Below are 144,179 nucleotides of genomic sequence, written 5' to 3'. Positions count from 1 at the left end.
TATTAGTGTCCACATTGACACGAACTGGCACGACGAGTTCACGCATGGTTTGCGCATAGTTTACGCACTTCCCGCATTGGCACGATGAGTTTGCGCAGTTCGGACGTGAGCTGTTCGTGAGCTATTCGTGGAAGTTTGTGACAGTCGTGGCATGGATTTGCGAATTTTTTTCGTGACCAACGTTTTAAACATTTCAAAATTCTCGTCCCGACATGGCACTCAGTCACGACGGGTTTACGCACACTTCACGTCAGTTTACGACTCGAGTCGTGCCAATCCGTGCCACAGAATCGTGCAAGTGTCAGGGTGGCTTAACTCTCTGGTCAAGTTCATTATGTAGTGATTCATCTTAACCTAAGAATTTCGTTGCTATATTCGTCCAATGCAATAATGAACTATGAAAATGCGCATGCGCCCTGAATTGCTGGTAAGTACTACTAACGTTAGGTTCGATTCATTAATTTACCTACCCCACTACGTGTTTTTGTTCGACTACATCCGGTGGAGGTGACGGTCTTGGAGTTGTGGGTGGTCGGATCAATACGCATTCCTCACCTGTTGAATTAGGACAGACGACACAGGATTACATTTTAACAGAGATAACTGCGGCGTAAAGCATAAAAGCACAACAGCTTACAGTCATATGCAGTCACGTGATCACTACTGTACACACCCGTGTCGAGGAGCAAAGCGTTTGACAACATTTGCGATGTTTACGTAAATAAATGAACAGATATTCATCAAAGGCGTGTCTTCAAATGTTTAATTATATATTAAGTGGGCACTCATCGACATTGTATATTCCACTCATTTGTGTGTGAAATTTTGAATACGGTGGTTATCCTTTAAAAATAAACATTGTCCCCTTGACGTTGTGGTTTGCATGCGTTGTCAATGAGATTTAAATAAGTATTGTGAATGCAAAGCGCCAGTACTTTCTTTTTTACAGTTGCCAAATTACGTTGGCTATTTCTGGATCTAGTAAGTGACAATAAATCTCGATAACAAATATCGTTGTAATTACGTTACATTTTTGGATGTAACTTTGACAATATCTTTAGTAAAGCCGCCAAAACACATAAAGGGCAAGGCGAGCACGTTATTGCTAATTACTTTGCCTTTTATGGATCGGGCACATTGGTCGATACTCACCGATTAACTGGCAAAATGGAATAAAGTTTAAGACAAGCAAAGTTCGTGCGTTATCATTACAAAATATACGTAGATATCGTTCATTCGATAATGTAATTTCAGCTCGTGTATCAGTTGCAAAAGTCAGTTGAATGAGATTGCGTACGACAATCGACATGACTAGTGTAAATATATTTTCCAACTATTAATATTGTAGAATTGTAGTCATTGACATGCACGACAAACCCCGTTACACATTTTATGGATTACATTTGTAACAGCATATTAATAATTTACTCGTCACGATCTGTCAATATGAACCGCCACAAGGGACTGTAGAATTATTGTATACATACGTAATAAATCATCATAACCCCTCGGGGGGTCCGGAGTTACTTTTTGCTTGACACTGGAACTGAAAGACGTGGAGTTGTTCTGAAATGAAACACATAAAAGTTTATTTGCAGTGAGTATATTTTGGAATCGAGGTACTAATTTGCTGTTTAATGGTCATTATTTTTTTGACGAAACAGTAAATAGTCTGTATCATAACATGTAGTTACATGCTTTGGCTAGCTTACGCCCGTCGCCTGGTACCGACCTACATCAACCGTTGTTTTGGGCAAAAACTGACAATGACACAGAGAATGGTTAAACAATTTCACACGCATGGCTCACGCATTGGTTGCAAGTACTGTAAATTGTAAATTGTAGTGTTGCACCATTTAATTGCAGCCAAGGTAATCATACATGTCAATGTTTACATGGGAGATGCAGACAAGTTTGGACTTTACCCCCAAGTATACTGTAAAACACGTCGTTAACAACACACTGACATAGGAACTTTAGCCAATGAGTCGTCGTAACGTCGGCATTTCGACACGTTTTTTTTGCTTGTGTCTACATGCAATATTAATTAATTAACATTCAGCACACCTATCTATCAGAAAGCACATATATCCAGTGTGAATTAAATATCGGCTTGTTCCGTTATACCAGCGTTGACATAGGGTGTCATCCGATGTAGTCACATATGCCGACGTAACAAAAACTACGACATTGTAATTACTTTGCTGGTAACTTGAACAAAAATATACAGAATGGTGTAATATATTCATCAAGTTCAACTCTCAAAAATCTCACACACACACGGTCGCTACTGCGCATGTCCGCGCATATTCGAGTCGACTGACGTGCAATTCGAATTATATTGTCGCCAATAATAATTCCAATACTCACCATTGCCTGAATGTATGTTGTTGCTCGCGAGAGTGTCACACCCTACTCTGCCCAATCACGTCATTTGTAGACTGAAGCCCGTACCACCGCAACGATTATCTGTAGTGTATCACGTGATATGACGTTTGACTGGATAAACTGTAAACTAATGAGTTTGAATGAAATCATGTTATCATGCGTGCTTGGCACGATCATATCGGCACCTTCCTGTGTGGTCTAGGGGATGTTTACTTAGGAATATCCTCGATCGTTAACACGTCAGACATTTGTAAATAAATAAATAAATAAATAAATAAATAAATAAATAAATAAATAAATAAATAAATAAATAAATAAATAACGTGCATGGAATTATTGTTCAAGTTTAACAACGGCATACTCTATTGTAGTACGCGAGTGCCATTGGCATATTGCATGCAAATACAGGCTGCCTGGAAATTAACTAGTGATCACTAGATTACCGCGTCTGCCCACGGCATACTTCATTTAAGACACGTATAGTATTATTTCTGGTGTCATTTTGCGGGTGTCAAAGTCACAAGTAGCGAAACCTTCATAATCATTAAATGTATGCCCGAGAGACCATCTATCCACAAAGCTATAGACTGATCCATGTGCATATCATTTCCCGTGCAATATGTATAATCACATTCTCTAAAACATTGCGTGTAAGAAATTATATTAGTGTAGGAAACAGCGCGGGACACAAGGGTATTGAAAGGGCAAAGTCAAAATAATTTCCCCATCTACCATTAATTCTCTAATTTTCACTGGCCACTCCAGAACCACTTCTATTTTAAGACTTCACTGCTTAAACAAACTCCACCATCCCACCATCACATTGTCACTTCTAAGCCAGTTGCTTTACAAGTTAGCAGAGGGGAATTGTGGTCAGTAAAGCCATGGCTTGTTTTTCATTATTGCAACAATTTCCCAGCTTCAACACGGTAACTGGATGGATGCTAGCGATGCCAATTACTTGGCCGGTACCTATACACAATATATACCGAAGTGAACATAATTGTTGCGCATCACAGACCACAGGGCGAGGTCTTGGCGTTCTGATATTATTACATATGCTCACAGATAGTTGACAGCAAATTCGTAACCGCTTTATCCCAGATGAGTTAGTTTGTGTATGAAAATAATTCCAAATATAGCTGCATAGCAGCAATGACGGGTTTCGAGCCTGCGTGGCTCATGGCAAATTGCACTTGCTCGATGTGATTATTTGACGAATGTTTCATGTCTAGAATGAAAGATAGCAGACAAACTACACAACATATGGATTTGATTTCACAGGAATATGATAAACTTAATGCAAGGACAAATAGTTCATGAGTTATAGAACTTTTTCTCTTTTACTAAATCCAAGATGGCTGCCAAAGGAAGCCATTTTTCGATAATCTACTTTAGTAACTTTGTAGAGCTATCAACAGAGATACTATATGCTAAATTGCTTTTCAAACAAGGAAGCAGTTTTTAACAAGATAATTTTTTGAGGTTTTTTGAATTTTTGTGATAAATTCAACATGGCCGCCAAAACCACTTGAATCATGGGAAATATTTTCATGAACACATAATCATCTCATTGAGCGGATGTTGTATGCCAAGTTTTGTTTAAATCTGGCAAATCGTTCATAAGTTATAGCGTACTTTCACTTTTTTACTAAATCCAAGATGGCTGCCAAAGGAAGCCATTTTTCGAAAATCTGCTTCAGTACCTTTGTAGAGCTATCAACAGAGATACTATATGCTAAATTGATTGTCAACCAAGCAAGCAGTTTTTAAGAAGATAATTTTTTGAGGTTTTTTGCAATTTTTTGATAAATTCAATATGGCCGCCAATACCACTTGAATCATGGGAAATATTTTTATGAACACATAATCATCTTATCGAAGGGATGTTGTATGCCAACTTTGGTTTAAATCTGGCAAATTGTTCATGAGTTATAGCGTACTTTCACTTTTTACTAAATCCAAGATGGCTGCCAAAGGAAACCATTTTTCAAAAATCTGCTTCAGTCACTTTGTGAAGCTATCAACAGAGATACTATATGCCGAATTGTTTTTCAAACAAGCAAGCAGTTTTTAAGAAGATAATTTTTTGAGTTTTTTGGCATTTTTGTGATAAATTCAACATGGCCGCCAAAACCACTTGAATCATGGGAAATATTTTCATGAACACATAATTATCTTATTGAACGGATGTTGTATGCCAAGTTTTGTTTAAATCTGGCAAATTGTTCATAAGTTATAGCGTAATTTCACTTTTCACTAAATCCAAGATGGCTGCCAAAGAAAGCCATTTTTCAAAAATCTGCTTCAGTAACTTTGTAGAGCTATCAACAGAGATACTATATGCTAAATTGATTGTCAAACAAACAAGCAGTTTTTAAGAAGATAATTTTTTGAGGTTTTTTGCAATTTTTTGATAAATTCAATATGGCCGCCAAAACCACTTGAATCATGGGAAATATTTTTATGAACACATAATCATCTTATTGAAGGGATGTTGTATGCCAACTTTGGTTTAAATCTGGCAAATTGTTCATGAGTTATAGCGTACTTTCACTTTTTATTAAATCCAAGATGGCTGCCAAAGGAAGCCATTTTTCAAAAATCTGCTTCAGTCACTTTGTAGAGCTATGGCCATAGGTGCTGCAAAGCAAATGTCTAATTACATGAATGAGCCATTTTTGAGAAGAAGATTTTAAAAGTTTTTTGTCAATTTTCACAAAATCCAATATGGCGGCCAATGTCACATGACCGCTAAAGATTTTATTGCTGATATTTGCTAGACATGAGCCAATGATGCCACACAAAAAAACCGGAAGTTCCTAGACCCCCAGAAAGTGGTGCAATTGAGCACTTCCGGTTTGTCTTCTACCTAAGATGGCGGCCAGGTCATGTGACCTACATAGCTGGTTTTGGGGTATGCACCACAACTCATGGCTCTTTATCAGCATGCAAAATAGCAAATGAATTGCAGTATTATTTTTAAAGTTACAGCGCTTAGAAAAAACGGCGGAATAATAATAAGAAATATAGCTGCATAGCAGCGATGACGGGTTTCGAGCCTGCGTGGCTCATGGCAAATTGCACTTGCTCGATGTGATTATTTGACGAACGTTTCATGTCTAGAATGCAAGATAGCAGACAAACTACACAACATATGGATTTGATTTCACAGGAATATGATAAACTTAATGCAAGGACAAATAGTTCATGAGTTATAGAACTTTTTCTCTTTTACTAAAACAAAGATGGCTGCCAAAGGAAGCCATTTTTAAAAATCTACTTCAGTAACTTTGTAGAGCTATCAACAGGGATACTATATGCCAAATTGCTTTTCAAACAAGCAAGCAGTTTTTAACAAGATAATTTTTTTGAGGTTTTTTTGATTTTTTGTGATAAATTCAACATGGCCGCCAAAACCACTTGAATCATGGGAAATATTTTCATGAACACATAATCATCTCATTGAGCGGATGTTGTATGCCAAGTTTTGTTTAAATCTGGCAGATCGTTCATAAGTTATAGCGTACTTTCACTTTTTACTAAATCCAAGATGGCTGCCAAAATTAGCCATTTTTCGAAAATCTGCTTCAGTAACTTTGTAGAGCTATCAACAGAGATACTATATGCTAAATTGCTTTTCAAACAAGGAAGCAGTTTTTAACAAGATAATTTTTTGAGGTTTTCTGAATTTTTGTGATTAATTCAACATGGCCGCCAAAACCACTTGAATCATGGGAAATATTTTTATGAACACATAATCATCTCATTGAGCGGATATCGTGTGCCAACTATGGTGTCAATCTGGCAAATTGTTCATGAGTTATAGCGTAATTTCACTTTTTACTAAATCCAAGATGGCTGCCAAAGGAAGCCATTTTTCGAAAATCTGCTTCAGTAACTTTGTAGAGCTATCGACAGAGATACTATATGCTGAATTGCATTTCAAACAAGGAAGCAGTTTTTAACAAGATAATTTTTTGAGGTTTTTTGAATTTTTGTGATAAATTCAAGATGGCCGCCAAAACCACTTGAGTCATGGGAAATATTTTTCAAAACACATAATCATCTTATCAAGCGGATGTTGTATGCCAAGTTTTGTTTAAATCTGGCAGATCGTTCATAAGTTATAGCGTACTTTCACTTTTTACTAAATCCAAGATGGCTGCCAAAGGAAGCCATTTTTCGAAAATCTGCTTCAGTAACTTTGTAGAGCTATCAACAGAGATACTATATGCTAAATTGCTTTTCAAACAAGGATGCAGTTTTTAACAAGATAATTTTTTGAGGTTTTTTGAATTTTTGTGATAAATTCAACATGGCCGCCAAAACCACTTGAATCATGGGAAATATTTTTATGAACTCATAATCATCTTATCGAAGGGATGTTGTATGCCAACTTTGGGTTCAATCTGGCAAATTGTTCATAAGTTATAGCGTACTTTCACTTTTCACTAAATCAAAGATGGCTGCCAAAGGAAGCCATTTTTCAAAAATCTGCTTTAGTAGCTTTGTAGAGCTATGAACATAGGTGCCACAAAGCAAATTTCTATTCACATGAATGAGCCATCTGTAAGAAGAAGATTTTAAAAGTTTTTTGTCAATTTTCAGAAAATCCAATATGGCGGCCAAGGTCACATGACCGCTAAAGATTTTATTGCTGATATTTGCTAGACATGAGCCAATGATGCCACACAAAAAAACCGGAAGTTCCTAGACCCTCAGAAAGTGGTGCAATTGAGCACTTCCGGTTTGTGTTCTACCTAAGATGGCGGCCAGGTCATGTGACCTACATGGCTGGTTTTTGGATATGCACCACAACTCATTGCCCTTTATCAGCATGCAAAATAGTACTTCAATCGCAGCATTATTTTTTAAGTTACAGCGCTTAAAAAAAACGGCGGAATAATAATAATAATAAATATAGCTGCATAGCAGCGATGACGGGTTTCGAGCCTGCGTGGCTCATGGCAAATTGCACTTGCTCGATGTGATTATTTGACGAACGTTTCATGTCTAGAATGCAAGATAGCAGACAAACTACACAACATATGGATTTGATTTCACAGGAATATGATAAACTTAATGCAAGGACAAATAGTTCATGAGTTATAGAACTTTTTCTCTTTTACTAAATCAAAGATGGCTGCCAAAGGAAGCCATTTTTAAAAATCTACTTCAGTAACTTTGTAGAGCTATCAACAGGGATACTATATGCCAAATTGCTTTTCAAACAAGCAAGCAGTTTTTAACAAGTTAATTGTTTTGAGGTTTTTTGAATTTTTGTGATAAATTCAACATGGCCGCCAAAACCACTTGAATCATGGGAAATATTTTCATGAACACATAATCATCTCATTGAGCGGATGTTGTATGCCAAGTTTTGTTTAAATCTGGCAGATCGTTCATAAGTTATAGCGTACTTTCACTTTTTACTAAATCCAAGATGGCTGCCAAAGGAAGCCATTTTTCGAAAATCTGCTTCAGTAACTTTGTAGAGCTATCAACAGAGATACTATATGCTAAATTGCTTTTCAAACAAGCAAGCAGTTTTTAACAAGATAATTGTTTGAGGTTCTTTGAATTGTTGTGATAAATTCAACATGGCCGCCAAAATCACTTGCATCATGGGAAATATTTTCATGAACACATAATCATCGCATTGAGCGGATGTTGTATGCCAAGTTTTGTTTAAATCTGGCAAATCATTCATAAGTTATAGCGTACTTTCACTTTTTACTAAATCCAAGATGGCTGCCAAAGGAAGCCATTTTTCAAAAATCTGCTTTAGTAACTTTGTGCAGCTATCAACAGAGATACTATATCCAAAATTGATTGTCGAACAAGCAAGCAGTTTTTAAGAAGATAATTTTTTGAGGTTTTTTCAATTTTTTGATAAATTCAATATGGCCGCCAAAACCACTTGAATTATGGGAAATATTTTTATGAACACATAATTATCTTATCGAAGGGATGTTGTATGCCAACTTTGGTTTAAATCTGGCAAATTGTTCATGAGTTATAGCGTACTTTCACTTTTTACTAAATCCAAGATGGCTGCCAAAGGAAGCCATTTTTCAAAAATCTGCTTCAGTCACTTTGTAGAGCTATGGCCATAGGTGCTGCAAAGCAAATGTCTAATCACATGAACGAGCCATTTTTGAGAAGAAGATTTTAAATTTTTTTTGTCAATTTTCACAAAATCCAATATGGCGGCCAAGGTCACATGACCGCTAAAGATTTTATTGCTGATATTTGCTAGACATGAGCCAATGATGCCACACAAAAAAACCGGAAGTTCCTAGACCCTCAGAAAGTGGTGCAATTGAGCACTTCCGGTTTGTGTTCTACCTAAGATGGCGGCCAGGTCATGTGACCTACATGGCTGATTTTGGGGTATGCACCACAACTCATGGCCCTTCATCAGCATGCAAAATGCCTAATCAATCGCAGCATTATTTTTCAAGTTACAGTGCTTTAAAAAACGGTGGAAAAATAATAAGAATAAATATAGCTGCATAGCAGCGATGACGGGTTTCGAGCCTGCGTGGCTCATGGCAAATTGCACTTGCTCGATGTGATTATTTGACGAATGTTTCATGTCTAGAATGAAAGATAGCAGACAAACTACACAACATATGGATTTGATTTCACAGGAATATGATAAACTTAATGCAATGACAAATAGTTCATGAGTTATAGAACTTTTTCTCTTTTACTAAATCCAAGATGGCTGCCAAAGGAAGCCATTTTTCGATAATCTACTTTAGTATCGATAATCTACTTTAGTAACTTTGTAGAGCTATCAACAGAGATACTATATGCTAAATTGCTTTTCAAACAAGGAAGCAGTTTTTAACAAGATAATTTTTTGAGGTTTTTTGAATTTTTGTGATAAATTCAACATGGCCGCCAAAACCACTTGAATCATGGGAAATATTTTCATGAACACATAATCATCTCATTGAGCGGATGTTGTATGCCAAGTTTTGTTTAAATCTGGCAAATCGTTCATAAGTTATAGCGTACTTTCACTTTTTTACTAAATCCAAGATGGCTGCCAAAGGAAGCCATTTTTCGAAAATCGGCTTCAGTAACTTTGTAGAGCTATCAACAGAGATACTATATGCTAAATAGATTGTCAAACAAGCAAGCAGTTTTTAAGATAATCATTTCTTAAGGTTTTTGGCATTTTTGTGATAAATTCAAGATGGCCGCCAAAACCACTTGAGTCATGGGAAATATTTTTATGAACACATAATCATCTTATTGAGTGGATGTTGTATGCCAAGTTTTGTCGAAATCTGGAAAATTGTTCATAATTTATAGCGTAATTTCACTTTTCACTAAATCCAAGATGGCTGCCAAAGGAAGCCATTTTTCAAAAATCTGCTTCAGTACCTTTGTAGAGCTATCAATAGAGATACTATATGCTAAATTGATTGTCAACCAAGCAAGCAGTTTTTAAGAAGATAATTTTTTGAGGTTTTTTGCAATTTTTTGATAAATTCAATATGGCCGCCAATACCACTTGAATCATGGGAAATATTTTTATGAACACATAATCATCTTATCGAAGGGATGTTGTATGCCAACTTTGGTTTAAATCTGGCAAATTGTTCATGAGTTATAGCGTACTTTCACTTTTTACTAAATCCAAGATGGCTGCCAAAGGAAGCCATTTTTCAAAAATCTGCTTCAGTCACTTTGTAGAGCTATGGCCATAGGTGCTGCAAAGCAAATGTCTAATCACATGAACGAGCCATTTTTGAGAAGAAGATTTTAACATTTTTTTGTCAATTTTCACAAAATCCAATATGGCGGCCAAGGTCACATGACCGCTAAAGATTTTATTGCTGATATTTGCTAGACATGAGCCAATGATGCCACACAAAAAAACCGGAAGTTCCTAGACCCTCAGAAAGTGGTGCAATTGAGCACTTCCGGTTTGTGTTCTACCTAAGATGGCGGCCAGGTCATGTGACCTACATGGCTGATTTTGGGGTATGCACCACAACTCATGGCCCTTCATTAGCATGCAAAATGCCTAATCAATCGCAGCATTATTTTTCAAGTTACAGTGCTTTAAAAAACGGTGGAAAAATAATAAGAATAATAATAATAATAATAATAAACATAGCAATTACAAAAGGGTTTCCGACCCATAGGGCTCGAAACCCTAAATATAGCTGCATAGCAGCGATGACGGGTTTCGAGCCTGCGTGGCTCATGGCAAATTGCACTTGCTCAATGTGATTATTTGACGAATGTTTCATGTCTAGAATGAAAGATAGCAGACAAACTACACAACATATGGATTTGATTTCACAGGAATATGATAAACTTAATGCAAGGACAAATAGTTCATGAGTTATAGAACTTTTTCTCTTTTACTAAATCCAAGATGGCTGGCAAAGGAAGCCATTTTTCGATAATCTACTTTAGTAACTTTGTAGAGCTATCAACAGAGATACTATATGCTAAATTGCTTTTCAAACAAGGAAGCAGTTTTTAACAAGATAATTTTTTGAGGTTTTTTGAATTTTTGTGATAAATTCAACATGGCCGCCAAAACCACTTGAATCATGGGAAATATTTTCATGAACACATAATCATCTCATTGAGCGGATGTTGTATGCCAAGTTTTGTTTAAATCTGGCAAATCGTTCATAAGTTATAGCGTACTTTCACTTTTTTACTAAATCCAAGATGGCTGCCAAAGGAAGCCATTTTTCGAAAATCGGCTTCAGTAACTTTGTAGAGCTATCAACAGAGATACTATATGCTAAATAGATTGCCAAACAAGCAAGCAGTTTTTAAGATAATAATTTCTTGAGGTTTTTGGCATTTTTGTGATAAATTCAAGATGGCCGCCAAAACCACTTGAGTCATGGGAAATATTTTTATGAACACATAATCATCTTATTGAGTGGATGTTGTATGCCAAGTTTTGTCAAAATCTGGAAAATTGTTCATAATTTATAGCATAATTTCACTTTTCACTAAATCCAAGATGGCTGCCAAAGGAAGCCATTTTTCAAAAATCTGCTTCAGTACCTTTGTAGAGCTATCAACAGAGATACTATATGCTAAATTGATTGTCAACCAAGCAAGCAGTTTTTAAGAAGATAATTTTTTGAGGTTTTTTGCATTTTTTGATAAATTCAATATGGCCGCCAAAACCACTTGAATCATGGGAAATATTTTTATGAATACATTATCATCTTATCGAAGGGATGTTGTATGCCAACTTTGGTTTAAATCTGGCAAATTGTTCATGAGTTATAGCGTACTTTCACTTTTTACTAAATCCAAGATGGCTGCCAAAGGAAGCCATTTTTCAAAAATCTGCTTCAGTCACTTTGTAGAGCTATGGCCATAGGTGCTGCAAAGCAAATGTCTAATCACATGAACGAGCCATTTTTGAGAAGAAGATTTTAAAATTTTTTTGTCAATTTTCACAAAATCCAAAATGGCGGCCAAGGTCACATGACCGTTAAAGATTTTATTGCTGATATTTGCTAGACATGAGCCAATGATGCCACACAAAAAAACCGGAAGTTCCTAGACCCTCAGAAAGTGGTGCAATTGAGCACTTCCGGTTTGTGTTCTACCTAACATGGCGGCCAGGTCATGTGACCTACATGGCTGGTTTTTGGATATGCACCACAACTCATGGCCCTTTATGAACATGGAAAATAGCAAATGAATTGCAGCATTATTTTTCAAGTTACAGTGCTTTAAAAAACGGTGGAAAAATAATAAGAATAAATATAGCTGCATAGCAGCGATGACGGGTTTCGAGCCTGCGTGGCTCATGACAAATTGCACTTGCTCGATGTGATTATTTGACTAACGTTTCATGTCTAGAATGCAAGATAGCAGACAAACTACACAACATATGGATTTGATTTCACAGGAATATGATAAACTTAATGCAAGGACAAATAGTTCATGAGTTATAGAACTTTTTCTCTTTTACTAAATCCAAGATGGCTGCCAAAGGAAGCCATTTTTAAAAATCTACTTCAGTAACTTTGTAGAGCTATCAACAGAGATACTATATGCTAAATTGCTTTTCAAACAAGCAAGCAGTTTTTAACAAGATATTTTTTTGAGGTTTTTTGAATTTTTGTGATAAATTCAACATGGCCGCCAAAACCACTTGAATCATGGGAAATATTTCCATGAACACATAATCATCTCATTGAGCGGATGTTGTATGCCAAGTTTTGTTTAAATCTGGCAAATCGTTCATAAGTTATAGTGTACTTTCACTTTTTACTAAATCCAAGATGGCTGCCAAAGGAAGCCATTTTTCAAAAATCTGCTTCAGTCACTTTGTGAAGCTATCAACAGAGATACTATATGCCGAATTGTTTTTCAAACAAGCAAGCAGTTTTTAAGAAGATAATTTTTTGAGTTTTTTGGCATTTTTGTGATAAATTCAACATGGCCGCCAAAACCACTTGAATCATGGGAAATATTTTTATGAACACATAATCATCTTATTGAAGGGATGTTGTATGCCAACTTTGGTTTAAATCTGGCAAATTGTTCATGAGTTATAGCGTACTTTCACTTTTTACTAAATCCAAGATGGCTGCCAAAGGAAGCCATTTTTCAAAAATCTGCTTCAGTCACTTTGTGAAGCTATCAACAGAGATACTATATGCCGAATTGTTTTTCAAACAAGCAAGCAGTTTTTAAGAAGATAATTTTTTGAGTTTTTTGGCATTTTTGTGATAAATTCAACATGGCCGCCAAAACCACTTGAATCATGGGAAATATTTTCATAAACACATAACCATCTTATTGAACGGATGTTGTATGCCAAGTTTTGTTTAAATCTGGCAAATTGTTCATAAGTTATAGCGTAATTTCACTTTTCACTAAATCCAAGATGGCTGCCAAAGAAAGCCATTTTTCAAAAATCTGCTTCAGTAACTTTGTAGAGCTATCAACAGAGATACTATATGCTAAATTGATTGTCAAACAAACAAGCAGTTTTTAAGAAGATAATTTTTTGAGGTTTTTTGCAATTTTTTGATAAATTCAATATGGCCGCCAAAACCACTTGAATCATGGGAAATATTTTTATGAACACATAATCATCTTATTGAAGGGATGTTGTATGCCAACTTTGGTTTAAATCTGGCAAATTGTTCATGAGTTATAGCGTACTTTCACTTTTTATTAAATCCAAGATGGCTGCCAAAGGAAGCCATTTTTCAAAAATCTGCTTCAGTCACTTTGTAGAGCTATGGCCATAGGTGCTGCAAAGCAAATGTATAATCACATGAATGAGCCATTTTTGAGAAGAAGATTTTAAAAGTTTTTTGTCAATTTTCGGAAAATCCAATATGGCGGCCAAGGTCACATGACCGCTAAAGATTTTATTGCTGATATTTGCTAGACATGAGCCAATGATGCCACACAAAAAAAAACGGAAGTTCCTAGACCCTCAGAAAGTGGTGCAATTGAGCACTTCCGGTTTGTGTTCTACCCAAGATGGCGGCCAGGTCATGTGACCTACATGGCTGGTTTTGGGGTATGCACCACAACTCATCGCCCTTTATCTGCATGCTAAATGGCAAATCAATCGCTGCATTATTTTTCAAGTTACAGTGGTTACAAAAAACGGCGGAAAAATAATAATAATAAACATAGCAATTACAATAGGGTTTCGCCCCATAGGGCTCGAAACCCTAATAATAATAATAAACATAGCAATTACAAAAGGGTTTCGCCCCATAGGGCTCGAAACCCTAAATATAGCTGCATAGCAGCGATGACGGGTTTCGAGCCTGCGTGGCTCATGACAAATTGCACTTGCTCGATGTGATTATTTGACGAACGTTTCATGTCTAGAATGCAAGATAGCAGACAAACTACACAACATATGGATTTGATTTCACAGGAATATGATAAACTTAATGCAAGGACAAATAGTTCATGAGTTATAGAACTTTTTCTCTTTTACTAAATCCAAGATGGCTGCCAAAGGAAGCCATTTTTAAAAATCTACTTCAGTAACTTTGTAGAGCTATCAACAGAGATACTATAAGCTAAATTGCTTTTCAAACAAGCAAGCAGTTTTTAACAAGATATTTTTTTGAGGTTTTTTGAATTTTTGTGATAAATTCAACATGGCCGCCAAAACCACTTGAATCATGGGAAATATTTCCATGAACACATAATCATCTCATTGAGCGGATGTTGTATGCCAAGTTTTGTTTAAATCTGGCAAATTGTTCATAAGTTATAGCGTGCTTTCACTTTTTACTAAATCCAAGATGGCTGCCAAAGGAAGCCATTTTTCGAAAATCTGCTTCAGTAACTTTGTAGAGCTATCGACAGAGATACTATATGCTGAATTGCTTTTCAAACAAGGAAGCAGTTTTTAACAAGATAATTTTTTGAGGTTTTTTGAATTTTTGTGATAAATTCAACATGGCCGCCAAAACCACTTGAATCATGGGAAATATTTCCATGAACACATAATCATCTCATTGAGCGGATGTTGTATGCCAAGTTTTGTTTAAATCTGGCAAATCGTTCATAAGTTATAGTGTACTTTCACTTTTTACTAAATCCAAGATGGCTGCCAAAAGAAGCCATTTTTCGAGAATCTGCTACAGTAACTTTGTAGAGCTATCAACAGAGACACTATATGCTAAATTGATTGTCAAACAAACAAGCAGTTTTTAAGAAGATAATTTTTTGAGGTTTTTTGCAATTTTTTGATAAATTCAATATGGCCGCCAAAACCACTTGAATCATGGGAAATATTTTTATGAACACATAATCATCTTATTGAAGGGATGTTGTATGCCAACTTTGGTTTAAATCTGGCAAATTGTTCATGAGTTATAGCGTACTTTCACTTTTTATTGAATCCAAGATGGCTGCCAAAGGGAGCCATTTTTCAAAAATCTGCTTCAGTCACTTTGTAGGGCTATGCCCATAGGTGCTGCAAAGCAAATGTATAATCACATGAATGAGCCATTTTTGAGAAGAAGATTTTAAAAGTTTTTTGTCAATTTTTGGAAAATCCAATATGGCGGCCAAGGTCACATGACCGCTAAAGATTTTATTGCTGATATTTGCTAGGCATGAGTCAATGATGCCACACAAAAAAACCGGAAGTTCCTAGACCCTCAGAAAGTGGTGCAATTGAGCACTTCCGGTTTGTGTTCTACCTAACATGGCGGCCAGGTCATGTGACCTACATAGCTGTTTTTTGGGTATGCACCACAACTCATGGCCCTTTATCAGCATGCAAAATAGCAAATAAATTGCAGCATTATTTTTCAAGTTACAGTGCTTAGAAAAAACGGCGGAAAAATAATAAGAATAATAATAAACATAGCAATTACAATAGGGTTTCGACCCATCTGGGCTCGAAACCCTAATAAGAATAATAAACATAGCAATTACAATAGGGTTTCGCCCCATAGGGCTCGAAACCCTAAATATAGCTGCATAGCAGCGATGACGGGTTTCGAGCCTGCGTGGCTCATGACAAATTGCACTTGCTCGATGTGATTATTTGACGAACGTTTCATGTCTAGAATGCAAGATAGCAGACAAACTACACAACATATGGATTTGATTTCACAGGAATGTGATAAACTTAATGCAAGGACAAATAGTTCATGAGTTATAGAACTTTTTCTCTTTTACTAAATCCAAGATGGCTGCCAAAGGAAGCCATTTTTAAAAATCTACTTCAGTAACTTTGTAGAGCTATCAACAGAGATACTATAAGCTAAATTGTTTTTCAAACAAGCAAGCAGTTTTTAACAAGATATTTTTTTGAGGTTTTTTGAATTTTTGTGATAAATTCAACATGGCCGCCAAAACCACTTGAATCATGGGAAATATTTCCATGAACACATAATCATCTCATTGAGCGGATGTTGTATGCCAAGTTTTGTTTAAATCTGGCAAATTGTTCATAAGTTATAGCGTGCTTTCACGTTTTAATTAATCCAAGATGGCTGCCAAAGGAAGCCATTTTTCGAAAATCTGCTTCCGTAACTTTGTAGAGCTATCGACAGAGATACTATATGCTGAATTGCTTTTCAAACAAGGAAGCAGTTTTTAACAAGATAATTTTTTGAGGTTTTTTGAATTTTTGTGATAAATTCAACATGGCCGCCAAAACCACTTGAATCATGGGAAATATTTCCATGAACACATAATCATCTCATTGAGCGAATGTTGTATGCCAAGTTTTGTTTAAATCTGGCAAATTGTTCATAAGTTATAGCGTGCTTTCACGTTTTAATAAATCCAAGATGGCTGCCAAAGGAAGCCATTTTTCGAAAATCTGCTTCAGTAACTTTGTAGAGCTATCGACAGAGATACTATATGCTGAATTGCTTTTCAAACAAGGAAGCAGTTTTTAACAAGATAATTTTTTGAGGTTTTTTGAATTTTTGTGATAAATTCAACATGGCCGCCAAAACCACTTGAATTATGGGAAATATTTCCATGAACACACAATCATCTCATTGAGCGGATGTTGTATGCCAAGTTTTGTTTAAATCTGGCAAATCGTTCATAAGTTATAGTGTACTTTCACTTTTTACTAAATCCAAGATGGCTGCCAAAAGAAGCCATTTTTCGAAAATCTGCTACAGTAACTTTGTAGAGCTATCAACAGAGATACTATATGCTAAATTGATTGTCAAACAAACAAGCAGTTTTTAAGAAGATAATTTTTTGAGGTTTTTTGCATTTTTTTGATAAATTCAAGATGGCCGCCAAAACCACTTGGATCATGGGAAATATTTTCATGTACACATAATCATCTTATTGAACAGATGTTCTATGCCAAATTTGGTTTCAATCTGGCAAATTGTTCATAAGTTATAGCGTACTTTCACTTTTTACTAAATCCAAGATGGCTTCCAAAGGAAGCCATTTTTCGAAAATCTGCTTCAGTCACTTTGTAGGGCTATGCCTATAGGTGCTGCAAAGCAAATGTATAATCACATGAATGAGCCATTTTTGAGAAGAAGATTTTAAAAGTTTTTTGTCAATTTTCGGAAAATCCAATATGGCGGCCAAGGTCACATGACCGCTAAAGATTTTATTGCTGATATTTGCTAGACATGAGCCAATGATGCCACACAAAAAAACCGGAAGTTCCTAGACCCTCAGAAAGTGGTGCAATTGAGCACTTCCGGTTTGTGTTCTACCTAACATGGCGGCCAGGTCATGTGACCTACATAGCTGTTTTTTGAGTATGCACCACAACTCATGGCCCTTTATCAGCATGCAAAATAGCAACTAAATTGCAGCATTATTTTTCAAGTTACAGTGCTTAGAAAAAACGGCGGAAAAATAATAAGAATAAATATAGCTGCATAGCAGCGATGACGGGTTTCGAGCCTGCGTGGCTCATGGCAAATTGCACTTGCTCGATGTGATTATTTGACGAACGTTTCATGTCTAGAATGAAAGATAGCAGACAAACTACACAACATATGGATTTGATTTCACAGGAATATGATAAACTTAATGCAAGGACAAATAGTTCATGAGTTATAGAACTTTTTCTCTTTTACTAAATCCAAGATGGCTGCCAAAGGAAGCCATTTTTCGATAATCTACTTTAGTAACTTTGTAGAGCTATCAACAGAGATACTATATGCTAAATTGCTTTCCAAACAAGGAAGCAGTTTTTAACAAGATAATTTTTTGAGGTTTTTTGAATTTTTGTGATAAATTCAACATGGCCGCCAAAACCACTTGAATCATGGAAAATATTTTCATGAACACATAACCATCTCATTGAGCGGATGTTGTATGCCAAGTTTTGTTTAAATCTGGCAAATCGTTCATAAGTTATAGCATACTTTCACTTTTTTACTAAATCCAAGATGGCTGCCAAAGGAAGCCATTTTTCGAAAATCGGCTTCAGTAACTTTGTAGAGCTATCAACAGAGATACTATATGCTAAATAGATTGTCAAACAAGCAGGCAGTTTTTAAGATAATAATTTCTTGAGGTTTTTGGCATTTTTGTGATAAATTCAAGATGGCCGCCAAAACCACTTGAGTCATGGGAAATATTTTTATGAACACATAATCATCTTATTGAGTGGATGTTGTATGCCAAGTTTTGTCGAAATCTGGAAAATTGTTCATAATTTATAGCGTAATTTCACTTTTCACTAAATCCAAGATGGCTGCCAAAGGACGCCATTTTTCAAAAATCTGCTTCAGTACCTTTGTAGAGCTATCAACAGAGATACTATATGCTAAATTGATTGTCAACCAAGCAAGCAGTTTTTAAGAAGATAATTTTTTAAGGTTTTTTGCAATTTTTTGATAAATTCAATATGGCCGCCAAAACCACTTGAATCATGGGAAATATTTTTATGAACACATAATCATCTTATCGAAGGGATGTTGTATGCCAACTTTGGTTTAAATCTGGCAAATTGTTCATGAGTTATAGCGTACTTTCACTTTTTACTAAATCCAAGATGGCTGCCAAAGGAAGCCATTTTTCAAAAATCTGCTTCAGTCACTTTGTAGAGCTATGGCCATAGGTGTTGCAAAGCAAATGTCTAATCACATGAACGAGCCATTTTTGAGAAGAAGATTTTAAATTTTTTTTGTCAATTTTCACAAAATCCAATATGGCGGCCAAGGTCACATGACCGCTAAAGATTTTATTGCTGATATTTGCTAGACATGAGCCATTGATGCCACACAAAAAAACCGGAAGTTCCTAGACCCTCAGAAAGTGGTGCAATTGAGCACTTCCGGTTTGTGTTCTACCTAAGATGGCGGCCAGGTCATGTGACCTACATGGCTGATTTTGGGGTATGCACCACAACTCATGGCCCTTCATCAGCATGCAAAATGCCTAATCAATCGCAGCATTATTTTTCAAGTTACAGTGCTTTAAAAAACGGTGGAAAAATAATAAGAATAATAATAATAATAAACATAGCAATTACAAAAGGGTTTCCGACCCGTAGGGCTCGAAACCCTAAATATAGCTGCATAGCAGCGATGACGGGTTTCGAGCCTGCGTGGCTCATGACAAATTGCACTTGCTCGATGTGATTATTTGACGAACGTTTCATGTCTAGAATGCAAGATAGCAGACAAACTACACAACATATGGATTTGATTTCACAGGAATGTGATAAACTTAATGCAAGGACAAATAGTTCATGAGTTATAGAACTTTTTCTCTTTTACTAAATCCAAGATGGCTGCCAAAGGAAGCCATTTTTAAAAGTCTACTTCAGTAACTTTGTAGAGCTATCAACAGAGATACTATATGCTAAATTGATTGTCAAACAAACAAGCTGTTTTTAAGAAGATAATTTTTTGAGGTTTTTTGCAATTTTTTGATAAATTCAATATGGCCGCCCAAAACCACTTGAATCATGGGAAATATTTTTATGAACACATAATCATCTTATTGAAGGGATGTTGTATGCCAACTTTGGTTTAAATCTGGCAAATTGTTCATGAGTTATAGCGTACTTTCACTTTTTACTAAATCCAAGATGGCTGCCAAAGGAAGCCATTTTTCAAAAATCTGCTTCAGTCACTTTGTGAAGCTATCAACAGAGATACTATATGCCGAATTGTTTTTCAAACAAGCAAGCAGTTTTTAAGAAGATAATTTTTTGAGTTTTTTGGCATTTTTGTGATAAATTCAACATGGCCGCCAAAAACACTTGAATCATGGGAAATATTTTTATGAACACATAATCATCTTATTGAAGGGATGTTGTATGCCAACTTTGGTTTAAATCTGGCAAATTGTTCATGAGTTATAGCGTACTTTCACTTTTTACTAAATCCAAGATGGCTGCCAAAGGAAGCCATTTTTCGAAAATCTGCTTTAGTAACTTTGTAGAGCTATCGACAGAGATACTATATGCTGAATTGCTTTTCAAACAAGGAAGCAGTTTTTAACAAGATAATTTTTTGAGGTTTTTTGAATTTTTGTGATAAATTCAACATGGCCGCCAAAACCACTTGAATCATGGGAAATATTTCCATGAACACATAATCATCTCATTGAGCGGATGTTGTATGCCAAGTTTTGTTTAAATCTGGCAAATCGTTCATAAGTTATAGTGTACTTTCACTTTTTACTAAATCCAAGATGGCTGCCAAAAGAAGCCATTTTTCGAAAATATGCTACAGTAACTTTGTAGAGCTATCAACAGAGATACTATATGCTAAATTGATTGTCAAACAAACAAGCAGTTTTTAAGAAGATAATTTTTTGAGGTTTTTTGCAATTTTTTGATAAATTCAATATGGCCGCCAAAACCACTTGAATCATGGGAAATATTTTTATGAACACATGATCATCTTATTGAAGGGATGTTGTATGCCAACTTTGGTTTAAATCTGGCAAATTGTTCATAAGTTATAGCGTACTTTCACTTTTTACTAAATCCAAGATGGCTGCCAAAGGAAGCCATTTTTCAAAAATCTGCTTCAGTCACTTTGTAGAGCTATGGCCATAGGTGCTGCAAAGCAAATGTATAATCACATGAATGAGCCATTTTCGAGAAGAAGATTTTAAAAGTTTTTTGTCAATTTTCGGAAAATCCAATATGGCGGCCAAGGTCACATGACCGCTAAAGATTTTATTGCTTATATTTGCTAGACATGAGCAAATGATGCCACACAAAAAAACCGGAAGTTCCTAGACCCTCAGAAAGTGGTGCAATTGAGTACTTCCGGTCTGTGTTCTACCTAAGATGGCGGCCAGGTCAGGTGACCTACATAGCTGGTTTTGGGATATGCACCACAACTCATGGCCCTTTATCAGAATGCGAAATGGCAAGTCAATCGCAGCATTATTTTTCAAGTTACAGTGGTTACAAAAAACGGCGGAAAAATAATAATAATAAATATAGCTGCATAGCAGCGATGACGGGTTTCGAGCCTGCGTGGCTCATGACAAATTGCACTTGCTCGATGTGATTATTTGACGAACGTTTCATGTCTAGAACGCAAGATAGCAGACAAACTACACAACATATGGATTTGATTTCACAGGAATATGATAAACTTAATGCAAGGACAAATAGTTCATGAGTTATAGAACTTTTTCTCTTTTACTAAATCCAAGATGGCTGCCAAAGGAAGCCATTTTTAAAAATCTACTTCAGTAACTTTGTAGAGCTATCAACAGAGATACTATATGCTAAATTGCTTTTCAAACAAGCAAGCAGTTTTTAACAAGATATTTTTTTGAGGTTTTTTGAATTTTTGTGATAAATTCAACATGGCCGCCAAAACCACTTGAATCATGGGAAATATTTCCATGAACACATAATCATCTCATTGAGCGTATGTTGTATGCCAAGTTTTGTTTAAATCTGGCAAATTGTTCATAAGTTATAGCGTACTTTCACTTTTTTACTAAATCCAAGATGGCTGCCAAAGAAAGCCATTTTTCGAAAATCTGCTTCAGTACCTTTGTAGAGCTATCAACAGAGATACTATATGCTAAATTGATTGTCAACCAAGCAAGCAGTTTTTAAGAAGATAATTTTTTGAGGTTTTTTGCAATTTTTTGATAAATTCAATATGGCCGCCAATACCACTTGAATCATGGGAAATATTTTTATGAACACATAATCATCTTATCGAAGGGATGTTGTATGCCAACTTTGGTTTAAATCTGGCAAATTGTTCATGAGTTATAGCGTACTTTCACTTTTTACTAAATCCAAGATGGCTGCCAAAGGAAACCATTTTTCAAAAATCTGCTTCAGTCACTTTGTGAAGCTATCAACAGAGATACTATATGCCGAATTGTTTTTCAAACAAGCAAGCAGTTTTTAAGAAGATAATTTTTTGAGTTTTTTGGCATTTTTGTGATAAATTCAACATGGCCGCCAAAACCACTTGAATCATGGGAAATATTTTCTTGAACACATAATTATCTTATTGAACGGATGTTGTATGCCAAGTTTTGTTTAAATCTGGCAAATTGTTCATAAGTTATAGCGTAATTTCACTTTTCACTAAATCCAAGATGGCTGCCAAAGAAAGCCATTTTTCAAAAATCTGCTTCAGTAACTTTGTAGAGCTATCAACAGAGATACTATATGCTAAATTGATTGTCAAACAAACAAGCAGTTTTTAAGAAGATAATTTTTTGAGGTTTTTTGCAATTTTTTGATAAATTCAATATGGCCGCCAAAACCACTTGAATCATGGGAAATATTTTTATGAACACATAATCATCTTATTGAAGGGATGTTGTATGCCAACTTTGGTTTAAATCTGGCAAATTGTTCATGAGTTATAGCGTACTTTCACTTTTTATTAAATCCAAGATGGCTGCCAAAGGAAGCCATTTTTCAAAAATCTGCTTCAGTCACTTTGTAGAGCTATGGCCATAGGTGCTGCAAAGCAAATGTCTAATTACATGAATGAGCCATTTTTGAGAAGAAGATTTTAAAAGTTTTTTGTCAATTTTCAGAAAATCCAATATGGCGGCCAATGTCACATGACCGCTAAAGATTTTATTGCTTATATTTGCTAGACATGAGCCAATGATGCCACACAAAAAAACCGGAAGTTCCTAGACCCCCAGAAAGTGGTGCAATTGAGGACTTCCGGTTTGTCTTCTACCTAAGATGGCGGCCAGGTCATGTGACCTACATAGCTGGTTTTGGGGTATGCACCACAACTCATGGCCCTTTATCAGCATGCAAAATAGCAAATGAATTGCAGTATTATTTTTAAAGTTACAGCGCTTAGAAAAAACGGCGGAATAATAATAAGAATAAACATAGCAATTACAATAGGGTTTCGCCCCATAGGGCTCGAAACCCTAATAATAAACATAGCAATTACAATAGGGTTTCGCCCCATAGGGCTCGAAACCCTAAATATAGCTGCATAGCAGCGATGACGGGTTTCGAGCCTGCGTGGCTCATGACAAATTGCACTTGCTCGATGTGATTATTTGACGAACGTTTCATGTCTAGAATGCAAGATAGCAGACAAACTACACAACATATGGATTTGATTTCACAGGAATATGATAAACTTAATGCAAGGACAAATAGTTCATGAGTTATAGAACTTTTTCTCTTTTACTAAATCCAAGATGGCTGCCAAAGGAAGCCATTTTTAAAAATCTACTTCAGTAACTTTGTAGAGCTATCAACAGAGATACTATATGCTCAATTGCTTTTCAAACAAGCAAGCAGTTTTTAACAAGATATTTTTTTGAGGTTTTTTGAATTTTTGTGATAAATTCAACATGGCCGCCAAAACCACTTGAATCATGGGAAATATTTCCATGAACACATAATCATCTCATTGAGCGGATGTTGTATGCCAAGTTTTGTTTAAATCTGGCAAATCGTTCATAAGTTATAGTGTACTTTCACTTTTTACTAAATCCAAGATGGCTGCCAAAGGAAGCCATTTTTCAAAAATCTGCTTCAGTCACTTTGTGAAGCTATCAACAGAGATACTATATGCCGAATTGTTTTTCAAACAAGCAAGCAGTTTTTTAGAAGATAATTTTTTGAGTTTTTTGGCATTTTTGTGATAAATTCAACATGGCCGCCAAAACCACTTGAATCATGGGAAATATTTTCATAAACACATAACCATCTTATTGAACAGATGTTGTATGCCAAGTTTTGTTTAAATCTGGCAAATCGTTCATAAGTTATAGTGTACTTTAACTTTTTACTAAATCCAAGATGGCTGCCAAAGGAAGCCATTTTTCAAAAATCTGCTTCAGTCACTTTGTGAAGCTATCAACAGAGATACTATATGCCGAATTGTTTTTCAAACAAGCAAGCAGTTTTTAAGAAGATAATTTTTTGAGTTTTTTGGCATTTTTGTGATAAATTCAACATGGCCGCCAAAACCACTTGAATCATGGGAAATATTTTTATGAACACATAATCATCTTATTGAAGGGATGTTGTATGCCAACTTTGGTTTAAATCTGGCAAATTGTTCATGAGTTATAGCGTACTTTCACTTTTTTTTAAATCCAAGATGGCTGCCAAAGGAAGCCATTTTTCAAAAATCTGCTTCAGTCACTTTGTAGAGCAATGGCCATAGGTGCTGCAAAGCAAATGTATAATCACATGAATGAGCCATTTTTGAGAAGAAGATTTTAAAAGTTTTTTGTCAATTTTCGGAAAATCCAATATGGCGGCCAAGGTCACATGACCGCTAAAGATTTTATTGCTGATATTTGCTAGACATGAGCCAATGATGCTACACAAAAAAACCGGAAGTTCCTAGACCCTCAGAAAGTGGTGCAATTGAGCACTTCCGGTTTGTGTTCTACCTAAGATGGCGGCCAGGTCATGTGACCTACATGGCTGGTTTTGGGGTATGCACCACAACTTATGGCCCTTCATCAGCATGCAAAATGCCTATTCAATCGCAGCATTATTTTTCAAGTTACAGTGGTTTATAAAAACGGCGGAAAAATAATAATAATAAATATAGCTGCATAGCAGCGATGACGGGTTTCGAGCCTGCGTGGCTCATGGCAAATTGCACTTGCTCAATGTGATTATTTGACGAATGTTTCATGTCTAGAATGAAAGATAGCAGACAAACTACACAACATATGGATTTGATTTCACAGGAATATGATAAACTTAATGCAAGGACAAATAGTTCATGAGTTATAGAACTTTTTCTCTTTTACTAAATCCAAGATGGCTGGCAAAGGAAGCCATTTTTCGATAATCTACTTTAGTAACTTTGTAGAGCTATCAACAGAGATACTATATGCTAAATTGCTTTTCAAACAAGGAAGCAGTTTTTAACAAGATAATTTTTTGAGGTTTTTTGAATTTTTGTGATAAATTCAACATGGCCGCCAAAACCACTTGAATCATGGGAAATATTTTCATGAACACATAATCATCTCATTGAGCGGATGTTGTATGCCAAGTTTTGTTTAAATCTGGCAAATCGTTCATAAGTTATAGCGTACTTTCACTTTTTTACTAAATCCAAGATGGCTGCCAAAGGAAGCCATTTTTCGAAAATCGGCTTCAGTAACTTTGTAGAGCTATCAACAGAGATACTATATGCTAAATAGATTGTCAAACAAGCAAGCAGTTTTTAAGATAATAATTTCTTGAGGTTTTTGGCATTTTTGTGATAAATTCAAGATGGCCGCCAAAACCACTTGAGTCATGGGAAATATTTTTATGAACACATAATCATCTTATTGAGTGGATGTTGTATGCCAAGTTTTGTCAAAATCTGGAAAATTGTTCATAATTTATAGCGTAATTTCACTTTTCACTAAATCCAAGATGGCTGCCAAAGGAAGCCATTTTTCAAAAATCTGCTTCAGTACCTTTGTAGAGCTATCAACAGAGATACTATATGCTAAATTGATTGTCAACCAAGCAAGCAGTTTTTAAGAAGATAATTTTTTGAGGTTTTTTGCATTTTTTGATAAATTCAATATGGCCGCCAAAACCACTTGAATCATGGGAAATATTTTTATGAATACATAATCATCTTATCGAAGGGATGTTGTATGCCAACTTTGGTTTAAATCTGGCAAATTGTTCATGAGTTATAGCGTACTTTCACTTTTTACTAAATCCAAGATGGCTGCCAAAGGAAGCCATTTTTCAAAAATCTGCTTCAGTCACTTTGTAGAGCTATGGCCATAGGTGCTGCAAAGCGAATGTCTAATCACATGAACGAGCCATTTTTGAGAAGAAGATTTTAAAAATTTTTTGTCAATTTTCACAAAATCCAAAATGGCGGCCAAGGTCACATGACCGCTAAAGATTTTATTGCTGATATTTGCTAGACATGAGCCAATGATGCCACACAAAAAAACCGGAAGTTCCTAGACCCTCAGAAAGTGGTGCAATTGAGCACTTCCGGTTTGTGTTCTACCTAAGATGGCGGCCAGGTCATGTGACCTACATGGCTGGTTTTTGGATATGCACCACAACTCATGGCCCTTTATGAACATGGAAAATAGCAAATGAATTGCAGCATTATTTTTCAAGTTACAGTGCTTTAAAAAACGGTGGAAAAATAATAAGAATAATAATAATAAATATAGCTGCAGAGCAGCTATTAACGGCTTTCAAGAAAAAAGGGCCATAACACCATTAAATTTGGAAAAAAAAGTTTGAAGATTTGATTTGTGCAATGTATATAAGTGTAGCTTACATGACGTTCTGGCCCAATGCCTTCATTATAGCGCTATTTCCATGTCTCTAACTTCAATACTGCTTGCAATATTAGAGACATGCATATTAAATGAGTTCTATGACCATATATGGTCAACGGATATGTTGGCCAATTTCCTTTCCCAGTGCCTTCAAAATAGCATTGGTACCATGTTTATATATGCATTAGTGCTTGAGATATTGGAGACATGCATATTTAATGAGTTATATGACCATATATGGTCATTGAAGATGTTGACAATTTCTCTTGTCCAAAGCCTTCAATATAGCAATGGTTCCATGTCTGTATGTGAAATAGTGCCTGAGATATTATAGGTATGCATATTTAATGAGGTATATGACCTTATATGGTCAACGGATATGTTGGCCAATTCTCTTTTCAATTGTCTTCAATATAGTGTTTGTTCCATGTTTGTACATGGAATAGCGCTTGAGATATTAGAGACATGCATATTAAATGAGTTCTATGACCATATATGGTCAACGAATATTTTGGCCAATTCTCTTGTCCGTTGCCTTCAATATACCATTAGTTCCATGTTTGTACATGCAATAGTTTTTGAGATACAAGAGACATGCATATTTAATGAGTTCCAAGATGGCGGCCGAACCACGTGACTAATCGAAAATCTGTTTCAGTCACTTTTAATGGCATGACATGTAGAAGGTATATACAAATTTTCAGGCAAAACGGTCCAGCCGTTTCAGAGAAGAAGTCGTTTGAACTTGGCGGAAGAATAATAATAATAATAATAATAATAATAATAATAATAATAATAATAATAATAATAAACATAACAAAAACAATAGGCTTTCAAGCCTGAAGGGACTTGAAAGCCTAATAAACATAGCAATTACAAAAGGGTTTCGCCCCATAGGGCTCGAAACCCTAAATATAGCTGCATAGCAGCGATGACGGGTTTCGAGCCTGCGTGGCTCATGACAAATTGCACTTGCTCGATGTGATTATTTGACGAACGTTTCATGTCTAGAATGCAAGATAGCAGACAAACTACACAACATATGGATTTGATTTCACAGGAATATGATAAACTTAATGCAAGGACAAATAGTTCATGAGTTATAGAACTTTTTCTCTTTTACTAAATCCAAGATGGCTGCCAAAGGAAGCCATTTTTAAAAATCTACTTCAGTAACTTTGTAGAGCTATCAACAGAGATACTATAAGCTAAATTGCTTTTCAAACAAGCAAGCAGTTTTTAAGAAGATATTTTTTTGAGGTTTTTTGAATTTTTGTGATAAATTCAACATGGCCGCCAAAACCACTTGAATCATGGGAAATATTTCCATGAACACATAATCATCTCATTGAGCGGATGTTGTATGCCAAGTTTTGTTTAAATCTGGCAAATTGTTCATAAGTTATAGCGTAATTCCACTTTTTACTAAATCCAAGATGGCTACCAAAGGAAGCCATTTTTCAAAAATCTGCTTCAGTAACTTTGTAGAGCTATCAACAGAGATACTATATGCTAAATTGCTTTTCAAACAAGCAAGCAGTTTTTAACAAGATAATTTTTTGAGGTTTTTTGCATTTTTGTGATAAATCCAACATGGCCGCCAAAACCACTTGAATCATGGGAAATATTTTCATGAACACATAATCATCTTATTGAGCGGATGTTGTATGCCAAGTTTTGTTTAAATCTGGCAAATTGTTCATAAGTTATAACGTAATTTCACTTTTCATTAAATCCAAGATGGCTGCCAAAGGAAGCCATTTTTCAAAAATCTGCTTCAGTAACTTTGTAGAGCTATCAACAGAGATACTATATGCTAAATTGATTGTCAAACAAGCAAGCAGTTTTTAAGAAGATAATTTTTTGAGGTTTTTTGCAATGTTTTGATAAATTCAATATGGCCGCCAAAACCACTTGAATCATGGGACATATTTTTATGAACACATAATCATCTTATTGAAGGGATGTTGTATGCCAAGTTTTGGTTAAATCTGGCAAATTGTTCATAAGTTATAGCGTACTTTCACTTTTAACTAAATCCAAGATGGCTGCCAAAGGAAGCCATTTTTCGAAAATCTGCTTCAGTCACTTTGTAGGGCTATGCCCATAGGTGCTGCAAAGCAAATGTATAATCACATGAATGAGCCATTTTTGAGAAGAAGATTTTAAAAGTTTTTTGTCAATTTTCGGAAAACCCAATATGGCGGCCAAGGTCACATGACCGCTAAAGATTTTATTGCTGATATTGGCTAGACATGAGCCAATGATGCCACACAAAAAAACCGGAAGTTCCTAGACCCTCAGAAAGTGGTGCAATTGAGCACTTCCGGTTTGTGTTCTACCTAACATGGCGGCCAGGTCATGTGACCTACATAGCTGATTTTTGAGTATGCACCACAACTCATGGCCCTTTATCAGCATGCAAAATAGCAAATAAATTGCAGCATTATTTTTCAAGTTACAGTGCTTAGAAAAAACGGCGGAAAAATAATAAGAATAATAATAAACATAGCAATTACAATAGGGTTTCGACCCATCTGGGCTCGAAACCCTAAATATAGCTGCATAGCAGCGATGACGGGTTTCGAGCCTGCGTGGCTCATGGCAAATTGCACTTGCTCGATGTGATTATTTGACGAATGTTTCATGTCTAGAATGAAAGATAGCAGACAAACTACACAACATATGGATTTGATTTCACAGGAATATGATAAACTTAATGCAAGGACAAATCGTTCATGAGTTATAGAACTTTTTCTCTTTTACTAAATCCAAGATGGCTGGCAAAGGAAGCCATTTTTCGATAATCTACTTTAGTAACTTTGTAGAGCTATCAACAGAGATACTATATGCTAAATTGCTTTTCAAACAAGGATGCAGTTTTTAACAAGATAATTTTTTGAGGTTTTTTGAATTTTTGTGATAAATTCAACATGGCCGCCAAAACCACTTGAATCATGGGAAATATTTTCATGAACACATAATCATCTCATTGAGCGGATGTTGTATGCCAAGTTTTGTTTAAATCTGGCAAATCGTTCATAAGTTATAGCGTACTTTCACTTTTTTACTAAATCCAAGATGGCTGCCAAAGGAAGCCATTTTTCGAAAATCGGCTTCAGTAACTTTGTAGAGCTATCAACAGAGATACTATATGCTAAATAGATTGTCAAACAAGCAAGCAGTTTTTAAGATAATAATTTCTTGAGGTTTTTGGCATTTTTGTGATAAATTCAAGATGGCCGCCAAAACCACTTGAGTCATGGGAAATATTTTTATGAACACATAATCATCTTATTGAGTGGATGTTGTATGCCAAGTTTTATCGAAATCTGGAAAATTGTTCATAATTTATAGCGTAATTTCACTTTTCACTAAATCCAAGATGGCTGCCAAAGCAAGCCATTTTTCTAAAATCTGCTTTAGTACCTTTGTAGAGCTATCAACAAAGATACTATATGCTAAATTGATTGTCAACCAAGCAAGCAGTTTTTAAGAAGATAATTTTTTGAGGTTTTTTGAATTTTTTGATAAATTCAATATGGCCGCCAAAACCACTTGAATCATGGGAAATATTTTTATGAACATATAATCATCTTATCGAAGGGATGTTGTATGCCAACTTTGGTTTAAATCTGGCAAATTGTTCATGAGTTATAGCGTACTTTCACTTTTTACTAAATCCAAGATGGCTGCCAAAGGAAGCCATTTTTCAAAAATCTGCTTCAGTCACTTTGTAGAGCTATGGCCATAGGTGCTGCAAAGCAAATGTCTAATCACATGAACGAGCCATTTTTGAGAAGAAGATTTTAAAATTTTTTTGTCAATTTTCACAAAATCCAATATGGCGGCCAAGGTCACATGACCGCTAAAGATTTTATTGCTGATATTTGCTAGACATGAGCCAATGATGCCACACAAAAAAACCGGAAGTTCCTAGACCCTCAGAAAGTGGTGCAATTGAGCACTTCCGGTTTGTGTTCTACCTAAGATGGCGGCCAGGTCATGTGACCTACATGGCTGGTTTTTGGATATGCACCACAACTCATGGCCCTTTATGAACATGGAAAATAGCAAATGAATTGCAGCATTATTTTTCAAGTTACAGTGCTTTAAAAAACGGTGGAAAAATAATAAGAATAAATATAGCTGCAGAGCAGCTATTAACGGCTTTCAAGAAAAAAGGATTCATAACACTATTAAATTTGGAAAAAAAGGTTTGAAGATTTGACTTGTGTAATGTATATACATGTAGGTTACACGACGTTCTGGCCCAATGCCTGCATTATAGCGATATTTCCATGTCTCTAACTTCAATAGTGCTCGAGATATTATATATACGCATATCTAATGAGTTCTATGACCATATATGGTCAACGGATATGTTGGCCAATTCTCTTTTCCATTGCCTTCAATATAGCGTTGGTACCCTGTCTGTACATGCAATACTGCTAGAAATATTAGAGACATGTATATTTAATGAGATCTATGACCATATATGGTCAACGGACATGTTGGCCAATTGTCTTGTCCATTGCCTTTGGTATACCGTTAGTCCCATGTTTGTACATGCAATAGGGCTTGAGATATTGGAGACATGCATATTTAATGAGTTATATGACCTTATATGGTCAACAAATATGTTGGCCAATTCCCTTGTCCATTGTCTTCAATATAGCATTAGTTCCATGTTTGTACGTGCAATAGCGCTTGAGATATTAGAGAAATGCATACTTAATGAGTTCTATGACCATATATGGTCAACGAATATGTTGGCCAATTCTCTTGTCCATTGCCTTCAGTATACCGTTTGTTGCATGTTTGTACATGTAATAGTGCTTGAGATATTGGAGACATGCATATTTAATGAGTTATATGACCATATATGGGCATTGAACATGTTGACAGTTTCTCTTGTCCAAAGCCTTCAATATAGCAATGGTTCCATGTCTGTATGTGCAATAGTGCCTGAGATATTATAGGTATGCATATTTAATGAGGTATATGACCTTATATGGTCAACGAATATGTTGGCTCATTCTCTTGACCATTTCCTTCAATATTGCGTCAGTTTCACGTTTGTACATGCAATAGTGCTTGAGATATAAGAGACATGCATATTTAATGAGTTCTATGACCATATATGGTCAACGAATATTTTGGCCAATTCTCTTGTTCGTTGCCTTCAATATACCGTTAGTTCCATGTTTGTACATGCAATAGTTTTTGAGATACAAGAGACATGCATATTTAATGAGTTCCAAGATGGCGGCCGAACCACGTGACTAATCGAAAATCTGTTTCAGTCACTTTTAATGGCATGACATGTAGAAGGTATATACAAATTTTCAGGCAAAACGGTCCAGCCGTTTCAGAGAAGAAGTCGTTTGAAGTTGGCGGAAGAATAATAATAATAATAATAATAATAATAATAATAATAATAATAATAATAAACATAACAAAAACAATAGGCTTTCAAGCCTGAAGGGACTTGAAAGCCTAATAATAATAATAAACATAGCAATTACAAAAGGGTTTCGCCCCATAGGGCTCGAAACCCTAATAAACATAGCAATTACAATAGGGTTTCGCCCCATAGGGCTCGAAACCCTAAATACAAACAATACAACACCCGAACATATATATTGTAACACGGGACTGTTTTATATGTGTTTTAACATCCATATAGAAAAATTAATGTCGCTGACATGCCGCATACACTGAATTTCGCGTTCAATCTTTGTTGTCGATACTTCTGAAATTTTAATGCTAAGGACATTGTAAAGTATGTTTTAATTATTTATATAAAATGCCACTTGATTCAGTTTGTTGTCCGATTTCCGTCGAAACCAGAAGAAAGTTTTACGCGAAAGTACGCGTTGAGATCGATTTAATTTATGACATTCGACTAAGAGTACAATTTGCCGTGAAAACACCGAAATAATTACATATCCACGTGACTAATTTACATAATTTATTCATTGCTCATTATACTATTGTTCGTGCCAGAATTTAAGTTTGAACATTTACGCATAAGCATAATATTCAACAATTATTATGCAGTCCCAAAGTATTACCATGGAAATTCAAGGTATGCAGCGAATGCCAAGGAAACCTAGCTTTAGACAGGATTTATTTCATTTGCATATTGTTGTAGTCAATACTAATACTGTAGTATATTTATTACATAATAATAATGATTTGTGGTTATGTAAAGTATTACTTTAAAAATAATGCGTTTTGTTGTTTACATATGTGTAAATACAATACATGATACAGTCTCACGAACTTATTTAAGATTTATATCAGATTTTAGGATTTATAAGATAACAAATAGGAACAAGGATTTGCAAGATAATAGATAAGAGTAAACATTTTGAAAGATCCCACGAGATACGAAGACTAGATGTCTTACACATAATAAGACAATCGGATCACCACGTAGAAACACACGACGTACGTGACTCCTGAATACAATATGCAATTATTGACGCGTGAGGTAATTTTATTTTCACAAGGAGTTCTTCTTTGCACAACTTTTAGCGAAAAGGTTTGCACAAGTGTAGAATTATCGCCCAGTGGCATAGCTATATCTTCCATTTTGTACTCCTAATAACGAACCGGTTTTCACAGGATTAGCCACAATACAAGTAAATATATATTGACTACTATAATATTTACAGAACTCAAATACCGAATAATCAGAAATATTTATCAACAAATGAACAAATATTTGCGTATATATTAATTCCATTTTACTATAGTTTCAAATTACTATAGTAGATCTCAGCGTTTCACCTCCCTACTTGCCCACTTTCATTGCAGTTTTTCGTGGTTAGCACTCACTGTATAAAAAATAAAGCACCAATGAAAAGATGGTGTGGTGTACCAGTTATATCAGTTACAACAAAAAAACGGCTTTACTTTACTTCAATAGTAATATAATGAATCCAGAGAATAATATTATGCAATTTGATTATAATCCGATGAAGGTATATGCTCCAATTTATAATTTTTATATTTTTCGTATATTTATGAATATTTATTGTTTTTACTTGCAGGATACTTATTAAGTTTTGTATATATCGCGTCTCGGTCGTTTCAAGTACATCTCAACTCAGTGCAATTAGAAATCTCGTGCAACGAAACTAGTTCTCGACAAGTTGTGTCTACCAATCACATAGCGCCTTACAAATAAAACGGCAAATTATGGTTTTAGCCAGCTGAGAAATCGATCGGAGATGGTGATTTAGAGTTTTGCTTTTGTGAGTATTTAGTGTGAATTGTGAAGCGGTCAATGGTCACCTTCTTCCATGTCTGTTTCGTGTGGTGGCTTTTCATTTTCAGATGATATATCTGCTACACAACACGCCCAGTGACGCATTCGCTTCACTTATATGTTTTTGATTAACTCCCGTGACTATTTTGTTATCGATTTCAGCGACACAAGTTTACCCCCAAAAAAGAAACTATCTGCCAGGCAACGTAAGGAAATGTCACAGCGCTTGCAAATGCATTACTGAAATCGACAACCCTTGCCGCAAGTGCATATTCTATATTTTACCGTTATATGACTCGGGCAGTCTGTACTTTCATATTAAAGAACAACACTGTACTTTGCTCGAAAATTACACAGCGCAGGCAAATGCGTCACTGAAATCGACAACCCTTGCTGCCAGTGCATATTTTATTTTTTTTCCGTGATTGTACTTTGTTAGAAAATGACGAAGTGCTTGAAATCGACAACGCAGTCCACTAACACCCATTCACTAACTCATTTCCACCATCGGCCGAATTAGAATTTGGCCGGTCACCGTATTTACGATTGGAAAACAAATTCTTCTAGTTGATTGCGATGTAATATATAGATGCATTTTGAAGGCGTCGTTACCTTCTTTTTTTCCGCACGTCAGGCCATGCCAGGCAGAGCACAAATTTACATGGAGGTTGAAAAGTACTATCTCCATGGCGTATATAAACAGTTCACCGACTAGTACTCGACGAGGTAGCGATAAATTAGTCCGACATTGTACTGACAAGACAGTAAATATATCAATTGATCTAATTAATTATTTTATGCGTTACATTCTCACATTTTGTTATTTGGAGCGGATGGCAGAACCAACTTTCAAGACCGCGATATCGGTGTCAACGGGTTAACACGTCGTCCATGTGACCCTATCCACTTTCTATATCATGACCATGGAGGTCACGCTTGTATCTCCATAATGTGAGTGGAAAATTAATAACGATGTTTTATCTATTCTGTAATTAATATTTGAATTTAAAAAAAAATAATACAAATACAAATTTCGAAATGTGCAAGCAATGAAGTTAATGAACAAACAACTCAAGGATCAATGACTTTGATTGGAAAACTGTGTATGTAATCAATCTATTGTATTCGTTATGTAATTCGTATATTTCTTTTAGGCGTGTAATTATACCAAAAGTAATGTTCTTGCTATCTTACATCTTCATTTTAAACGACCAGGTAAGATTTTTTCCTTGACTTGAAACAAAAACATTCCAATATGCTTCTGATTATTAAATACACTAAATCATGGAAGCGTTGATAATTTGTGGGGAAAACTAAAGGTATTGATTATTTATTTCAGATATCCACTTTGATATGAGAGGGATTTTTTCAGTGCAAGAATGCACTGAACGGAATAAATGACGCAGCATTCAAATCACCTGTTAATATTGATTGTCTTTTGAATTAATAAGTCTTTTATTTTTTATTCAAGCCCAGATTAGCCTGACAAGGTTGCGTGAGTTGCGCCCTCCGCCGCGATGCTCCGAACCCAACATACGCCTAACAGAACAATGTACAGTAGTTCTCCACTTCCCCGAAGTTTGTTGTCGATACCTATCACGTTGCAGAGACGTCAGATGGTGACAGCCATCAAAGAGTAACCATTCACGGCAGTTTATTTTATTTGTTGACATAATGAGTGATAAGGTGGTGTTTATTATCTTGTTGAAAACAGTCTGTGATTTTTGCCGACAATGCAAACAAAGCGGGTGTACTGTCGATAAAGCGGATGTACTGGAGAAAATTTCACGGTTGGTTCAGTGTACGCCACAAACACCACATGATGTCTGACCGAGAGTTCCAATTTTGTTTTCACGGAGGTAGTTTTATTGCTAATTGACTGCCAAAACGGCAGGTTTTTCAGCACAGTGAATCTTTCTCACTGCAGTCACGTGCATCTATAAACACATGTTGTTTACTTCTGCTATCTAATCCGCTCTCAAGTGCTATTTACATATCAAGTACTTTAATTCAATGATTGACAGTGTTACTATGGCCACCAAAATGAATATTCATTGAAACTTATTGCAATAATATTGATCTTGCAGACGAGATACATATTCTGTCAGGCGTTAGTGGGATCTGATGCCGGCCAGCTGGCGAGGGCGCCACTCACGTCGTCATGTCAGGCTAAGGCCAGATATCATTTATTTTACTGACGTTAATTAATTGTAGATGTGTCTGTGATACTTTCTAGCAAACAGATTGCAAAATGTCGGTCATAAAATCTCATATGGTCATTGCATCCATATTTTAATTTAATGGTTGATTTTATATAGGTATTCTGCACTAGTACAACTGAGAGTATTGTTCAACAATTCTAAACAAATGTTTTGAAATTATTATACTTCTTCAAAATCCATGACATGGGCGGGAGGGCTTTATAACAACAACTTGTGCAATGACTTTTCCTGAATATTAAAATAATATAATATATGAAATTCTGCAGTTCCTTATAATTGTAATTGTGATTGTGGATTGGGATTGTGATCCTTGGTGGTCTACAATTCTTTACATTTACAAGACTGATATTTTGATTTTGGTCGGATTTTAGAAGTTCAGATCTGGCATTGGTTCATTCAAGTGTTTTTAATGGAGAAATATAGTTATTGCGTGGATGTGATAACCGCGATCAATCTTTAACAAACTGATACCGTAATGAGCAACGTAAACTACATCAAGTATGTCAGTAATTCGAGAATTTGCCAACGTGATTAACCATTTATGTTTTAATAAAACAGATATACAGGGTGGGGAGGGAACGGAGAAAAAGCGAACAACATTTTGAATGTTCATTGGTAAATAACTATACATAAAATAATGATAATGTTTATTTTAACAGCACAAATGTTTACTTCTGCTGTAATATTATTAATAAGAGATTTGCTAGTCAATACTTACGTTATTATGTTTTGACACTGTAGACAGTGTTTCTAAATGCCTGTTATCTGAATGTGTGTTCCAAATTACCACCGTCTACATCTGCTACAGCGCGAAGCTGAATCATCCATTGATCAATACATTTGTCTTTAAATGTATGTGACAATTCGTTTCAGCTCTTCCTCTTCAGCTCTGAGTCATCAGTTGTATACTGTCTTACCAAGTGTCAGCCAAGATAGCATATACACCACGTTGAGGCCCGGTTTATTTGTAGGCCACACGTCTACCTGGCTTTATAAACTCATAAACATTATCTTCAATGGAGTGTAAAGTATCATTGGGATTATGTGAAGGCGCCAACCCTGATATAATATAGGGTAATTTCCAAACTGTTTCCTGATATCAGGTGACAGTGTTTTTTCTGTAATAGCCACTTTCTATGAAGTGATTACGTGTTTTCCATACGTTGGACATAGAAAGAAAATATGTCGAACTTTAAAAAACGGTTTCTGTTGTTATTTTAAATGGTTTTATATTGAACGGAGATGGCTTACTATAACTAATTAGCCAGGTTATAATCAACATATGTATTGTAATTTTGTATTTGTTACATATTGATATTACATGTGCTTAACATGTCTATATCCTATACAGGTTACACAAATGGAAGTTTATTGATAAAGATTTCGTGTCTACTATACATGTAGATATATTACTGTTGAGCCCAACTGTGTTAAGGCCCACACAAAGCAACTACTGAGGCAATGCACAAGGCAATTGAAGACGAGACTCGTCGTTCGAATCACGAGTTTTGCGGTAACGTCCGATGTTACCACGCAATTATTTGTATCGATAATTTTAATAGGTTAATCTGATAAGCGTTCCATCAAATTTAAAGGAATGCCTGGATTGCTACAAAAATCTAGTTTTTATATTTCAGTTGTATTGCTTCCAAGAATAATACATGCCCGGTAGTGAAACATTCTATATATCATCTTCCTTTCATACGAGACCGTCGGGCAAATGAATAAAATAATAAAGGAATAGATCATTAATTTTAAAAACGTGTTCACACTTTCTGGGAGTAAATGTGGCCTATTATTCATTCACTATCTCAATCACTTGAAAATGGTAGTAAATAATTGTAGAAAATTATATTAGCTGATTAGTCAATGCCGAGACTGTGTGGTATTGACAACAGCTGGTGGGGCAGGTGTTTCCCTGGAGATAATTAGAGAAATGAATAGAAAGATGTAACATTAATCAAAACATTTGTTCTGTAAACTAGCTAATCTACAGCATAGCGCGCTGATACATGATACAATGCTTTTTTTATTTGTTAATCCATTTTAATAGTACAGTGGGTAGTGTAAGCTATGGTTTTTGGTAAATCCCAAACAAAGACTTGTATGTCACATTCTGTGTGTGGATCATACAGATTTTCTTGAGTTATTGTTTCTTGTGCTAAAACTATTGATGAAACAATATACCATTATGATTTCTGTTATTTCACCAGGCGAAAATTTGTCACTTTTATATTTTATGCAATATTTGTATTCAAAATATCCTTATTGTTCGCGAGCCTGTGCGATCTTCCTATACAGGCACATGCACATCTCATCCAACTCAATTACTCATTAATACAAACGCAATTTATTCATTTGATTTTAATATGTCACACCGAAGGGTACATTACATTCATTTGTCCAACAAGATGCACCATATGTTCGTTTAGTTTACAAAGCCACACAAGTATGAACAAGAAGCGACATGAATTTATGGGTACGTTTTTACACATTTTACGTAATTTTGACTGGATTGCAAATTAAACCATATCATTCATCTTGGTGCAACAAATATACATGTAATGTTTTACATATTTAGAAATATCGTACAACTCTTTATAAAACATTGTATATGAAATACATAGCAGAGTAATATACATATCAAAAAATATATAATAATATAATATTGCCTAGAGCTTCGTGGGTATGTCTTTCAGAACAGCGAGTGGAGACAGACACTTTTTTCTATGCTTTCTATGTCAAGGAAGGAAGTATGACGTGTTTGTGTACGGTATATCATGCATGACCGCTGCAAGATCATCAAGGAATTAGAATCAACGAGAGTATAATGAATGAGAATGTAGTAAATCCTAGATTTACTGGGCATTTAGTGAAACAAAATAAATTGACTGATTCTGAACGGTGTGGTTTATGTTAAAAAGCGAGAATAAATGACGGACACGTATTCGCCTCTTTGACCTGAACATTTATACAATAACTTGTTCATAAATAACGCTATCTACATTGATATATGATGATAGCTGTGTGTTAAGCGTACGATGCGTAAAACATAAGTAACCTTAAATAAATAACTCTAATTGTGGCCTTGACTCGAATATGTAAAAAAAAAATTATATGGGATATAACAATTACGATAACAGATCTGCGTGGGCGTGGATATCTTTCTGCATGCAGGTTTACCCGGGGATATCAAGATATATATATATATATATACAACAATAATATTTTTGTTCTTTTAAATACATATTTCTTTATAGTCAGCATGTATCAAAATAACGTAATACTAATGATGACGTTAAATTAGAGTAAGAGGAATGGTCTCATGTGAACTAGAATGGGAATAGAGTGGATCAATCGTTTTGTTGCACAATACACACAATTAGAGCAACAATCATGTGCAATGTTGATGGCTTATTGCGGACAGGACGGATATTTCGGAATTCAACACCGTACTACGCTAGATTTATGTTATTGTTCACGCAGCACCAATCTGAACGGTACTGAATTAATAAACAAAGACAAGGCAACTTCCACTGATGAGGACTTGCAGTTGCTAGTTTCTCTTGCGAATAACACAACTCTAGCCGAATTCGTATTTGCGCTGAAAGAATAAATAAACTATCAAAGAGGGTCGGCAAAGGATATTTTCGTTAGCTGTAATCAATTGTTTTTATTTTCGTAATAATGGAATTTAAATAAATAAAAAACGTAAATCCGTAGACATGAGCAAGGTGTAAAATGTAATCAGCTATTTTATTCGTCCGTAATTTGTACAAAGATGTTATCTTTTGTAAGCGTATAAAGAATTTTCCACATTAAATGCCATAATTCGTGCGCAATTTCAAATTTTGATTCGTAAACACGATTTATCAAGTACATTATAAAAATGGAAAATGTGATCGGGAATTTGCTTTATTTGTAAAGTGTAGAAACCTATTTTTTACTGTAAATGGAACTTTGCATTTTATTTCCTGTAAAAACGTAACATTTATTTATTTTCTGTAACCTGTACCAGCTGGTGAAAATTAAACATGAAATAGTATCAAATAAACTTGTTGGTTGCGTCCAAGGTCGTATCATCCGTTACACAGTCGTTGATGATAGCATGGACTACACCATATCCCGTAATACGCCAGGTGTGAGGTTTGTTTATGATTTGGAACATATTTAATCTGTTTAAATATATTTCTCAAATCTTTCACGGCGTTAATTCCCACGGTAAATTAAAACTTTGATAATGGTATATGTCTGACTACACGAGGAGTTAGGACTTTAGTTTATTTATTGAAAAATTAAATGCTAATAAACTCTGCAAACATGGATATTCAGTTCACACAACATTTTTATAATTTATTCTTATTTTATTATTATTAACAGTAGTTGGACAACGCGTGTAATAAACCAAAACTACGCACATATAAGTTTCAAAAGGCCATTAGAGACTGAAAAATATTTTTAAACTATGACTTTCAATTTATCAAAGTGCTTACGTGTCTCGTTGTGGTTGTCTCCTTCCGGGTATTAAAAAGGGCAGACAAGAAGGCATTGAAAGATTTTATCAAATTTGTAATTTAGTAGCTGTTACTATCAATTGATAAGAGCGCAATTCATATCACATCAATTCATAGTGCATCCGAATGATTTACCTTCTCCAAACACTCGTATACTACGTGACCTGTGTACTTTAATTTTTTAAGGCACGACATATAATACAAGAAATTTCATCGTGATTATTCCTTCCTGTATATTTCACAATGTTTTTATGTAATTAAAATTTTTGTATATATTTATTTCGACATTTTAAGTGTCATAGTTTCTGTATGGTCCGGAGGCTTTGAAATACAAATAAACTATATATATTATAACATGTTGTCAAATACAATCCGTATGAATTGAAATATTGAGGGTATTTGATCAAGGTGTTTAATGCGTAAAGTGTTTTATTCGAAAAGTTTATTTCTTTATCAAGATAAGTAATATATGTTAAACAAACATACTGGTTGTGGTTTGATGCTTTGCATAACAGCCTTAGTCATAATTGATCCACTTAACCAATCTTGTTATCAATTTGTCATGCACTAATTTATATATATTGTATTGTAGACACGTAATTACACATCTATTACAACAATTATTATATGATACAACGTATTACTCTGTGTCGTTTACGTATTGTATTATCCGCCTATCGTAGTATGTTTTATTGTTACAATGTTGCGTATTGTAATGTATAGTTTACGTTCTAACAATAAATAACATTCCCTCGAACACTGAACTAATTATTTGTTAGGCAAACATCACTTTTATAAACGATGTGCTGCCTTATAAAACCGATGTTTAGAGTACATACCAGCCTCTGTTGCTAATTCAATGAAACATTTTCTGAAAACGTGGGCACCGATTTGATACTGGCATTGATTCGCAGCATGTATATATATATATGAAATTTATTTCCATGTAGCATCTTTTTCAATATTTTACATACCATACAATAATTGATAGACAAACATTTTAGTAAATTTTAGTATAAATAATTTAGTTTTTATGTCTTGCAAGAGTAAATAATAACTGATCTATCGTTTCAAACAAAATTGTTTTGGTTTTTTTAAATGAATTCCTACATTGCTATCTATATAATATGAAACACTGGCAAAATTCCGAGTCTTAGATTTACATATACAGACAGGTAATTACAAACTCGTATTATCAGTATAATATCGCACGAAAACTTATACTTGTATATACTTTAGCTAAAACAAATATTTGTTGTATTTCCCGATAAATAATGTTTCAAATACAAATAATAAGAAATGTTCTAAAATGCTCTAAGTATTTCACACTGCCTGTTTAGTTAAAAAAACAAAGATTTTACGTGCATTGAATATCAATCAATTCGGTTTCAGTAAGTAAAATTAACTGAACGTCACGCATCGCTGGCACAATAACGAGGAGCCATGATATGACTGCATGCGGTATAAATCTATCTGATAAGATGAAAATAATGTTCAACGCTCCATCAAATCATATGCATTATATTAAAACGTAACGACTAATTAGATCGCCGGGCCTCTCTGCAACTCAAATGAAAAAAAAAACTTGTTAAAAAAGGCTGTAGAAAACTTTAGTATAGATGGAGCATTGTACTTCTAGTAGCTGAAGAAAACCTGGCGGATTTGCTCGAACGTGCTACAGGCGCATTTAAACATTTAACGAACGGCTTGCTTATTTTGCAACTGTGCGTCTCATTCGTTACGCGTCCCTAAATAACGACTACAGTCAAACAGAGACTGCAGGTTACAAATCTGTGTAGTATTTAACAAGGTACTCGACTGATAAGAAAACACAGGGAAGGCAATGCCGATAATTTTGAGTAAATTTGGGCGTATTTAAATAAACATTGTTTTGACAACAACATATGTGAAACACTAAAAAACACCCGCGTCCTAGATTAACCTATAGTAAAGATGATTACACTATCGTTTTTTTCATCGCACAAATAGTACTGTTTGCAATAACCTGATCTTTTAATCAAGATGCAATACTCAGAATTACCCACAATGCATTTTTGCCGATAGTTGAATGTACATAGATGGGGAGCGAAATACGATGTTACTCTCACGTGTCTGTGTATTGTCAAAATACTCCTGCGTAGAATTTTAATATTGTGCGCAATAATAGAATTCGTAGGTCGAATACAGATACTGTCGTATATTCGATTTCAAATGTTCATAGTCTTATTTTAGCCAAACCCCGATAAATAATATCACGAATAGAATAAAATAGTGCTTCTGAATCAAATTAGCACTACAATCTCTATATAATCCGTGCTCAATCTCACTCAAAATAGATTCATATATTTCTGATTGGAATATTCTTTAGCTTTTAGCTCATTTGTTCAGTCACGTAGATGCAAAGTTGATAATGAATGGCGAGACTATGTTCCCTGTGGCAGATCATAGGATGCTCGAATCTGTCTATACTGAAACCAATAAAAGAGACGAAGAAGTATCACAATCATTGTCGCCATATTGCCTCAAAGGGGAATCCACGTGGTCAGCCTAAAATGAGGTAAATGCAGCATTTGTAGTATGAAATAAGCGTGACAAATTTGCGTTTAGTGTGATCCAACACGACAATATAACAGTACACGAGATTTTTTGTCAATATATGACCTTTCTTTAGTTAGACGATTCGGAATATCCGGTTGGACTGTGTGATATAGTCTTCTGCATGGTAAGGTAATCCAACGAAATCCTCGAGATACGCATAAATATGAGAAATTAGTAACTAAAATTCACGAAAAAATAGAAGAAAAAAAAAATATATATATATTGTAAGTAATATAATTTTTACAGATATTTACGCAAATATTATCATTATGTAAACATAAATATCAACAATAAATAGATAAATATCACGAACAGTATGTGAGAATTAAGAGAAAGTACAAACTTCGAACGTGACTTTAGGATTTTGATAGCATATGGTAGGTCGTTCCACAGATGCACTATTGAGAACAGCAATGAATTCTGGGTAATTCTGAGATTGCCAGCTGGTACAATGAATTCATCATTGAATTTTGACCGTGTATTGTCGGTATGGGGTAACTCGTGCATATAACGTTTAAGAGTGTGCGCATAGCGATTGTGAACATATTAAGTTTATAAATGTCCAGAATGCGTAGTTTCTGGAAAAGGTGGACGCGTGGACTAACCTTTTTTTTGTAATTTAAGCAGAGGGCCAGTTCAAGTTGTTGAAACTTGTTGAACATTTTATTTTAGAAGCTAAGCAATACCAACATTCGTGAAGTACGAGTTGAAGGGATTCACCAATAACTGTGTTGTGTTTTCAGAGCAATGTTCCCAGAAGAGGATTTGTTTAAAACTTCATTGATAATGCTCCAGGTTTTATTATTGTTACTAGCATTGACAGTATGATTGTTGTGCGTATTTCAGTTATTTTGATAGCCGATTACGGTGATTTACATACTGCTCACTCAGAACGATATTAGAGGGTTGTCTTTTTAATTTAGCAAATAATCTATGTTTTGCTTTGATTTATATTAAAATCCTTGACTTTTTTAATGTTATGGTTTGCTTTGGTATGTCAAACAGGGTGATAGCTATGTGGTTAAGCCTATAAAACACAAGGCCAAACGCTCTCTAGATAAACTCTTTTCACACCAATAATGACCATTTCAAACAATAACAATCAATGGATTTTTATGTTCTACTCGTGGTAAAGCCCTGGTGTTGATAGGCGGACCTTGGTCCCCGCGGGATAGAGTCCTAAGTCCTTAGGATAGGGCAATTTTATGCTAAATCCTTTCCGCTGGACCAAGTGCTACCCAATCGAGCATCGTTTGAGACCGGGGCCAGCAGAGTCTGGAGTCAAATCTCGCGCCCGATAGGATCCTTCGATTTCTCCCCGACCCCGGTACCACGAATTTTTTGATTCGGTGGAACCGTCAAAGGGGGTGGTCGCGTTCATGGAATATTTTGAATGTTTAGTCGGAAACAATCCATGCACTGAGAGCAGAGTGTGGACCCTCAACCTTTGAGTTGTGGCCATCCCACTGGAACTCATTGTTTCGCGTCGCCAGCACTCTGAAGTCTCAAAGGCGGCCAGCCTCTTAGAACAGCAGACACAGCCATTGGTTGGACACAGCCATTGACACCACACGGCTACGTGGGATATCTCGCAGTGTCATCTGGCTCTCGTGGCAGGGGATGCCTCTGTACAGCAGACTGCGATTTTGGCTGATTTCATTGGGCGCCTCAGCTACGCAGGCTGGACCTCTTTTTTTGAGGATGGAAGGAGCAATTTCGGTGCTTCGGAATCCCACTGACCAGTTGGTACAGGTGAGACCCGCGAGCCAGTTTGGCTTCTGCCAAGGGCAAGTGGTAAGGACCCCAAGTTGAGAAAAAGTAACGACCAAAGTCGGCACCCACTGACCAGAAGTAGCCAGGAGGCAAGCGTCCCAACTCTTCCGAGGGAGAGAAGAGTGGTGATGCGCCCCCAGGAAGAAGAACCAGGTGGTGGGCCCCCTCTTCCTCGGGGGTCGCCTACCCAGCATGCAGGGAAAGCAGGTTTGATGGTCCCATTTGCGACGAGGGGGTGAGCATATGTTCGGCGGGAGGCAGAGTCGGAACCTATTGACTTCTACAGGCCTCACAGGGTCTCACCTCGACAGAGGAGAGATCACCCCTGATGTGGAACCGCCAAACCCACACATCTGTTGCACTGATTGTGTCGGTGTATTCTGGTTTGAAGGCAGAGCATGACCGATCCTTGGACTCTCCAGATGGCGATACACGGTTACAAGATTCCCCTGCAATCTCCATCCCCCTGGCACCAGCACCTGTTCGGGGCACAACCAGGGGACCCAGTATTATTCTTTGTGTTCTGTTTCTACTGGTTAGCCTCACTAGATTTGAGCAATACTTACCCGCAGCGACTCCCTCGATTCGCCCAGCTGGGCCAAGTAGTCGAGTGCAGGGTGGTCCCCTTCGAGTTTTGCATGGCTCCAACTCGCCACGGCTATGACTCTGGAAACAGATGCCTCCCTCACATATTGGGGAGCGCACCTATTGGACGAACAAGCTTAATGGAAAATATGGCCCCTGCATTAGATTCAGGGCTGCCATATCAACTGGCTTGAACTGAAAGAAGTGTGCTTATCACTGATTCCCCTTCAACCCATAGTTCGAGACCACAGAGTCTTGCTTCGCATGGACAACACAGCAGTGGTCTCCTATAGCGACAATGAGGGGGGAACAGATCTCCATTGTTGTCAGTTCTAGCGGAGCAAATTCTCCTTTGGTACCTGGAATACATGTGGAGCTAGCCGCACACGACCTTCCAGGGACGAGAAACAGTCAAGAAGACGCCATCTACTGGCGGCTCTGCCTCCAGAGTGGAGTGGCGGATACCCCCAATGGATAGCCTCCAGACTGTTTCAACGATGGGATGGTTCAAGGTTAGACCTAATCACCACACCCGGAACGCCAAGCTCCCAACAAACACAACACTCCTACCGACTACAGGAGCCTGGGTCAGGGACACTTTGTTGACCCCGTGTACCCACAGGGATGTGTACGCCTTTCCTCTCTTCCCGCTGTTCACCGGGTACTGGAGAAACTTTGACAGGAGCTCATCTGCACTTTGACGTAGGTGGCACCCAATGGGCCAAGCAAGGTCTGGTTTCCACTACTGTTGGAAATGTTAGTCGAAACATCAGGAGTTCTTCCGGACTTCCAGATCTGCTGTCCCAACCGGACGGCGCACTGCCTTTGAGCCCAGTGATGTACCACTTACATGCATCGAGGCTCTCAGTTGACTCACTCAGACTTTTTGAGTGGGCTGCCAAATGTCCTGGCCAGGGCGAACAGGGATCCCACCAACACAGCCTACGCCTCGAAATTACGTTCGTACACTGATTGGTGTAGTGGAAGGGAGATCCATGCCATCCCTCTGTTGGCCAAGCAGCTGACTTTTCTTTTGGACAAAATGGACTTGTCCTTTCGGCAATTGTTGGCTATAGGTCAGCCTTGTCACCCACCATTGGGATTCTCTGGGGACGAGGCTAGCCGGTTGTCTTACTGTTGAATCAGAGGCCTGGACCCCGAATGAGGGAACCAACCAATTGGAACTTATCGGTTGTGTTGGCCGCTCTAAGCAGACTTCCCTTTGAGCCTCTCCGATCAGCACCACTCAAACCTCAGGCTGAACTAGAAGCCCTGTCTTTACATTGACTGTTTTATACTGTGTTGTGTTTGTTATCTTTGTTTTCTGATGCTGTTGAAGTTTGCATTGGCATTCTATTTTTCAAAACCGTAAAACTCGAGTCTTATATTGTAAACCCTGTATATTTAGAGGTTTGAGGATTTGGAGAGGATCTGTGAAAATCTGTGAAATTGAGAAAACTTGTAGGGTTTCGAATTAAATAAGAAAACCAATAATAAAATAATTGAAATCATTTATGAAACTATGATTTCTTCATTATGTCTCGCTGGATCATCCAAAATGTTCAATCAAAGAGTTGTTAAAACTATTAAGATCTATTTATGCTAGAATTGTTTATTTTTTAACAAAGTATCGACATTTCAATAGCACGAAATTGTACTTCGTTACTGGCTGATTTATTTATTATGTGTATGAAACTACATTTTTTACATAAATTAGGTGAAAATATACAAGTAAGCAAATTCCTTTAATTTCACATACCGATAATATATAGGTACTGTCCATCAATAATCCTTAATTTTTAGTGATTATGTTCCAATGATATATAAAGTTGAACTTGACATCAATGCGAATGTACATTTCTGCTTCATACTTAATTACATCTGTGTCGTAAATGTGAATCTAAAGATCAGTTTTTACCAGTATGACTAAAAGGATGATTAATCCAAGGATTATATAGAGAGCGACTAGCCTTAACATTCAAACAGTTGTGCTGTTTGATTAATACGCTTGCAGATAAATACGAATAAGTTTGTTACAAAAACGTTTTCAATATCATTTGTCTGGTGTAAACATTAGTTTTCAAACAAAAAACATTCAATTACGACTCAGAAAAATATATGGGGGGGTGGCGCATGATGTGCTCACTATTTTTCATCAGGTATCGTGTTTACCATGAGGTCCATATATTTTCTCTTACAGATTTCTCGTCCCGTTATGTACTTATCAGTTTTTTTGTGTGCCAGTGTATTGTTCGTTATTCGTTATTCTGGACTGTGGTGTATATGTCAAAATAATATATGACGGGTGTGGCATGTAGAGCAGAATGTGCTCACTCAATTCGAAAGACCAGACAACAATGCAATCTTTTTCTTACTGATTTGACTATGTAGCGTTGTGGACAAGTCAATTATTTTGTTCTTGTGGATAGTTCTGTAAATTTGTTTCAGTCGTTTGTATTGTGTTCTTCGATTTGTAATTTCCTCTAGATGACGAGTGTACAAGGATTTATGGTTATTTCAACTTCTCTGCCATTAACTGGATTTCAACTTGTGCATAGTTCATCGTATCAACAATCGTGTATTCAAATCAATGTAATCCGACAGTGTAGTCGCTGTTTACTCCAATTTAGTTTTCCGTCCAAATGATGAAGTTATAGAAACTGTGAGCATACGCATACATCGTTTACATAGCTACTTGAGGCTCAATGGATGTCTGTTCACAACTATTGTTAGAGGAAGTTGTCCTTTAGCCAAAAAATTACAACCCGTTGTATATTAGGAAAAACATCTCGATCTGATTGCCATGGAGACGTGATTTGTATGAGGTATTCATAATTTATCTCAAAAAGTTGTGCACGAATTGTCAGGAAATTGTGAGAAGAAGTTTCCCTGGAGACAAGGATCACTCGATTTGGTTTTGAGAGAGATATGTCTGATAGAGTATAAGTATTCTGTAACTGTGGCGGATACTGTGTTCTCTGGGTGTCTTCTTGTAATGAATGTTTTTTATTAGAAGGGGTCACAGATCAAAAGCAGACATTACTATTTCAAATTGAATATAATTAATGATTTGATTATCTAAGTGAAAGTAATGATGAGAACCATATATCATATCTAGCTAGTGATTAATTGACTTGCACACTGGAGGGGAAATGTCGTATTCTGTGATGTATTGCCCGCAAAAATATCCAAATTAATAGCTATCAGTCGAAATCTCCTTTCAACATTTATTTCTAAGTAAATTGGACAGTCATTATGCACATTCTCCCCGGTCAAATGTGCACATCTTGTGTCTATGCGTAAAGATTCAAAGTTCATTTTATTGTTTGTGAACGCTCTACATTCGTATTCCACAATTCCATCGTTAGTACTAGTGAACTAAATATAATTACACATGATAATCTTCGAAAGTTCAAATAACTTAAATAGATATAAATACGTCAACAATTTTATATTTGTAGACCCCTTGAAGAATATACTTGATAACGAGCTAATCAATAGGACGAGCATCTGATATGTTGTTAAGAGTGTTTCTATATTCATGAAATAAAAACATGCGTCAACAGTCGACAATGATGCACTCATATGTTTGTCCTATCTCCCTGATATACCTTTTAAACACAGTTTTCAGCAATGTTTTTTTTATATTTTTGCTAATAACAATAATTTCACTTACAAACACCTTATTTTCTTATCACACATGATTAATGTATACACGTTTTGTTTAGAATAACTCCATAAAACACCATAAAAATATTGATTTATTAATGCCCAATGAGTTATTTACCTTTTTAACATCTATTTTGTCAAATCTATCAAATATATAAAAGGAGCTTCAGAAATACAGTGTTGTTAACATTTCAGGAAATTAACTTTTCAGAAAATTGACATATTAACATTATATTGCTTCCTTGTGAGAACTACTAATTTGCACGGTAATGTATTGTGTAGAGGAAAGTGGAAAGTTGAAAACAATGTTCATTATAAGTGAGTGGTGGGAAAAATAACATATCAGTTACAGTTGTATTCTTATGTTAATTATGTCTATTCATAAAACTAAAGTTACCTTATTTAAATATCAATGTAAACTTGCATATGTACTATAGTTACGGTAATAAAATGAACACTTAGAACAATGGTTCACGTGGCCGTAAGTGGTATAAAGTAATATGGTTTTATTGCACAATTTTGACGTCAATTGATAAATAACCCAATCTAAATGCCATCATAGAAATCAATTAATTATTATTATGTTGTGTAGATTGAACAATTAACTTCGAAATCTGATTCCATATTACAATAGTGCATAAAGGAACCACGGCGTAAAAAGAAATAGTTTCAAGTTATTGCTGAGCTCTCTGTTTAAGTCAATATTACATGATGAAGGAATGTACGTCTATTCAAATTACACACGACTTTTAGCATTCGTTCTCACGGAATCCGACGCTGATCATAAGATGATAAGAATGGTTGTTACCCCCGAGGCAACGAGGCACTTATATTGACGAGAATACACTGAATATTGCGTGTTCTATTTATATTGTCAATAGGCTGGGTTATTCTCTTCACCGTCAATTTGTGGTGATAGAACAGGCGACATGTTTGCCTCAATTTTGTATCTTTCATCTAATATAATGTTTTGCAATCATCTACATTTGCAGCGTATACGAAACCATAGACTAAGGTGGAAATGGGCTAATGGACTCGAACATTATTGTTGTTGCAAATAAGTCATGTTATTTCAGGCTGATTAAAAAAACATAATTATCATTCTTTTCAGTTGAAAAGTTTTGTACGGTTTTACATAATTATCATATGCGAGACATTAAAAAAGCAAATTATGATGTTGTTACGATATCTTATGTTGTTATATGCCGCCAATATTATTAATACATCTCGTGTTGTTAACACATAATATTGTAATATTAGTTGTTTTTTTCAACCGACTTTCATATTCATGTGTCAACTCCATAAAACATCTTCAAATGAGCCCGCTGCAAAGAAGCAATACACATTACATATATGGTACATATAAATTATGGCTGAAAGAATATACATATACATTATGGCTAAAAGAATCGTCACAGTTGGTCTCGCCTCGTTTTAGAAGTACATGTGAATCTTCGATAGTTTCAAGTAATGAAAAAATATGTTGAGTAAAACAAAATTATCTTTGTTAAAATTGTAATTATTGTAATAAAACACATCGTAAAATGTCTTTTTTTTATTATTCATTTCCACATTCTCTGGGCTTTTGTTTATGAAATTAACCCGTCTATGATATATTGCACGTGCTCAGCAATATAACTTTAATTATTTAGATTTAAAATCAAAACAAAACTCCGATGTAGAATACCCAGGAAATTAACATTATCTGAATGGGTCAGATAAGGTAATGGTGCAGTTCCTCACAATTGACTCGTGCATTATTAAAATACCCGAGTCTGTATTTAACGGCTCGTAAATATGGTTGTCTCCATTCATGCTAAATTAATTTCGTCTTTACTGAATCATTACAGATGAGTCGCTGTGAGAAGTGTATCGCTTAGTTTGTTCTACTTGGATCACAAGCGTCATTGCTCTTAATGTTCTTTGATTAGTTACCGTCTAGTGATAACCCCCCGTCACACACACACACACATACAGGTGTCCCATGAATTGTGGAGCCACCATTGAATTAACTTTTAATATAGTTGAATTAACTTTTAATATAGTTGCGATATGAACTCGATTAAAACGCGTTCCTATATAGGGTTGCGTTTTAATTGGAGTTTAATTAAACTCAATTACAATGCAATACAATGGAGAATTGCACTTTAATTAAGTTTAATTAAACTAGAGTTGAATATCCCGTGACTGAACATAGAAATGTTTGCGAAGCTTAGGTTTAGTATCGGGGTAAGGTATGGTATAATTATATTAATATTAATATAACGTGAACCATACCTTCCCCGATACTAAACCTAAGCTTCGCAAACCTGACTTAAATTTGATTAAATATTAATATAAATTATGAAACATTGTGGAGCCACCAATTTGGGGCTCCACTTGCACAAAGGTCTCCACTTTGTCTGTGTATGTCTGGTCTACAGGCTCCACTTCTACGTCTACACCAACACACACACACACACACACACACGTACGGTGTAACCTTAGTTGTGACGCCACACATTGGATTAACTTTAATAAAGTTGAATTAACTTTTAATATAGTTGTGATATGAACTCGATTCTCGATTAAAACGCGTTCCTATATAGGGTTGCGTTTTAATTGGAGTTTAATTAAACTCAATTACAATGCAATACAACGTAGAATTGCGTTTTAATTAAGTTTGATTAAATAAAAGTTGAAAATGCTGTGACTGAACATAGACATGTTTGCGAAGCTTAGGTTTAGTAACGGGGAAGGTATGGTACAATTATATTAATAATAATATTAATTGAACTATACCTTCTCCCTTTACTAAACCTAAGCTTCGCAAACTTGACTCGAATTCGATTAAATATTAATATAATTTATGAAACATTGTGAGTCCCCATGTTTGGGGCCCCACTTATACAGAAAGGCTCCACTTCCGGAACACTGGCTCCACTTCCGGAACACTGGCTCCACTTCTACTGCTATAAAAACACCCACACACTGCCTGTCAAATTTTCTCCTTGCAGTCCATTTTTGTGATTATATTTAAAAGTGTTCTGCTTTGAGGTTTTCTGTCACATTAATCAGCAGATCTAGTATTTCGTTGTTCACGAAGTGACAAGAAAAAAACCCTAACACACCGGACATTGAACAATTCAGCAAAGGTGCCAACCGTTCTCGTGGTTGCTTGGCTGGCTTCTTGTTTGTTGTTCAAGCACTTCATCAAAACAGTAAGGTGTTGTGAAATTGCCATGTCAAAATTTAAGTGTTACTATCCACGCATTCAAACTTTTTTTTATTTGACAATCAATCAAGCATAAAAGCATATCGTTAAAGTACATAACTCATGGGCCTTTGAAATGATTCATACGGTGTCCGTAATGCAATCCATATAGCATATCTATATTTTAGCAGAATCATGCATGCATGTATGTATCGCAACAATTGCAATTGCGTATTATCGTGTCATCTTAGAATCCACACTAACGTCTTCAAGGCTACATGTCAAATGTTGCTACATAGAACTAGTTTCGACATCTATGTCTCCCCTCTCCCACTGACTCGATTGGTGTATAACTTTCTGTTATGTATTAGTTTTCTGGAAATATTGTTTATGCTTCCAGTTTGCAAATAATTTAGTTGGACTCTGGGCACAAGTCTTTGTTGCAGTGTTGTATAGCTGTGTATTTTCCCGCCATATTTATATTTTCGTTAGTACTTTGCCATGTTTGTCTTTTATATCTTCTATCAGATCTCCTTTATCGTAATGTTATTCAATTCCTTGAGATGCTCGTGTATGCAATGTTCTTGTTTACTTTTGGCTTTCGTTGGAATGCACTTTTTTTAAGGGCCCAACATTTGTTCTTTCGTTGTTGTTTTTTATTTTCATTCATTTATTGTGATCACCTTGGGTGATGAATTGATTTCTGTTGTTTCTCAGCTTAGGGTATACAACATTCTGCCATACATAGTCTTCAGCAATGCATAGTCTCGATAATAACATGTCGAATTGTATGCGAACGAACACTTAATAATCTCTCCATCTACTTTTATTCATTGATATTATTAATACTACTAATTATTATTGTTATTAATAATAAAACCAATGAATATTTGAAATTATAAATAATTCATTTTGACGAACGGACTGATCCCGGATATTCGGTTTGATTGCTTTCCTCAGTGTTTGTTTTGTAATTAATCCCGAGGTATGCACGATGCTGGCTTCACTGCTACACATCTATGAAGTGATGCATTATTGTCTGAATGAAAAGGTTATTGTGTAATTATTTGACAAATTGTCTAATAATTCACCAAGAAGAAAGAAGAAGTGTTCTTCCGACAGTGGTACCAAATTCTGGACATTAAAAATTACAGCCAGTGAAAATATTATCAATGTTAGATGGGTATTTTCCAGAATAACTAGAATATATCGCGTATTGTCTGCGTGCACAGTGCCTTCGTGATTGTCAGAATGTTGCCACGAGTATAGTATAGAAGTTAACGAAATTATAGAGCGTTCCAACGCAGAAAGCAAACAACCTTCATACTCAATGACTCAACAACCAAATAGTGGGAAAAGTTTTTATTTCGGTTCGTTGACAATCGTTGTTCCAAATGCTCGTTTAATTTCGAGGAAACTTATAAACAAAAGATGTTTTGGGCGATGGAGTAGTTAGACTTGCACATGAATGGTCGGCACACAATAAAATGAATACGGAGTATTAGTTTAATTAATTTAAAAACGTATCTGAGCAGAACAATTTCTACAACTACACTCCCAACGGGCGAGCAGGTGTGCGATTGTTAAAGCATAGAGATCGAATTACTGTACTAAATTAATATCAAAAGTAAATTATAACAATTTAATTAAAAATAGTGAAGCTAGTATTTCAAAAGTCAGTTATGAAAACCAGAACACGTCTTCAGACTATTATTACCAAAAACTTGAACAGATACGCTATAGTATGATATGACGTTTTCTATTATACTGAAAATAAGACTATTTCTGTTTATTGCAAAATGGACGATCCACAAATACTGATGAATCGGCACAAATATAACATTGGGAGCACCACTCAGATATCAACTTTCTCACATACAATACAACTGTTAGTGTATAACTATCCGATAGTTTATAATATAAATGAACATGTTTAAATTTCGTTGAGAATGTAAAATATCTTATGTTACACTTTGTATTAGAGTTTCAACAAAATATTTATTTTCTGTTTTGTTGTTGTTCCCTAAACAATCTAACAAAACCCAACAGCAAAAGTTGTATGTAATGCACACTCTGATTCTGTTGCGTGCGGTGTCATGAATTTGTTTTCGCGTATCTGTTGACCGACTTAATTAGTTGATTATTAGCTGAATTGCTGTGTTATGTCTGTCATCGTGTAGGCCTATTTGAAGTTTTGGACGGAACTTGGCTCAGTGATTTGGAACTAATTACAAGATACCGTCGCTATTCTGACATCCGTAGTTATTAATGGAGTGAACGATTAATCAAAAGATATGACGTATTCAGTACTTAGTTTGATTGGCTTTATGATTGAAGGTTACGCCCTAGAGTCTTTTTACTGTTTTGTAATTGGTTAGAGTTTTGAAAATGAATAAAGAGAGTTTGAGTTGGTCTTGGCGAATACTCCACGACAGACGCAGAAGAGAGAGAGAGTGCAGTCCTGGGCAGTCGAGTCCAGTCCGAGAGAGTCCAGGGGCGAGCCTTGAGGCAGTCTAGTCTTGGGCGAGTCTTGGTTCAGCCTTAAGAGAGTCTTGGGGACTTTTTCCCCAGGGCGCTGTGTCTTATAGAGTGCTCGATTGACCGACTAAGACGAGAGCTGAAACGTATTTCGTTGTGTGTGCCTTATTTGACTGTAAAGTTAAAGTGACTTTCCCGATCCCGTACCTCAAGGGGACGAGATATAGAGAGACGAGACGAGTTTCCCCCTGACAAGTGTGGAGAACCCGAAAGAAAGAAGATTTTCCCCTGATACGTGAGTGGAGATCCCGGGCAGGTGTTTAACACACATTGACATCCTGTGAAGAGAAGTGAAATGGCGAAGGTGTGTCTTTCTTGTGAACCGAACTAACTGGCTCGATGGCAGAGACGAAACCGCGCTCGACGACTAACACCGTTACCAGTATGGCACCGATGAACGACGCTGAAGAGATGAAGACCTCTGAACCCCTTATGAAGGATGAGTACCGGATAAGACTGTATAATTAAGAATTGAGCGACATTAAAGACAAGAAGAAGATGAAAGAACGACCCGGACTAACGCGACAAGAGAAGAGACGCTTATAGACTTTGACTTTAGTGATCTGTGTATTGCTTAGAGAACCGCTCGTTGGACACTGTAACTGACACTGTGTAACTCAAGACGTTGAACTCTTTTCCAGAATCCTAACCCTATTGCTCAGTAATGTAATGTATTGCTTGCTTTTCCTATCGTTTTTACCGTTTTTTGTGATGTCGAATTGTATGTTATGTAGGTGCCCAGATCTTTGTTTCGAACTGATATTTAGTGACGTGCGAGGTCCTTTACAACGATTTAAGCGCGCCTCAGTGGACAAGTATTTGCAACACAGTGTTTTGAGTTTTGTGAAGTTTTATGGTGTTTTAATGAGTTTATGAGTACGGATTATGATGGGGAAAGTAATGCCCCAATGAGTTTTTTCAGAGTTTTGAGATTTGTCGAGTACAGAGATATCGACGTTTTAAGAGTTGTTTTTGTTTATGTGTTGTTTCCGGAATACTTCTGACGCTTTTTTGAGTTGATAGCACCTTTGTAACGTTTTTTAATGTCTTTTTGAGGTGAGAGTTTGGTGCGCTTATATACGTATTGTTTGATATCGCAAGCTTTTGTTCACGATTGACAGGTTTATATGTAACTTAGTAGTTTCTATCGTTTCGCTTTTCCCCGTCTTATTTGCCAGAGGAGTAATGTTTTATATAGCGGCTTTGTCTTTGCATTCTGTTTCCACGCCGTATGACTTTTGTTTAGATTAACGACTTTTGAGTTCAGTTGAAGTTTATAAGCGTAGATGACAGGAGTTTGATTAATAGTTTTTTTTTTTCATTGTTTATTAGTTACCGCTTTGCAATGCTTTAACCGAGAGACGCATCCCTGGTAATCACGTGATCATGCTGTCGACTGCAGCGATTGGCTGATCGCTTGGTTACACCGCCACGCCTTAGTTTTTTTTTTTTGACCTTTTGATATAGAGTTTGTAACCTTAGTAACGGGAGACAGTGCAGCGAAGGGTTATCTTAGCGAACCGTTTTGAGAAAAGTGAGTCGATTAGTAGCCTTTCCCTTGTTTTTTGATTTATAACCGTTGATATTTGTGACTTTATAACCATTGTATTTAGACTTTATAATCATAGTACTTAATTAGTGTGTTTTACTCTTTTTGATTTATACCTTTTATTATTAGTATTGTATTTAACCTGTATGACAATGAGTGGCTGACGGTATCTTTGATTTATGAACGTGCAATGCCAAGAGGCATATCTCAGTTTGGGTGAAGGGATGTGTCATGAATTTGTTTTCGCGTATCTGTTGACCGACTTAATTAGTTGATTATTAGCTGAATTGCTGTGTTATGTCTGTCATCGTGTAGGCCTATTTGAAGTTTTGGACGGAACTTGGCTCAGTGATTTGGAACTAATTACAAGATACCGTCGCTATTCTGACATCCGTAGTTATTAATGGAGTGAACGATTAATCAAAAGATATGACGTATTCAGTACTTAGTTTGATTGGCTTTATGATTGAAGGTTACGCCCTAGAGTCTTTTTACTGTTTTGTAATTGGTTAGAGTTTTGAAAATGAATAAAGAGAGTTTGAGTTGGTCTTGGCGAATACTCCACGACAGACGCAGAAGAGAGAGAGAGTGCAGTCCTGGGCAGTCGAGTCCAGTCCGAGAGAGTCCAGGGGCGAGCCTTGAGGCAGTCTAGTCTTGGGCGAGTCTTGGTTCAGCCTTAAGAGAGTCTTGGGGACTTTTTCCCCAGGGCGCTGTGTCTTATAGAGTGCTCGATTGACCGACTAAGACGAGAGCTGAAACGTATTTCGTTGTGTGTGCCTTATTTGACTGTAAAGTTAAAGTGACTTTCCCGATCCCGTACCTCAAGGGGACGAGATATAGAGAGACGAGACGAGTTTCCCCCTGACAAGTGTGGAGAACCCGAAAGAAAGAAGATTTCCCCCTGATAGCGGTGACAAATAAGACAGGCATACTACATAGGGTTTGAATGCATTGACGTAACTATCGACCCCTTCAAATATAATGGAATAGCTTACTACATATACAGATGTTTTAGTGCGGTAGACTACACAATACGTGGGGATCTCATGTTGAATATACCGAATACAGTAGTCAGCAACTAGTACAATCTATCTGCTGTTCAAACGTAGGCAAGGGAGAAGGATCTGCCAAGTCCCGCGTGTTCACAGGTTCCACAATGAATGCGAATCTTTCCAATTTTAACATCTTTCACTACCCGAGGATATACACCGTCGATGATTTAGCCGTTTCGGCTATCGAGCAGATCTGTCTGATGGTCGGCTGCATTATCAGCATGGTATTGGCACTCGTTGGTAACACGTTGGTTATCGGTGTGTTAATGTTCAGTACGCGATTATGGACAGACCTGAACATCTTCCTTATCAATCTATCCCTGGCCGATTTGACGATGGCTATCTTCTGTATGCCATTTACATTCCCCACGATAATGAAAGGACATTGGTTATTCGGAAAAGTCATGTGCCCAGTAGTACTGTCATTACAGCAGGTAAGACTTGGTGATTGAATGCATAGTTATGTAGTGTGCTTTCTCCAAAGGGAAATGTATATTATGGGGGCAACGTAGCCATGAAGAATCCATGCTCACCCAAATATTACGTACGGCTGATGTTTTCATTAAAATGTAGAACAAAAAACATTTTATTTCCGTATTTCATTTTGTTGGCAATTTGAGTACTGGTTTTACCTATATACCACAGTACGTTAAATTAACATTAGTATATCTATTAACAAGGGTATATACAGGTTACCAAGGTATCCGTCTTTAGTAGCTCACGCATATTTGCACTGATCGTCTATAAATACTCGTTATTGAGAAACGTACTACTAGGTAGCATTGCGGTCAACTACGACATTCCAATTGTGGAAATCGATTCCTACTTGATATTGAACATGTGTTGTATCTTGTTTAAAAAGGTTAGTAGTATTAATTAGTAGTATTAAATAGCACAATACAGTTTTCAGGGGAAACGCTCAAAAGCCACAATCGTGCAGCGCGAGTTGGAAACTTTTTTAAGCAAGGTACCCATTGCTTCGTTGTGTACCGCTTTTATAAATGAAGAACGTGTTACACGATGATAAACTTCTAACATAGAAACAAGATGAAAAGAAATCACCAGCGACCGACAAGGTGCCCCACCGTTCTTAAAAGGCATGTTGTGGATAATTGGCAAATAAATCATATATTGATACCAGTGCATGTACAACTGTATGTGTCTTTCGGCAGAACAAGAGTTTGCATGGATTACAGTCACGTATATCCACATAAATTGAAACATACATCCAATACGAATACACGTTCGCGTCATTAAAAGCAAATGATAGTTTTACGGTTGCCCACGCTACCGGCGATACAATGAATACCTTCGTCGATCATTTAAATAGTGTAATTAACAACTTTTGTGATTTTAATAGGAATCCAATACACGCCAGTTTCGGTTGCCGACGAAATATGAATCGGGCTTTTACGACACTTGCGACATTTTACTATTTCAATATGATCATTTTTTTTACGAATGAATAAGCAAATATGTTAATTCTGATGCACGCTTATTACAATTTCGTGCAAAGTCAATTCATCATTGGTAAAATGAATCATAATAAAACGATGGCATTGAAATAGCTGGGTCACTCTTGTCACCTTACAGTTACGTGAAGTAGAATTATAGCAGATCACAATTACGTAATCACAAGTGTTCTTTCAGGGTCCCCTGTCAATCACAATAGGATATAAATTGAGCTCCATAGTTTATAAAATTTGTTATATTTAATTTAAATTAAATGACACCTTGAAAAAAAACATAGAATACACGAGTTTGTTCTCATTTAATAATGAATTAAATCTACTGTAAAACAAACTAACTATAACAAATTCCGAAATATCAAATACAATCTGTGCTAAATGATTGAGAACGAAATAATCAATACGAGAAAGCTTCAAGCCTTGACGGGTGAGGCTAACCATTAAAAAAACTCATTGAGAGGTTGTTTCCAGACTTAAAGATGACTTATTGATTACAGTAACAAATATAATGAATTTCATTTATAATCTTGTTCTATTTACACAGTTTAATAAACTGATGGTCTCTCTTGATCCCATTATATTTGCTCTTTTCAATGGGGAGCATGTGGACAGAAACTCTGATTTAAGTGTATATTTCTTTATCCAAACAATGCTCATAATCAAATCTTGCTTTTAGTAAAAGTTACAGAAATGTCCTTCGTTGACTAGCTGGAGAAACACTCTCTCGTCTACTATTGCGCTGTCGCTCTCTGTCCGTCCCCACTATCCTTACTAAGTAATCTTTTATGTCAGATTAAAATACAAATGAAATTAAATATGGGACGCAATTTTAGATTGCAGCATGGTATTTTTTGAACTAATAAATTAACCATCTAAATAGCCATTTCAAATTTCAGATATTATATTTCACATCTCGAAAATAAAAACGACCAGGTTTCGGCGATATCCTTTCTCCTCATGTGTACATCACGTCACTGTCAGCTGGCTACGAAATCCACACTCCCGTTCCAGCTGTATGGCTGTATTTACAACTTTCCTTTATTATAATAGTGTCTGTCTACTTGCATCAACATCCCCGGAACCACAAACTATATCCAAACGAGAAGGTATTTAAAAAGAAGAGCATATAAAATGGTCTAATAAAAACGAATCAGACATTTTTTTAAGATATTGAGGTACTCACTAAAACGAAGGACCGCGAAGGACCGAAGGACCTAACCGAAAGACCGAAGGACTTAAACGGGTGTAATGACTATAAAACGCTGATACGAATTACGTTGTTATACGTTGCATTTGTTCACAAATTATGCAGCAACAATTACATTTACAAAAATAATAAAAAAGCGAAGGACCACAATTATAATATAAATATGAGCAAAGGACCTCGTTTTTATTGTAAATATGAGCGAATGACCATGATTACGTGATAAAAATGAGCGAAGGACCACGTTTATAATGTAAATATGAGCGAAGGACCACGATTATATTATAAATATGAGCGAAGGACCACGATTATATTATAAGTATAAGCGAAGGACCATGATTACGTGATAAAAATTAGCGAAGGACGACGTTTATATGATAAAATTGAGCGAAGGACCACGATTATAGTATAAATAAGAGCGAAGGCCCGTGATTACGTGACAAATATGAGCGAAGTACCATGATTACGTGACAAATATGAGCGAAGGACCACGTTTATATTATGCATATGAGCGAAGGACCACGATTATATTATAAATATGAGCGAAGGACCACGTTTATATTATAAATATGAGCGAAGGACCGTGATTAGATGATAAATATGAGCGAAGGACCACGATTATATTATAAATATGAGCGAAGGACCACGATTATATTGTAAATATGAGCGAAGGACCACGTTTATATTATAAATATGAGCGAAGGACCATGACTACGTGATAAATAAGAGCGAAGGACCACGCTTATTTTATAAATATGAGCGAAAGACCACGTTTGTATTATAAATAAGAGCGAAGGACCACAATTACGTGATGAATGTGAGCGAAGGACCACGTTTATATTATAAATATGAGCGAAGGGCCATGATTACGTGATAAATATGAGCGAAGGACCACGTTTATATTATAAATATGAGCGAAGGACCACGTTTATATTGTAAATATGAGCGAAGGACCACGTTTATATTATAAATAAGAGCGAAGGACCACGATTACGTGATAAATATGAGCGAAGGACCACGTTTATATTATAAATATGAGCGAAGGACCACGTTTTTATTAAAAAATATGAGCGAAGGACCACGATCATATTATAAATATGAGCGAAGGACCACGATTACGTGATAAAAATGAGAGAAGGGCTACGTTTTTGTTGTAAATATGAGCGAATGATGGTTATTACGTGGCTAATATGAGCGAAGGACTACGATTAAATTATAAATCAGAGCGAAGGACCACGTTTATATTATAAATATGGGCGAAGAACCACGATTATATTTTAAATATGAGCGAAGGACCATGATTCGTGATAAATATGAGCGAAGGACCACGTTTATATTATAAATCAGAGCGAAGGACCACGTTTATATTGTAAATATGAGCGAAGGACCATGACTACGTGATAAATAAGAGCGAAGGACCACGCTTATATTATAAATATGAGCGAAAGACCACGTTTTTATTATAAATAAGAGCGAAGGACCACGATTACGTGATGAATGTGAGCGAAGGACCACGTTTATATTATAAATATGAGCGAAGGACCGCGTTTATATTATAAATATGAGCGAAGGACCACAATTACGTGATAAATATGAGCGAAGGACCACGATTATATTATAAATCAGAGCGAAGGACCACGTTTATATTAAAAATATGAGCGAAGGACCATGATTACGTGATAAATATGAGTGAAAGACCACGTTTAAAAAAACGTAGATTCACTCAAAAAACTTAAATAACAACAATCACTTTAATGTATGCTATTCAATATCACGTATTGTCGGCTCCGCTCCGCTGTTAGCAAAGCACATTTCAATTAAAGAACTGAACATTTCATTAGAACATGAACAATATGTATAATATCAAAGTAATCGGACTTTGGTTTTCAACAAGAATTAAAAAATATCACTTTTTACCAAAAATATTCATCAAAATTTGAGAATTAAAGATATCGTCACGAAATGAATTAATCTGAGAGAGGTATACATGTAGTACCTATATATATAATATCAAAGCAATCACAACTGCGGTTTTCAACAAGTCAAAAATATCACTTTTACCAAAAATGACAAAAATATTCATCAAAATTGGAGAATTAAAGATGTCAACACGAAATGAAACAAATCTAAGAGAGGTCTGCTCAATGTACACGACACCAAGAATCAAAGCAATATGAATTGTAGTTTTCAAGAATAAGTTGAAAATAAAAAAGTTGACACGAACGATGACGGACAATCACTTATATTATAAGCTCCGATCGACAAAGTCGTAAGCGGAGCTAAAAAAGAGAAATTATTAAACAACAATTATCAAATTAATCATTTATTTTTTTTCTATGCTAAACTGTCACGTGACTTTATTTGAATGACCGAGGCACTGACAAGTACATAACACTAAACGCGTAACAAGATAAATAAATGTACTGGCATTTCCTTTAAACCACATATACAAAATACACTGATGCTGACTGTTTGTATTTACAATAATACAGCCGTAGTTTTGGCTAGCACACTCTGTTCATTTACGAGATTTTCACTAAAACCTACACTTGCTCGTGGCGTTTCTATACATATTATTATAAAACACGCTTAGTTAGAGTACACTCAGCTTCTTGTATTGTAATATTTTGAAGAGTTGAAACCAGTACAGATACTGCTTCTTTATAAAGTACATCCATCGGGAAACTTCCAGCAAAAATGAAAATACAACAGTATCACGTTATTTGAAGCGATGACATGGAAGAATAATTTGTGATTTGATTTTTATATACATACATATATTTTGAACACAGAGTAGTTATTTTGAGAGTTTGAGTAAAGCACCAGTTTCCGAGACAGTGGGCTCTGAAATTCCCACTCATGATAATACACGACAAGATTATATTGATACTATACAACTTGATATGGAGATTAGTACGGAGGAAGTGATAGCTGCAATAAAGAAATTAAAAATGAAAAAAAAATAACCCGGATTTGATGGCTTTAGAAATGAATTATTCAAAATAGTAATCAAGATTTGATTACTGATTTGTTCAATTTTTAAGAAAGGTAGCATACACGACCCCGCTAATTACCGTGACATTTCCCTATTGAGTTGTTTTGGTAAGTTATTTTACAATTATTATTAACTAAAGAATAGTCAAATGGCTTGATACAAATAATATTCTCAGTGATAATCAGGCAGGCGTCCGGGCAAATCACAGCACTGAGAATAATATTTTACCCTGTCAACGCTAATTGAGAAATATAGAGTCGCTAGAAAGAGATTTTACATTTGTTTTGTAGACTATAAAAAGCGTTTGACTATGTTGACCAAGCTAGTTTATTTTTAAAGCTTGTTAGAGTAAGCTTTAGTTGTAAAATAGTCAATCTTTTAAAGAGTGTGTACAGTGTGGTTAAATATTGTGTAAAATTACCGCATGGTTATACAAAAACGTATACATCTGAGATTGGGGTACTGTCACACGCAACGCAATATTACCGTAATTGGTATAGTACAGGTGTGATGGTCCAAATTCCAAAATGGCAATAGTAACAGAAAGACTTCCCTGGCGGCGATGATAACATACGAACACGGAGCCAACAGATGAGGTTTCAACTGGTACTGGTATTATTATACTCTGCAAACATCAAGTACAATAACGCGGTAAAACTCTACTACTCCAATAACTAGATACTTAAACTCCAATACAACTCAACGAGATCTCCGATCTGAACTCAGTGCTGAACAACTCCCCTATATATACCCCCAGTGTCTATAAATAGACCATTACATCAGCATACATAATGAGTCTGGAATTTACTACAAATTTCTAGAATATTCCATTACCTTATATTGCCTTCTACAGTGTTCTATTATTCAACCAGTTTCTAAAAAAAATCTAGAATCTCGGTACGGTTCTAGAACATTCTCAGTGATATGGAGTCGTATGCGACAGGTACAACAAAGGGCATATTAAGCCCAATTTGCACTTTTTCTAAACGATTTAGAAAAGGCTTTGAATAAAGCACCATTTAATGGTGTTGAATTGGATGATTATCCACTAACATGTCTTATGTATGCCGACGACACCGTTATTGTATCTGATAGTGTTTTGGGTTTACAGTTGTTACTTGCCAGATTTCAATTTTATTGTTATACGTGCACGTGGAAAAGTTTGTAAACACCACTAAAACTGAAATTATTATCTTCAATAGTATATTCGTGACTGTGATGACGATAACTTGGATTTGAAACTATTTGGAAATCAAATTGATATTGTTGTAAATTATACATATCTAGGTGTTGTCTTTGCCTAAAATGGTTCATTTAAGTTAGCATATGCAATTTTGGCCGGAAAAGCTTCAAAGGCAGCGTACGTGGTCAGGAAAGGAATTGGTAACGAGATTTCTCTAAAATTACTTCAAAACAATATTTAACTCTAAAATTAAACGAATTTTAAACTATGGAGCGTCAGTTATAGGAAATCGATATTGTAAACCAATTGAAGATGTTCAGTTAAAGTGGTGTAAATATATATTAGGTGTGGGGCAAAATACAACCAGCAATGCAGTTATGGGGCAACTCGTACGATCTCCACAGAAATATAATCCATATTTAATTTTCGAAAAGTAATCTAGAAATGTCATCTAATGTTCACAAAGCCTATAGAGAGTCAGAACAATTGGCACTAGTAGGAAAGCCATATTTTGCTTTAGCTATTAAGAAATTATTAATTAAACAAAATATGCATACTATTTGGGAAAATAAGTTTATTGATGAGATGAAATAACGTTGTTAATTGGAAAGAAAGGGAGAGATTGTTATTTCAAAAGTTGGAAAGTGCTTTATTTGACGATGTTCGTAAATCCCCAAACAGTAGAAATAAGTTACGAACGTTTCGCCAATTTAAAACAAATATTGTTTATGAGAATTATTTGGATATCGTTCGTGTTCCCTTGTACAGACAAGCTTAACTAACTTTCAGTGCTCTAATCATAAGTTACACATTGAGATCGGTAGATATTATGGAACTTCAGTGGAAAATAGAACCTGCCAAATATGTACAGATGCTGTTGAAGATGAGACTCATTTTCTGGTAGTTTGTCCAGCATATAACCATATTCTAAAATCATTTTTTGATTGAATTAACTGCATTGAACCACAAGTTGAGCTCCTTTCGCCTATCAGTAAACTTATATATATATTTTCCCAGGATAACCATGAAATCATCCAAATTCTTGCAAGATTTGTATACACAGCTTTTCAGATTAGATATAATTTGTTAGTGTGAGTTCTCTAATAGATGAGTTATAATATTTTATTTTATTGAGGCGATTAAAGTCACGCTTGTAACTTTATTTTTATATGCAGTGTAACCTGTCCCCCCAGGTTAATGGGGTATATTTCTTTAGAGAAATGGAAATAAAATAATGATAATATATAGTGTTTCCTTGACCTTTGACGATTTTTGAATATGTTGAATTAACCGTTTTGTCTTTGATAAACTTTTAACAACAATACAAAATACATATGGATTTATTAATAATATATTTAACTCAACCTTTTTTTCATATCACTCATTATTTCAGAGTGCAGATATTTAGAGTCACTCTAATAAGCAATGCCAACAGAATTTAATATACGGTACATTCTTTACTGAGTTCATTTTGTATACAATAAATAAAATAATGTACTATGAATGCAATAGGCCCAAACTAGTAATTTATGTGTTAATATCGTCATTTTGACATGTTGCTAATATACCAGTAGCTCACATATCATAATCAAGAATCAAGAATGGGATGCCCTTATATATCACCACTATAAATCACGCACGTGCATTCTACTTGATATGTACATTATTTGATTTTGTCAAAATCACATTTGTATGTTACTTAACTTTATATCCCTGTGTATTTGTGTATTTGCACAATTATTTAACATGATTGGGTTGGTTATTTAACTGTTTAACTGTTGATAACCTGCACTAAAGCGAAGAGTTTCCTGTACAATGCAGCTCTTGAGATACTGAAACATAAATAACAATTAATAATTAGTTTATGTATGCACTCTTCCCGTGTGTTATAATATGGTAATACATAATCCAACAATTATTAGTAATTTGACACAGTGCACGAGTTTGATCGATTCGAAATCCGTTTAACCGAATATGCCTGACTTAATTAAATTTCACGGGGACTGGCTGTAATTACGCATTGAAGGAATTTATGTTCAACATGAAGGAATGATTAAGGATCGGATGGAACTAATATCTCACTTATGTGATGCGAGCCCACTATCCCCTAAACAACGTCAATACATCCCGGCCTGCATGGTTAGAAAAATGTGCCAAAATGCCCAATCATTGCAAATTTTGGTAATCAAAATAAGAACAAAAACAAGCGACATCGTAACTTGGTGAACATTAAATACAAAACTTTAACACGCCACAGTCGGTGTCATTATTATGACGAGTTATACCCTGCTTGTAAGAATAGCAAATATAAACTATCAATTATTAAACAAATAACATTAATTATTTCCAATACAAATCGTGAAGAAATAGAAAATGTAGTTTAATTCCGGATTAATATCATATCATGTGTCAAGGGGAAATGAACTGGAGTCATTTCATTTGGTTTTCTTTAGGCATTGACATTATAATTAAACTTGATTATATAATAGACTAGTAAATCGTTCTGGCAGTGAGCAGACCTTATTTACGACTCAGTCAGCGCATAAGAGTTTCCATGAGAATGAACTGAAGACATGGAGACATCCAATCAGTGATGACACAGAATTCTGTGCCGTCTACGTATTAACGTTGCAATTCAGCAGATCATTCTCGGATGCACTGAGAAGGGAAATCTAAATGACTGGAGTCAAGGCTACATTATAATGGAATTAAAACAAAACAAAACAAAGCAGGGACTTCTTCCGTGTGATAACATAGTTTGAAATAATTGCTAAAATAATTGGCTTGACATTAACCACACCCCAATCTTGGTACTTATATCATGTAATAATAGTCGTACTCTATATTGTGAATATTAAAGTGTATTGGGCTAATGTGCATATTTTGGACTGGAATGGTCATTGTCACCACATGTGTTCATCCTATACCCAATATACAACAACATCGGATTGCTTTATGTTGAGATGTAAGCAACTAAATGGTTTGCCAGACACGAGCGGTCAATTTGTTGTAGCCTGGTTTACCAGACTGACAGTTCCATGGATTCTCTACGCGTAACAGTGAGGTTTGAAATGACATCTTAGTCTGTTAGTGCTTATTGACTGAGTATTACCTACAAGCAATAGCAATGAACAAATTTCGACCACTAAGTTGACTTTTCGGGTTACTTGTTGTGTTCGCACATACGTATTTTGCACAAACCAAAACATTCAGTGGTAAATTAAATTGCTTGCTAAGATAAAAACGAGTTAGTGGATCGTGATAATTTGCATTTTTTTGAGTGGACGTGGGAATAAAGATGAAGAATAATAACACATTTTATACAAAAATAATGCTTACAAATAAAACAGAACTAAATAATAGTTTTAGAGCTTTTTGAAACTCACTTTATGGACTCTTCCCCTGACGGGTATTATGAACAGTGGGTCGTATATTGTTATCACACATTTATCAACATGTAGTACCTGAAAAGAGAACTTATTCAACCTCGTACATTTTGTTGCAATATTGCCTATATAGGCGTAGAAACAATAGATATGTGAGTCAACAATCTATCGCCCACGCGTGGAAAAACACCTGCTTCCATTAGAAATTGTAGTAATAATCATATTGTCACAAAATACAGATGAAAGTAATATCGAAACCACGCACAAACCACAATACCCAATACACGTAGAAACTCCATTTAAAAATAATCTGAAATATAATTTGGTACGACTATATTATAATTTGTATTCAAAATTACCAAAGTTTTGTATGAATAGTCTTTTATATTATTAATAATATTTTCCCATTTTCAAACAAAAACACTTTATTAATATTAAAGTTACATTACTTGTTAAGATGATATATTATTATATGTTTTCAACATACCCGGAGCTAAACATTTGCCATCATATAATAATAGTATTTTTCTTATACAAAACATTTTGTGTATGAATTAAAAAACAATTGACATGAATATTTTAAAATCCTGAAGAAAAACGTACGGCTAGTATCCAATGCAATGTTAATTAATGAATTGTAAAGCTAAGTATAAACAAATTGATAGATTATTAATTTTTATTAATGCCTATCGTCCCTCCAAGGACATCAAAAAGATTTCTCCAACCAGGCCGGTTCTGTGCCAGACGCTCCACTTCCCTCTACGTATAGCCCAACCTCCGGACATCAGCCTCTAGATCCCGTCGCCGGGTATTTCTTGGACGGCTCCATTTTCTTTTGCCCTGTGGGTTCCAGCTGAGTGCTGACCTTGTGATGTTTTATGAACGTGGTCTCCTTCGCTCATATTTATAACACAAATGTGGTCCTTCGCTCATATTTATAATATAGACGTGGGTCTTTCGCTCATATTTATAATATAAATAAACGTGGTCCTTCGCTCATATTTATCACGTAATCGTGGTCCTTCGCTCTTATTTATAATATAAACGTGGTCCTTCGCTCATATTTATCACGTAATCATGGTTCTTCGCTCTTATTTATAATATAAACGTGGTCCTTCGCTCATATTTATAATATAAATGTGGTCCTTCGCTCATATTTATCACGTAATTGTGGTCCTCGCTCATATTTATAATATGAACATGGGCCTTCGCTCTAATTTATGACGTACTCATGGTCCTTCGCTCATATTTATAATATAATCGTAGTCCTTCGCTCATATTTATAGTATAAACGTGGTCCTTCGATCATATTTATAATATAAACGTGGTCCTTCGCTCATATTTATCACGTAATCATGGTTCTTCGCTCTTATTTATAATATAATCGTGGTCCTTCGCTCATATTTATAATATAAACGTGGTCCTTCGCTCACATTTATCACGTAATCGTGGTCCTTCGCTCATATTTATAATATAATCGTAGTCCTCCGCTCATTTTTATAATATAAATGTGGTCCTTCCCACATATTTGTCACGTAATCACGGTCCTTCGCTCATATTTTTAATAAAAACGTGGTCCTTCGCTCATGTTTATAATATAAACGTGGTCCTTCGCCCATATTTATAACGTACTCATGGTCCTTCGCTCATATTTATAATATAATCGCAGTCTTTTGCTCATATTAGCCACGTAATAACGGTCATTCGCGAATATTTACAATAAAAACGTGGTCCTTCGCTCATTTTTATCAAGTAATCAGGGTCCTCCGCTCATATTTATAATATAAACGTGGTCCTTCGCTCATATTTATCACGTAATCGTGGTCCTTCGCTCTTATTTATAATATAATCGTGGTCCTTCGCTCTTATTTATAATATAAACGTGGTCCTTCGCTCATATTTATCACATAATCGTGGTCCTTCGCTCTTATTTATAATATAAACGTGGTCCTTCGCTCATATTTATCACGTAATCATGGTCCTTCGCACCTATTTATAATATAATCGTGGTCCTTCGCTCATATTTATAGTATAAACGTGGTCCTTCGCTCATATGTATAATATAAATGTGGTCCTTCGCTCAAATTTGTCACGTAATCATGGTCCTTCTCTCATATTTCTAATATAAACGTGGTCCTTCACTCATATTTATAATATAAACGTGGTCCTTCGCTCACATTTATAATATAAACGTGGTCCTTCGCTCATATGTATAATATAAATGTGGTTCTTCGCTCATATTTGCCACGTAATCATGGTCCTTCGCTCATATTTAAAATATAAACGTGGTCCTTCGCTCATATGTATAATATAAATGTGGTCCTTCGCTCATATTTGTCACGTAATCGTGGTCTTTCGCTCATATTTATAGTATAAACGTGGTCCTTCGCACATATTCATAATATAAACGTGGTCCTTCGCTCATATTCATCATATAATCGTGGTCCTTCGCATCTATTTATAATATAATCGTGGTCCTTCGCTCATATTTATCACGTAATCGTGGTCCTTCGCTCTTATTTATAATATAAACGTGGTCCTTCGCTCATATTTATAATATAAACGTGGTCCTTCGCTCATATTTATAATATAAACGTGGCCCTTCGCTCATATTTATAAAATAAACGTGGTCCTTTGCTCATATTTATCACGTAATCATGGTTCTTCGCTCTTATTTATAATATAATCGTGGTCCTTCGCTCATATTTATAATATAAACGTGGTCCTTCGCTCATATTTATCACGTAATTGTGGTCCTTCGCTCATATTTTTAATAAAAACGTGGTCCTTCGTTCATATGTATAATATAAATGTTGTCCTTCGCTCATATTTATAACATAAATAAACGTGGTCCTTCGCTCATATTTATCACGTAATCGTGGTCCTTCGCTCTTATTTATAATATAAACGTGGTCCTTTGCTCATATTTATCACGTAATCATGGTTCTTCGATCTTATTTATAATATAATCGTGGTCCTTCGCTCATATTTATAATATAAACGTGGTCCTTCGCTCATATTTATCACGTAATTGTGGTCCTCGCTCATATTTATAATATGAACGTGGTCCTTCGCTCATATTTATAACGTACTCATTGTCCTTCGCTCATATTTATAATATAAAAGTAGTCCTTCGCTCATATTTATCACGTAATTGTGGTTCTCGCTCATATTTATCATATAAACATTGTCCTTCGCTCATATTTATCACGTAATCGTGATCCTTCGCACCTATTTATAATATAATCGTTGTCCTTCGCTCATATTTATCACGTAATCATGGTTCTTCGCTCTTATTTATAATATAATCGTGGTCCTTCGCTCATATTTATAATATAAACGTGGTCCATCGCTCATATTTATCACGTAATCATGGTCCTTCGCTCATATATCTATAATATAATCGTGGTCCTTGCTCATATTTATAATATCAATGTGGTCCTTCCCTCATATTTGTCACGTAATCACTGTCCTTCGCTCATATTTTTAATAAAAACGTGGTCCTTCGCTCATGTTTATAATATAAACGTGGTCCTTCGCTCATATTCATAACGTACTCATGGTCCTTCGCTCATATTAGCCACGTAATAACGGTTATTCGCGAATATTTACAATAAAAACGTGGTCCTTCGCTCATATTTATAATATAAACGTGGTCCATCGCTCATATTTGTCACGTAATAATGGCCCTTCGCTCATATTTATAAAATAAACGTGGTCCTTTGCTCATATTTATCACGTAATCATGGTTCTTCGCTCTTATTTATAATATAATCGTGGTCCTTCGCTCATATTTATAATATAAACGTGGTCCTTCGCTCATATTTATCACGTAATTGTGGTCCTTCGCTCATATTTTTAATAAAAACGTGGTCCTTCGTTCATATGTATAATATAAATGTTGTCCTTCGCTCATATTTATAACATAAATAAACGTGGTCCTTCGCTCATATTTATCACGTAATCGTGGTCCTTCGCTCTTATTTATAATATAAACGTGGTGCTTTGCTCATATTTATCACGTAATCATGGTTCTTCGATCTTATTTATAATATAATCGTGGTCCTTCGCTCATATTTATAATATAAACGTGGTCCTTCGCTCATATTTATCACGTAATTGTGGTCCTCGCTCATATTTATAATATGAACGTGGTCCTTCGCTCATATTTATACGTACTCATTGTCCTTCGCTCATATTTATAATATAAAAGTAGTCCTTCGCTCATATTTATCACGTAATTGTGGTTCTCGCTCATATTTATCATATAAACATTGTCCTTCGCTCATATTTATCACGTAATCGTGATCCTTCGCACCTATTTATAATATAATCGTTGTCCTTCGCTCATATTTATCACGTAATCATGGTTCTTCGCTCTTATTTATAATATAATCGTGGTCCTTCGCTCATATTTATAATATAAACGTGGTCCATCGCTCATATTTATCACGTAATCATGGTCCTTCGCTCATATATCTATAATATAATCGTGGTCCTTGCTCATATTTATAATATCAATGTGGTCCTTCCCTCATATTTGTCACGTAATCACTGTCCTTCGCTCATATTTTTAATAAAAACGTGGTCCTTCGCTCATGTTTATAATATAAACGTGGTCCTTCGCTCATATTCATAACGTACTCATGGTCCTTCGCTCATATTAGCCACGTAATAACGGTTATTCGCGAATAATTACAATAAAAACGTGGTCCTTCGCTCATATTTATAATATAAACGTGGTCCATCGCTCATATTTATCACGTAATCATGGTCCGTCGCTCATATATCTGTAATATAATCGTGGTCCTTGCTCATATTTATAATATAAACGTGGTCATTCGCTCATATTTATCACGTAATCGTGGTCATTCGCTCTTATTTATAATATAATTGTGGTCCTTCGCTCTTATTTATAATATAAACGTGGTCATTCGCTCATATTTATCACGTAATCATGGTCCTTCGCACCTATTTATAATATAATCGTGGTCCTTCGCGCATATTTATAGTATAAACGTGGTCCTTCGCTCATATTTATAATATAAACGTGGTCCTTCACTCATATTTATAATATAAACGTGGTCCTTCGCTCATAGTTATAATATAAACGTGGTCCTTCGCTCATATGTATAATATAAATGTGGTTCTTCGCTCATATTTGCCACGTAATCATGGTCCTTCGCTCATATTTATAATATAAACGTGGTCCTTCGCTCATATGTATAATATAAATGTGGTCCTTCGCTCATATTTGTCACGTAATCGTGGTCTTTCGCTCATATTTATAGTATAAACGTGGTCCTTCGCTCATATGTATAATATAAATGTGGTCCTTCGCTCATATTTATAATATAAACGTAGTCCTTCGCTCATATTTAACACGTAATCATGGTCCTTCGCTCATATTTATAGTATAAACGTGGTCCTACGCTCATATTCATAATATAAACGTGGTCCTTCGCTCATATTCATCATGTAATCGTGGTCCTTCGCATCTATTTATAATATAATCGTGGTCCTTCCCTCATATTTGTCACGTAATCACTGTCCTTCGCTCATGTTTATAATATAAACGTGGTCCTTTGCTCATATTTATCACGTAATCATGGTTCTTCGCTCTTATTTATAATATAATCGTGGTCCTTCGCTCATATTTATAATATAAACGTGGTCCTTCGCTCATATTCATAACGTACTCATGGTCCTTCGCTCATATTAGCCACGTAATAACGGTTATTCGCGAATATTTACAATAAAAACGTAGTCCTTCGCTCATATTTATAATATAAACGTGGTCCATCGCTCATATTTATCACGTAATCATGGTCCTTCGCTCATATATCTATAATATAATCGTGGTCCTTGCTCATATTTATAATATAAACGTAGTCCTTCGCTCATATTTATCACGTAATCGTGGTCATTCGCTCTTATTTATAATATAATCGTGGGCCTTCGCTCTTATTTATGATATAAACGTGGTCCTTCGCTCATATTTATCACGTAATCATGGTCCTTCGCACCTATTTATAATATAATCATGGTCCTTCGCTCATATTTATAGTATAAACGTGGTCCTTCGCTCATATTCATCATGTAATCGTGGTTCTTCGCATCTATTTATAATATAATCGTGGTCCTTCCCTCATATTTGTCACGTAATCACTGTCCTTCGCTCATATTTTTAATAAAAACGTGGTCCTTCGCTCATGTTTATAATATAAACGTCGTCCTTCGCTCATATTTATCACGTAATCATGGTTCTTCGCTCTTATTTATAATATAATCGTGGTCCTTCGCTCATATTTATAATATAAACGTGGTCCTTCGCTCATATTCATAACGTACTCATGGTCCTTCGCTCATATTAGCCACGTAATAACGGTTATTCGCGAATATTTACAATAAAAACGTAGTCCTTCCCTCATATTTATAATATAAACGTGGTCCGTCGCTCATATTTATCATGTAATCATGGTCCTTCGCTCATATATCTATAATTTAATCGTGGTCCTTGCTCATATTTATAATATAAACGTGGTCCTTCGCTCATATTTATCACGTAATCGTGGTCATTCGCTCTTATTTATAATATAATTGTGGTCCTTCGCTCTTATTTATAATATAAACGTGGTCCTTCGCTCATATTTATCACGTAATCATGGTCCTTCGCACCTATTTATAATATAATCGTGGTCCTTCGCGCATATTTATAGTATAAACGTGGTCCTTCGCTCATATGTATAATATAATTGTGGTCCTTCGCTCATATTTGTCACGTAATCATGGTCCTTCTCTCATATTTCTAATATAAACGTGGTCCTTCAGTCATATTTATAATATAAACGTGGTCCTTCGCTCATATTTATAATATAAACGTGGTCCTTCGCTCATATGTATAATATAAATGTGGTTCTTCGCTCATATTTGCCACGTAATCATGGTCCTTCGCTCATATTTTTAATAAAAACGTGGTCCTTCGCTCATGTTTATAATATAAACGTGGTCCTTCGCTCATATTTATCACGTAATCATGGTTCTTCGCTCTTATTTATAATATAATCGTGGTCCTTCGCTCATATTTATAATATAAACGTGGTCCTTCGCTCATATTTATAATATAAACGTGGTCCTTCGCTCATATTCATAACGTACTCAAGGTCCTTCGCTCATATTAGCCACGTAATAACGGTTATTCGCGAATATTTACAATATAAACGTGGTCCTTCGCTCATATTCGTCATGTAATCGTGGTTCTTCGCATCTATTTATAATATAACCGTGGTCCTTCCCTCATATTTGTCACGTAATCACTGTCCTTCGCTCATATTTTTAATAAAAACGTGGTCCTTCGCTCATGTTTATAATATAAACGTAGTCCTTCGCTCATATTTATCACGTAATCATGGTTCTTCGCTCTTATTTATAATATAATCGTGGTCCTTCGCTCATATTTATAATATAAACGTGGTCCTTCGCTCATATTCATAACGTACTCAAGGTCCTTCGCTCATATTAGCCACGTAATAACGGTTATTCGCGAATATTTACAATAAAAACGTGGTCCTTTGCTCATTTTTATCAAGTAATCATGGTCCTTCGCTCATATTTATAATATAAACGTGGTCCTTCGCTCATATTTATAATATAAACGTAGTCCTTCGCTCATATTTATCACGTAATTGTGGTCCTCGCTCATATTTTTAATATAAACGTGGTTCTTCGCTCATATTTATCACGTAATTGTGGTCCTCGCTCATATTTATAATATAAACGTGGTCCTTCGCTCATATTTATCACGTAATCGTGGTCATTCGCTCTTATTTATAATATAATCGTGGTCCTTCGCACATATTTATAATACAATCGTGGTCCTTCGCGCATATTTATAGTATAAACGTGGTCCTTCGCTCATATGTATAATATAATTGTGGTCATTCGCTCATATTTGTCACGTAATCATGGTCCTTCTCTCATATTTCTAATATAAACGTGGTCCTTCACTCATATTTATAATACAAACGTGGTCCTTCGCTCATATTTATAATATAAACGTGGTCCTTCGCTCATATGTATAATATAAATGTGGTTCTTCGCTCATATTTGCCACGTAATCATGGTCCTTCGCTCATATTTATAATATAAACGTGGTCTTTCGCTCATATTTATAGTATAAACGTGGTCCTTCGCTCATATGTATAATATAAACGTGGTTCTTCGCTCAGATTTATAATATAAACGTAGTCCTTCGCTCATATTTATCACGTAATCATGGCCCTTCGCTCATATTTATAAATTAAACGTGGTCCTTCACTCATATTTTTAATAAAAACGTGGTCCTTCGTTCATATGTATAATATAAATGTGGTCCTTCGCTCATATTTGTCACGTAATCATGGTCCTTCGCTTATATTTATAATATAAACGTGGTCCTTCACTCATATTTATAATATAAACGTGGTCCTTCGCTCATATTTATAATATAAACGTAGTCCTTCGCTCATATTTATCACGTAATTGTGGTCCTCGCTCATATTTATAATATAAACGTGGTCCTTCGCTCATATTTATAATATAAACGTAGTCCTTCGCTCATATTTATCACGTAATTGTGGTCCTCGCTCATATTTTTAATATAAACGTGGTTCTTCGCTCATATTTATCACGTAATTGTGGTCCTCGCTCATATTTATAATATAAACGTGGTCCTTCGCATATATTTATCACGTAATCGTGGTCATTCGCTCTTATTTATAATATAATCGTGGTCCTTCGCACGTATTTATAATATAATCGTGGTCCTTCGCGCATATTTATAGTATAAACGTGGTCCTTCGCTCATATGTATAATATAATTGTGGTCCTTCGCTCATATTTGTCACGTAATCATGGTCCTTCTCTCATATTTCTAATATAAACGTGGTCCTTCAGTCATATTTATAATATAAACGTGGTCCTTCGCTCATATTTATAATATAAACGTGGTCCTTCGCTCATATGTATAATATAAATGTGGTTCTTCGCTCATATTTGCCACGTAATCATGGTCCTTCGCTCATATTTTTAATAAAAACGTGGTCCTTCGCTCATGTTTATAATATAAACGTGGTCCTTCGCTCATATTTATCACGTAATCATGGTTCTTCGCTCTTATTTATAATATAATCGTGGTCCTTCGCTCATATTTATAATATAAACGTGGTCCTTCGCTCATATTTATAATATAAACGTGGTCCTTCGCTCATATTCATAACGTACTCAAGGTCCTTCGCTCATATTAGCCACGTAATAACGGTTATTCGCGAATATTTACAATATAAACGTGGTCCTTCGCTCATATTCGTCATGTAATCGTGGTTCTTCGCATCTATTTATAATATAATCGTGGTCCTTCCCTCATATTTGTCACGTAATCACTGTCCTTCGCTCATATTTTTAATAAAAACGTGGTCCTTCGCTCATGTTTATAATATAAACGTGGTCCTTCGCTCATATTTATCACGTAATCATGGTTCTTCGCTCTTATTTATAATATAATCGTGGTCCTTCGCTCATATTTATAATATAAACGTGGTCCTTCGCTCATATTCATAACGTACTCAAGGTCCTTCGCTCATATTAGCCACGTAATAACGGTTATTCGCGAATATTTACAATAAAAACGTGGTCCTTTGCTCATTTTTATCAAGTAATCATGGTCCTTCGCTCATATTTATAATATAAACGTGGTCCTTCGCTCATATTTATAATATAAACGTAGTCCTTCGCTCATATTTATCACGTAATTGTGGTCCTCGCTCATATTTTTAATATAAACGTGGTTCTTCGCTCATATTTATCACGTAATTGTGGTCCTCGCTCATATTTATAATATAAACGTGGTCCTTCGGTCATATTTATCACGTAATCGTGGTCATTCGCTCTTATTTATAATATAATCGTGGTCCTTCGCACCTATTTATAATACAATCGTGGTCCTTCGCGCATATTTATAGTATAAACGTGGTCCTTCGCTCATATGTATAATATAATTGTGGTCCTTCGCTCATATTTGTCACGTAATCATGGTCCTTCTCTCATATTTCTAATATAAACGTGGTCCTTCACTCATATTTATAATACAAACGTGGTCCTTCGCTCATATTTATAATATAAACGTGGTCCTTCGCTCATATGTATAATATAAATGTGGTTCTTCGCTCATATTTGCCACGTAATCATGGTCCTTCGCTCATATTTATAATATAAACGTGGTCTTTCGCTCATATTTATAGTATAAACGTGGTCCTTCGCTCATATGTATAATATAAACGTGGTTCTTCGCTCAGATTTATAATATAAACGTAGTCCTTCGCTCATATTTATCACGTAATCATGGCCCTTCGCTCATATTTATAAATTAAACGTGGTCCTTCACTCATATTTTTAATAAAAACGTGGTCCTTCGTTCATATGTATAATATAAATGTGGTCCTTCGCTCATATTTGTCACGTAATCATGGTCCTTCGCTTATATTTATAATATAAACGTGGTCCTTCACTCATATTTATAATATAAACGTGGTCCTTCGCTCATATTTATAATATAAACGTAGTCCTTCGCTCATATTTATCACGTAATTGTGGTCCTCGCTCATATTTATAATATAAACGTGGTCCTTCGCTCATATTTATAATATAAACGTAGTCCTTCGCTCATATTTATCACGTAATTGTGGTCCTTCGCACCTATTTATAATACAATCGTGGTCCTTCGCGCATATTTATAGTATAAACGTGGTCCTTCGCTCATATGTATAATATAATTGTGGTCCTTCGCTCATATTTGTCACGTAATCATGGTCCTTCTCTCATATTTCTAATATAAACGTGGTCCTTCACTCATATTTATAATACAAACGTGGTCCTTCGCTCATATTTATAATATAAACGTGGTCCTTCGCTCATATGTATAATATAAATGTGGTTCTTCGCTCATATTTGCCACGTAATCATGGTCCTTCGCTCATATTTATAATATAAACGTGGTCTTTCGCTCATATTTATAGTATAAACGTGGTCCTTCGCTCATATGTATAATATAAACGTGGTTCTTCGCTCAGATTTATAATATAAACGTAGTCCTTCGCTCATATTTATCACGTAATCATGGCCCTTCGCTCATATTTATAAATTAAACGTGGTCCTTCACTCATATTTTTAATAAAAACGTGGTCCTTCGTTCATATGTATAATATAAATGTGGTCCTTCGCTCATATTTGTCACGTAATCATGGTCCTTCGCTTATATTTATAATATAAACGTGGTCCTTCACTCATATTTATAATATAAACGTGGTCCTTCGCTCATATTTATAATATAAACGTAGTCCTTCGCTCATATTTATCACGTAATTGTGGTCCTCGCTCATATTTATAATATAAACGTGGTCCTTCGCTCATATTTATAATATAAACGTAGTCCTTCGCTCATATTTATCACGTAATTGTGGTCCTCGCTCATATTTTTAATATAAACGTGGTTCTTCGCTCATATTTATCACGTAATTGTGGTCCTCGCTCATATTTATAATATAAACGTGGTCCTTCGGTCATATTTATCACGTAATCGTGGTCATTCGCTCTTATTTATAATATAATCGTGGTCCTTCGCACCTATTTATAATACAATCGTGGTCCTTCGCGCATATTTATAGTATAAACGTGGTCCTTCGCTCATATGTATAATATAATTGTGGTCCTTCGCTCATATTTGTCACGTAATCATGGTCCTTCTCTCATATTTCTAATATAAACGTGGTCCTTCACTCATATTTATAATACAAACGTGGTCCTTCGCTCATATTTATACTATAAACGTGGTCCTTCGCTCATATGTATAATATAAATGTGGTTCTTCGCTCATATTTGCCACGTAATCATGGTCCTTCGCTCATATTTATAATATAAACGTGGTCTTTCGCTCATATTTATAGTATAAACGTGGTCCTTCGCTCATATGTATAATATAAACGTGGTTCTTCGCTCAGATTTATAATATAAACGTAGTCCTTCGCTCATATTTATCACGTAATCATGGCCCTTCGCTCATATTTATAAATTAAACGTGGTCCTTCACTCATATTTTTAATAAAAACGTGGTCCTTCGTTCATATGTATAATATAAATGTGGTCCTTCGCTCATATTTGTCACGTAATCATGGTCCTTCGCTTATATTTATAATATAAACGTGGTCCTTCACTCATATTTATAATATAAACGTGGTCCTTCGCTCATATTTATAATATAAACGTAGTCCTTCGCTCATATTTATCACGTAATTGTGGTCCTCGCTCATATTTATAATATAAACGTGGTCCTTCGCTCATATTTATAATATAAACGTAGTCCTTCGCTCATATTTATCACGTAATTGTGGTCCTCGCTCATATTTTTAATATAAACGTGGTTCTTCGCTCATATTTATCACGTAATTGTGGTCCTCGCTCATATTTATAATATAAACGTGGTCCTTCGCATATATTTATCACGTAATCGTGGTCATTCGCTCTTATTTATAATATAATCGTGGTCCTTCGCACGTATTTATAATATAATCGTGGTCCTTCGCGCATATTTATAGTATAAACGTGGTCCTTCGCTCATATTTATAATATAAACGTGGTCCTTCGCTCATATTCATAACGTACTCAAGGTCCTTCGCTCATATTAGCCACGTAATAACGCTTATTCGCGAATATTTACAATAAAAACGTGGTCCTTTGCTCATTTTTATCAAGTAATCATGGTCCTTCGCTCATATTTATAATATAAACGTGGTCCTTCGCTCATATTTATAATATAAACGTAGTCCTTCGCTCATATTTATCACGTAATTGTGGTCCTCGCTCATATTTTTAATATAAACGTGGTTCTTCGCTCATATTTATCACGTAATTGTGGTCCTCGCTCATATTTATAATATAAACGTGGTCCTTCGCTCATATTTATCACGTAATCGTGGTCATTCGCTCTTATTTATAATATAATCGTGGTCCTTCGCACCTATTTATAATACAATCGTGGTCCTTCGCGCATATTTATAGTATAAACGTGGTCCTTCGCTCATATGTATAATATAATTGTGGTCCTTCGCTCATATTTGTCACGTAATCATGGTCCTTCTCTCATATTTCTAATATAAACGTGGTCCTTCACTCATATTTATAATACAAACGTGGTCCTTCGCTCATATTTATAATATAAACGTGGTCCTTCGCTCATATGTATAATATAAATGTGGTTCTTCGCTCATATTTGCCACGTAATCATGGTCCTTCGCTCATATTTATAATATAAACGTGGTCTTTCGCTCATATTTATAGTATAAACGTGGTCCTTCGCTCATATGTATAATATAAACGTGGTTCTTCGCTCAGATTTATAATATAAACGTAGTCCTTCGCTCATATTTATCACGTAATCATGGCCCTTCGCTCATATTTATAAATTAAACGTGGTCCTTCACTCATATTTTTAATAAAAACGTGGTCCTTCGTTCATATGTATAATATAAATGTGGTCCTTCGCTCATATTTGTCACGTAATCATGGTCCTTCGCTTATATTTATAATATAAACGTGGTCCTTCACTCATATTTATAATATAAACGTGGTCCTTCGCTCATATTTATAATATAAACGTAGTCCTTCGCTCATATTTATCACGTAATTGTGGTCCTCGCTCATATTTATAATATAAACGTGGTCCTTCGCTCATATTTATAATATAAACGTAGTCCTTCGCTCATATTTATCACGTAATTGTGGTCCTCGCTCATATTTTTAATATAAACGTGGTTCTTCGCTCATATTTATCACGTAATTGTGGTCCTCGCTCATATTTATAATATAAACGTGGTCCTTCGCATATATTTATCACGTAATCGTGGTCATTCGCTCTTATTTATAATATAATCGTGGTCCTTCGCACGTATTTATAATATAATCGTGGTCCTTCGCGCATATTTATAGTATAAACGTGGTCCTTCGCTCATATGTATAATATAATTGTGGTCCTTCGCTCATATTTGTCACGTAATCATGGTCCTTCTCTCATATTTCTAATATAAACGTGGTCCTTCACTCATATTTATAATATAAACGTAGTCCTTCGCTCATATTTATCACGTAATTGTGGTCCTCGCTCATATTTTTAATATAAACGTGGTTCTTCGCTCATATTTATCACGTAATTGTGGTCCTCGCTCATATTTATAATATAAACGTGGTCCTTCGCTCATATTTATCACGTAATCGTGGTCATTCGCTCTTATTTATAATATAATCGTGGTCCTTCGCACCTATTTATAATACAATCGTGGTCCTTCGCGCATATTTATAGTATAAACGTGGTCCTTCGCTCATATGTATAATATAATTGTGGTCCTTCGCTCATATTTGTCACGTAATCATGGTCCTTCTCTCATATTTCTAATATAAACGTGGTCCTTCACTCATATTTATAATACAAACGTGGTCCTTCGCTCATATTTATAATATAAACGTGGTCCTTCGCTCATATGTATAATATAAATGTGGTTCTTCGCTCATATTTGCCACGTAATCATGGTCCTTCGCTCATATTTATAATATAAACGTGGTCTTTCGCTCATATTTATAGTATAAACGTGGTCCTTCGCTCATATGTATAATATAAACGTGGTTCTTCGCTCAGATTTATAATATAAACGTAGTCCTTCGCTCATATTTATCACGTAATCATGGCCCTTCGCTCATATTTATAAATTAAACGTGGTCCTTCACTCATATTTTTAATAAAAACGTGGTCCTTCGTTCATATGTATAATATAAATGTGGTCCTTCGCTCATATTTGTCACGTAATCATGGTCCTTCGCTTATATTTATAATATAAACGTGGTCCTTCACTCATATTTATAATATAAACGTGGTCCTTCGCTCATATTTATAATATAAACGTAGTCCTTCGCTCATATTTATCACGTAATTGTGGTCCTCGCTCATATTTATAATATAAACGTGGTCCTTCGCTCATATTTATAATATAAACGTAGTCCTTCGCTCATATTTATCACGTAATTGTGGTCCTCGCTCATATTTTTAATATAAACGTGGTTCTTCGCTCATATTTATCACGTAATTGTGGTCCTCGCTCATATTTATAATATAAACGTGGTCCTTCGCATATATTTATCACGTAATCGTGGTCATTCGCTCTTATTTATAATATAATCGTGGTCCTTCGCACGTATTTATAATATAATCGTGGTCCTTCGCGCATATTTATAGTATAAACGTGGTCCTTCGCTCATATGTATAATATAATTGTGGTCCTTCGCTCATATTTGTCACGTAATCATGGTCCTTCTCTCATATTTCTAATATAAACGTGGTCCTTCACTCATATTTATAATATAAACGTGGTCCTTCGCTCATATTTATAATATAAACGTGGTCCTTCGCTCATATGTATAATATAAATGTGGTTCTTCGCTCATATTTGCCACGTAATCATGGTCCTTCGCTCATATTTATAATATAAACGTGGTCCTTCGCTCATATGTATAATATAAATGTGGTCCTTCGCTTATATTTGTCATGTAATCGTGGTCTTTCGCTCATATTTATAGTATAAACGTGGTCCTTCGCTCATATGTATAATATAAACGTGGTTCTTCGCTCATATTTATCACGTAATTGTGGTCCTTGCTCATATTTTTAATATAAACGTGGTTCTTCGCTCATATTTATCACGTAATTGTGGTCCTCGCTCATATTTATAATATAAACGTGGTCCTTCGCTCATATTTATAATATAATCGTGGTACTTCGCTCATATTAGCCACGTAATCATGGTCATTCGCTCATATTTACAATAAAAACGAGGTCCTTCGCTCATATTTATAATATAATTGTGGTCCTTCGCTTTTATATTTATTATTATTCATTATTATTATGTATTTATCAAGGTAATTTTGTAAATTTAATCGCTACTGCATAATTTGTGAACAAATGCAACGTACAACAACGTAATTCGTATCAGCAATTTATAGTCATTACACCCGTTTAAGTCCTTCGGTCTTTCGGTTAGGTCCTTCGGTCCTTCGGTCCTTCGCGGTCCTTCGTTTTAGTGAGTACTCTTGGTGGACTGATTCTAAACTGTGAGGGCATTGTCACATACACATGGTCCTGATGAAATACTTCAAGGTGATAGTGGAGTGCTTCGCCGGAACATTCACCTTGAAAATTCAAGATGGATTGAACCTGCAGCTGGCTGGAAGAATTGTGGGTGTTAGCAATCCTAGAAAAAACAACAACAGTGACTTTAATGGACTATATAAATACAAGGAAAACGGGAAACATGCGAACGAGAAACGCCGCGACCGAATGCGCTTTAGCTCAACGAGCAGACGGCGATGTCCTCACAAACTTGTCTGATTTCGATATTAAAGTCCGTTGTTATTAGCAATATACAATTTTATTTGATACCGATTTTAGTATTAGATAATTATCTCATAGTTTTCCCTCTCTTTAAATATACTCCTTTATTCGAAAACAACATTGTACGGCCACTAGATTCTCAGTAATGGGATGCATCATCATTGCGAATAATCTACGGCTACGACGTCTTACAATACGCTGGTATTGAAAATGCTATAATCTAATCCATAATATTTGTTTTCTTGGGCTGATGTCAGCAGATTGCCGCAAAAATAAAATTAATTAAAAACTCGTGTCTGCCGACATCAACATAAGATAGTATCGTGGGATTACATATAATGATAGTACATTTGTTCGACACGGTTCAATCTAGGTTTTGGTTTTTGCAGCACGCGTGGGATCAATGTCAGAATTACTCTCGGCAGTCTAGTTTCAATGGGAGGGGATTGAATTGCGTAACTCGTAAGTGGTGTTCTAGAAGCCAGGATTTAAAGCGGGGGGAGTCGTTATCTGCGCAGGCGACAATAGCGTGTCGCTGGTAACAAACAAGCGTCTACCCATGAGCCATTGCGTTTTAAGCGTACACTGTTCCCGTCGCCTGGGACGCAATTCCCGCGTGTGCGCTGGTGACAGCCCCTCCACTTTAATATTAACAAAATTATATTTTACGAATAGACATGTAACTGACACAATTGAATATTCTGCTGATTTCCCAATAGCAATAAGCACTTATATGAAGGTATACTCGTGCGATAGCGAGCTCCAAGCTCGAATACATGGTGAATATTGATTCCGATGTATGTGTATAATATAATGTGTACTGAAACATCGGGAGACCCTGGGGTGTCTCGATTGCACTCCAGGTAATTGCCAGTGTATTTCCGATGCGATGTTTATTCATCTATGGTGATGATAATCACTGGTTAGGTCAAAGAGCAATGTTATTTTATGTGAGGTACATGGGCACTGTGGTTAAGCATCAGACTGATTCGCACGATTGGTATTGTCTACTACGTAAAACTGCATGGCATTCGAATATATGCGTCCTATACTATCTGTAGTAGTGTATGTACGGATGTGTTGGAAAATTTCCGATTAATATATTTAAGATGTAACTGTCAGTTTATAATGACAAATAATAGTCAATTGAACGATTACTCCGGTCTGTTTTCTATAAATATTAATAGAAGTTAATCGTCGCCATCAAGGAAGTGGGGCGATGTGTTCTTGTTAGCGGTGAATAACCGTTTTTTCATACATGTAACAGTTCATATAAATCGTTAACACTAAAATAAGGTCTGAATTCAGACGTCCGACCTCTCCTCGGCAAGAAAGTTTTGACGCGGGGATTGATATATAATAACGCACTCGTGGCATGGCCGTTGTTGATATTATAAAGACGTCTTGGAATTTAATAGCATTTGAAATTTACATTAGTCAGTTATTTTCGAAATAGACGCATTAAATATATTAACACTTGAATGAGTAGTTAAATTGTCAAAATATTCATTATTGTGGCGCTACTGTGAAAGACTGCTCTACCGCGGGAAATGAATTACACTTAGACATGGTGTAAACACTCAATACCAAACGCTAATTAATGTTTATGCAGTGCCGCGTATAAATTCGAATAATTTGTGTTAATATAGTATTCTGTGAATATAAAGCCGATTGTTAATGTTTTTATTTAACAAATCAGACCACCAAACACAAACGCAATAGGTCAGTATTCAATGACAATGACGCTTTTTCTCGATCGGGGTGAAATTCATAGAAATATCGACATCAATTGTCTCGCCGATACTTTTCGACCAAGGGAACGGTTATTTGGTATCATGCGGTACAGTTGTGTTTGAAATAGGGATGGAATTTGAAGGAGGAAAAGTAGGGACATTCAGCGGACTGGGAGTAATTAAGCGTACGGTACATGACACGAGGTTAATGCAACACTAAAGTCTCTGGGGGTACTTTGCTGCTCGTATGTGATTGGAATGCCCGGATTTGCGAAATATTTTGTTTTCCAGCTTAATCAAAACACAGCAACTTTCCTCCTCCTCCATTGCTATCGTCTGCAGCAAAAGCCACAATAGCTCAAGAGTAAACGACTTCAACACACTCGCATAAATTACATGGAACTAAATGATTTTCATAGCTTCGCTGTCATCAGAGCGGAGCTATTCATATAGGTGACTGTCCGACGTCACCATTTTCATTTCCGACTTCTGTTTGAAATCTACCAGCTCAATTTTGTTGATACTTGGTTTGTAGGTACTTGGGTGGACCTCCGTAGGATTTTTTTTTCATTTAGTGAAGACATCTTCAAATCTCTATTTTTGGCGAAAAGTTTGGTTAATCAAAATAGATATTTTCGTCTTCTTCTTGTGACAAATACCAGGTCAGTTGCTTTGATATGTTATAAATAAGAACCTCTGTCAGATTTGTTCATCCCGTTACCATATTATCGATTTTCTAATTTTAGCGAATATTTTTGCCATTTTGGGTAAAAAATTATATTTTCATCGTTATGAAAACTACCAGTTCAATTGCTAAGATGCATGGTTTGGGTCGACCTCCGTCAAAATTTTTAGCGGATAGATTTTTCATTTTAGTGTAAATGCAAATATTCCTGAAAACCGCTACTCCAACTGTGTTGATACTTGATATAGTAATATCTATAGGGGATTTCTTTAATAATTTACAGACATATCCTTCAACCGGAGTATTAAAGTCAAAGTATTAAGTCGAGGCTTGAAAAAGAATATGAATGTTTCCGGATCATGAACCAACTGCCTGAATTTGAGATTATGTGGACGGTAGAGGATGCACTATGTAAAATCGAGGATAACACACTTCGCATTCTACTGTAAACATGGCAGGTACGATCTATTTAAAACAGGAAGTTGCCTTGTCTTGTTGTTAAACATCGATACAAACGAACATCATTGTATTAGCAAACTTAGCACACGCACAGGAGCCAAGAGTTTTGTCCTCTTGGTGGGCTATCATTGCACACACTTGCAGCAGCGCATATATATTTTATGTTACTTGTTCTGTGTTTTAAATGTTCTGATTTTCCCTTGGAATTTGGCAGGGGGGTTGGTACCCCCTTAAGTGCGAACCGGTGTCACCGGCCTGCCTACGGGGTTCCAAGGTGTTTTTGTACTGTTACGTGATCGTCTTTTATTTTATTTTACCCGTGAACCAAAAAGCATAATATAATATAATATAATATAATATAATATAATATAATATAATATAATATAATATAATATAATATAATATAATATAATATAATATAATATAATATAATATAATATAATATAAACCGGAGTCATTTCTTTTCCCACTACGATGTTAATGTAACTACGCGGAGTTATTTCGACTATCAGCTCGCTGGTATGGAAAACAAATCTGAAACACACATAATTGGGGAACAGTGTTTTAATATGGTTAACGTTCGTCCTTATTTACTCTGCCCACCAATTTTGTTTTCATGACAATTGTAAAAGTAGAGCTGACCTCAGAGTGATATTATATAAAATAACACCAATCACGTGACTGATATTTTCATCTGGAACACAGCAGTAACGCGTGATAACAATAGAAATCAGTGGATAACAGAGTGGCATGTATTATCCTGTTTTATAAATAAAAAGCACTACCATTGTATAATATGGTATATGTAATATTATAATATAAAAGTTATTTTAATTGCCTAAATACATCGATCTGATTGGGCTAGATCAGAAAAAATCAGAAAAATTATTAATTTGCGCTATGAACATAGCACGACCCTCTGAGATTTTGGGTAATCAAAAAGGGTAATTTTCCAGAATTACGCAAACGACCCTAAAATGATTGCCGTCTGTAGTGATTGGCTCATGCACCAAAATGTTATGTCAGTTGAGACGATTATACACATATAAACGTTTTTTGCTAACAAGAAACTATGTAAATAAACTATGCAGTGCTGAAATACGGGGACGTCGTCGCGTCACCGTTCGATGTAATGTATGTTGCCATCGATGTCTCTAAATATGGTTGTGAGGATTGTAGGATTGTAGTGCCGGCCAGGCGGCAGTTTATTTTTAAAAAATAGCGCATGCGTGCTGCTTAGTTCTACATTTGTATTCGCCTATGCAGTCATTTTATGGTCTAACTGTATATAGAGTCATTTAAATCGATTCAAAAGGTAATTCTACAGAACAATCGCTATGTAGGTTTGGGTGGTTGCCATGCACGCATACGCAAACACATAGCTTTTTTTTTAAAGATATTGTTTGATTTTATTGAAACAAAACAGCGTATTTGTGCTCACTGTTGTCAGTTGGCACGTATGGCCTGGCTTACTCCCAATGTATAAAATAATGTTAAAATGAAATAGCCACTCTCTCATGATTTGTACTTCGAAAAAAATGCTTCATCCAGCGTATGGTTCCTTTAAAACAGCTAAATACTGTACTTTTTCTTGTTGAATGTTTTACGTTGCAGTTATTAACATTATTAGTTGACTGAGAGATTGATGTTGCCATGTTAAAGATATTCAATGATGTTTCAGAAGTTCCAGATTATCTTAAAAATAATTATAACACATTTAATAAATAACAGGGTTTTTTAATGCTCGTTTTAAGGCTCTTCATAATTGTAAGGCACTAAAAATTGGAAATACAGTTTATTGGAAAATATTGCATCTTTATTTTTGACTATATCTAGTCTTATTTCATTGTATAAACTATTTTGTTACACTTTTTCTTTGTGTATATGCGTTGTATGTTACAGGACCTGAGCAACCTTGTATAAACAAATATATAGAACGTGTCTATTTCTACTGCGCTATTGTTTTTACAGTGCGTATGTAATCTCACATTGTTCTGATGAAAGCACGGACACAATCTGTGAGCGCAATTTGTTGGATTATCGCACGTTATAGATGTACAAATTATATCCCGTAGCGATAAAAGTAACAAATTTACGCAAAATAAATAAATATATGATATATTCAATGACCTTAAAGCATACATAGTTTTATCTTGATTGAATTTTTTTATATTAATTGCTAACGCATTTCGTAAATGACAAAGTTCAGAATCAAAGAATAATAATACTTATATTGAAATCAAGATTCCGCAAAAAACTAAACGATAAGCAATATGGGTAACCGACGTGAGTAAACTTAAAACATACATACTTATCTAAAGCATTACATTCTAATCGCTAAAGTGTGTGAGTTCCAGAAATTTCCAAAACAAAATTTCTTGGTAATTTTTCTTTCTATGTTTTATTCTAACACTGGAATTTTATCATCAGTTTGTCTTGTTTTTTGCGAACACTTAAATAAGAGGGGAGGGGGTAACACAATGGTGCATCTTTTTTTTTAGTTTGTGCCAGATTTCCAGCAGAATGATGTATTTATACTAATGAGTACTCATTGTGATGCTAAATAATACATTCATTTATTAGAGCCATCTTTTATCTTGTACACATAATGCTCCTTTCCTTTGCTGGTCTTGGGGTTACATCATTCTAATTATTCTAATCACTATACATGTGGCGTCCATTGTTTTTTTCCGAGTGTTTATCGTAAATGTTTTTAATTGATTTATTAAATTCCTTGTTGATATTTGATGATCATGTATCTGTGAGACATGTACAGTAGTATTGCGGTTTGTTTAAAGCGGGGGAGTCGTCGCATGCGTCATATGGCTATAGCGTGTCACTGTTTACAAACAAGCGTCTACCCGTGAGCCTTTGCGTGTTAAGCGTGTGTTTTTTAATCGTCGCTTGGGAATCAATTCCCGTGCGTGCGCAGGTGACGACCCCCCCCCCCTTTAACCTGAGAATATAAAAATTACAAAATCTTTATGCCGGGTATCGTATTTTGGGTAATAAATGTCAGAAATTTAAAGTTGTTTTTATGTAAATTGGTTTTGGCTGTAAATCAAAATCCGATGACCTTATTATTGCGGTGATGTACAGTGATGTGTAGTTTAAATATCGCTGTCACCCTGAATTACCATTCTGATAGTTTTGATCCTTATATGTGAGTATCTTAGATGGAACTCCCTATGATTTGTTCATTTTTGACCATTTCGTCAATTCTGTATTCATATTTTGTCATTTTATCATTCTATTTTTAAAAACTGTCTGCACAATGGTTTCAATACTTGATAGGTAGGTTGGACCTCTATCAGGTTTATAAGACGATATCATTAGTTGTGTATTTTCTACCAGCCCAATTGTTTCAATACTGGTATATTCTTAGTACATCATAACTTTTTTGATCATCAGGTCATTGCATAAATAGGATTGTATGTACATATTGTTTGCGTTAGAAATGAAATGTTTCTATTGAAAATTCTCACATCGTCTTAATGGCCCAAATTGGCCTAAAGTAATTTTTGGGGTTTAAAAAAAATATGAATAATGTTTTTGTTTTTTTAAGTGAGGATGTGAGTCTTTTGTGCAAGAGTTGGGAATAATACGGTGGTCATGTGACCACTTGGCCACTGGAGTTAGGTGTGCGTGTCCATAGCAATCAAGCCATAACACCCCCCCCCCCACCAAATAGCATATTTTAGTGAACATTATTTTCCACTTTACTGAGTAAAAAAGGGCATTTTTACACCAAGCAAAACGCAACGTATTATAAATTATACATAACCATGCATTCCCGACAAATACAGTTTTTATTTAGAAAACACATTTTTTTATTGAAATTTTATTGATGGATATGTCCCTGACACCACTAACATGATCATAGCAATTCTGGTTTAATAGCCTATCGACCCAAGCCGAGCACCACTGCTTGCAGCTATAATTTAATAAGGTATTTTCTGATGATATAAGGATAATTTCCTAAACACCTAGGGCCTTGGATGCGATATCTCACACTCGTTAGGGATGTATGTCTTGCCAAACTAATGAGCATTGGTTAAACTTTGTATCATTCTAACACGCTCGCTGGTTCAAAAAAATTGTTTTCTCTTTTTTTTCTGAATATTCACATGTTCAGGTGTACGACGAAAGTCATACGTAATATAGTTAATATAGTTGAAAGAAAAAACCATCGTTACACATTCGAGGTTCATCTGCACGAAGACTGTTGATAACATGACAACTAGAAATTGGGGTATTATTTTATAATGGTTATTGTGTAAAGCAGGGATAAATATTAAGTTGTAAGTAAACAGTACAATATATTCAACGCATCGAGTTTTTAACATGCACAGGAATAAGAACTGCTCATTGACCGGGATTGAGCTATGTGCTACTATACCTAGATAAGATATTAATAAGGCATCGTTTTCATGACACCTTACTGTGAAAAGAAATGGTTTATTCTTTCATGTTATGGAAGGTTCTGAAAAGTGTAAAATTACGTCATTTGTCTGCCACAATAATCTATCGCCCTCCAAACGATGTTTTAGTAAAAAATTACCTTAAGGTTGTACTCATCCATACAGTATCCATATATATCTCGTTTTATTTCATTGTTCGTATCCTTCTAGCGTCAACTATGTCAGGTAGGATGGGCAATGAATTCGATATATTTTTGTGTATGTCTGTTCAACTGGGGATTCCTAGTTTCAAGGTATAGTTTTTATTAATACAATGACTCACCATCCCAGAATATATCGCCAAAGACTTTTTTGTCTTGGAAATGTCATTGCTTGTGTTTATTCAATCAGCCACCTTTTGGAAAAACTATTATTATTAGATATTAATTATGTAAATCAGGTAACTAATATGCACCGATTTCAGTGTAAAACTAAAAAGGTCTGCACAATGTCACACCCTAGTTTTATTGAAATGAGATTAGAACAACAAATTATGAATTATTATGCTAATTAGGGAATTAATATGAACAGATTTTAACCCAAAAGAAAGCATTGTCTTAGAGCAACTATGTATCACGTTTCATTGGAATGGAATAATAAGTACTTGAGATATCGGTGTGAAATCTGAAAATTGGTTAATTATGCAAATTATTTAATTAATATGCACAGATTTTAACTCAAAACTGGTCAGGTCTGCGCATTAGCTCAGAACATCAATGCATTACGTTTAATCAAAAACCAACATGTGGTACAGAAACACACACACACACACACACACACACACACACACACACACACACACACACGCACACACACACACACGCACACACACACACACACACACACTCTAACTGCAAAGTTAAAAAGTCAGCAACAGAAGACGGTGAACTAACACATGCTTTGACATTATAGTAGATAGAATACATTACTTTCAATAATAATTCCCTCCAGCACCCACTTTAGCCGGCTTGTAAGACAACTAATGCTTAATCCTATCAACGGCTTTTTTGAAAAATACGCGACATTCTACCACTAAGTCTGAGGTAACTAGAAATAAGTGACTGTAAAATGAGTATATTATCATCAGTTGTATACCTCTCAGGATATTCAATCACTGACAAATAATGCTACTATAGTAGGTACGAACGTGACCATCTATAATTGATAATACAATCAGATTATCCATGTTTTTGTGTAAAAGTACTATTATATCGCTAATCCATTTCTGAACATTGCAAAATAACATATGATTGTAAAAACACATTGTGGGTAATGAAAATCACATGTGATCAGATATAAAATCGTCATAATCACAATAATGTCATAATATATCAAATAGTCGCAAAAAGTGTTATATCGCGAGGTGTATATTCTTCGTTGCCAATACATAAAACCGTGAATTTGTTTGTGTTGAATTGTAGAAGCCGACTAGGGGGTCCTATCTCACAATTTCCATGATGTAAGGGCGAACACACTAAACTATAAAGTGGTCGTCTATCGCCCGCATAATGGCACGTGTTGTTCTACAAAAATCATAAAACTAAACTATTTAATTATATTATATTATTATTATTCATTTAATTAATTATAACATAATTTGCAAATATTTGTAATCGCAATTCATCTTCTTTGTTGTAATCTTCCACCCAAATTATTCATGCATTCGAATGAGACTAATTGTATTCAAACTTTCGTTAAGTCAACGAAAAACCTTTCCAAGAGCTTCAGCAAAATGTACAGATAAATCGACGACTTCTTGAGATTAAATAACAAGGTTTTTTTCTGGCTATCTTCACTTGACTGAAAGTGAAAATGACACTGCAAATATATATATATATACCCGCCAACTCTGTGAACAAGTAATATCACCTATAATCAGCGTGCGTTTCTTTGCAATTCAATAAGACATCGCATAAACACGATATTGGAAATTACTTATTGCAATTGTATGTTTCTCTTCAATTAAATAAATTTGCTGTAACTTTTTGTACAGATTCTCGTTTGTCGTTGGAGACTAGCTATTTCATCTTTAGTTTAAAAACTGGGTAACATTTTAGCCTTTTTTTACTTTAAATATTCATCCTTTCAATCTGGTGATTGTGTTGTTTTTTCGCAGGAAATAGCAATTTGTTTAATATTTAAGAATTGTTTCATGCTTTCGAGCTATGATACTAGTTTCGTAGAATGTAAGTTACTCCCTCATAAGATAGTGATTTGTGATGTTTCGCTCCTTCTATCATCTATTGAATAATTAAATTGTGTTGTATCAAGTTACCTCTTGTTTTTCGCTCAGTAGCAATGCATTTACCTTGTACATGGTTCCTGTTAATGGAAAAGAGGTGACTGAACATACTCGCACATCATTAACACAGTGAAAAATCTCTGGTAGACCCAGGCTTTTTTCATATTTAATTTACGTTGACTGTTATAAATTGTTATAAATTGTTTTCGTCTACACAATTTCTTAGGCTGATCAATCGTACCTGCAAATAAGGGTAAAGCGTTATAATGACTGTACATAAATCTTCTTGTCTTCGCTAGCTATAATGCTATTTTATAAACATCTAACTAGACGTGTTAATCTCAAAGGTGCCAGCGCAATTACTGAAATACCTCTACTTTTTAAAATGATTGTATTTACCTGAAAGGCATATTGGACTCATCAAGCGTACCAGTGGGTACGTGACTTGTTTTCACGGGTCTGCGTTATCCTGTGTTGTTGCCAACCATGATCCTGTTGATGTTATGTGATGAAATTGTTTTTGCGTATCTGTTGATCGACTTAATTAGCTGATTACTAACGAATGGCTGTGTTATGTCTGTCATCGTTTCGGCCCTTTTGAGGTTCTGGACAGAACTTGGCTCAGTGATTTGGAACTAATTACGAGATAACCGTCACTATTCGGACTACTATTGCATTGCGTCTTACGCACATTGACATCCTGTGAAGAAAAGTGAAATGGCGAAGGTGTGTCTTTCTTGTGAACCGAACTAGCAGCTCCATTGCAGAGACGACTCGGAAACCGCGCTTGACGACTAACGCCGTTAACAGTATGTACAACGCTGAAGAGATGAAGACTTCGGAGCCCCTTCGGAAGGACGAGTATCAAATAGGACTGAATAATCAAGAATTGAGCAACATTAAAGACAAGAAGATGATAAAGAACGACCGGTATTAACGCGACGAAAAGAGAAGAGACGCTTAGACTTTGATTAGAACTTTAGCTATCTGTGTATTGCTTAGAGAACTGCTCGCTGGACACTGTAACTGACACTGTGTAACTCAAGACGTTGAACTCTTTTTCCAGAATCCCAACACTATTGTTCAGTATGTAATGTATTGCTTGCTTTTCCTATCGTTTTTACCGGGTTTTTTTGTGGTATTGAATTGTATATGTTTAAGCGCCCAGATCTTTGTTTTGAGCTGATATTTAGTGACGTGCGAGGTCCTTTATAACGATTTAAGTGCGATTCAGTGGACAAGTACTTGCAACACAGTGTTATGAGTTTTGTGAAGTGTTATGGTGTTTTAATGAGTTTATGAGTACGGAATATGATGGGAGGAATGATGCCCCCATGAGTTTTTAAGAGTTTTGAGATTTGTCGATGTACAGAGATATCGACGTTTCAGAGTTGTTGTTGTTTACATGTTGTTTCCGGAATACTTCTGACGCTTTTTGAGTTGAGAGCACCTTTGTAACGTTTTTTGATATCTTTTTGAAATAGAGGTGGTGCGCCTATATGCGTATTGTTTGATAACGCAAGCTTTTGTTCATGATTGACAAGATTATATGTAACTTAGTAGTGTCTATCGTTTTAGCCTTTCCCGTCTTTTTGCCAGAGGATTAGATTAACAACTTGTGAGTTCAGTTTAAGTTTATGCTGTTCATGCTGTCGACTGCAGTGATTGGCTGGTCGCTTGGTTACACCGCCACGCCTTAGTTTTTTTTGACCTTTTGATATAGAGTTTGTAACCTTAGTAACGGAGACAGTGCAGCGAAGGGTTACCTCAGCGAACCATTTTGAGAAAAGCGAGTCGACTGGTAGCCTTTCCCTTGTTTTTTTTGTGACTTTATAATCATTGTATTTAGACTTTATAATCTTTGTACTTAATCAGTGTGTTTTACTCTTTTGATTTATATCTTTTTATTAATATTGTATTTAACCCGTATGACGATTAGTAGATGATGGTATCTTTGATTTATAAACGTGTTATGCCAGGAGGCATGGCTCAGTTTGAGTGAAGAGATGTGTGATGAAATTGTTTTTGCGTATCTGTTGATCGACTTAATTAGCTGATTACTAACGAATGGCTGTGTTATGTCTGTCATCGTTTCGGCCCATTTGAGGTTCTGGACGGAACTTGGCTCAGTGATTTGGAACTAATTACGAGATAACCGTCACTATTCGGACTACTATTTCTGACAGTTAGTATTCGCAGTTATTAATGTAGTGAACGATTAATCAAAAGATATGACGTGTTCAGTACTTAGTGTGATTGGCTGTATGATTGAAGGTTACGCCCTAGAGTCTTTTTACTGCTTTGTAATTGGTTAAGGTTTTGAAAATGAATAAAGTTGTTTGAGTTGGTCTTGGCGAGTACACGAGGAGAGAGACGCAGTCCTGGAGAGTCTTGGGGCGAGTCTTGACGCAGTCTAGAGGCAGTCTTGGGTCAGCCTTGCAATAGTCTTGGGGACTTTTCCCCAGGGCGCTGTGTCTTATAGAGTACTCGACTGACCAACTAAGACGAGAGTTGAAATGTATTTTGTTGTGTGCGTTTATTTGACTGTAAAGTTTAAGTGACTTTCCAGATCCCGTACCTCAAGGGGACGCAATAGAGAGACGAGACGAGATTCCCCCTGACACGTGTGGAGAACCCTAGAGGAGAAGATCTTCCCCATGATAGTTACACATGCAGGTACTTTAAGTAGATCTCTCTCAGCTTTATTAATTTTGTGATGATATCATTTCTCTAATTTTTATGAATATTTTTTGTCATTTTTTGTAAAAAATGATATTTTCGACTTCTTATTAAAAACCACAAAACCGATTGCTTTGATATTACACATATAGGTACTACAGGTAGGCCTTTCGCAGATTTGTTCATTTCGTGGTGATATCTTCAAATTTCTTATGTTTAATGAATAGTTTTGGTACTATACATACCTCTCTCAGATTGGTTCATTTTCTAAAGATATTTTTAAAAATGTGCAGAGCTAGCATCAGAGCTATCTCGGCCGAGAGGGTGCTCGTTTTATTCATTTTATTTGTGTTTTTGTTCCTAATTTCAACATAGAGATAATATTTACTCATAACTTTATTCACCTGAATTTCAAAAATACGATTTTACCCCAAATCACTCAAACGCATGTTGATAGGTTAACAATAAGTTTAATTTCCGGCTTTCAAGGGTATAATAACATGCTTTGTTCCGTAATTTAGGTATAATTGAGCTATCGATAATATTGGACACTTGCCTCGTGCAAACTGATTGCTATTCATAAGTTTCTTGTTGTTGCCACGGTTGCACCGAAGTAGTCATATTCCAGGTACAATTAATTTGCAGAAATAAACTCGAATAATACCCGGTTTTAATTTTTTTTAATTATGGTTTCGTTTCTATTTTCGAAGTGTGGGTGATGAACTTGATTGACGCGGCACTTTCTAAGTAAAATGAGAGCCTGGTACAAACCCCGAATTTATATAAAAAAAAAAGATATAGTGTGTGTAACTGTACTTTTATGACTTACCTCAATTGAGACAATAGTTTTCTTAATCGTTTGTATAGAACTAAAATATATCAACAAAAAATTGTGTTGACATCGAGGTAATCACTATGTATATATATGTTTTGTAATTGATAACATCATTGGTTGTTCTGCTTTAAAATGGAAAATGAAATAATATGATTGGTACGTGCAAACATATTAACCTTATGATTACAATCATGGTTGGATTTTAATAACTTGGATATTTCTTGTAGTTTCATATTTCAGCTGAAACGCCGTATATATGTGAGACCTAATTTTAAATTCTTCCAACCTCTATGTTTTCTAATGGTTTCGAGATAAATATAAGTATAAGTTTTTCCCCACTTTGTAATATATGCAAATCAACATGCAATTCACATCTCGTTTCCACAAAAACTGTATGACATCAAATCCCGAAACGAGTATCTGTACCTATGATGGTTAAGTATAAATTTCCACCACTCAATATCAGCTGAAAATCATGCCCGAGATAGCTGTTTCTATGGAAACCGAACCCAAGACTCTGCTCAAGGATGTAATAGGGTTTTTTTCTTTGTAAATATCAAATTTACTTTTTTCCATATTCTCTTATAAGAATATATAAAGCATACATTCAACTAGAAAAAACAATTGTAGCGATGGTTTAAGATGGTAAAAACGCCTTTTTTATAATGAACAGGAAACGCACGTGTCATTGTTTTGAAAACAAAGATGTTAATTTGAATAAAGACACACTCTTCAAGTGATTGACAGTCATCCAATTTACATATTACGCGTGATCTCTACCCTGAACAAGCAGATCGGTATCCAAAGATAATATTGGCAAACATATTGTTTACAAGCGTCTCGCATACAACCTACAAGCGTCTTCTACACAACTCATTTTATCGAGTTTTTATATATCGATTATGAAGCGAGGACCAAAGAAAAAGAATTTAAAAAGAATGTCAGAGGAAGCCTAACTACAGGCGAAACGGTAACGATTGGAGAAAGTCGGTGTCCAAGTTTCTTTTTCTGGTGACGAAGACCAAGCACTTGCTGAAGAAAATGTTCATAGCATGTCTGCTCTAAAGATCCCACATGGTGACGGCTATGAAGGATCGGTAGACGGCGTCACACTCCGAGTCGTTGACATCGACATTTTAAATAATTACATTGCTCGCAAATCGCTATGTAAGGACTGTAAGGAAGGCTCGTTTAAAATATTCGAACAAAGTCGTCACGGTTTTGGATCGCATTTCCAACTGATTTGTAGCAACGAGGAATGTCCAGCGACAACATTTCAGAAACATTTCCGTCCTCAAAAAAAAAAGGTGGTCACCACAAAGTTGTCGTGGGTGATATATTCGTTACTGTTTAAATCATTAAGAACAAATCGTTTTCGAACTAGCTGTTTCCATGGTATCCCATCTCCTCAACAAAGGCAACCAACCTCTTCTAAAAATGTTATGAAACTGTTTAAATTGTCCTGCTCGCAGATATACGAACAAATAAACAACAAACAAATAAACGGCCACACTACGATTTTATCAAGCTAATATGCAAATGAGCATGAATTCAAATTTTTGTTTCCGCTAGAATTCTATAACGATTATACACGCCAAGACAGACGTTATGACATGTGCTGGTAACCACTGTATCGCCCGGCAATTATATGTGCCACGGGCTAATAACGTTAAATCTTTATGGGTTAGGTTAGTTTGGATGTTTGAAAAATGACTCAAATTAATAGTCTAGTCTACACACGGCAGTATTGTTGCTCCGGATCACCACGCTGAGTTTGAATCGGGGTCCTAGTAATGAGCAATTGTTGTTATTATTAACTTGAAGTTGATCGATCTCTTTATTGGAATTTGTAGTAATTGAGTGTACTTTCCATATATGATGCACATACACCTTAATGCTAGACAGTGACAAATGTAGTTACAAGATACTCACACTGTGTTTGATTGTAATCATGATTAATCGAGTCAGTAGACGCGGCAGTGTTTCAACATGAGACTAGTCGGTATGACAGAAATTGCAAGAGTCGTATGTCCCATGTATATATAATACTGATTGTTCTCGGCTCATTGATAAATTATTATTTAATGAATTGGTCACTGTTTTCATGGTTCTTATACTCATACATGATGGTGTAGTCCTTCATAATACAGTCTGTGCTGTGTACTGATTGATTATAATCATTTAACATGTGAAGTGAATCGAACGAGTCGTTAATAGAATCAAATATTTAAATGTCTTGAAATTGCAATCAATGCTTAGATCAGGCAGTTTAGGAAGCAAGTATAATATCAAATTAACTATTTTTTTATTTGTTTTAATCGCACATGATGATAAGGAGGCTTGGTAGGGGTAGTAGTTCTGAAGAATGTTTTATCGACAAACAAAGCTTGAAAAAAACATTGCATTAAATCAATTCAAGTACATTTGATCAAATTACATGTATTGGTGTCAAACGTCAACATATACCTAAAAAGTTACTATTTGTGTCACTGTTTGATAACAATAAAACGGCTTTACCAGAAATGCTTGTAAACAGATTATACTTTTGAATGAAAATAGTTTGTTGTAACTTTTTTTTCTGAAACAGCAGCAATATAGCGAAATATGTATTTCCATAAATAATACCCGTTTGTAAATGAATAATTATCAGCTCAGTTCGTCCAATCCATTGTAAATATTTGGCTGTTGTCTTCTGGTGTTCTTCTACGGTTTGAACGTGCTTGTAACTTTTCAACGTTGTTATACCGTGGTCACTCTACAGTCACTCTACGTGGTCACAGATTCTGCCAATGAATGTATAAACTATCGATTAAGATATTAATATTAACAATACAACATATTTATCCTGACTTGTATGCATCACTGCACCTAATTGCAAGATGTATTACCCTAACATGCACTCTGACTCGCACTATTGGCTTTCCCGAATTGGTTAGCGTATTATAATACGAAACATATTCGCTAGATGTAATCAACTTGAAATTTAAAGTCGTTGAACTACTTTTTCAACATCAATGAATACAGGTGACGCCCAAAGGCATTGACACGGATTAGTCCGTGTTTTCCTGGAAATTGCTTTGTAGGGGAATAATAAGTAGGATATAATAGACGGGTCGAGAATCCCTATTCCGTACAAGATAATTTTAAAAGATAGTGAATTCAATCATTTAAATACCGATAAAACCTGCTTGCAATCAATGATTTTAAAAACAATTTTTATCAGAATAACACAGCGCCTATACATGTCACATCATTAGTTATTGATCTCCGAATTGGCATGCATCCAATATATGATTAGTTCATACTTGTCTGTGTGACTTAACATTGAATGACGGTGTTATCATAGCTAATCTTATGAATGTGCGTTTTTTTCAAAAAATATAATATTCTTCATCTAAAGTCTCCCAAAAAGGTTACCTGTTTTTTTTTCAAATGGCTCAGACGTAGTATTTTCACATCACACAGTGTTGAGTTGTATTGAGGTATTACTATAGAGAATATTCTATAGAAAATAGATTATGTATTGTTCATAGTGAGGGTTAAATAGTGTAAAAATTTCTAGCAGCTCTTAACGTGTTCGTACTATATAGTACCAACATATTTCCATGGAGTATCTGTTACGCAATATTGACTCTAATAATTGTAAATTTATTTATAGCATCTTTTATAGCGAATTTTTTTTTTTTCAAATCTTTGATTTATATTTTATGTTACTATTTTTGTGTCAACGTTGATTTTAACAATTTTTTATTGTACTTTCCGATGAAAAAATCCTTCCATACCATATATGTTCTATATTTTGCAAACTTAATCAATTAATAAAAACGATTTCCATATTTTCTCCAAATTAACTAATTATATCACCATGTAGTTTATGCCATATTGTTCAAAAATATGCCAGTGATGGATTACACCTTGTGAAATACATTGTGTTGTGAAATAACATTTGTATGCAAATGAGATAACATAAGTTCATTCTAAAGTTGCGCTTTCTTGGCATGTGTTGCCAAGGTTACATTTTGTCATTCTATAATGTGTGCTTTGTTTTAATAAGATTACATTTGTATAAAGAACAAACTAGAGTAGCAGAGAGAACAAAACGTCAACCATCTGCAAGCGAGCAATCGATTCAATGCAGAACGCAAAAAAAACAACAATATGACATGGAAATATCAAATTAACTCTTTATGACGTGCGTGTTCAAATACGGATCGAAAACTCCGTGATGAATTTATGATTCACTAGTACTGTGTAACAGAAACAACCTTCTGCTTTTACACGTATGAAAGTACGGTGGCCCAACTCTGCAAGTTGGTACAACAAAGAAATAAAAACTGTATTTCATTTGTAAAGTTGGAAGCGAAATATATGAAACAATGATTTTTACAAGAAAAGAAAAGGGATTACAAGATGGAAAACACTGTAATCTAAAGAAAAATAAAAGTGTTACAAAATCTTTACTCTAAAACCAAGTGAATTCTTCGAATTTATAACTGTTGTACTTGTGCTGCATTACAAGATTCACTTGTTATAAATAGACTAATGTATAATATCAGAGACTCGCGACGGAGAGAGAAAGACTGTTAGTAGAAGTGGATCTTGACCTGGAGAAATGCCTTCAAATATAAAGAACTGCCAATGAAAAGATTCTGTGTAGAGAGTCCAGTAATTGTAAGGAGCATGTAAATATTGAGGAAAGAATCAGCGAAGAAGTAAAGATAAATATCAAGCAATGTCAAAGCTGCTAGAGAAAGAATTAGTTTTCATTACAATGTATGCAAAGTTTAAAGGCTAAGCAATCACCTACCTAACACCAAAGAATACATAAAACAAAATATAGCATGGCTTATTAAGTAATAACCAGGCGCATTTGAGGAAACAGGTTTACAAGCAGAAAAGTACTATTCCAAATAAGACCCAGAGGTCAAGTAAACTGATTGCACACAAAGAAAGGTCAGCTGAAGAATGAACTTGTCAGACTGTCCAAGCCAGAGATAGTCACAAAGCCAATTAGTATATAGCTTAGTAATTGTATTCAGGTCAGTTGAAATGAGAATCTGCATTACTCCTCGTGATTCGAATAAAGCACCATAGAAAGTCAATATCCATCACTAACCACGCAAGCACGGTGTTCAGTGTATAGAATGAAAAGACTGGTTTGTGGCATGTTGAACTAGATAAAGATAGCTCATAAGTAACACAACTTTTAAATACATAATTTGGTAGATATTGTTGGTTACACTTGTCATTTAGCGCATCTATGATGCCTTTAGAATATAAGTGTAGACAATACCATGCAATTAAAAGAACTGTCAGGTGTGAAATTAATAGATGAATATAACCTTGTATTGGGTGGAGGAGGATACTGGGGAAGAAGCTGCAATTATGTCTGGAAGTTGCGGTTAAACCAAGTTCCATTATTGCACATTCCCTTAGTCATACGCTGCCAAAGAAAGAGCAGTATTGGAAATGTCTATACCAATTGATGTACCTTCGTAATATGAGCATGTTTCTACTAAGACTAAATAAATTGATTCCACCGTTAAAAAAAGATAGCCCCAGTAGAACATTTATATAGAGCAGATATGGAGATTAAGTATGCACAAACAGAGAAAAATGGTACACATTTGCAAATTACTTACCATACAGTCTGATCACAAGCCTCTGGAGATAATTCTAAAAAAAAGCATTAGATATTCCTGTCGCAAACCACTGTTATCGGACATGGGCCTAGCCTTTTTGCATACCCTGCAAGGCTCCTCCTAGGCTAGCTGCCAACCAAGGCTATGAGTCCAGTCAACTTCGCATTCGTTAGTGAATGCACAATATAATACCTGTTGAAATTACTCCTTACTTTCATATCCGTTACTAATTAAATGTACAGGACGGTATATTTTTAAAGGCATAAATGCCAGGCCAAATTCATTCAGAAATGATATAATGAAACGTATTTATTTGCGACATACTGGCATCGGGAGCAAATGAATGTGTTTTTGGCTACTTGTAAATGCAGAAGTTAAGGACTATATTGATATTTGTTTATACTTGAAAGTGAATATTTAGTCACGGTGTATTATTCTGATTTTTGGTAATTAACAACTCAGGAGACACAAGCAGCGTGTTTCCTCATATACAATGTCAATTCACTTATCTTAGACAATGGGTAGCAGGAAACAGAAGGATTCCAGAAATTTAGTAGAAAGTGGTGTTTTCAAGCATATCACGTCGTCCTTAATATATCAACAAAGCAATGAAAAGGTAGAAGACGCAGGAACAACAGTAATAAAAATCTCTTGAGAAAAGCAAAACTGAATGGAACATATCCTTATCTAGTCATACTAATTTCAGAAACACTTCAACCCAAGGTATTGACTCCAGTCCAGTGCAAAAACCCATCAGTAAGATGACAAGGCTGCTACTATCTACATCTGAGAAAGGCACTCAAGGAAATACGTGTGGGAAAATTCAAGTAGTAACGCGAAAGCACCATTTGAGAATCCAGTATTAAATACACGATTAGGTCGTATTGGTAAGAAGTCACAACATTTAAAGACTGTGTAGAGAGCTGAAATATAGTGTAGTGTAGACCCTCTCATATATAGTCGAATTCACACATTATAAGATTCTGTATTTTAACCGTATTTGACTTAATCTCATGAATATGTATTAATAGCGTATGTGCATACCAACAAGAATTGGAAGTTGCATCATTCATTGCATCATTTGTGAAAATAATTGTTATATCCCACAAACGTCTCAGCAAACCAATGGTTCGGTCTAGTGCCATACCATGCCATACCATACCCTATCATACCATAACATACCATACCATGCCATACCATACCATACCATACCATACCATACCATACCATACCATACCATACCATATCCTATCATACCATACCATGCCATACCATGCCATACCATGCCATACCATGCCATGCCATACCATGCCATACCATGCCATACCATACCATGCCATACCATGCCATACCATACCATACCATACCATACCATACCATACCATACCATGCCATACCATACCATACCATGCCATGCCATACCATACCATACCATACCATACCATACCATCCCATATTTTATCACATGCACAATGTGTGTATCTTCACAGTGTAATACAGGACAGAGGGAAATGCCCGAAGGTTGTTTTGAGCCTCCGTGTTCATATACAGTCCAACAACGGGCGGACTGTGGTAACAAACACATACAATCTACCCGAGGCATTCGCGTGAAATAGAACACTGTGACGTCAAGGAAATTAGCATACAACACGCGAGCAATGATATATTTTTATTCGGTATTATTTCAGCAATAGGTTTCACTATCGACAACAACACTTCGCCGTTTTACTATGCCGTACTGGGGAAATAAGCATGTGATAGGTATATAGTCCCTCGACAATTTGACGTCAATATACACTGTGACTCGGCTCGTGTCTACTGACGTCATTCGAAGAGAACATATTGTGGGATTATATATGAATAACATACTATACCATACCAAACCATATCATACCATATCAACACTACTAGTCAAGCGACCTATTTTTGAGGCCATTCGTTGCTTTATACCGATTATACTTAACATGCCTTCTTTTCCAGTAACCTAGCACTCTACTGCCAGGCGGAACAAATTGTACGGTTTACTAAGTAGTAGGCGGCGTAGTTGCGTGGCAGGGGTACGATGATTTGACTGCTGGGAAAAACGTTACATGAGTGCAATCTGGGAATTAACATATTATCTTTGGGCATAATTATTGCACTACATTGTAGATTCTTAATATATTGCTGTTTAGAAACGGAGACAGCGAAATTCCGTTTCTAAATTTGACGTTATGCAGGACAATGCCGATTTAAATGTTGTTTATCTATTGTCGGTAAATCATGACATTTAAAGCGGAGGGAATGTCATCTGCGCATGCGGCAGAAGGCCATAGCATGTTATTATTACTAACAAGCGTCTACCCATGATCCTTTGCGTTTTATCAAGCGTTTTTATTGTCGCCTAGGACCCAATCCCCGCGCGTGCACAGGTAACGATCCCTATATATCAAGAGGGCTAAATGAGATAAATTTGTTATTTATTTATTGATTTTTGGACTGAAAAAATATACAGTACATTTCGTCAAAGATGTATACATCACTACTGTAACAACTATTCAAACAGACACGCACTACTAGATAGTGCACATTTAATATATTTGCTAAATCAACCGCGGAATCGATAGTCTTTGTACATATATACAGATGCTATGTCACTGTGTTCCTTACTTTTATCACTCGAAAAAATAATTTTCATATCCCACAAACGTCTCAGTGCGAAACCGTGGTTCGGTCATAGCCATACTAAACCAGACTTTATTTCCATAGTGTGACGTAATACAGGACAGATTGGAAATGCATATCACTTACTATTTTCATTGTACGCGCTGCCTGGCAGTTGCCTTGAGCTTCCGGGTTCATAGACAGTCCGTTAACACCAATATACCTTTGCGTCAAGATAAATAGCATACAATGACGCGCGCAATGTCACGATTTACCGGCACTAGATAAACAACAATTAAATTAGCAATGTTCGGCATAAATGAATTTCGTTGTCTCCGTTTGTGAACAGCAATATATTGAGAATCTACAATGCAGTACAATGATTATGCGCAACGACAATACGTCAAAAGCGCGGTTGAAAGCACGGATCGTTATTTTGAATGCTGGAATTTGATAGCTGCAGCGAACATGTATGGTATTCAGTTACTTTCATATATTCTACACGCACCGCTGTTTCAATTATCTTCTCTTTAAAAAATCCAGACTATATTTACTTTATATATTAAGATAACTAAATGAGATAAATTTGTTATTTATTTATTTATTTATTTATTTAATAACTTTTTGTCTGAAAAAAACATAAGCACATTTCGTCAAAGTTGTATACACCACTGCAGCTATCCACACAGACACGCACTATTAGATAGTGCGCCTTCGACATATTTGCTAGATCGACCGCGAAATCAATAGTCCTTGTACATCCTTTTCAACTCCAATGAACACAGGCTACCCCGTGTTATGTCATGTCACGCTATGCAACACCATGCTATATCCATGCTGTTGCATATATACAATTGAGAATATAGCTGTTTCGCAGCAATTATCGATTTCCAAGGCATAGTAACACACTGCTAAAGGTCAAAGGTCATGTTGTCTGGGAGTTAATGTGGGATGTAAAAAATGGGAATATGTTCTATAACAGTTTTGTTTTACTAAAGACAAATTCGAACCAAAAACCAAACTTCTCAATGACATAACCCTATATGTTGCCCATGCTATTCATCTAATAAGCAAATTCCCATAATGCATTGAATAAAAAAATGCATTAAGAGAAATATAAAAAAAAAAAACATATTATTTAAAAATCTTCTCATGACTATAGGAAAGTGCTGAATTCTAACTCAAAAACAAAGATAAAACCAACAAGCATTGATCAATTATTTGAACGGAGTACATCTACATCGATGTGCATACACACTGCTAAACACTAATTGAAACGCTTGTAAAATAATATGGTTAAAATCTACAAGCGGATTCATCAGCACAGTGTCTTCCCTAATGTCAGCCTAATACAGTTACGATGGTTTGCCGATTCTGTTAATGGATACTAAATGATTGACAATGACACGGGAGACATTTTTTTTCTTTGATGTGAAACAGTGATGTACTTACCTGAAGTAGTTATCACTGGAAAAAAACTACTTGCAACTACGGCTAGTACGATGAATATTAATAAAATTTGTGTATGTGATAAGAGAAACAACCTATTGAGGGTTATTCGTACACAATAATTCTAGAATTCCAACCGCGAAATTGGAATGTGCGTCTGTAATTTGTTTTGTTTATTCCAAAATGAAAACTTCTACAACTACATTTTATATTTTATAGTACGTTAAAATAACACGTCCGTGACAAAATATAGGTCTAATACGTGAACATGTGTGCAACCGGTTCTTTGAGATTAGTTTTCCGATTGCAATAAACCTAGATATGATGTAATGCATATTGAGTTACAGACTTACGTTAATTTTAACAAGATCCGATTCGAGATGCGATTATATTCGAAGTAATTACACAGGCTTTTCTTCAGGCGTTAAATATGCGCACGATTTTTTTGTGTGATTCTATCAAAAACGACTTAAAGCCCATGGTTGTTCTAATTCCGTGTTGTGTGTATGTGCTCGTAAATGTGCCTGTAATTTTACATGTTACCTCAAAATCGTTAAAACGGGAGGATCGTCACCTGCGCACGCGCGGAATTGAGTCCCAAGCGACGATAACAACACACGCTAAAAAACGCAAAGGCTTACTGGTAGACGCTTGTTTGTAAACAACGTCACGCTATGGCCATCTGACGCATGAGCAGATGGCGATTCCCCCCGCTTTAAATCATCATGTATTAACGTGTTCACAATGGTTTCACAGAGATGGTTTGGCCAATCTCAATAAAACTGCTTGAGATAATTATAATAATTATAATGATCTGATCCAATGTGTGAGACTCGAGGTCATTTTATTTTTTCTGTATATTTTTATTAGTATGCAATTACATTCAAAAGTGGTACATACATACATCTGTATATATAGGATAAGGTAAGATTAGGATAAGAATCGTTTAGAGGAACAAAACAAGGGCCAAAGTCCCGAGTGAAGTTCAATACACTTGGTGTGCGTTGTTAAATTGCCTTCATTTTTGCTGGCCGAGTCATGCGCCTCTAGCGTTTCTCTGCATTCAGTTTGTTTTATTCACTAGGAATGTGTGATTACGTCATTATTTTAGCCTTTTAAGCTGGTAATAATAAATATGAATTAAAATCTAGTTTTATAATAGTAAACATCAATAATAGGGTTGCTTTTTATAAAATCAAAACTAAGGTGTCTTGGAGGCAGAACACGAATCAGCCGTCAAACATAAGCTAATTAAAATTCATTAGATACAACATTCTCTCGCTTAGTGTTCATATGTCCAGCTAACATTTATATGGCATGTATTCCTTTGTGTGTATTCCCATTGGATTGTAAGGGACATGTTGTTGATAGAGACATAAGGAATGCAAATGTTCATTCAAATACATATATTAGTATAATATTAGGTGTGGTAGTAAATGTTGTATTTTCAGAACAATATATGTCTTAATAATTAAAACTTATCTGGACAATAATTACGCCCTTACAACACCCCTCTTTCCACAGTAACGGATTCTCCTTCCGTCTGATGGCACAAAGGAAAGTGTATTAACATGGCGTGAGATTGGTTCTCTTCTCAGTGATCTGCTTGGTAAATCAATATCATTCAAAATTCAGCACATGGTACACAGGAGCATGCGCAAACGACGGTGAAATTTCAGAAATTATTCACGTCTTAGTAAGATTAATGATCAAACTGTAGAGTTTTCAATTATTATCAGAATGTATGCTGTGTTCGAATGGAAACGGTACAACTTAAAATTTACATTTAATAAATAATTTAATTATCTAGGTGAAAGGTCAAGTTGACAACTCGCCTAATACTAAGCATATTGGTCATTTATTGCTTACGATTATAAAAAGAAAAAAATATCTAATTTTGTAAATTTTTCTGAATTTCCATTTCTATGAGGTCATAACTAAATTTGGATGAAGCTGAAGATTATTTTTTTCAGATTAACCCCCAAATCTTGTTTAAAATCTTTTTCATATGCTACTATTCATTCTATAGAACTCATAGATCGTACATTTGTCCCATGTCCACTGTGTTGTCAGAGTGAGAGTTATTTACATTCGGTCGTCGGCTGCCTACTCAATCATCGCCATGGATCCTGCGATAGAAAAATGGGGTTGACGTATGAGACAACAAACACGTAATGAGTAAAATGATTAAAATAAAATTAAAACAGACACACAAAAAACAGAGTATTTCAGTTCAAGCTTTTACACGATATTTTGTATACTAATTACAAACTGCACAAATTTAATCCACGTTTCCCGGAACAAAAATGTACTTTTTGTAATGGTCACCAAGAAACTCTTGAATATCTCCCTATGTCATTTAAGCTTGTAGTATCCCTATGGCGAGATATCTTTGTAAATCTAGGTGGAGCACTTCAGCTTAGTAGTGTGCCAAATATATTTTGCTTGATATTGGGGATTCCTGAATATAGTTGGCAAGTAAATGTTATAAATGTACTAGCTAGAAAACATATCTACTTCTCAAAATGTTTAAAAAACGCAAAATTATTAATTGTAAGTCAAATTGCGAAGCAAGACAATGAACAAGAGACACATTATAAGAAGTGGTATCTATTGATTCCCTTCATCACATAAATACACTTAGAAAATACTAAGGTTTCAGAATTTGTATATACAATTTAACTTCATTAAGGAAGCCCAATCAAAACGTTATAAACTTAAAAAAACACGCGATGTCTTCCCATAATTTAACCAAACTAAGCCAAGAAAGAAAATTTATTGTGATTCTTTTTTACAGATAAATTGTGTTTCTGATTATTTTAGTTTTCGTTTGGTGTTTGCCGACGACAGAATGTAATAATCACCCCTTCGATACTGCCGTAGATCTAGAAACATACTGGTATGTGCGCAAAACAAGTTAGTATATTGCGTGTTTATGTCAATCCCATTCAAGGTTTCACATCTATGCTCCATATACAGGAACCCTCTTTCAAATACATGAATATTCTGTCATATTGAGTGTAGATTATAGATAATACAAACGTCTGTGTGAATTACTAAAAAGAACATGTTGCTCAATGATACGTGTCCAAGAATTACAACGTCAGAGTAGAAATAAGTGTAATGGAGCTGACCTTTTAAAAGAAGTTCCTTCGGCACTCAACTAATGTCTCTTTGTCATCATCTTCCGCTTGCCTGATTTTGTATCCGTTCAGAATAATCAGAGGCACTTTGCATGGTCGTTATATCATGGTCGTTATAGTACGATGTATACGAATTATGTCAAACATGATGTTCACTTACATGGAATTCGCATGCACGACTATATAAATTGTACAAATGCACCAGATTGCTCGAATACACCTTGGGTACGCAACCTTCATAAGGGTAAATTTGTTGACCAGGCACGTTGCGCTATTTGTACATGTATGAATGTCAATGAACACATTCACGGTTACACGTGTCTTGGATAAAATAAGATTCTGCTGGGAGAACAAAATTTATTAGCATGACATTCCATGTAGAAATAAAAGCACTAATGTTGCCATGTACTATACACATTTCAGTGGCAATGTTACAATTAGTGTGTCATAGTTACTTCTATTTTGCCGACCCAAATGGTTTGCTAGTCTGTCTGATTGCCTGTCAGCAGGTTAACTCAACACGTTAAAAAGGACTTCGAAAATTTATCAAAAATGCGTTTTTTTAATAGTTTACAATTGGTTCCTATGACAAAAACGTTCCATCTTATCTCAAAATTGTGTTCGGTGACCTATGCTAAATAACCTAGCGCTACATAGGAATTTTAATGGGAGAATTTTTAATATCAGTTATCCATGGAATAATGTGTTTACATGGACTCCTCTGGGAAATGTTCCAAAATGGCAGCTTTTTATATTATTTTGCATATGCTTTCTTGGAAACTCGTCATTCTTTCTCTGTGAAAATTGTAAATATGAATGACGTACAAGTATTACGCAACAATTTCTGAATGATTTACTGTGATCAATTTTCTATATGCAGAAACGGCGGCACAACATTTTGCAAGGGGGCGAGATCTGCTCACCAACCTCGCGCCGAAGGCACGACCTTTTAGGGGGTCCGGGGACATGCTGCCCCTTAGAAAATCTAGACCCTCTGCAATGCATTTTTAGAGGCAAATTATGCTGACATCTTGATTTTGGAGAGGCAACGTCCCCTCAACATTTTTAGAAGGGGCGATCCACCACCACTCCCACCCCGCCTCAGTCGCCGCCACTGATAAGTTTCAATGGTAGCGAACTACCTTTATATACGTAAAACATGTATATGCTTGTAGCATATCAATTATTTCATACATATAGCACGTGGTAAAGGTCGGGAGTATTTATCATGCATACTTATGTAATCCGAATGTAATGACTGTTTATAATAAGACTAAATTCACAACATGTTGTTTTCATGTGTATTCTTTTGTTTTTATAACAGGTATCGATATGCGTCAGCATTTATACATTGACTGCCATTGGTATCGATCGATATTATGCCGTTTTGTATCCTCTTAAACTACGAACGACCAAGAACCGAGCAAAATACGTTGTATCTCTTATCTGGTTGGTATCGATGTTACTGTCTATGATTCCTCTTATAACAGCCCGCTCCCAAAGTTACGATCTCAACGATTTCGTGGAAGTACCGGGTGATATTGTTTATTTCTGCTTTGAGAGAGTCGACCATTATTCAGGAATGGTCTACGAAATATCCATCTTGATACTTACATATGTGGTGCCACTCTGCGTAATATCCTTTACGTATTTTCGCGTTGGGAGACGCCTCTGGGGGAGAAGTTTACCTGGTGTAGCCGATCGTGCTAGAGACTTGTCGCAGATGAAATCCAAGAAAAAAGTGAGTTGCAAGTGTGGTTCCCCTATCATCAAACGTCGCTGATATGAGTTTAATTTTGTTTATTTCGTGTTGGGCAAAAGTGGAACACATACACTTGCGATGCATGTATATTCATACTGTACCAGTTACGTTATGCGTGACCTCAAAACGAGGCAACACTTCCTGGTATCCTCTGGGTGCGAATTCATAATCATTAAAAATATTTCGATTTTATCTCCAAAATATTGCAAGCATGGGTACATTGTAGTCCAAAAACCTGATAAACACTGCACAAATTATGGTATCATATTGAAAATGTCGCAGTTATGGGATATAAATATCTACAGAAATAGCATGAAATCTGAGAAATCAATAAATGGTCATCAATACACAACTAACAAGTCACTCGGTGTTATTTCTTTCTAGACAATCAAGATGTTAGTACTTATTGTTGTACTGTTCGCTGGTTGCTGGTTTCCACTCCACATGTTCAACATAGTTAACCGAATCGTTCCAGATTTGTACTACGAGGTAGCCACACAGGATATTTTGCGAATAACTCAGAGCTGCTGCTTATTCCTGGCCATGTCAAACAGTTTCATGAATCCTTTCATATACGGTTTCCTGAATGGAAGTTTTCGTGTAAGTGATTATCGAGTTATTAATATGAGTACACATCATGTGTTGGTTAGATTGGCTACAATTCAAGTGATTACATTGTTACAGTAATTATAATTACAATTACAATTGCTTACCTTACAGGCCATGTGATTAGATGTTAGCAATGGTCACATTGGTACGACCTGCTTAGTAATTACATTGTTACAATATTACCTGTGACTACAATGGTTACAGTGTTACTTACGATTACATTGTTACAGCGTTACCTGTAGTTACATTGGTTACATTTCATATGATTACAACGTGCCCTATGATTATATTGTTACATTACCTGAGACTACATTGTTACAACATTACCTGATAGCATACTGATAAGTTACACATGGTTACATTAGTTACATCGTTACTTCATATGTATTTGTTACATATCCATCTATTATTAAATTAGCTACAGGGTTATCTATGATTACATGGGTTACATTACCTGTGGCGTCATTGGTTACGACGTTATCTACGGCGTTGCAATAATACATTGTTACTAAATTACGTACTATTACATTGGTACAACAACACCAATGACTACATTATTACAACATTACCTGATAATTACATGATTACAACTTACTAGTTACAAAGTGACCTCTAATTACATTGGTTAAAGCGTTACATATAATGACATTGTTAGAAAGTTTCGTATTACTAAATTGGCTACAATGTTAACTATGGTTACAATATCTAAGACTTAAATTGTTATAACATTACTTATAAATACATTGTTATAACAATACTTATTACTAAATTTTGACAACATTATATTGGGCATTACATTTGTCATTTCTTGTGACTAAATAGGTTACAACATTACTTTTATACCACACAGCGTTACCTATCATTATAGTGCTACCTTTGATTACATTGGAATACTGCTAACAATTAATAAATTCCCTATTATTACATTAGATACATCACTACTTACATTATTCAAACGTTACATACGATTAAATTGCTTACAACGTAACGAATTATTACATTTGTTACAACGTTACATATGTTTGTCCATTTGTATATTTCAGAAAGATCTGAAGAATTTCGTTATGTGTCGCCTTCGCCGTGGTCGTCGACCATCTACAAGCAGTGACACGACAAAAACGATACGGGTGAATGGTAATCTCAATACAAGGTTACCATTGACTTCTGTCGCCGCAATACGAGGCAACGCTGACGAAAAGTGAATGCCAGTCATCGCGATGATTTCATTTTACTCAAGTCAGTCAGTCGATTTTGTATGTATGGTATATATCGATATATATATATATAGCTAAGTCTATAAAATCGAGAATTTCATGTTTTTGACAGGATCACGTGTGGGGAGAGTTAGGAATGTTCTGATTCATGTGACAGGGAATAATTCGGTCATTTCTGGTGGGTCATAGCGAGCTAGGTTAATTACCGCCATTCATACGATTGTTTGTATATTTCCGACTTCATCGCCATGGACATTGAGAAGTTCCTAAGCTAAGAAATTTGTGAATTCTTTGAAAATGTTATTTGTTTGAATAATAACTGTGAATAAATTTTAAAAAGCCAAAAAAACTTTTCAATTCTCATTCTCATTATCATTATTACTGAATTGTTTTATTTACTAAGTGTTCAGCGACTATCGCCTTCCAACAACAACACCAATGCTGCGGTAACACATTGTCTGTCATGATTCATGTCGATGCATTTATATCAAACTCAATGTTTACAGTTTTACGACATTCAATTGATATAACTTTTCAGATGTAAGCTTTGAGTTGATTCGACCACGCATGTTCATTTCTTCAATCAGTGGTTATTGTTTTACTTGTACATTGGACTTATAATGTGATTTTCAATTGTGTATAATGTCATTTCACGTTAATAATACATATACATATAATAATATAATAGGGCAATTAATTTTCTCGAGTCAGTTATTAGAATTCGTCGGTAATCGTCTACAGCGTTTATTATTCAATAGAGCGCAACTTGAAATTTTAAAAATGAAATTAGGATAGCCGTTTACAAAATAGGGTCTCTGGACTTTTAAGCAATAATGTGCAATATTCGTAAAAGCTATTGAATGTACTGTAAGACATCACCAAGGTCAAATAATGAATTGCTATTGAGGTATTGTAAAAGATTATGTCAGACAGATTGCAATAACTCGGTCGATCGGTTATGCATTCAACCAGTGAACACCCCTTGCGGAAATCAGTGAACAAAGAATCGAAGCGCGATTCACATTATTTAATTTAGTGCTTTTTCAGAAATGACAAAAGACATTTCTCCTATAAAATGACGAATGCACCAGGTTCGCCATTATTTATATATAATTGCGATACAATTGTGTCATTATCCGCTTTTATTTCCGATATTTAATGATGATTTACTCACTTATTTCACATTCAAGAATAAAATAAATTAAATACACCTTTCCAGGGTTAACTATGCTGCCTTAATTTTTTTTCATTTGAAGCAGTTGATCATTCTTCAATATACTGAAAGATTGAAAATTACACGGAAAGATATTTGAATACATAATTGAAAAGGTGCAATCCAAGCTTCGTAACTTCTCATGAAAGAAGAGCCTCGAAGATAAAGGAACTGAACGGTCGACAATGGAACAATGTAATGATATTGGACACCTTGTACATGACTACCAATAAAGATGCGACATAATTATTTCACTAATTAATACCTGTAACACCTGAGCGCAACGGAGCGCAAAAACCACGTGTAGTCACCAGTGACAGTGTGATGGTATGGGGTATTTCCGTAAGCTGTAATCAATTGCTTTTTATTTTCGTAATAATGTAATTTAAATAAATAGAAAACGCAAATTCGTAGACATTGGCAAGGTGTAAAATGTAATTAGGTATTTTATTCGCCCGTAATTTGCATAATGATCTTATTTTTTGTAAGCGTATAAGCATTTTCCACATTGAATTCGTACGCAAATTCCAATTTTGATTCTTAAACACACATTATCAAATGTCTTATAAAAATGTAATTAGGAATTTGCATTTTTATTGTAAATGTAACTTTTATTCCTTGTAAAAACGTAAAATGTCGGTTTTATTTCCTGTAACCTGTACTAGCTATCCCCCAATACAGTTACAGTGAGTGCAAAGTAATAAGTTTATGATGGCTTCGTCAATAGGCACTGCGCGATGTTCACAATAGTGCAACAATGTCTCTGTTTATAAGACAGACAATTATTGGACCCTTCATTTCCTGGGGTAAAATAGTAATTTCATACAGAACTTCATTACAAACCTAGTCTGGAATCCACCCATTCAGAGTGCCCTTCCCGGTGCACTCAATCAATATTCGTTGATTTTTTCAAAGTTTCACGATAATATAGGGCAAACCAAAACCAAATCGTGGAAATGTGGGTGAATCAGCTTGGGAGAGTATATCGTCCTGGCAATCCTTGTCTGCACTGAAGTATGCGCGACTTTGGATCTCTCATAGTGAACGACATTGATTATTATTGTATTAATTATATACGGGTATGCGAGGCACCAAATTTTGGTGAAAATCACGGTCCGGTAGACCAAATTTACACACTGAAACACATTTTTAAGAAAACCCCACTTCTTTAAACAAGCTTACAACACAGACCCTATTATATAGTAATAGTATATTTAATTTGACACGAAAATACATACTGACGGTCAACTGAACATAACACAGCGTATAACTGTAAAATTGTTAATTATTGGAAAATGTGCTAATTTAAAAGTAAAACCCAGTGAATATGTAAAATTGAGCGTAGAACACAACATATAAATGTTAAAACCCAATGAATATGCCTGAAATGCTAAATCAGTGAAATTTAAACCCAGTGAAAATTGGTCATTTGACATGCACTAGTTCAAAAGTATGGTAAAAAAGGGGGTTTATGTCCAATATGAAACATGATTTAAGTAAGTTGGTAAGTTCCTACTAGTGACTCGCTGTGCTTATGGGGGATACAATCATAATGTTGTATTTTTCACTCACTGTGACTACACCGAGTGGTCGTTTCGCTCCACACAGATGTTACCGGGTGGTACAGACATACACAACGTGTGGCGGTAAGATGCGGTGGTGGTGGCGGGGGACAAAAGGAACATGACCCGTAATAAAATCAACTGAGGTAGCTAGATAGTGGAGTGCTTCGCCGGAACATTCACCTTGAAAACCCAATATGGGGCACACGTTACGCGTGTCTGTTTTGGCAGAAGCATTATTTACGCTAAAAATAACCAATGAACAAAATATCAATATATTTTGAATTATTGTTTTGATTTAAATGTGCCGGCCGGTTTTTGAGTTCATACTCAGTCTGAATACTGTGAAAAGATGCATACGACTATCGGTATAGGGTTACTTAATTGATGTGTGGCATTTTAATAAAATAACCGTGGAATTCTAAATTCAAGTCGTGTGTGATGTTCCAGGATGCGATACGAAGTGACATATACAGGATTGGTATAACCACAAGTATAAACACATCTCCATTACCTTACGACATTTTTTACTCGAATCGATCACTTGAATAATTGACATTGTACTATATAAAGCATTGCAATGTCATCGTGGATTAACTTTTTTTCCCATTTATTCGTATTGTATATTTCTCTATACCATGCAACTGACTCGTGGACGTAGTGTAGCATGTATCATTTGCATTTTGATGCCCATTCGGTTTAAGCATTCATATGCATGCACGTGTTCGGCTGTTGCAGAGTAATCTACGTATGAGTATCTTCGTAATGATTCTAATCATTTACATGAGTGATAATGTTGTATGTGCAATACGTCGAGTTTGCTATGCATATATTCAACTACATTTTTTCGAATATAATGGCGATTGGATTGACCGACAGGCAGTAACAAAAGTAAAAATTTGTAATTTGGTAACTAGTAAAAACACCAAAAATTGTTTTTATACAAAAACACAGCCGGAATACCGAGGCGATAAAATAATCAATTTAGCGGTACTTTGTGAACTCACATGGAACAAGAAGTAGTAGATGATGCCTAGAGCAATCAATAATCTAATATCATTTAGGTGGTTTATGACTCAGAGGGTCAGTCTGATATAATTTGACAATGTACACTTTGTTTTATTAAATATATATGCCTCATCGAACAGGATTACCATTCTCCGTTTGGGATTCCATCGAGACTATTGTTTAAAATGACTTGCGAAAACACGCGGAATATTTGTTGGGTAATTTTAACTCTAACCAAGATATTTGCTTCAGAGATTTCATAGAAACGTATAACATAATTAGACATTTGGCGACTATGTAAGCCCACTTTTCCACGTTTTCCTCGGGGAAAAGAATATTTTCGAATATATGACTTTAAGCAAAATATAGTTATTTTGTGGATATCATGAAATTGTGTTTTAATGGCGTTACAAGAATCACGCAAAGGTCTGTCATTCTTGAAATTCCATATTTTGCTACTGGATGACTAAGTATATATTTTATTATAAGTGAAATGCGAACTATAACCTCAATAAATGTTTACCGGATATTATAGTAAATTATTTTGATAACACCTCTTGTTCGGGCTATAAAAAATGTTTAATTTTTTTATTTACCATATTATACAGCAAAGATGAGGCAAACAGCACAAACATATGGTAATTGAAACTTAGTTAAATTAGTCGGATTGTTTGTACTGTTCAAACCCATCTCCATCAAACCTGGAACAGTATCATAAGATTTAGAGTGAACTTGGTCCTGACAATGGCTATGTTACAATTATCCAGGTCTCCTACGACTGAATGTGTAGAAAATAATTATACGGTTACATGCCCAGAGCATTATTGTTGCAAATAATAAATATATTTCAAACTGAGATGTTATCCCAAAACGTACAACTAAACCCTATATCATAGAAAAAACAAGTTCCTTCTTTTAAATTTTATTAACAGTATTTATTTTCCAACTTTCGTAAACTGGTCTATCATTTTGTGTACTCTTGCATTATGAGAAGTGCTAAGCTATGTTCATAATACAAGAGTACACAACTCTAGGACAGGTTACTGTCAGAATTGTAAGTAGGCTTTCAGAAAGTGATATTCATGGGCTGCACACGCTTATGATATCAGTTAGCCCTGAACACTCCAGTGTATGGAACTTTTACTTGACAAGAAAGAAATTGGCGACCAATGTGTTGCTGTTAGGATGAAACAATGCAGGGATCGCGTCTCTTTTCAAACACGTGCTCCAAACCCAAGTTTTATGTATACGTTTGTATATATTCCTGTAATTTTAAACTACATGTGTTTCAACGCGCTTGGAAAAAGTTCTTCAAAAACACAAGGCTTGGAGCAAACTCGTAAAGTTAATTGGGAACATTCTATAACAGTTTATAATTTGGGAAATAGAAACATTTTAGTGGATAACATGTCTATATACAATAATATATAGTAGTAGTATTACATGTAGTATTTATTAATTCTAGTGCTTTTTTGTACTAAGTTCTTAAACTCGTGATAAGTAAGATAAACCAGATTCCCGGTATTCGGGAAGTTCAACTCGATTCTACTGAATTATTCCAAACATCTAACCACTTTCAACACATACCAGACCTTATTTACTATTTCTTTGTTCACAGACTACCGGAGATATTGAAATACACATTACTATATTACTCAGAATACTTTGATATTCATCTCAACGACTTGTCGACTTGTGGACTTTGGTAGTTCATTGTCATATGTTGTTAACATTTACATTTATAGACGCTCTGTAATGTGTATAAGACGAAATGAAATAAAATACTGTCGAATACTCAAAGACAAACGTCTGACAAACAATCCAATAACTGTAAGGGGCACTACATAATTATTTTCTCTTAAGGTAACCCTCCTAAATTAAGCAAACAAATGCCTGCTGTGTGTGTTGTTGTGAATGTAGCCAGTCTCATATTTCATATAATAATAATAATAATAATGTTACAAACTAAACGCCCACACTACACTACATCAAAATATTGATGCCATCAGACATTATCAAAATTTTCATACTTAACCGCAAGTTAATTATATCTGCCGAGAGCATCCATAGTATCGGGCTTTCTGTTAATTATATCAGTGTATTTATGTAGTCTTCATCTTATAAGATCAGTAGTCTTCAGGGAGAATGTGAATCCTGATTGAAGAGAACTTGGTCACGTGGTGATCAAATAATTTTCATACTCGAAGTCAGTAAGAAAAATCTCGATTTCGTTTGTGCACATGCGCCTCCAATGGACCCCAGCGTTCGATTTATGATGTGTAATTTATTCGATATAATGAAACATCGGTCAATATTCAACTGAATTGCTGACCTCGGAAAACAGCAGATTTCTCCCCAAAACTCCGACAAGCGACTAGTTGCTGTTGGCAGCTGCTTGTATCTATTCAGTCAGAAAATGTACTAACAATGCTTAATCTGTTCGTCTTTAAATATAAGGAGAGAAGTAGCCGATCGTCATTACACATAAAACACTATGTGAAATGCACACAGAGCGAAAAATCAGCATGAAGACCACCGCACAGCAAGAGTGTTCGACTGTTCTATTGCGAAAAGACGAATTAGGATTCATTTTCGTTTTATTACAATATATTACATTACATTGACCACCTTTCATGATAAATCGATTTATTTCTTTATTTTTAAAATACCGATTTCTAGATAACGTACGCACATTTGGTTCACAGCTTTCATGTTTCGGATAGACATTATAAACACATATTACAGACCTTTTGTAAATGGTTTAGTTTGGTATGACAATCGTACACTATATCTGAGTTTTGATTTGGATTATTATTATTATTGAAAAGCATACGATTATGATTTTATTCAGTATATTTGTTTTGGATTAATAACTTATTACATTCGTTTATCAGCTGTAGCAATAAAATGGTGAAATACAGCTGTCGGATTCACACTATTTCAGTGCACGCGTCTAAATGTTCAAACCATTCAACGGCCTGACCTTATTCAGTATGCACTTTTCAGTGAGTCACAAAATGATGTTTTTACGTCATCTGAGATCAATTGTGTAATGATATCCCTGATATCATGGCGAATCACACTCTCATTATATCCGCAAAATGTCTATAATACCCTATGAAAAATAATCCTGTCAATTATAATGTTTTAGCTGCATTTTCATCTGAAATTGTTGATATCGACAAGCTTCAGGAAGACAGCAAATCTCGTTATGGTGTACTATCAAATATGTTACAAATATCATAAGTTACAGACAGTTGTTTATAGTGTTATCAGTATATCAAATCCGTCTTTCCATAGTTAATTACCAATGCTTATACGTCATGTATATCATAAATGCGTGATCAGCATAATGCCCCCACGATATATTTTATAACCAGGCTTATTAATATTACCGTGAATGCAATGCCAGATAAGGAAAGGTTATACAGATCACCATTACTCAATATCTGCATTGAATACTTTGACATATTGTCTGATATCCTGATATTAATTATTCAGAGTAATGATTTGGATTATCACGAATATTTCATCGTTTCAATTGAAGCACAGAATAATATTGAGACTTGGACATAGATCGGGACGAGACTGACAATCATGGACACAGGCATTTACTAGCCATGACCAGTGCTTGTGTAAAAGAAAGTGGTTCACTTGGAATCGAGGGTTTCCTTGAACACCAAGTTCCCTTGATACAAAGAATACAGATTATACAACAAAGTAGGAAGCAGTTAAAGCAGAATTCGAAATACCTCCACACTGTGTATAATATGTCCTATTCTGTTATTGACAGAATTGTGCTCCCTGTTTTAATTAATGTGGCTATTAGGCACGCGTCAACGATTAACTGAATTCAGCGACTATAGGTCATGCTTAAACACGCATCGACGTTCATCATGTTGATTCGGTCTATTGAACCATTGGACAGGCGCATGAATTAAACTCCCTCAACCTACAACCTCTAACTCACATACTTACTAAAATAGCACGTTCTAAAATACACCCACACTTAAAACTACAAACTTTACAGGGAATGAAATTTAGTCAAATTAACAATAAGAAAATGTTCAGATTTATTATAAAAATGAGTAACTAGACCTTGAGTGTTTTGCTTATTATTGTTTGCAATATGCTATGCATTCAATGAACACATGCCAGGTATTGAATACATATTTGATACGATCGAATAGCTTATATTTTCAGTTAAGGAAGCTGTAGATCTTCTCGATATTTTTGGCAATGAATATAAAGCCAATATGTTATACATGTTTATAAAGCTTGTGTTTAAAATATTGCAATCTTATGTAATTACGTATGTGTGAATGTTATTTAGCTTATCAATCAATTTCAACATGTTCAACTATGTACGCTGTCTGTCACTGTGTTTTTTTTTAATTATGATACGTTTAGACAGTTTCTGCATTTTAATGTGACATAAATACATTGAAGGTAAACAACTACAGAGAAAAGAGATAATATCTGATATAAACTTACTTGCATATATATCAAGTAGTTGCTACATTGATTGTTTAACGGGGCATGACAGTGTGTGTGACCAGTATCGTAATGATCAGTAAACATATGAGGGACGCTTCATGAATATTTCAGTTTGTTTGTGTGTTGTGTTCCTTGTTCACAATACATGAAAATATTTAAATTGTCAGCATGGTTCCATGTTTAGTAAAACTCAAAAATGTGTATGGAATAAATAATATTATTATTATACATCTGTCACCGTAACGCTATAAGTTACAGCGTGCCGTAATTTTGCGCACTTCCGTTGCGCGTTGGCCGATACTTCCGCTGTACTGTCTTCGTGCATACTTTGAGGTATCCTCGTAATAACTTCATATTATGTGTCAAACTATATAGTGATATACTTTATATACTGGCTAGAGTGGTCACTGGTATGGTATATTTCATGTTAATATACAAATGTTAACATCACAACAGAGGTGGACATATAAATAATAACACATGTTTGTGAGGGTAATATTCCGGTTTGTTGTGATTTTGCCCGAATGACCACGTGTTATTAATTTCATTACATCGAACATACATCCAGCATTCATAACTACACATGACATACATCTTTCACAACCGCTCGCTGACAATATAGCAACACTTATATTAGAAATAAGCAATATTTTCTTTCATGTGTTATAACAAGTGATACATACATTGTACATACATTGTTGCTGAAGAAAAAACTACGAAATGCACAGTAAACGTTACTTTCAACAGTGTGAATCACTTAATTCATCGAGTATAAGACTATTGGAATGAATTGAGAACTTCTCAAACACAAGTTATTTTTACCACTTGCCAGGTAAAAATGTCAGAACCTCATGGAAGTGACCGCTATGACTTTCTCATGTGCGTATCACGCCTTCTATCTTCATTCACAAGTCACTCAGTTTTAGAGCGTTCTTGGTGAGCATCGGCGTGGCATGCGTAGAAATGGTCGCATCTTAGAAAGCGCTTCAGCATTCCTAGTTACGATGTTTCAGTGGCGTCTTCGCCGCACATTTTTGGAGTATCTTACGGAGTGTCTATTCTAACAGCCTGAAAGAAACAGCGGTCGGGAAAGCACCAGTGTTTGTGTGCACAGTACCGTTGGCCAGTAGTTTCAGTGACGTCATCCCTGTGATATACCATGTAATATCCACTTGGCTGGCAATATACCATATATATATCATGTGACCGAGTCTCAACCAATTACATCATGCGTAACAGCAGTGACCTGTGATAAACAGTTTTGGCGACTAGAAGACGTCCATCTCTGTTGGGGTTAACATTTGTATTATTATACCGAATAAAGAACAAACATAGACAAATGACATATAGTAGATTCACCAGGGCCGAGTATTACAAAACTTCTACATGGAACCTTAGGTGTGTTTTATTGTATAACATTCATATAATTTGAAGTAATGAGTATTACTATTAAATATCAACAACAGCAATAAGTATTAAGCACAGTAATTTTCAAATTAGACAAATATTCATTTGTGATAATTAATATTTACAACACACTTTGACATATTGGTAATTCATTGCGCCATATTTATATCTAATGCAATTGACTGGGATGAAACACTATTACTTGTGAGTGACTTTAAGGCCATACTGAAAATCTGTTAACTGTTAATGGATTCATTGTTGTCATCTTCCAAAACGATTTCAAAATTTGGATCACAGTCAGAATGCATATCATTAGAACCGGAACCTGGTCCAGAATTAATTCACTGGAGAGAGTGCAAAACATTTCTCTCTTCTTAGAGTTTGTTAGTCTCCGGGAGTAATGTTTAATACTTTCTTCTAACTTGTGTCCAGTGACCCGAATTATATGTTGCCCTACATGAGTGCCATCTAAGATGGAAACAACAGTAGTCCTAATACTATGGTTTGTATATTATTTGACTAAGGTTACGGTCTTTCGAATTTTGATTCAAATCAACATTTTGTTTAGAGTCACCAAATGGAGAATTACAGAATCAGATATCAGCATTTACAAAAGGTCTCTGCCACAGTGTATCTAGACCATAGTTAAGCTTGCTCAAATACAGTTTAAAGGTGGTTACATGACATCTTGGGTTTCGTAAATATAAATAATAATAAACAAAAATAAATAAATAATAATTAGCATAATGAACCAATTTAACAAAAACATTAATACAATGTATATTTAAATACTTACAACAATATAAATAGAAATGTTGTTGAAGGAATATAGCATACATTCACTAAATGTATCACTAAAGCTGTCATTGAGTGTGTGATTTTTGTTCAGTGACGTAAATGCTACACTAAATGTAGACTCGATTTCTGCATGATAATTCATCTTACCAACTTGATCTAGATGAACATTATGTGTCTTAAAGAATGCATTAGCAATGATATCGACATTTGTTGGGCATGTACCTCGCTATGCTCGCTGATAGATGCCATAGTATTTTCTAGTGCAAACTGCCATCTTTTTTGCAGCGAGCATTGACGTAGAAGCCTCCTAACATTGCTACCAGGTCTTTCTCAAAGTACTATTGCAGATCACTGCCATGTTTTTTTATAGCAGCATTGTTTAAACGCTGTATTGTCACGCTTTGTGGTCTTAGACTCTACTCCATCAAGCAGCATATGTGGCTACATCGTCATTACTGGTCGAAGTGAATCATGGAACATTTGTTATGGGTACGGTATCGTTTGCAACGCCGGTAGCCGCCATATTAGTTTACAAGTGCCACGCATGCGTAAATGAATAACACACAAGAAATAACAAAGCAGAAAAACGATTGTTCATTCTCTCTGGCCCGGGTGCCGGGGAATCTTCAAAAGAAGAAAAAGACTTTGCCTGCCCCCCCCCAAGCAAAAAAAACAAAACACGGTAGCCTCTTTATAACATCTTAAAATACAGTGGGACCCCCCCCCCTCCGAATTCATGCTATTAACTACTTGGTTTACTATAGATAAAGTTCATTATATATTAATTGATTGATTGATTGATTGATTGATTGATTGATTGATTGATTGATTGATTGATTACAAACAAATTTTAAGTAACTTTTTCGTGATTTTTTTGTTACCAATTCAATCTAAAGATGAGGCAACCGCAGATAAAGATTCATCTGTGAGCAAAATGTCAGCAATTAGCCAGTTGAGTAATCCCGTGAAATTGACATTCACCAAGGTTATGACAATAATGATACAATTATGCTAGATACCAGGTGTAATAATAATAATTCCGGGCAGATTTTTTATTCTTATGCAAATGAGGATCACTCATCAATTTCAGAGGGTGCACATGTAGCATTGTAGCGTAACAAGTCAATTGAGTCGCACATGACTGCAAAATACTTCAAACACCATACCTCATTAACCAATGGGTTCCACTAGCTCCATGAATGGTTTCACCACTGTTGTTAGGAGATGGAAAGCAAAAAACTTGTATCTGCAATCGAAAACAACCAATGCAAATCGGATCTGGAAGTTGTCCCCCTTACCAGAATGTGGTCTTAAAAACAGTCCCAGATTGGTCAGAAACATTCTCGTTTATGCTTCTGTGAAGAGAGATGTTTTAGACATGTTCAAAACATGTATGTCAGGGACATTGTGCACTCCTACTGAGATATGTTTGTAACATGAATGAAACATTTCCTATTAAAATCATAATTTTAAAAATAGTTCAAGACTAGTTTGTTGAGGGCAGGCATGTTTCCGACTAGTCTTGAAAATGTCAGTAATTCTCAGTAATTTTTCAAACCTTGCTGTTTAATGAAATTGTATTCAAACTACACAATTTGATATGTACGATTCTCAGACTACTGCCATTCATCATACCAACTTGTCAGCAACCAATGTCTGAATTCATCTGGAATTTCATTAAGTTGCAGCTATTTATTGGACAGTTTGAGTCAAGTAATTTTTATTGACATCACAGTGACAGGCATGGGGTGAGATATGTTGATGAACATGTGCTTTTTTAACATATGAATGAATACAAAGGCATTTTGGAGTGCTGCTCTCATTGATCTTCTAAATATCAGATTCATTCAATGAATGTAATCTACAATGTATTGATATGATTTGCATTAATACATTTGTTATTGTATTAGGTTTTGTAACACGACTTATTTAGAAAATTTTGTTGGGAATAAATGCCAAATCGTTGTTCATTGCGACAACTAATTGTATTCATGTTTAAAATGTGTCTGAAACATGTTTATATTTCTGATATGTTTGAAACTTGTTCTAAGCATGTCCTAACTGTGTGTTTTTGTAGCGAACGAATTCATATCTCGAAAGTGTGCGCATGTAGTCGTCCGAAATTATACTAGTTTCAAACTTAGTAGATAAAGTGTCTGAAACACGTATGGGACACATCTGAAGTGTGTCTCAGACACAGAAACCAGGTATGTTTCAGACCAGTTTTATACAGGAATGACACTAGTACCATTTTGGTGAGGAATTTTATTTGTCACAAATCTGAAATATACTTGGGAGGACTCAAATAGGTTAATAAATAAAATGTGAAAGGACTAAATGGTTCGCTATTTTGATACCATGTAATATTTTTGCGATCTCATTGCAGTCTTCAAAATATCATATTGGCGTTCTTATGTGTATATATTGAACGCATAATAAATCTATTCTCGTTATTTGCATAATTTTCCTGGACTATCTTGCTAAACGTAAGTAAGTCATTCGAGATTCTAACACCAGTAACATATTTATCACCGGTTATTGGAACGCGAATATTACATCACTTGTTTGCAGGAGGTTCTTCGACTTTTGTATTATAATTCGAATGTATACAATTATTTACAGAAATGTTTGCTGTAAGTGCTAGAGTCACAGTAACGAATTCCGAAGTATATCATCGGCGCGCTTCAACAAAACTTATTTTGTTGTTGATGATATCTTCCATCAACCCAGTTCCATGACATACTTACATTTAGAATGGCAAAGGTTTTCTCATATGGCGGGTGGGAGTGCAAAAACTTCAGCCTTTTGTGGACTGCTGGACTGATGCTTATGTCTGACAGTTTCATCAGAATGTGTTATTTCTCAACCGCTAACATCAACGAATACATTACCCTGTGTATCACATCACTGATACAAAATGAATTAATCTTGAATCTGTGCATATATGTTCGATATATATTCATGTGAGCTCAGTTAATATAAATTAAAATTATGTATAATATGTTCTTTGCGGAATCCATCTCATGTCTCCTATATGTATAATAATAATATGTCTTAAATAGTAACAGAGCGTCACCATTTGATAAAAGAAAAACATCTTCAATACACAAATTAACGCTTAAGTCAAATTTTGAGCCACTGAATTCCTGTATCTTTGATTAGCAAACTAAAAATTGTGATGTAATATGCGATTACATATTCATATTTCGACCACTTTCAACTATTAAAATTAAAATAGAATATACGGAAGCCGGACATTTAATTATTTCGTATTTGTTAGCTTGAGCTGGTCTGATACGTGTCTAATAAGTGTATTATAAAGCAAATTCACCCAACTTAATAATATTTTGAATATTAAAGTGCAGTTCCAATTTGTCTACGGTAACGTAATTTTTTAGAGTATTGCATAATAGTCAATGACCACCGGGCGTATTTAGAAGCAGTGTATGCAGGCTATTTGGGATTTACAATATGCTTGATGCATGTTTGGATTGTGTCTGTATTATTTTATTAAAGCTCTCTATCACGCGTTTGATGAGAATAATTGAAATAGTGTCACTCGCATATAGTGGAGTATATGTTTTAGTCGACTATTCTCGTGATGGAGGAACTCTAAGGTACACTCTCAAACTGTTTTTCATTAAAGGTCTGAACCTATATTCAGGTATTATTCCCGATTATTTCATGAGTAAAGACATTATTCTATACGTGTGGCGAGTGGAATTACCAATAAATGAGCGAGTGGCGGCACCCTTTAACAAACAAGTCGAAGTTCACAAATAGATCTATTAGCAATACACATGTGCTAACATTGTTTTATGCACTGTGAAATAAATCATTTCATATTTACACACATAACTTATCATTTTATCTGACTCAGTATATATTTTCCACACTTATTCACGGGATAGACGCTGTATATTGTGCATGCACAATGTACAAATGAGTGTTACAAGAGATTAATATATAGACCACAGGTTCTAGGAAAACGTTCAAATAAATTATTGCTGTTGATTCACCCCCTCAGCAAAAAGAATGACCTGTATACTCAAAAAACTCGTAGAGTGGTTGCAGGACACATGTTGGTATTACATTGTGTACTAGTAAGCAAAAGTATCTGTAGTAACAAGGCATCACTGTTTGGTTAAATAAAAACATTTTCAAAACACAAGAATTGAGTCAACTTTTGAAATTGAAACCAGATAGTGGACCTGCTGTAATTAAGAGAAATAAAGGGCGTCAACAATATTGTTATGCACTCTTGGTAGGAAGTGTGCCAAACCACAAAGTTATTCTCCATAGCAAAATTCTCCAAAATTAATTTCCCCATGAGTTTAATTATGTCATGACACCAAGCTGATGCTCCACCGTTTATTATTATCTTAACAGTAGTTTGGTTGTCACAATTAAATGTAATGCGTTTTCTAGACCGATGTATACCCCATAACATCACCGCCACCACAATTGGGTATAATAGCAAGGCCGTGGAAAAGAAACCCTGTTGCAAACAATGCAAATCCGCAGGCAACAGCTAACTAAATCAACACCCCTGCAGGAAGTCACTACAACTGACAGAAGATGCATCTATAACAAATCTGCTTCAAAAACATCAACGTTCATAAATAGATGAAACCAATTCCAGGATTACAAAAAAATCTCTCCACATGAATAATTCCACACAGCAATTTTTTATTCAAAGAAAATATAATTTAGTCTAGTGGATTTAGGGTTTGACCCGGAATAAAATAGTACATTAGCGAATTTTGAGAATGACCAAAAACCGTTGGGCAAATTTTTTTTAGACCATGTTGAAGATTTATTGTTTTTTAGCACTGATTTTACCTACCGCAGATGCAATAACCTCTAATTACCTCTAATTACCATTGAAATGTATAGCTACATGCATGATGACGTCATACATATGATGACGTCATTGCTGACGTCAGAAGTCCGTCGACATTGCGAAGCCGATGTCTTTTAAAAGCTAGTAGTCCAGTCAATCTAATTTGATTTTTAGGTCAACCCGGACAAAATTGCAACAGAAAGTTTCTTTGCAGATTTAGCAACAATGGACATTTATAAACAGCATATCAAAAGTCTACCAAAATCGGACAAAGGGAAAGTTATTTTTTCAGGTATTGATATTGCCCATATAATGGAAATATTAAGCCATTTTATTGATGCAGTAAGACGTACATATACAAATGCATATGGGATAATAATGGTCAATATATCCACATATTTATCACACTTACCACATTTATCATATTTAGTCAGCCAAACATTTTTTTGCGCATGGTGAAGCAAATAGCGCCTTCTATATGCATGTACAGCGCCACCAAGTTGTGATATTTTCAGAAATATACAGGGTCTGGTATTAGTCTTGTTTCATTGACATTTTGTCAGTATAAATTCTACACAATATGGAAAACTCTGCGATTATTGTTCATATATCATTTTCATTATTAAAAAAAAAATTTCAGGAATATTTGGGGCATATTTAGATCCATCATTCGCCAAATCAACATGATACTTTGCTGCAGTCGGTCTCCATAACTCGCACCTCCCACAAATTATACATCTGCATAAAAACACACAAATGAATCATGTCTATCAACGTATATGTCATTGTATCATGTAAAGATTGGTGATACAATGGTAATATATATGAAGGACATTTTACAGTTACAGGTATGTGGAATCATCATCATCATCATCAAGATCCAGATTGGGTGAGTTTCTGCAGCTTACACCTCTACATTCATCACACATGGGAGAGCATTTTAGTCCACGTTTTCTACAGGTGCAACGTGTCGTTCGACAGTCGGCTTTACATTTACATCTGATAACTTTTAGTAATTTGTCAGGTGCAGGAGGCTTGTCAGTTTGGATAGCAAGCATTTTTCCCTTCTTCACTTTACAGCCCCATTCTTCTGGATTAACATGAGTTTTCCCTTTCCACAACATACCCGTTAACTATGGTAACCTACAGCTGCAGATGTTGGTGGGATATTCTCGGCCCTACATATGTAACGCTTGTAGCAACTTTCTCCCATTGTGAGTGAATCCAATGTTTCATCGGACTTGTCATCATATAAAAGGACCAAAACTTTTTCTCCTTTCCTTTGAAGCATCATCTTGGTCAAACACTGAAGCACGACATTGAAACTGCTTGTTGGTTTAGAATTTTTTCAAGGACAGACCCTTTTCTAAGCCGTATATCCTGGATGTGGTGTCACAGCCTAAGACAGCATGTATAAATAATATGCGTTTGCAAACAAGTGGTCCTAGTTTGTCTTTGGTATGTTTTATGTCCCACACTTTGACTTTGTTTTTTGTATTTCGCAGTGGCTCTGGTTTTAAATACAGTTTGACTATTTAAGTTGACATGGTAGATCAACAACACTAACAAGTCCGTGTCCTCACCTACAACTACCATTGGTGCATTGAGAGCAGAGTCTACAGCTGTCATCACTATAAGGACATCATCACTTTTTTCAGCATTTCGAATCTTGATTCCCTTCACTTCCAGTTCAGTTCATTAAACCGCTGTTTATTTGCTGCATTTGCAAGAAACTGTTGTTTCTTCATTATTCATAACTATGTCAGAATCAAAGTAAACACCAGTAGACATTTTCCCTATTGAACGCCTAAGATGAGTTGTGTCTTTTGTTGATGGTCTATCTGGATATCCATCATTTTTGCGGTCAATGTAATCAAGGTAAAGTTTGCAGATGCCCTTATATGTTAGTCCTCGTGGCCATAGAATTCTCTGTAAAAGTGAACCTCCATCAATAACATACTTAACCTCAATGGACATGTCACCAGTAATGGGACCAACACATTTCCAGACTGCTTTGGCTAAAACTGGCTTGTTTGCTTCCTGCATCAGTCCATCAGAGGCAAACAATGCTGGTGGATGAATACGCAGCTCATATGTGAAAAGACTGGACAACTCGTTTTTTGATACAATTCTCTTTGCAATGGAAACAAGTCTTTGAAATAACAACTGGGGATCAACTTGTACTTCATCTGCATCAAGTTTTAAAGATGTTTTCACACAGCCTGTTTTTTTTTAGTGAATGAAAAATCACTCGCGCTTTTTCCAATCATAGACTTTATTATTTCAGCACCAATAGACCTAGCATTATCAATATTTACTATGTCATCAGCAACAACTCCAGTAGCTATACTACATAGAGAAGAGTTGTTTCTTCCACGAAGAAACTGTACCAACTCCATTAGGTCATTATGATCTCTAATTTGCCTGGTCTTTGCACTCTCTTTGTGTTGCTCACTTGTGATGTAAGAAATACCAGTGAGCATTGCACGATTGACTTCTGAAAATACAGGTGTTGATAGTAGCCAAACAATACGTTGTATTTATGACATACCTCTACCCCTTGTCAGCCCACCACTTGTTTTGACACTGCACATCAACACTTGTTCAATTGCAAGATCAGTCGATATACCTGCCCAGTCTGTCCGCCTAACCACATGGTATCCATTCAGGAATGATCGAAATACATAAGCATTACTTTCTGGTAGTTTTGACATAATCTGAAGATATATGTACACTGACTTTGCATAAAGATTACTGCCAGATGCAGCAAAGTATGGAAACATGTCTGAAAAAGCTTTTAGATGGAGAGACTAGTTACCAGTTCTTTCAGCTTTAATGAACTGCTGGAGTATTTCAATCATCTCTATGTACTGTAGCCATAACTTGGATGGTCTAAGGGAAGCGAGTGTTTCCTTGAATTGGTTGATTTTTTCAGTCAGTACTTCCTCCGAACAAACCGATTCTATCTCTGACTCGTGTGCAAGCAGCCTCTCTGGGATGGTCCTTGCTTCTTTCAACTCATTTGTTGTATCTTCTGTTTGTGACTGATTTGCATTACTGGAATCGCCATGTTCGGGTATATCTGTTAATTCACTAGCACTGGTATTTTTTGGTAATGAAAGGTCATACATCATTGACAAAAGCAATGCATATAATGCTGCTGCCACTAGAATGTGACCCCCAATAGCCCTTGGAATGGCATTGCCACTCAACATATGTCCAACAGCATTCTCGGCATCAATTGTCTCCAATAGTTTCTTAGGTCCAGATCCACTCACCAATTGTCCAATGCAACCCAGAAAACTCATCTGCACATGCAGACCATCCAGTCTGAGAACAATATTCCTCACACTGCTACTTGTGGGCTCATTATGTTGGATTTCCGGTGATTTCCACCACAAAGGCTGGTCGAAGGTGAGCACTGGTGATACATCATTCCAAGATGGTCTAGATGGATGTAACAACCAAGAGATTTATCATCACCTGCTATCAAACTGGGTAACTGAGCAAACTTTAATTTGGCCATGCCCTTTGATAACTGCTTATAATATTTAATATTGACTTTTGCAATAGAAACTATATCCTCGGATGTGACATGAACTTTAGGTATGGTGTTGTTCCACAATATCCCTGTTACTATGCCCATACCATGAAACGTGTTCAGCCAGTCAATGGTCTGGACATTATGGTCAACATTATCAGCTACATGTTGTATAAAATGTCTGGGTGTGAAACCAGGAATGTCAGTTCCTTGGTGCAAGCACTACATTCAAACTTCTGTACCTCTGCATATGATGAAAAAAACCCATGATTATGTAGAGAACCAATGAGATACCGTGAGCCAAACTGGCGATGCATTTGAACAGCAAGTCCTATTTGTAGTAGTGTCACTATAACTCGTGGGCGAACTGACTGCACGATGGCCTGCCCTATGGATGCCACCTTAACATCAGTGTTTTTCCAACAAACATACTTTTCAGGGTGGATGGAAGGTACTCAATTTCTCTCTCAGTGCGTTGCATTTCTTCAGTGTTTGGGTATAAATGACTAGTTGTGCTGAACGATTTTATATCATTTTAATAAATTGTGCAGCCGTTTTAATCAGCCGATTTTTTTTCCGATTCAAGGTCTTCATTCTTTGCGCGATGCTTTGAATTGCTGATGCTGAGAAGTCTGGCTTGTACCTGTTGCATCCACTCATCTTCGTGGATCTTGAGTTTTGTTGTTGCAATGTTGTACGAATCTAAATTTATCACAAGCATAAACAAGACGCGTTTAGTACTCACAAAAGCCTTCAAATCTTGGTAAAAGTTGTCAGTGTTTGCATTCAGAAAGTCGGAAATCGTTCAAGCGAAGAAATTGCGACATAATCTTGTGCTACTTAAGGTTCGTCTGGTTGCCATATAAGGAAATCACGTGATGATAATCAAAAGTCAGATTGAGCAATTTATTATGATTGACAGTCATGTAAGGACTTGCAAATGACTTGTTTTAACTATATTAAAATATGATTACTCTAAACAGAGCAATTAATACGGAAAGGAAAATAAGAAGAAATCGTAGAAAAGTGTTTATATAAGTCTTGCCATAACAATCTTCCTTGTGTAACAGGATTCAGCTATATTTTGGGAATAACAGGGTGTTTAAAAAACCCTGGAAATTACAAACGAGTCATTGAAAGTTCAAACAGTGCTTAGTTTCCTAGATGCTGTCGCTTAGAAATAAAGGGAAGATATGTTGTTATACCGATAGGTATCTGGTAAAACAAAAGATTGGTTGACTACTTGACAGGATTAAAGTAATTGTAAAAAAATGCTGACATCAGCAAATTTCTGTTCAGTTTATCTAAATAAAAAGTGTATAACTCTAGCAATATGTATATGAAATAATGTGTAGGCTGTAAGTAATATTAATTACAAAATATAAATGTAAGAAAAATTCTAAAATGTACGAAAAACACTAACCCTTACATCTACCCGTGTAAAACAATAACCATGTTATCGGTTCTTGGGGGTTTTTTTGGTAAATCTACAAAAAATTCCCTATCATTTGATACCAAACTTGTTAATGTACTATTTACTTCCGGGCTAAATCCACTGGACTAATTGTACAATTTGTGAACAGATGATGCTAGAGATTCCAGAGGATGAATGTGTGAGAGCAGGTAAAGCCAGGACACTCAGGCGGCTCTCCATATTAGGTTAAAGATGTTGGTGGGATAAGGATGTTGCCTTGCAAAAGATTTGTGGGTCCTTTGGGAAGCCAGAACAATATGTCTACATTAATGTCTTCAGGACACTAGAAATGATTGAAGCAAAGAAAAGCCTGAACATATCAGTCAAAGCAAGAGGTTCAATCGATTCGATATTCAGGATATTGTTTATTCCAGGCAAATTAACTTCCGGTGCATAAACAACTTCTTTGTCTGAAGGCAGGTTATGCATAAGGATCAAAACTGTCCTAGATATTTTCAAAGGCATAATAATACCCTCTGATATTCACAACATACTAAAGTTGAGGGCTGTGATTGTTGTGAAAAAAAATGAACATTAGTTGTATTATCTTTCATGTTGTGAGATACAAACTAGAATAATAATAATCTGCAAAAACAAATGGCCAATATATATGAAAATGAAATGAAAATAAGCAAGATGGCGACTGAAACATCATAAACAAGATATCACGGGGACAGCAAACGGTGTGTCATAAAATGCATAAAGTATTAAACAGAGAAAATAATAACTATCCTGGCTAACAATATAATGTAATTAGAATAAATCAGAATAATAGGATGTTAAACTATAAAGAATTCTCTCGGAAAAATACAATTTGTTACAATCTCCCCCACACACTCACACTTCTTATTGTATATATCCCCATGTTTGGCCAATTCTTTCTACATCATCTCACATGTATTCTTCAAATGCTGCCTCAAATCCATCACATGTTCATACATTTCACTTCTACGTCTGGGAGGTTCATAATTCCTTTAAAATATTAAAATATGTTGAATGACCAGTGATATGAAAGTACGGCCAAGGGTTATAGCTTCCTCTCATATTTTAGCATTTGGTGGCGCAATTTAGACGAGAGTCGGAAATTCCAGGAAACAGTCGACCGTTTCAGGATAGGTGGGCGTGGCTATAGCACGGGAAATATCTCAAATTTACTTGGATGCGAGTAATCATTTTCAGCAAAAAAAATAAATAATTGCCCATTTCAGTGGGGCACAGATCTAAAATGGGAAACGTGAGCGTTGGCATTGCACAGGTATTTTAAATTAGTTGTTTCATAAATAACATAGAAGAATTTTGTGAAATATTAATCCGTCATTTAAAATACTTGGTTGATTTTATGAAAAATTGTATGCGAAATAAAGCAAAACCGCGAACGAAAAACCCGATCGAGTACCGATATTCGTGATTACCGGCACTGCACATCGATCCCGAGGCGGCTCGGATTCTAACAGAACTCTGGCAGTAACCACACGTGTCTGCTGACGTCAAATAAATAGGAGATTAAATCTAAATATATTTACAACGTTTTTCTGCTTTGGAAGGGTAGTGTATAATTTTCAGAACTCACAACCTCAGAACTCAGAACCAATTTTTTCAGAACCTCAGAACCAACTTTTCAGAACCTCAGAACCAATTTTTCAGAACCTCAGAACCAATTTTTCAGAACTTCAGAACCAACTTTTCAGAACCTCAGAACCAATTTTCAGAACCTCAGAAGCAACTTTTCAGAAACTCAGAAGCAACTTTTCAGAACCTCAGAACAAACTTTTCAGAACCCCTGAACCGACTTTCCAGAACCTCAGATCCAACTTTTCAGAACCTCAGAACCAATTTTTCAGAACTTGACAATGACTGGAAAAAGCGTCTAGGAGTGCGCATGCGTGAGTAGTAGAAACATCAGTACCGATCTGCTCCACCAAAATAAGAAAAAAATCTATCGAAAACCTCATCAACCTGAAAAATGTAATACACCATGGCAAGTAACAAGACCAGCTACAAGAACAAAGATAGAAGAGTAGACCAAATGATATCAGGATCGACCAGAAATACAAGGGGACGACGGCAAGATGAAGCAGATGACAGTTAAGGACATTAAATGAGTAATATTACATTAAATGTAACTGAAATTGATATGAGCATTGATGAGGTTTACATGTGAGTAACTGTCATTTTGGGGCCGGAGGTAAGATAGGTGTGTTTTTTTAAGTAATTTGTTTCAACCGACATGGTAACACCTGCACTCCACCTTTTGGTTAACTCAATATCTTGTTATGTATTTAGGTGTGGATTATTTGTTTTAGCTTTTATATGTTTTTATTTAAGTTATGTTGTTGTTATACTTCAAAAATGGGCAAAATATTTCAACTTGAAACCTGATTATATGTATAATTATGTGATTGTTGGAACTTAGTATTTTAACCTTCAATGCCAGGGGGTTGCGGGATTACAAGAAAAGGAAAATGATTTCAATCTGGCTGAACAAGAAAAAAGCTAAGCTAGTTTTACTACAAGAAACACATAGCACCCCGTCAGATGAACAGTTTTGGTCATTACAATTTAAAGGCCAATGCTGGTTTGCCCATGGTACAAGCGCTAGCAGGGGGTGATGGTGATAGCTATAGATTTGAATTTATCTATTAAAAAATGCATTATTGACCGGGAGGATGGTAGGTATGTTCTGCTCCATGCTGTATGTGGTGGAAGATCCTTTATAATTTTAAACACATATGCTCCTCACAGGGAAATAGAACATAACCACTTTTTGTCACAAATTGACCAGTTGCTGTTGGACAATCCCTTTGAACCAGAAAGTGAGATAATTTGGGGAGGGGATCTAAATTTTGCAATGAACTTAAAATTAGATAGAGGAGGAGGTGACCCCAATTTTTGGCAAAAATCAGCAAACCAAATGAACGACATTATGGAAAAATACAATGTAGTAGATATCTGGCGTCTATTGAACCCAGAGGTACAGCGATTCACATGGCGGAGAGGCAAACCTTATGTAATACAAAGTAGGCTAGATTACATGTTCATATCAAATGACCTGCAAAGCCTTGTGAATAAAGTTGAAATTATTCCGGGAGTACAATCAGACCATTCTGCAGTTCAACTTATACTTAACTTAGCCGAATTATATCGAGGTCCATCACAATGGAAATTCAATGCTAGCCTTGTAAATGACGAAGTCTTTGTAAAAAGTTTGACAGAAAAAATTTCAGTTTGGAAAATGTAAGTAGAAAACAAGGATAAGGGATTTATTTGGGACTACATAAAATATAAAATAAGAGAATTCTCTATAAAATACTGTAAAAAAAAGCTAAAAGCCGTAAAGATAAAATTAAAGAATGTGAAAAGGAAATTATACTCCTAGAAAAACTATGTTGCAACACCCCAGCCAGACATGAACTAGAAAAAAAATACGACTACATCACTGAAGGTCAAATAATTAGATCTTGAGCAAGTTGGTATGAAAAAGGCGAAAAGAATAATAAATACTTCCTGGGTTTATTAAAAACAAAAAAGTAGATCGGTTATAACGTGACTTAAAAAGAACATTAGAACTATAGAAAATCATAAAGAGGTACTTCTGGAAATAAAATCATTTTATGAAGATGTCTATAGGGCAATCACTAAAGAGAACCCAAACCTGCAGGAATTGTTAATTGACAAAATACCCAAACTGGAAGAAAAATCAAAAAATATCTGTGAGGGACTACTGAGGAGGTATTCAATATGTTGAAATCACTTCCAAAAAATAAGAGCCCGGGAAATGATGGATTGACTTCAGAGTTCTACAAGACCTTTTGGTCCATAGTGGGAAAATGGTTGTTGATTCCCTAAATTCTGGTTACCATAAAGGGGAATTCTCAGTCTCACAACGTCAAGGTATAATAACTTTAATTGAAAAACAAGGGAGAGACCAACAGCAACTTAAAAACTGGCGGCCAATAACACTTGTAAATGTTTAGCAAAAAGAGTTGAACAAATCTTGCCGGAGATAATTGGTTTATCCCAGATTGCTTTTGTGAAGGGAAGAATTGCAGAAGATTATATAAGACTGATAGACGAAATTTACAACTATACACTGGAGCAGAGTTTGCCTGGCGTCTTGTTGGCAATAGACTTTGAAAAGGCCTTCGACACCGTCAATTGGAAATTTCCTTTACGTGTTTTAGAAAAATTTGGATTTGGGGGAAGTTTCTGTAGATGGGTCAAAGTAATGTACACAAACATTCAAAGCAGCTTAATGAATAATGGTTATAGCACAGGATATTTTGAAGTCCAAAGAGGGGTGAGACAAGGGGACCCTTTGTCGCCAGCTTTATTTATATTTGTACTGGTTCTATTATGCAAGATGACAAAATTTCAGACATGCTCTGGGTTGAAAATAATCAAAGAAAAGATGGAAGCGGTCTTGCAGGGAAAATGGAGAAACAAAAAAGATGAGAAATTTGGGGTAAAGTGGCCCACCTCACCTATTAAGGTTGTTGGAGTATATTATTCATATGATAGAGTGGAATTGAGAGAAAAAAATATAGAAAAACCTCTAAGAAATCTGAAAAGAATCCTTAATCTATGGAAGTGTAAAAAACTCTCCCTGTTTGGGAAGATTCAAATAATCAAAACATTTGGGATATCTCAATTTACATATATTCTATCTAATACATATGTGCAAAATAATGTTTTGAAACAAGTTCAAAAACTAATATACAATTATATATGAAAAGGTACAGACCGAATAGCAAGAAAAACTATTATAGGGGAGGTGGGCAGTGGGGGCATAAGAATGTTAGATATATTCAACACAAAGAAAACTCAAAAGATTCTTTGGATAAAACGTTTAGTGAATGACGAAATAAACCATCCCTGGAAATTCTTTGTACAAGACAAAATTAATAAAATTGGAGGGTACATATTATTAAAATGCAACTTCTCAGCTAGACTGCTACCAGTGAAATTTACGGAATTTATATTAGATTGTTTAAACATATGGCAAAAAATAAACGAGCATAGAGAAGTAGATCAGATTCTATGGAACAATAAATTAATCAAAATTAGGGGAAAATCAATATATTACCGCAAGTCTGATGAACTAGGAATTAGATACATATCTAATCTATACAGTGGTAAAAGAATGAAACCTTGGGTTGATTTTCAGAGGAGAGGTCTAACAATGATAGACAAACTAAAATGGATTGGATTGTGTAACAAGAAGAAGAATTAAAACTGGCAAGTAATCTGGAACGTAAAGAAATAACAATTAGAGTTGAAAATAAACAAATTCACCTGGGAAATATAACAAGAAAATACTTAAAGGAGAGCTAATCAACATAATTTTTATGAAACCCAGAAGTCAGTCAATAATTGAAAATAGATTTACTGATGTAATAGAATGGAAACAATTGTATAAAATGGTCATCAACTTAACAACAGATACAAATTCAAACTTTTACAATATTCTGTACACTAATTATCAACTGCACAAAATTAACCCACAACGCTTCCCAGAAGAAAAATTTACCTTTTGTAATGATCACCCAGAAACGCTTGAACACCACTTTATGTTATGTAAGTATGTGATGTCCTTATGGCAAGATATCTTTGTAAATCTAGGGGAAGCACTTCAGCTCAGTAGTGTGCCAAATAAACTTTGTTTGATATTGGGGAATCCTGAATATAGTTGGTAAGTGAACTTTATAAGTCTACTAGCAAAAAAAACAGTTCCAAACTACCTAAATTTCAAGCATTTGCTGAAAAGATACTTTGAAATTGAAAGACAAATTGCAAGGCAAAATAATAAACAAGAGACACATTACAACAAGTGGTCCCCCTTGATTCCTTGTATCACATAATGTACACTTAGAAAATACTAAGGTTTCATAAGTTTTACATGCTATGTAACTTCATTAAAGAAGCCCAATGAAAAAAAATTGTAAACACAAAAAGATGACTGGAAAAAGCGCATCACTTTGACCACGAGTTGTCCCGCCCATAGATGGCTGTATGGTGTTGTTTTACCAATCGACGTAGCGGTGGGGGGGTGATAATTTCACGATGCAAGGTTACGGTATTTCGGTCGTCAACTAAGTGTTCAAAACGAAATAGGTCGCCACCTGACAGTGCGCGTGGACTTATCAATTTGCTATCTCTCAAATAACTTCTCAAGTCAAAATATTGACTAGTCAGAACGTAGTTAATGAGTTATCTCGTATTTACGATGTAGATTGTCCACCAGACCGACTTTAGTGAGACAGGGGAGAGGAGTTTATATTTTTGCAAGAAATACAAGATAAAAGCCATACGCACTAGACCATGTCATCCTCAATCACAGGGTGAGGTAGAGAGGTCCCATAAAATGAAGCATAAGGGAGTTAACTGGGTCGTGAATCTACGATCATATTGTAGAATCTTGAATGAAGAAAAAAAGGAACAGCTTTGTTTTTAAAGCAGCCCATAAATCATGCGATATTGATGAAGGAATACCGTCAGCCACTATACCCAACAAGAGAGATTTATTAAAGCGTATTGGATCATTGAGAAATTTGCAATAAAGGCCTAGAAGAAGTACACGTAAGATGGACAATCGCATGATTCATAAGCATACACGTAATAACCCACTTGCTACGTATCACATTGGTGAGAAAATACTTCTAAGGCTCAAGAACATGATGGGCAAGAAAATAATTCCAAAACGTATGTATGTACTCGAGGGCAAGGTTGTCGCTAGAAACTTGAAGTTCAAAAACCCGGACAAACAAAAATTAAGTACGAGAGTGAGTATCAAGATATCACAAGTTGTAGTGGTTCCCATGAGAATCATAGACAGACACAGAAATGTGAAGCTACATTTATTTTGCACAAAAAGAAGTATTATATTACACATTTACAATGCCTATTTTGTTCGATCCACCTGGAGATGATAATTGCCAATTCTGGGCGATGTGTTACTGGCTTGAACAAATTGGCATACACAGGTATGTTACTACACTACGACAAGATATCTTCGTAAAAATTACATGGACAGGCAGGGTTTCCCTTTAGAACTGTACGCCGGTGTTCCATGGCAGGAATATTTAGATAATATGATACAGGACAGTGTTTATGGAGACCACATCACCTTACAAGCTGTCTCAGATTTATTTGACGTAACCTACGTGGTCCAATCTTCAATAGACAACGCTGTCCCAGCCACTATTAGACATTCGAATTCACTGTCACTGACAACTTTTTACTTGATAAACTTTTCAAATGATATTAATGCCAATGATGACACAGAGTATATGAGTAGAGATAGCGAGTCCAGGAATGATGATCAATGTGGTACCACAATGGACATATGTTCAAAACCCACTTCACAACTTACTGAAAGTACTTATATAAAATGCCATGTAGATCCGGTTCTTGATAACCTTCTTGAGCATATCATCAGAATTGTGCTAACGTCTACTGGGCATCGCATGGAAGTCTGTATTTCCTTTCAACAACTAAGAGATGTTTCCACTCGATTCCGGGAATGTGTTGACAGATTGGTGTACCTTCTTCTAAGAGTGGACAATCCATCAGATAAGCCTGGTCAAACGTGGTCCTGGGAGTGGTATCATTTTATCGCTGCAGGACATTATTAGAAATAAACATTGGTTGTATGCTTGGTTAGAACTCGTTGCTATTGAGCTTGGTTGGTTCATTGTTGGCGGAAGTAAATATTTTAGACTAGACATTTTCTAGTTGCTACGAACGTGAATCAAAATGATGGATTAACGGCCTCGATCAATTGGTTGTCGTCTGTGGCGTTTACTCGAACGATTTGCTCAAGATCTTAAAGTTATTCTTGTGCTGTACGATTCAGTAGAGTGTTTGTTACTAATTGACGTTTGTAATTTTTTTAATTCAAAGTATGTTGACTGAGACTAAGAACAGGCTTTATAGAGTCAAAAAACGGGCACGCAATAACGCGTTCGCTTAATGTAACTATACGATATACGAGTTCAATGACTCATTTAATTAACCACAGATGTATGCAGGACGTTCTAGTTGCTGTTTTATTTTGTCGTAAATATTTGTTGTGGTCAAAAAAAAATTTCACAGGCCACAGTTATAAAAAACTAGGTCGGTATAATATAATAGCAATAAAACACCCACTGGTAAGATATACTAAAATGATTTTTGTAAAGATGCTCTCGATATACGAGCTCGTGCAATTAAGTGCTGAGTGAGTCTGAAATAATTTAGTTGAAGGATTTCCGAGATAATGCCACGAACGGAAGGACTGACTCACGGGGCGGACGCAAACCCCACCTCGTCACACTAGCCTCAGGAGAGAGACATTGTCAATTGTCATTGTCAATGATAATTTGGGGACTGGTCTCAAACTGTTTTAGTACCACTTTAAATTTGACCACTGGCGCAAGCACTGGATATATGATGGTAATGCTTTTTCAAACTTTGTTTCAACCCTAACCCTAACCCTAACCCCAAAATGACGCAGTACACATCCCTCTCGACCACTCCTTCTCATTTAAAGTTCCATTCGAACTCTCCTTCTCAGTTACAGCCCTTTCCGATCTCCCCCTTTTCTTAAAGGGGAACCGCTCAATCCCATGGATTGCACCAAATGCTCATGGGTAATTAACTCTGCCTCTGTCCACTAAGTAAATGAATGCTTATCTTTCCCCCTGTACCGCTAATCCCACAAAACAACAACTGATATAAACATCTTTTGAACTTTGAATTACAATTTGCTTGTTTAAAATTTCAAACCAAGTATACACGTTAGTCTGTTCGGTCATATGCGTCAAACACAGAGCTATATGCCATGATTTGAAACATCGCTAGCTACGTAATAATATATACATCGACGGGAAAATATGACGCGGAATTAAACTAATTCAAGTTTATGGTGGCCCACAAGTAAAGGCAGCAGTCCACCTGATATTGAACACAAAACCAGATTGTTGCTAAACGGTCGCAAAGAAAATCCGCCGACTTGTCTGTTTCCGTTGCGTCGGTCTATTGACGGTACTGATCCTGTATACAGTAAAACTGAGAACGAACCTTCCTATGCACATTCCGTATACATACTACTCCTCCAGACTGCCAATATATCAAGTGGGAAAATACCTCCGATCAAGGACTACGGTTTTCATAATTCCGTCGCAAATCGGTAAACAAAACGTGATTTTACTAATGCCCTCAAATTTCCATATAATATCCACAAATTGGTAGCGGCGAAAAAGCTTACTGCATATTATAAGTAAAGAAGTTATTACACGGAAATTCCGCGAGATAAAATAACAAAATCATAAGTAATAAAAAGGCTTATCTTGTAACCTGTTTATAACACTCGTCTGGAAAATCAAAATGTACAGCCTTGTCTTCCGTGAAGCCTAGCCCGTATGTGCAAGGGTGGAACCGGCTTATATCTCGTGTAAGATTTGAGTTCTTGTGTCTGGCGGGTGAACGTGGGGTTGACTTTACAGTCAAAATCAAATGAGCGGCGAGAAAGAGAAGAGCGTTCTGTCCAAACAATTTTACCTTAGACTCAATTTTAATGCCCAATCTACAGCATTGTAATTATTACAAAATCGACGTTGTTTCAATATATGGCGCGACTACGACTACTGCAACGTCCGAATCGCACAGTTTCGCTAAAGCCGGCCATTCATAATGTTGAGGCTCCGGCCGAACAAATGGTCCTTGGCTGGCGAAGATGCGACTACTGGTTATGCTAGTCAAAACAAATATACACTTCTTGTTGAGTCGCTTGCAAACTTGTCTGGATAGAAAGCTTTTATCGATTGTGCACATATATTGTAAGTTGAAAAACCGTCGCTAACTTTCTTTACAGTCCGCTTGATTGTACTACTGGCCAGTAATGATGAATTTCATGCTGGCTTACGAAACACGGGGCCTATTGTTTCCTGGCAAGTAAAAACAACTACAATGAAATTGAACTTTAAAACAATATACAGATCTTATTTTCTTTCGGACTCTCGATTGTGTTGTTTTA

At 35.5% G+C, this 144,179-nt stretch overlaps 2 protein-coding genes across 2 annotated transcripts in view; one reads left to right on the top strand and one right to left on the bottom strand.

Annotated features, from left to right (window-relative positions):
• Positions 1-2,424, bottom strand: part of LOC100366887 (protein SSUH2 homolog) — a 9,562-nt gene extending 7,138 nt beyond the window's left edge. Inside the window, exons 1-3 of the mRNA XM_078006171.2 lie at positions 2,371-2,424; positions 1,488-1,566; positions 471-555 (exon numbers count right to left, since the gene is read on the bottom strand). Of these exons, the coding sequence (XP_077862297.1) occupies positions 471-555; positions 1,488-1,566; positions 2,371-2,373 (167 nt within the window). The 5' untranslated portion in view covers positions 2,374-2,424. The remainder of the gene's footprint in view (positions 1-470; positions 556-1,487; positions 1,567-2,370) is intronic.
• A 55,247-nt stretch (positions 2,425-57,671) lies between these two features.
• Positions 57,672-114,173, top strand: LOC100366733 (QRFP-like peptide receptor). The gene is made up of 4 exons (XM_002741999.2): positions 57,672-58,001; positions 111,564-111,980; positions 112,386-112,601; positions 113,654-114,173. The coding sequence occupies exons 1-4, from the start codon at positions 57,672-57,674 to the stop codon at positions 113,810-113,812; spliced, it is 1,122 nt and encodes a 373-aa protein (XP_002742045.2). The 3' UTR covers positions 113,813-114,173.
• The last annotated feature ends 30,006 nt before the right edge of the window (positions 114,174-144,179 follow it).

This window comes from Saccoglossus kowalevskii, chromosome 9 (assembly GCF_978046115.1).
Source record: "Saccoglossus kowalevskii chromosome 9, keSacKowa6.1, whole genome shotgun sequence".
Taxonomy (NCBI): Eukaryota; Metazoa; Hemichordata; class Enteropneusta; family Harrimaniidae; genus Saccoglossus; species Saccoglossus kowalevskii.
Note: the sequence above shows the minus strand (reverse complement) of the source record. Positions and strands in the feature narration are given on the sequence as shown.

What these genes read in the sequence shown, in the direction of transcription:
- LOC100366733 (XM_002741999.2), top strand. Translation starts at nt 57,672, where the DNA reads ATGAATGCGAATCTTTCCAATTTTAACATCTTTCACTACCCGAGGATA. An exon ending in TAGTACTGTCATTACAGCAG is followed by an intron (nt 58,002 to 111,563) that starts GTAAGACTTGGT and finishes TTTTTATAACAG; the next exon opens with GTATCGATATGCGTCAGCAT. An exon ending in AGATGAAATCCAAGAAAAAA is followed by an intron (nt 111,981 to 112,385) that starts GTGAGTTGCAAG and finishes ATTTCTTTCTAG; the next exon opens with ACAATCAAGATGTTAGTACT.